At 37.5% G+C, this 144,179-nt stretch overlaps 3 protein-coding genes across 3 annotated transcripts; 1 reads left to right on the top strand and 2 right to left on the bottom strand.

Annotated features, from left to right (window-relative positions):
• Window positions 1-1,747: 1,747 nt before the first annotated feature.
• Window positions 1,748-2,448, bottom strand: G0S2 (G0/G1 switch 2). The gene has a single exon (XM_032217214.1). It carries the CDS (start codon window positions 2,425-2,427, stop codon window positions 2,089-2,091), a length of 339 nt encoding a protein of 112 aa, XP_032073105.1. The 5' UTR covers window positions 2,428-2,448; the 3' UTR covers window positions 1,748-2,088.
• Window positions 2,449-26,818: 24,370 nt separating this feature from the next.
• On the top strand, window positions 26,819-93,113 carry LAMB3 (laminin subunit beta 3). The gene is made up of 26 exons (XM_032218954.1): window positions 26,819-26,957; window positions 27,232-27,299; window positions 34,397-34,663; window positions 35,972-36,095; window positions 37,787-37,839; window positions 39,430-39,584; window positions 57,000-57,114; window positions 57,351-57,424; window positions 57,638-57,829; window positions 61,005-61,068; window positions 63,421-63,608; window positions 65,524-65,644; window positions 66,381-66,569; window positions 68,080-68,235; window positions 70,782-70,978; window positions 72,336-72,447; window positions 74,204-74,576; window positions 75,702-75,862; window positions 79,626-79,834; window positions 82,086-82,289; window positions 83,338-83,482; window positions 88,236-88,443; window positions 89,277-89,418; window positions 89,642-89,818; window positions 90,964-91,117; window positions 92,956-93,113. The coding sequence occupies exons 5-26, from the start codon at window positions 37,815-37,817 to the stop codon at window positions 93,093-93,095; spliced, it is 3,501 nt and encodes a 1,166-aa protein (XP_032074845.1). The 5' UTR covers window positions 26,819-26,957; window positions 27,232-27,299; window positions 34,397-34,663; window positions 35,972-36,095; window positions 37,787-37,814; the 3' UTR covers window positions 93,096-93,113.
• A 1,297-nt stretch (window positions 93,114-94,410) lies between these two features.
• CAMK1G (calcium/calmodulin dependent protein kinase IG) lies at window positions 94,411-135,074 on the bottom strand. Its single transcript, XM_032218324.1, has 13 exons — window positions 134,970-135,074; window positions 124,125-124,242; window positions 111,333-111,461; window positions 110,498-110,572; window positions 108,028-108,166; window positions 107,056-107,179; window positions 106,059-106,134; window positions 103,035-103,147; window positions 102,356-102,434; window positions 99,845-99,932; window positions 97,200-97,612; window positions 95,980-96,114; window positions 94,411-94,610 (listed from the first exon to the last, which is right to left on the bottom strand). The coding sequence occupies exons 2-12, from the start codon at window positions 124,214-124,216 to the stop codon at window positions 96,024-96,026; spliced, it is 1,419 nt and encodes a 472-aa protein (XP_032074215.1). The 5' UTR covers window positions 124,217-124,242; window positions 134,970-135,074; the 3' UTR covers window positions 94,411-94,610; window positions 95,980-96,023.
• Window positions 135,075-144,179: the final 9,105 nt, after the last annotated feature.

The following is a 144,179-nucleotide window of genomic DNA, read 5'->3' as shown; positions in this document are numbered from 1 at the left end:
TAAAACATGAAAATCACCATTATAAGAGGAAAAAGCTAGGAACTCAAAGTTTGCCATTGACTGATGCTCATTTCTTTCCTTTCTTTTGCTAGTAATGAGGCAAATCTCCAGAGATTTTTGAGTGTAATGCAGATGGTAAATTGCAGTTAACAGTGATCCGTGCAAATCCAGTTCTTTTATAGCAAGATATTATTTCTTTCTGTATATGATTGCTGCTGGACTTATGAGAGTGTGCTATGATTTGAATACAGATAACATCCAATGGTATCAATATTGCTTATATAAGCTAGCTTCCATTTGCTGCCAACTTTTAATGCCTCAGTTGTACAGCACCCCTTGCTGCTACACTGTTCCAGTGTAGTGTCTATTTAACAAGTCAATACACAATGGGAGCATAATATGAGAATATCATCTCTGTAAAGCCAATTATGTATCCTCTTGCTATGGAGATTAAATTGCTATAAATTAATCCTCAATTTGGACTGTTCCTGTTGCATTTAGCTTATTCCTGTCTGTCCTTGAGGAAGTAAAACATTACATTGTCAGAATCTTATAGATGGAGAATTTACCCATCTCCCTGTGTATCATTTTGGGATATTATAATCGTATTATTCACCAACAAACTGGTGAATAACCTGGATAATGGGGATTTAGAATATATGTGTTTCTGAATTAGTAAAATATGAACTTGCATATTGCTATAGAAATTAGTAAGATTTGGGATTTTTCCTCTAAATGATCCTTAATCACAATAACTATTGTTGCTAAATTTAGTTATAGAGAGGATTAATCAATAAAAAGAAAATGCACATACTTTAAAATTGTATCTTAAATCTTTCCCATATTAATGAACCTCAACCACAAGATAGAAACATTTGCGTTCTGAGTATGTCTTTATAGACATTTCATTGTATTTGTCAGTTCCATTAAAATCTAGGGATAAGAAAGCCTTTGCAGTACTGTGACCATGCTACTATGATTGAAAAATAATGACAGCTATCTGTTTAAGGCAGTATTTGCTAATGTAGGAACATTATCCCCTAAAACTAAATCAAACTGCAAAATAAAAATTAGACAAATGAAGAGTGGCCAAATTAGTGCAAAAAATTTTGTTAGCTCCTAAGTGCAAACTCCAAGGCTTCCAAAAAACCCTGTTCCCAAAAATCCCAATTCCTTTGCTCTAGTGCTTTCAATTATGCATTGACTGCTTTGCCCTTTGTGATCCTTTCTTTTACAGGTCATTTCCTAATTTGGGGAGGATGTGATTCCCTATTTAGACCACTTATGAAGATTAAGCCTCCTACAGATTCCTTTCTGTAGAATAGACATACTTTTACTGTATCTTTACCATCTTGCATCTTTGTGCATTTGCAAGTGGATTACAAGCAAAGGCCATTTGTATATCCTCTAATTTTCTTTGTTCCCATATTCACATTTTCCTATTTGCAAATTATCAACCGGATAGTAAAAAATAGTTTTTAATTTAGAAAGATGACATCAGATTTTGATAGCTATAGGTCCAAATTTTAATCCTAGAATACTTTTTCCTTTCAAAAAATGGCCCTTGCTTTTTGGTGAAATTATTTATAAAGAAAATTAATAAATCAATCTCACTCATTTTAATATCTCCCCTCCCCCCAAAGAGTAAGCTCTTTGCTTCATCTGGAACTCAAAATTGAAAAAAAAAACCTTTTTAATGCTCTTTAGAGAGCTGTCCCACCCCATTCAAGAGGTCCACACCAGCATCTGTTAATATCAGGTATAAAATGGTTTATTTAAAAGGCAAAATATTTGTAAAACACAGACATTAGTAAAAAATAAATCCCACATAGGCAGGGATCAGATACAATAGAGCTTTGAATTTTTATACCAAAAGAACAGGTATGTAAGATTTTAAATGGCAGTGTTGTTCAACTGCTGCACAGCAGCAAAATAACTCTTTGTTAATATTCTTTTTGGACTGCAGTCTTTGAACTCAGAGATGTTTTTCTCACAAGGGCATTATTTGGAAATCTGCCCGTTGGGATGGAACAAATGTCCTATATTCTGCAGGTCACCATCGGCTCATTCTCACAAAGAACAGTCTTCCTATGAGGCATGTTGCCTGTTCACAGAATTCCTTAAAGTCAGCACTTGTTTGCCTTTTTCTTGGATCATGGCCTCCTGTTTCTGAGCCACAGCCTGCACTATCTCCTTTCTTTTTGACAGTGGCAGAGTGGTCCTTTCCTTTTTCTCCTCTTCTTCCTCCTCCTCTTCCTCCAGCTTCCCTTCAGAGGTGAAAGGACTGCAGACCGTCTCTACCAAGCCAATAACCACCCCAAAGAAGGCCATCACGCTGCCCAGCATGTACAGCTTGACCATTTTCCCATTGGGCTTCTGGCTCAGCATCTCTTTCGCAAATGGGATCAGCTCTTGCATGGTCTCCATAGTCCAGATACTTGGAAACACCTAGATGGAGGTACATAGGAGAAAAATAGGTCAGCTACAGCTTAGCTTGTGAACAGCTTTTTGATTTTAGGCCATCCTACTCTGAAATAACATTTTTTCCCCCAACGGAGGCTTAGCAGCTTGCAGAGCCTCATTATAAGGAACAACTTATACAACTTGCCTCCATAAATTGTGAATGTTCCAACACTGGAAGTTTTTAAGAAGAGATTGGACAACCATTTGTCTGAAATGGTATCGTTTTTCCTGCCTGAGCTGGGGGTTAGATTAGAAGACCAAGGTTCCTTCCAACTCTTCTGTATAAAAAGGCTACAGACTACCCTAGATGCATTTCTAATACAGACAAGTCCAAGTATAATTCTCCTTCTGCAGCCAATTATATGCAACAGCATGAATTCAAAATTAGGCCTTAAAAATAAAATAAAATAAAGTAACAGCCCTTCTGTCCAATACAACCCCACGAATCCCTCCCATTAATCCAGCGTCTTCGAATAGAGAAGAAAAATCGCAGCTCGGTTCTAAACCGTCACCGTAGCTTGGACGATCAAAAAGAATAAATAAATAAATAAATAAAACGTCGGCCGGCCTTACCTCTTAAGAACTGGTCTGTCTCGCTCGAAGCTTTGAACAGCCGTTGAATTCGGAGAGCCGCTTTCGATTCGGAAGCAAAAACTCGCGTATTTCCACTTCAGTTAACTTCCTCCAGTAGCCGTCGGCCTTCCTGCTTTATAGTCCCACGCTTGTTCGAGGCTCCGCCCCTCCTCGGACCGACCGCTTGGCTTTGTCCCTGCGGGCTGCTGGCCAATGGGACTGTCCATGCGCCGAGCACGCCGCCGTCCTACAGCCATTGGCCAGAAGCAGAGCCTCCTGGTCGGGTAATGCTGGCAAAGGGCAGCGCAGGCGGAGGTGGTCGGTAGCCCCCAGGGGACGTGCTGAGGAAGGGCGTCCAAAGCAATAAATCACGTTAATTTGTTAACCTGGATAGAGTCACGTAGCATCTGTCTAGGCGGCCTTTACTAGTATTCAGTCCCTCTTGAGCGACGTGGCCAGGGCTCGTGTTGGGGTGACCTTCACTCTTCCCCTTAAAACCGCATTGCCTTAAACGGACTTTGCGGAATTCAGAGGAGGTTTAATGTGTGACTCGCTGCATTGTTTCGCTTTATTAAACGATTTGAATTTTAACTCGCCCCGATATTAAGATTCAGAGTAGTTGACTGCAAGCTCCGGCTACATCAAATCAGGATTCCTTGATTGTCCAAGGACAGACCCGGAATTCGATTTTCACGTGGCTTTAAACGATTAGACACAAGAAAGTTGCTCATGGCTCTTTGGTGACCAGATGACACACAATTGCCTCTAAATGGCAATTGGTGAAAATGAAGTCCTGGAAACCTCTACGGCACTTTACAGACTAATATAGTTGGAAGGGAGCCTGGAGGTCTAGTCCAACCTCCTGGCTCAAGCAGAAGATCCTATACCAGGGGTCACCAACCTTTTGAGCTTCAGGGACCATCAAATTCATAATTTTAAATCCCGTAGATCACTAATATGTTTTTTTAAAAAAAAGATAAATAGTATTTAGTGTAATATAAAAAATGCAAATAATTTTTCTGGGGACCACCAAAATTTTCTTGCGGACCACCAGTTATCCATAGATTACCCTATACCATTGGACAAATGGTTATCCAGTCTCTTAAAACCTCCAGTGATGTGACTACCTACAACTTCTGAAGGCAAGCCGGTCCACTGTTTAATTGTTCTTGAGTTCCATTTAAAGGATTCAGGTCAGGCCCTGTGGTAAGATTATTCAAGTAGTGTTTTTCAAACCTGGCAACTTCTAACTCCCAGAATTCCATTATCTGCATTCATGTCAGGGACTTCTGGGACTTGAAGCCTACACGTCTTAAAAATGCCAAGTTGAAAAATACTGATCTAGATATTTATTTTATTCTCATAATGGCAAGATGTGCCCATAAATAGACATTTAAAACACCCTTATAACTACTAAAGGGATACAGGTTTTCCTTGGCTGTTACCACTTTGCTTCCACCTCACAGTTGAATGGAGTTTTGCAGCCAGAGGAGATACCTTTTTCACAAAGTTCTAGTCTACCTTTTTTTTTTTTGCAGTCTTTTGTCCTGAGAAAACAGCATTTTGTCCACTTATATTATATACATCACCATGGACAAAAGGGAAATTTACATTTGAGATCCATATTGGTTTTACACTTAGAGCAAGGGTGTCAAACTTGCGGTGTCACGTTGTTGTCATGTGCCGTTTCATGATGTTTTCTCCCTTTTGGACCTGGGGTGGATGTGGCCTGCATGCGCATGCGGCCTGTGGGCCGCCAGTGTGACACCCCTGATTAGAGCTACTTTGTGAAGAGGCCAGGTGGCGAGGTGGCGCAGTGGTTAGAGTGCAGTACTGCAGGCTACTTCAACTGACTGATAGCTGCAGGTCAAATCGCAACAGCTCAAGGTTGACTCCTTACATCCTTCTGAGGTGGGTAAAATAAGGACCAAGATTGTTGGGGACAATATGCTGATTCTGTAAACCACTTAGGGAGGGCTGTAAAGCACTGTGAAGCAGTATATAAGTCTAAGTGCTATTGTTATAAGTAGAGTGACTTTGGCAGAATTTCCATGGTGGCCAACAACACTGAATCAGTTTTCCCCAACTGAATCAGACGCAAATGTGAGGCTTGCCACATTTGCTTCTTGATTCTATATTCAGCCTTTACTTGCACTTGTGGATGTATGCATATGAACGTATTTCAGCTTTATTCCTTCTTTTCAAGACACTTCTATTCCATTTTTGACATGCAGCGAGGGTAATGGTGGCCCAAATCACTGAGCTATGTGGCGGAGAGGAATTTGAATGTAAGCTTCCCTAGCTACTCTCCTGCCCTGACTGTTGGAGTTCTTAGTGTTAAGAGCCAGTTATTTTGATTAAAGAAAGACATTTAGAATTCAAAGCTAGTGAAAGTCAGCCACTCCTCCAGAGATCTTTCCAGTTCTTTCCTCTAGCATGCAACTTGATTCACCCAGGTGAAAGGTAAGCATCCCCCTCTTTTTTTTAATGCATCTGGGTTCAGCATGTTTAGGAGTCAGTTCCCTTTTTGTACACAGGGCATGGGTCTAGGACTTTATTTCAGAGATCTGCATTCTATTTCTGTCTTTCTCAGTTAGATGCAACCTTGCGTAAGCCTTCTCACCTCTCACCCAGTGGCTGGGCAGTCTCTTTGGACAATCAGGGATTGAGACTCTGCCTGCAGCCTGTTACAGAAATGGCCCTTGTAGCCACAAAAAGATTTAAGCTGATTCATATAAACAAGAGTTGGAGAAGTGAGGACAACAACCAATAGAGGTTGGCTCAGGTTTTCAAAATGGATGGAAGAGAGGGAGGGCAGCTGGAGCTAGGCACATGGCCCTGTCCTCTGTGTCCTCATGTAGACATCCAGTCCTTGCATACAACTGCCAAAATCTGAGAAGGTGAAATAAGGTGTAGCAGTTTCCACATTCAGATTCTAGTGAAAGTAGCAGAGTTGAATGAGTAGACTGGGTCTCTAATGATCTTTTCCTATAAGTCTTGATTTTAAATGACTGAAGGAGGTTGGTGAAGGGAAAATGATCTTGAAAAGTACAAGCAGGAATTCATGATGCCACCCTACTATAGATTCAAAGTTTGTTTTGCTACTTAACTCTGTTCAAGTGGTGATGCCTGGAGCCTTTGCTCTGCTCCTTTTCAGGGTTTATTTTCATTGTAGATGAACACAGGGGTGGCCTGCTGGGGGTTCACAGGGGTTCGGGAGAACCTCTAGCTAAGATTCTGTGCAGTTCGGAGAACCTCCAAATCCCACTCCTGGCTGGCCGTGCCCACCCCGCCAATCCCAGGAGTCCCCATGTGGCCCGTTTTGGATGCAGGTAAGTGCAGGGCATGCGTGGGGGCTCAGGGAGGGTAAAAAACAAACCTAACGGAAGTTAGGGAAAGCCAGAAATGGGCCCGTTTCCAGCCTCCAAAGGATCTCTTGAGCCTAGTGAAGCCATCAAGGAAAGCCTCCAGAACCTGGGGATGGCAAAAATGCCCTCCCCCACTGTGGTGCAGGAGGATGACTAAGCGACGCCCACTACACCAACACCCACCCAGCAATCGGTCAGAGAACCCCTTGCTAAAATTGTTGAAGCCCACCCCTGGATGAATACCTTCATAGCAATTGCTGTTGCCATTGGAATGCCCACTCCCTTTTGGACATTGATCACTACCCCTCATTAGTGTTTTCCAAGCTTGGCAACTTTAAGATGTATGGAGTTCACCTACTCACCCCCCCACCCCGGAATAGTGCTTCATGTCTTTTCTTTTTTTTACAAATTCACCTGTGAGACAGTGAAAGGTTAGGATTTCCCCACAGCCCTTTCCCTGCCTTTTAAATTACTGATGGAATGTGAAAATTCAAACTTCCTTTCTCACTTTTTTAATCTTGTGAAATTGACAAGCATTCTGTCACTTTCTTCTTCAAGTCCAAGTAACAAACAATGTCAACTCAGATAGTCCTCAACTTAGAACCACAACTGAACCCCAAATTTATGTTGCTAAGAGAGACTTTTGTTAAGTGAATTTTGCTCCATTTTACAGCCTTTCTTGCCACAGTTGTTAAATGAAGCACTGCAATTATTAAATTAGTAACAGTGAAGCTTAATGTGGACTTTGCATATCAGAAGGTCACAAAAGCTGATTCCATGAACTCAAGACACTATAACCAGCATAAATATGAACCAGTTGCCAAGCATCCAAATTTTGATTATGTAACCACGAGGATGCTGCAACCGTTGTCAGTGTGACCAGAAGTCCCCTTTTCAGTGCTGTTATAAATTTGAATGGTTACTAAATGAACTGTTGTAAGTTGAGGACTACCTGTACTGTTGTGTTCTTTTCTACCAGTGGAAAGGTGTTAAATATGAGAGGGAGTCAATGGCAAGATACTTATAGAAAAGGTCTATCAAGGGAAACTCACAGATCCTGAAACAAAGGAGAGCAATTTACAATTGCTTTTTCATGCATGAGTAGAAGAGGGAAAGACGCAGCAGAATCACAGGTTGTGGTAGGCCTGGTCCAGATAGTAAACTAGGACATTATTGTGGCAAAAGTGGAGAAAGGAGATTGAAATCTAGAAAGGAATTTCTTAAACTATCTTATTTCTAGACAGGAGCTAAGCAGCTTAAGGCTGCCATATGGAAAGGCTCTTAATTTCTTTTAGTACTCTGGGGTCCTCCATTGAATTCAGATACTGGGTAGAATTTGGAGTGAATAGTGCTAACTATTTGGCATCCCATAAGTCATATAATATAGTGACATGTATGTACAAGTGCAAATGTACATTGGAATAGATTTAAATCTAGAATTTTCTAACAGAATAACTAGAGATTTTGATGCACTAATAAGATGTGATCACTGATATTGGATGAAGTGTAAAGATTAATGAGTACTCTTTGTATCTGAGCTTCAAATCTCAAAAATTGAGTGATCACGTTCATGTTTGTAAGCCTTCCCATCTTGTTTCTGCTCAATTATTGTTTTATTTGCACAGCTACAGTTAAGTATATAGACAGCCAGTTTTGTGTATTGGTTAAAACACCAGCCTACAGATCAGGAGACTGTGAGTTCTAGTCTTGATTTAGACCTGAAGTTAGCTGGTGACCTTGGGCCAGACACTCTCTCTCAGCCCTAGAAAGCACACATTGGCAAAGTGAAAAATCTTGCCAAGAAAAATGCAGGGACCTGTCCAGGCAGTCAAAACTGACTTGAAAGCAGATGCATAACTATAATGCTTACAATTATTTAACAGGCCATTCAACTATAATTACAGGTTACTTTCAGAAAGCAAAAATATTTATGACACTGGGGACTTTCCTTTTCTGGCTGGGAGATGAAGTCCACATATCTTGGCAACCTTGGCATCATTGCCACGGTTGTGAAACATGGTTTTAGGGTAAAGACCCAGAGATTGCAATCTCCCTAGATCCTGGGGTAATATGTAACCGTGATTGATAATGATATAAGTTGAAGCATAGTTCTGCCAGACAACGAAGTCTTTCTTTGCTACTGGCTTGTGTTATGGTGTCCGCAAATCATAAGATTTCTAAATTGGGACTACAGTATTCTAGTATTCTTTCTTGGTTGCCTTTCTTTCTTTTCACTAGATTGCCGGAACATAGATGGATTTTAATTATCCCTTTCCTCCAAAAAAAAAAATTGTTTCAGTTTTTTGAATACCTGGATCCCAAGTTTAAGGACAAGGGAGAAGTGCTATATGGGGAAGAAACTGTCAGAGTATGTTGCAGAAATCACATCCAGAAAGTGCACACAGATAACTGATTCAGCAGGATTCATTAGCTTATTTATATACATAATAAACACATGAGTTAATGTACAATACCAATTGTGGATTCTCCAATGTGGAAGTCAGTGGTGGGTTTCAATTTATTTTACTACCAGTTCGCTTGTGCGGTGCATAAGCATCCAGGTGGGTGGGCAGACCCTCCTGACGCTGCCACTACCGGTTCGCCTGATCCTGGGCTAACCGGCAGAAACCCACTTCTGGTGGTAGTATGGGCAAAACACAGGCAGAGGAGAGATTGGTTTCAGTTCAGTCCAGACTAGTTTCATTTCTGACCTCGGAATTTAGGATAGCTAAGCCATGCCCAGATTTCTTACTTAAGTTTCTGTTTAGAAATAAGCCACATTGGCTGACCTGTTACCATGTCTCTGCCAGTTCATGAATATTCTGACAGAAACCATTCTGAAATTGAAATGTATATCTGCCAAATAACATATGTAGTATTGCAATCTAGCTTCATTCAGCACAGATATAGCATCTGGAAAATAATGTAATAAACATTTTAATGAGGTTTTAAATAGCTCATAGACTTTCCCATGCTTTGTGCAACATGGTCACAAATTACTGCACATGTTTGCTGAAACTGTGCCGGGAGAAAAACAAATTCCATAAACTATTGAATTTATTTTAGTTGTTCTGCTGTTTTTTATTGTTGTTTCATACTGTTAATTTTTTTTAACAGATTTGCGTCCAACCTAATAAATGGCAAATTGTTTGTAGTGGTTAAGGTGCTGACCTAGAAAGAAGCAGGAAAATCTTCCTTGGGGATGATAGGTGGCTGGATGACTCTGACCCTCTCATTTTCTCTCAGGCCAAATACCAGACAGGGTTATTGTTATGGAGAAGAGTGGAGGCAGGATTATTAGGTATGTTTGTCATCTTGTTATATATATAAAAAAAAACAGGATAAAATAATTTATACCATAATTACAGCAGCAACAAAAAATAGCAGTTTCATAGATGAATGCTTCTGCATTCTTCCATTTCCTTTTCTTTCTCCTGAAGTCCTTCCTTGCACAATAGACTTTCCTTCTCAGATCCTGAAATCTTAGAGAACCCAACAGCTTCTCAGTCAATGAGTCACAGCAAGAAGGTACAGCACATTCTGTGAGAGAGATTGTGGCTTTTTCCCTGCGCCTTTTACATTTCTTTGCTTTCGTCTCTCTATGAGTATTACATATTACATCAGCAGTGCAAAGCAGATTATATCAGCTTCAGTAACACTATATGACCTTGGATTGTTGTTAATTTACTTCATGAAAGCAATAGATTGGTGGCGTTCTTTGAAAGGTCAAGTTTTGAAAGATGGATAGGAGCACAATGCACAATACTGCATTTTCTAATGCTAGAAGATTTTATTTTAAAAATAAAAATAAAATATTTTCTTTTTTGCCAGCAGTGTTGGCCCTAAAAGATACGTACCAGTCAGAGTAAATGCACAGATGACTTCCAACAAGTAAAAAAGCAGATTCAGGAACAGTGCTAGAAAATAACTTCTTTTTAAAATCAGCTCTCATTCAATTTGATAAAAAGAGTGTTATAAAAATGATTTTGAAGGAAAAGAGAATTTCAATATAGTTATAGGTAGAATGTGACATTCTTGCACTGATGTGGTTACGTGTGGCCAAGAGTTACATGTGAATATTTTACTCACTGCAGTCCTCAGGGATCTACAGACTTGGTGCATTTCCATACTTCTTTTAAGTTTAATCCCACAATTGGATTTCTTCAATAGAGTTGCTCATATTATTGTGAAGAAGCACTTCAGAAACCATATTTCTTTTTTTTTTTCCTGGACAATTTTTGAAAAACCAACCAGCCAGCTTCTAAGCTTACCACCTCTTCTGTTTATTTTAAGTACCAGATCTAGGGTGCAACAAACAAACATCTTGTAGACCCATAATGCACTGGCTATTTGCATTAATTTAAAACATCACATTTCTCTGGTAGCTAAAAATTCTTATTTGAGATGCATTTTTTCTTCTGTTCAGTTCTCAGAGATTGCCTGGATAAGGTCCTGCAGTTTTCTTGGCAAGTTTTTTCTGAAGTGGTTTGCCATTGCCGCCTTGCTAGGGCTGAGAGCAAGTGACTGGCCCAAGGTTACCCAGCTGGCTTAACCATTACTCTAAATTGATTCTCAAGCCACTTTGCATAGCTTTAATAAGTATGTACAGTGAAAACATAGAGAAGTGGGACATTAAGAATAACAAATGTAATCATGGCATACATTTTTCATGGTCTGCCATGAACATAAAATGTTATCCAAGGTTGATTATGGGACCTGCATACCATGACAGAGAAATAAAAGATCCATCTAACTAAATAAAAATTATTTGGTACTAGAGGCAAACAATTTCACAACTTATTTTTCCTCTTCTCTTGTAGTAGACATATGAGAAATTAAGTGGCTGATCATTTACTGCTCTTCTATTGTCAGCCAAATTTTCCCCTTGAGTTATTTCACTGTCTCTGTCTAATGGTATTTCTGCCTCTGTTTGGCAGATTTATTTGAGCATACATTCCTGGCCAAAGAATTAAGAAACTATTATGAAATGAGAAGCCCAAACTTTGTGAAATGCAAAAGCAGCAGCGTTTTTCAAGACAAAGAGCAATAAAAATATTAGCTCTTCAGGTGGCTAATTAGTTTACTCATCTAATTTATTGCTCATTTTCTGTTGCCTATACTGCTTGTTGATAGGTGAGAAAAGCATGCCCTTACCAATATCTGGCAGGAGGCATGGATCGATCATTCAGCATTGTGCAAATAAGCACATACCTACTGACTGGATAAACTTTTGGTTTAATGTGGTCGTCTCACGTCGTTCAAGGCTAATTAAGAAGCACATGTTTGACAGTGTGCTGCTCCTCTTTGTTGAGATTCACAAAATGAAACTGACCTGATGATTCAGTGATTAAAGATAAGTTTCAAGACCCGAAAGCCACATGACAGGGTGAGCTCTTGTTACTTGCTCCTGCCCATGCCCACCTAGCACTTTGAAAGCATGCAAATGCAAGTGGATAAATGCAAATGCAAGTAGATAAATAGTTAGATTATGGAATCCATTTCTGTATAGGATTTAGAGAATTTAGATAGCTTTAAAAGTGCTTTTATCTGATTAGCAGGTCACTTAAGCCTCAACCACCTCAGCTCAAGACATGGAAATCAAGAAATAAAAATTGGGAGAAGAGGCCCTCTTAAAGGCCTTCCTTTCAGAAGCTGTTTATTGAGCAAATGAGAACCAGGCTTCTTACTGTATTGTTTTCCCTTCTTGTGTATTTCAATATAACACAATAGCAGAGTTGGAAGGGACCTTGGAGGTCTTCTAGTCCAACCTCCTGCCTAGGCAGGAAACCCTACACCACTTCAAACAAATGGTTATCCAACATCATCTTAAAAACATCTAGTGTTGGAGCATTCACAACGTCTGGAGGCAAGCTGTTCCACTGATTAATTATTCTGTCAGGAAATTTCTCCTCAGTTCTAAGTTGCTTCTCTCCTTGATTAGTTTCAATGAGATTATTTATGAAAACTTTTATTTGTTATGAGGTGAGCTCAGCTACACCATTTCTTCCATTAGAATGCTTCTCCTTAAGCATGCCTTTTCTATTTAATCAATTGATATTGTAACTTTTTATCTGTTTATAGCTCCCCCCCCCCACTGTCTGAGTGCCTCTTAGGTAGATGAAGCATATATTGAAAATGCTTTTTACAAACTGGCCTCCTGCTTTTCTGTTCAGTTTCTTTTGGACTGTATTGAGATTGTTAGCCTATCGTTCCACAAGGTACAATGGAAAGAGCATTGCCAGAGATTGTTGAGGGAAAGAGGATGTTGTCACAGAGATACAATGGAGTATAGAAACACCACTAAATTTAATTTCACTGCCATCTATTGAAAATGAGCAAAATGTCTGTGGTTCATTTCTCCTACAACATTAGTGTATATGTTTTTCATTACAAAACCTGTTCTTTATTTTAAGAACTTTGTGAGTTGCAGCAAATAAAACATGCCCACCAGAACAAGTAATGAAAAAGTTGGAGCCAGATAACAGAGCTTCGAAGAACACATTGCTCTGAATCCTTTACACTTTCAGGTAGGTGTTGAACAGTGCAGAACATTATCTTGTTATTGCTTTGGGAGCACAACAATGTAGAGCTACAGCATGTTCTAGAAATACTCACCAAGATAGGAGAAGGATAAAGATGCACACCCCTTTACTAGGTGCAAACTTCAAAACAATACCATTATAATATTTTGCCTTTAGTGCTTAACTCAGAATAATTCCTGCCAGTGTTTGATTTAATGCAAGTGAACACTGTCTATTTGAGTTCTAATGTCTGCAATAGCAAAACTCACATGAGCTTTCTCATGAGCCCAATGCACAAGTGTCTATTGTAGCTGATGTTATTTGGGGCGTGGGGAGAGAGAGGCTTTTGCAGGCTATCCAGGCTTCAACAGGGCAAGTATCCTTCTCACTTTGCCATTGAGTTTTCTTGTGGGAAGCTTGTAGGAAGTATTGTATTCTTCCTCCCTCCCTCCCTCCCATTTTTTTCCACATTTACTTTTTAAAATCCCAATGGACTTTAATGTTCCTTCCCCTACAAACTCCAGCTGCCCCATCAGTCCCCCATTGCTCAATCTAGAGTGCTCTGTTGAGCACGTTTTCAGCTGATTGGATAATGCTTTTCTCAGCTGAGAGTTGATCTTTCTCCTTATGCAGATCTTCTAGAATTAGCTGGGGCTTTGCTCACGAGATACAGGTGATATGTCTAACCACCTGTCTGATACAAATTACTCTGTCCTTGAACTTTCCCTGTCTTATTTCCAATGCTGTGCAAGTTATCTTTAATGTTAATGTTCACTTTTCAAGACAGAAAAAAGGAAATAGTTTTAAACATATACACTGACTCACCTTTGTGCCAAGTTGGAGGCCAAGATAAGGTGTTGAAAAACACCTGTGAGTGGTCAGATTGGGTAATTCTTTTTTATTTATAAAATGTTCCCTGCAATGCTATCTAAGAACAAGGAAAAGCCACATAGACTTTTAAAGATTCCAGTCTTTAAGTTTGGACTAATTATTTGCACCAACTTGGGATTTGTTAAACGTAAATGAGGCAACAAACAATAAGCCATTTTATTTGTTTATATGTGTGATAAGGTATCAGTCAAAAATTGTATATATTACAACAACATAATTTAGTGTCTTTGTGTACACTATTAAAATTTCACTAGATAATCTGTGTCCTGTTGGATCATCCTTTCCTTACCTAAAGAGACAGAGTGACTAAAGGCAGGCAAGGAGACAATGGAAGCAGGAGCGACTTTCAATTTCTTTCCAGCTTCCCTATTGAGTTTCCTTGAGCATTGCATATTTTCCTTCCCAGCATGCAGGTAAGTGACTGCTGAATGGGTGGCAGAGGGAGCAAGACAGTGGTGGGATACGACCGGTATGCCCCAGTACGGGTGTACCGGTGCCTGCTGGGAGCACCAGGTACTATTCCAGTACGGTGCTCCGGAAGGCCCACCCACCCACTGTCCTTACCTATATTTGAGCCGATTGGGGCTTCCGCACATGTGCACAGAGCGTACGGCGCCTACGCGATGCTCCGCCGAGCAGCTGGAACGTTGCAGAGCATTGCGGGTGGTAAGTACGCATGCACATGCTGCATGTGTGCTGCGCGTGTGCATCCGCCACATGCACAGCCTGTTGCACCATACCGGTTGCAACGGGATCCAGAACCCATCACTGGAGCAAGGGATAGCAAAACTGGCTGAGAAACTGTAACTGAAAAAGACATTGAGACTCTAGAAAGTCAACAAAGATAATTAGGAGACTGGAGGCTAAAACATGTGAAGAACGGTTGAAGGAAATGAATATGTCTAATTTAAGGAAAATAAGGACTAAGAGTGAAATGATAACAGTGTTACAATAACTAAAGGGCTGCCACAAAGAAGAGGGGTCAACCTATTCTCCAGAAGGCAGGACAAGAAGCAATGGGATGGAAACTAATCAAGGATACCAACCTAGAACTAAGAAGAAATTTTCTGACAGTTGGATTAATTAATCAAAGAAATAACTTCCCTCCAGAAGTTGTGGGTGCTCTGCTCCAACCCTGGAGGTGTTGAAGAAGACAAATGTTATAGGGTTTCCTGCTTGAGCAGGGGGTTGGACTAGAAGACCTCCAAAGTCCTTTCCAACTCTGTTATTCTGTCATGGAACATAGAAAATGAAGATCACATGAAAGTAGCAACAGTGGTCAACAGCACTAAAGTAACCACAATTTACCCAAATTTCATTTCCTTGGGAATATAGATTCTGGAATTTGAACACTTTCTGCAAGTTAGTTCATATGAGTTACCTTAGTTCAAAAATTGTTGCCATATTTTTCACTTATTTAAGGTTCATGACAGCTAGAGTTTTAATAGCATATAGAAGATAGCAATTGGCTGATCCATTTCAATATCGGGTATGTCCTAAGGTCTTTGAAACCATAATTGATTACAGTATTAATAAGATATGAATAGTGATTAATAGCCTCATATTGCTAAATTAAAAGTATTATGCAACCATGTAATTTGGATTTTTTTTCCTATGAACCAACATATATGGATGTTATTAATGGCAATAGAAATGTCAAGAATTTTTATTTTTGAAATATTTGTATTCTAGAAATAAAGGATCTCTGATTTAAATATTTCAGGAAATGCTCTTTATAGACATTATATAATAGTAAAATGTGATGTTATTTCTGTTTTTAAAGTGTGTATGCCACTTTCTACATGTTTTTTCAAGGAATACTGCAGTATATTTTCCATCATTCTTCTATATGCATTATTTTGGCTAGTTCTAAAAATTAAAAACAAGCATAATATTTGGCTATATAGGCAAAAACAATTCTAAAATTAGAACCACATGCATACAAATAATGTCTTTAAGAAATAATATCCCTGACAAATTAATCCAGTTGGTGAAATCCTATGCCAGATGTCCATTATTATTCTTACTCATGCATTGTGAACCAAAATATTTTCTTTCAAATAAGCTTCTTACAAATCTCCAATCCATACATAATGATGTAAAGTTAGAGGTCTAACTTTTGCAGGCATATTTGGAATATTGAGAAAACAATATAATTTTGGTGTCATACATGGTGCCATAGTAGTCAGTCATAAAAGTCATACAGTCATGCAGAAACATGAAAGTAGAAATGGTAAAGTGAATGAAGTAATTTTCCTGAAAATTTAAAGGCAGAGCCAGAATTTAAAATATTTGTATTTTATTTTGAACCATCAACCTTTTGCTCCAATCAAAATATAGTACAGAGAAGGAATGCTCTGTAATGAAGATAAATTATATACCCAGAGTTGTGTAGACATCCAAAAACACAAACTTCTAGTTTTGTACCTTCAATTCTTTCTTATTCATACCAATTGTAAACCAATTCAACATCATTTCACATCTCCAGCAAGACCTACTGTTAATCATTTCATTTTGACATTGACATGCAATCATTTCCCCAATTTACCTCTTACATCTACACAAACTTCCCTATTCCTGTTTCTGCTTTCAGACTTGCTTATGGGCCTTCTTAATCCATCTCATTGTATGACCTTCTTTCTTCTACAGACCTTTCTAGTTTTATCTCTGCTCCTTCCTGTATTTCTGTTCAGTTCAAATGTTTTATTTTCATTTTTTCATTTTCATTTCATACAGTCACATATATACTGTGCATGATTGGAGCCATATAACATTGGGCAATAAACACAGCCATCCTTGTAGTCCCCAAAATACAAAACCAATATACCACTTCAACCCTCCATACACCCTTTCTTACTCCCCCCTCCAACTTTCCTTTCTCCCCTCCAACATTCCCCTCTCCTACTTCCCCTCCCCCTCTGTCACTCCTTTCTCCCCCTCCCTTCCATCTCACCCTCCTTCCGATCCTCTCTCCCACCCTCTCTACCCCTCCCTCTTCTTTCCCTCTGCTCCTCGCTTCGGTGTATTTCTACTATCTATCGATGTATTCAGCTTCTTATTTTTATACTAAAATTAAAAAAAGCAACAGTATACAAGTGCAATCATGTTAGTTTAAAATCTGGCACATACTATATTTCCCCCCTCCCCCTCTCCCCCCTATAACCCTATGACCCCTCCTCCCTTCCCCCCTCCCGACTTCCCAGAGCCCGTACACGGTATAGCTTTTTATCAAACATAGTCTAAGATGTATTAAAACCAAGAAAGTTGGGAAAAAAATAATAATAAAGAAAAAAAAAGGGAGAAAAGAAAAAAGAAAGAGAAGAAAAAAAAAGTCAGTAAAATCTCTGCGTTGAACTCAGCTTCTTACCATTACACAAACTTTAAGCAGTTTACATTGTTCCTAATCTTGATTGTTTAATTACCTGCAGGATTTCCCCAGAAGTTATTTGTTGATTCAGCTTTTGCCTGTACTCTTCTCTAGCTAGGGGCCTTATCTCTTTATCTAAGTATCTGTCTGTTTCTAAACCCTTAATTTTGTCCCCTTTGTGCCTCCTTCCTCTATAACACAATTTAGATACATTTCAAATTTTTCTTTTGGTATCCTCTTCCAACTCTTTTCGTTTTTACCCTTGTTTCTGTCTATATATTTTTTTTGTATTCATCAGTACTCCTCTCATATATGCTTTACTTACATCTCCTACAAATTCCCTGAATATACCCTTATTCATATTCAGAACAAAGTATTCAGATAGCAATTTTTTACAATCATTAATATACTTTTCACATCAAAATAAACTCCCATTCGACCTCCAGGACCTTCTTGCCTGCACTACCCTTCCCAATTCCGTCCAGACTGGGTTATGATCCAAGAGAACCCTCGCCGCAATCTTTGTCTTCTTCACCCTAGAAGATAAATCATTAGTGATTTGTATAAAATTCAAAGTTGTCCATCAAGTCTTTTTCCCTTCTAAAATTAGGTCTAATGCGATATATCTTCCAAAGGGATCTGCTTCAGTTCACTCAGCCTTAATGTCTTTTCTTAAGTATACAACTATACCATTTTTCTTTTGCGTAGCAGAGGTCACAAAATATTGACCAAGTTCGAGGTTGAACAGATATTTTGGATCAGTTAATTTAATATGAATTTCTTGCAGACAAGTTATATCGTACTTGAACTGTTTGAAATAGTAAAATATTTTCTTTCTCTTCTGTAAAGAGTTCAGACATAACTCCTTGATCAATGGCCGATGATTATTGAGGTTGTTGCAATCTGCCTTGTTTTCCCATTCGTCTGGTAGTCGTACAGCTAGGTCCTTGTTCTCTGGTTCCTTGCCCTTCCGGAAGGAGGAAATGGTGCTTTCTGTCTGGTAGTTGTGTGATTTGCTGTTTATCTTGTCCTTCTCGTAATCTTTCTCCAGATCCAGATGATTCAGGGTGTCCCACCTTCAGGGTCTTGTGATAGAAATCTCGGGCTTCCCATACAGAGTTGAGACGATATTTTTGCTTATCAAATGTAATTATAATACCAAATGGCACATCCCATCTATACTGTATCTGACAGTTTCTGAGTTCTTCCACTAGAAAAGCATAATCTCTCCTGGCTCTTAGCATTTGGGGTGGTATTTCTTTCAAGACAATCAAGTCCTGTCCGCCAATTTGTAGCTTGGTATTATAAGACTCTTGTAGTATCACGTTTCTAGACTCTCTTGTAGTAAAATATATAATTACATCTCGAGGAAGTTGTCGCTGTTTTGCCGCCCAAGAGTTAATGCGATAAATTTTTTCGATCTGCCAGTCAAAGTTGATCCCCGGTCTTCCCACCAGACGATTAAAGGCCTCTGAGAAAATCTGCTTCAAGTTCTCCTGTTCGTTTTCACGCAGCCCCCTGACTCTTAATGCAAGCTCCATCTGTTTGTAGTGTATCATAACAATTTGTTTTTCTGCGTTTTCAACTTTTTGTTGCATCACTTCAATTTTGGATGTCAAGTTAGTGTTGGCTTCCTCAAGAACCTCTAGCTTATCTTCCATTCCAGCAACATAGTCTGTCAATACAGTTACAAGTCCCACCATATCGTCCTTTGTTTTGGCAATCCTAGTATCAAGCTTATCACATAAGTCTGCATTAAGTTTCTTTATCTCCTCTCTAAATTCTCTAAGAGTCTCAAAAAAAATTTCTTTCGTTAGTAAATCTCCAGTAGGGGGCGTAGAGGGTGAAAGCTGCAACTTTGTGCCAAGTGCATGAGGTGTATTCTTAAAAGGACGTCTCCCCGACTTTGATTTTGATGCCATTATTTCTTTTCTTCAAACAATTATTCAACAATTATTCAAACTCTGCTGGCCCGTTGTGTAGCTTGCGAGAGAAGCAAGTATTAGGTTCCCCCTTTATTTGTTCTTAGAAGTTTTTCAAAAGGTTTCAGAAAAGAGCATTGTAACAAAGCAACTTTCAAAAGATTAGCATTGTAATGAAACAATTCATATTCATCTCTGTTTAGAATGTCTCTATATTAACAAGGAGGCTTTTACAGCTTTTAAAAGTTGATAAGAAAAAAAAATCTTGGTAAGTCTTCAAAGAAACAAAACTAATTAGTCAGAGAATGCCATCTGGCTGTTCCTTTGATCTTTCTCTCTGTCGGACAGTTAAGAATGTGGCATCTGCCATTTTAGGAGCTTATTTTTTTAGAAACCCAATGCACAAAGAAAGCTCTTTCTTTTTTTTTTTTTTTTAAAAAAAGGGGGGGGGACAGATAAAGTTCTCGGGTACGGACTCTGCTTGTATTAATCTCAAATAGATATATCAAAAATTGTCCTAAGCGGGGGTTCCTTACTTTGCGCCGTGGTGGTTACGGCAGAAGTTCCTGGCTCAGAGGTGTGGTTCAGCCTTCGGTAGGCCCCCCTTCCATTCGCAGCAAAGAAAAAAGCTGCAAACTTCAAAGAAAAGCTCTTGCCAGCTGGATCTCTCTCTCATCTTCTTTGCCTGAAGAATGAGTTTATCTACCAGGTATTTAGGCAGATAACGCAGCCAGGAACCCGGGAGCAGCTCGTTAAGCCACCGCCATCAGCAAGGTCCCGCCCCGGAAGTCCCCTGTATTTCATTGTATTGTACTGCTACCTCTTTCCAAGTCTGTTACCAATAATTATTTTCAAGATTACCTCTACCGCCCCCCCCCCTTCCCAGTTATCCCTTATTCAAAGCAGGCAATTTGTGTCAGTCCTCTTTTTTCTGACAAGTATCCTGAGGAATAGTTGGAAGTGAAGTGCTTTACTCATTCTTCTTAAAAGAAAAACATATGTTGCTCTCAAACCCTCAGAAGTATTCTTTATATCTGGTCAGATCTTTATTTTGAAAGGTTACTGGATACCTGGGGAGAAAAAGGGAAGGTACTGGCCCTTATATACAGATGTGTGAAATTAATATACTTTTTCAGAGAAATGGTAGGCAAGCGCTCTCTAAGAAAGTTCTTCTGTCCTTACTAAAACTCACTGGGGAAGTCATGGTTTGACAGCCATGGAAGTGAAACTTTAGCAAGAGTTCATACCATTTGTAAAGTAGATTACTGGAAGTGATTCCCTTATACATTGCTTAGTGAGTAATGCTCAGTTCTGGAATTTGTTCACTACAGAGAAAGCACATGCTTATGAGGAAGTGAGAGCTTTTGCTATGTGTTCTTTTTGTTACATTGGGTTTGGATGACTCATTCAGAATTTAGCAAGAATGGCAACAATTGCTTGAAATGGTTTTTAGTGGAAGAATGGTCTTCTCAAATTCCCAGTGTATAAGCATAAGATTAATTTGTGCAAAGAAACAGTGTTCTTTCTTCCCTATTCAAATAAATTTCTGTGGGATCCACACAGAGAAGTAGACATATGCCTGCATGTAAGGACCAATAATCTATAACTGCTTGCCATCTTTCTTCTGACAAAGGACATTTCATTTTGGTAATATATTTTAATTCAGAATTCAGTATCAAATCTTCACAGTTATTTAGATAGTTATACTTCCTCATTTCTTTTTTAATATATATTTTTATTAAGAAAGAATTATATGTGAAGAATAAAAAACCATGGAAAGAGATTTGAAGAAATAAAAATTATTGAAAAGATAAACGAAAAAGTTAAAGTCAAGGAAAAAGGAATTAAAAAGTCTATAAAAATGACTTTTGGTTTTCGTTGCATCAGTTAAAACATAATCATTACTGTTTCCACCCTCCCAAATTACATCTTATGGTTCCTTTCAATAAACCCCAAAACCATCTATTCATTCTTGCCCATTTTCAGTAAAAAGTCCACAAAATGTTTTCTGCCTTTTATAAAACTAATTATTTTCCTTCCCTAAGGAGATAGATACTGTTTAATTAATTCAAAGCAGTGATGGGATTCAAATAATTTAACAACCGGTTCTCTGTCCTAATGATTTCTTCCAACAACCAGTTCACCAAACTGCTCAGAAAGTTAACAACTGGTTCTCCTGAAGTGGTGTGAACTGGCTCAATCCTACCACTGAACTCAGAACAAAAGTTAAAAAAAAAACAAAAAAAAAATTGTTCCACTTATCTGTTTAAACACCTTTATTCTTAACCTCTTAATATGCTTTAAAATTATACATTTAAAAATCTTATAATTATTATTTTTCCTTATCTGTTAATCATTCCACCGGCCATGAGAACATTCTCTTGGTGGTCCAGTTTAAATCTTGCTCTGAATATCTATTTTAGCTGTTAAAATAATTACAATCTGAAGTGATTTAGAAACTGGTTGCACCTGGTACCTAGTAACGGCTCCGCTGAGGCTGCAAATCTTATCTTCCTTCCTTGGTTGCCAGTGCTCTATACTCATGCGGTGTCTGCCAAGTCCTTCCAGGTCCCACAGGCTTCACTAGGAGCTACCAGGAGGCAACAGGAGATGGTTTGATTGGCCACATATAACACATTTATTGTGTGTTTTACATGTGTGTATTGCAGTTACTTTTCAATACCAAAGCGGTTTGGATGGTTGAAATCTCACAAAGATACTTCCATTTCTGGTTTTGCTACAATATATTATGTTAACTCAGTAATTGTGGTTATAGTTTATTGGATTTTATAGAAACCAAGCTAGCTGAGATGTATTTTATTAACAATTTGCAAACCGTGTCAGAGAATAATAATGCTATTGGCTGTAAATTGAGAGATGATATATGGTTGTAGCAGTGGTGGGTTCCTACTGATGTTATTACCAGTTCTTTGAGCACGTGCTTTGCATGCGCATTCATCCTTCATGCGTGCACGCCAGACACACACTGCATGCATGCGCACAATTGAATGAAAATAACTCAGAATAAAAGGAAAACAGCTGAGGAGTGGCAATTCAATCTTCCGCTCCAGTTCAGTTGGACTTCAGAAGCAGAAATAAAGGTAAGTGTAATCCAGGGGCGGGTAGGCAGGCCCACTTTCAAAGGAACAGGGAATCGGTTCGCTCTCTGTTTGAAGGCAGCACTACGAGTTTGGGAGAACTGGTCCAAACTGGTAGGAACCCTCCACTGGGTGGTAGATATTTTTCCTGTTAACTCTTAGAAAGCTGTGGATTTACGTGAATGCAAAAAGAAAAAAAAATCCATCAAAGATTTGTAGTATCTCAGGACAATGTTCACTAGGAAAAGAGTGTTTGCAGTGCTGCATCAGAGTTGTTGCAATTATACCTTTCTTCATTTTAAAGTCAGTTGCACTGGTAATCCATAAGACTAAAATTCTCATTCTATGTACATTGACTTGAAGGTGAGTCCCACTGACATCAGAACTTGCGTGTAAGTAAACATCATAGGATCATCCTGTTACTGAGGCTGTTATAAGACTATAAATTTAGATAGCTGGTTCTTTAAGGTTTTAACATTACAATTCTGTATTTGCATCACATTGTATGAAGTAAGAACATTATGCCTTTCAGACATGCTGGACTTCAGTCTGTAGAAACAAAAGACAGCAAGTTGGGAAAGTTTCATAAAGATTGTGAAGATCCACTTTAAAAAAAAATCATGAAGTGGTAAATGCAAATATACCCTCCTGGAAAATAATAATGCTTCTTCATATTTCTAATTAATTTACATGTCCCTGTGAGCCATGACATACCAAGCAAAGGCAAAATTTTATAGTTTGGGGTACTCATGTATAATGTAATATACAGAACTTGTTCACATATTCCATAAGCTTCTATTCAGCAGAAGACCCTGCCTGGTTATTTACTATGACTGTCTAAAATCTCTGTCACCCATTGCTAAAGCAAATTTCCAAAGAGCATTTACCTTTCCCCTACTCATGGATGAGGATAAATCACACATGTTTTTATCAACTACCTTTGTAAAGAAAGACAGATTGTGGTGAAGAAAGTGTCCCCTACTTAATGTTTATAGCTGCAACATGGTCTACAGCAACTCATGTCTGCAGGAACATCAACGGAGAGCAACTACAATAGGTGATTGGAGATTTGCTGTTTCATTAAGGATTTCATGCTATAAAATTTTATGACCCAGCTGAGTTTCTTATTGAACTTTATTGTTTGTAAATATTCTGCGAACTGAAGCATAGTACTGGTGACTAATCCTGATTAAGTTGTCAGCAATCATAAAGGGACATCAGCAAGAGAGCAAGACATATCTGCACCTGTCATTGTATCATGCTACTCAGCTGTTATCCACAACATAGAATTCTTATAGTGAAGTATCCAGGAAATAGTTAATGCCGAAGCCAACCTAAGTATTCAAAGAATAGCCAGTGGCTAAGTCAATAAATTGAAATCCAACTTGGGGAAATCTAGCTTATGCAGAGCTGCAGGGAAGGTGCAGGCAAACTATACAGATGGAGGGATCAATTTTGGGAATTCTCAGTTTTTCCAGTCTTAAATTTGGTGCTTTGGATTGCCAGCAGTTTGTTTGGCTCATATTCTTAAATTGACTAGAAATGAGGTTGGCTTAAGAAATCTCTTTCCAGATTTCAACTTTTTCCCACTTTTGTGACATACTTATCATAGACCTTGATTAGTCAATCCACCTACTTCCTACCATCTCCACCAGGAAAGCAAGCACCTGTTACTTTTTTTTCCACAGTTCTGCAAGATTTCCTGTGTAGCCCAAGTGGTAACCAGGGTACCTGGTTAAAAAAGGGAAGTTCACTTTTGTTGTAAAGGATTTTTTAAAAAAAAGTTTCAGAGATAAGTTACACAGAGACTAAACTAAAATAGTCAATGCAAAGAGATGAACTGGACAGCACCTCCTGATCAATACAAGGCTGAAAACACTATTTTTGATGTGTAGCAGGAAAAGACATGTAGAAGTACTGTTTCAGCCGGCAAATATGCTGGGAGGATGATACCATGATTTTTTGCAAGAAAACAATTGGTGGCCTGTTGTGGCCCAGCAGGATCTGGTTGAGCTGCTGATGGACTCGGATAGCGAGGAACCATATGAGTCTGTCCTGGATGATGTGGAGGACCCTGGGCAGGGTTCAGACTCAGAGCAGGGACCAGAGGTTGGCCACCAGGAGGCACCTGAGGCAAGAGCAGTGGGGAGGATCAAAGGCAGTTTGTCCTCGATGCTAGATTGAGAAGGGCTGAGAAATGGAAGTAGTAACTCCATAGGCAGACTCACAGAAGATGATTAAGCACAGGTGGTTGTTGATTGTCCCCTTCCAAGAGAGATTATAGGTGAGGCATTGGGAGGGGACATTTGCAGGAAACAACCATTCGAATTAGTAGTTAAGAAAATCTATGTATTCTAGCTGTGTCTGTTCATTTGGACTATCTGCGTTACTTCGTTTGAACTGTTTGGTTTTCTGCAGAGCTACTCTATTGAATGTGAGTTGGCTGGGCCCTCAGCCAAAGGATTCATTATCTCAGTAATTGAATAGTGGCAAACAGCCAAACCTGCATTCTGGTTTATTCACAGGCTGGGGGTCAGAACAGTGGCCTATACTTACACTAGAAATATCAGTCCTTAGCATGACTATTGTTTTTTAGCTTTAGGAAATATACTTTTGTATATTGCAAAAAAAAACACACATTGGAAAAATATATTGGAATGGATTTTTTAAAAATGAAAATGACAAATATATCTGCAAACAATTAAAAGAAGACATCAAGGATGGTAGTGCAGAATGATAGCAATAAATATATGGGATAATTTGTGAATGAAAACCTGTATAAAGTAAAATGTTGGACTTTACTTAAGCATTTGGGTGGATAAGATGCTACTCCATCTGATGTCAGGACTATGCAAAGTTTTTGACCACTAGGAGTCAGGTGATTTAACAATTGTTTGAGCAAGACAAAAATTGCTGCAGCATTTATCCAAGTCAGACTTTCTTTGGGCCCAGAAGGCTAATAGCTTTACACAAATACATGGGAAAGATGCAATGTCAACATCTGACTGATCCCAACATGATTTCTAAAATTTCTAAGAAAATGATGTTTCAGTTATAATGGTTTTATATGGTGAAAATCCAGTTTTGACCAATATCAAGGTATACTGTAATACTACATATGGTACTTTGCAATTCAAAGTTCTGGTCAAGTACAGTTCAAGCAATGAAAATGAACAGAAAAAATGATTAAAGGAAATCTCAGTTTATGGATCATCCTAAAAACTGTTCTCCTAGTTCATCATAATTAGAACCACCATGTTGGCCTTGTTGCTTCCTATTTTTTTCATTGTTCATCTCATGGAATGCATATTAATTAGATTACTTAAACACGACTTTAGTATAAAATTTCCCTTGCAGAAATTGGACTCCCTTGCAAATCTGAATGTATGTATAGGTTCAAGCGAAGAATGGTATCTGCTATATATCTGATCCATATATAGTTGTGCAGCTATTTCTTTGAAACAAAATGAATAAAATTGCTTTTAATTTAATTTAAATGGAAATTGGCATGTATTTGAGATTTTTTTTTAAAAAAACCAATTGCAATCTTTTCTGCTGCTAAGGTTCAAAATACTTCTATATTGGAGTTTCAAAAGTAATTGATGCTACTCTTCCCAATGTTACCAGAATTAGCATTAGCTATGCAGAGCAGCCTTGCTTTCTGCCAGACAGACAGCAATGCTTCCCAAATATTGCACAGTGTTATTTTTACCCTTGTACTGACAAGGCAGAAGAGACCATTGCCACATCGCCTGGTTCCACATGGTTTCAGTACGGGCAAAGGCCATCAGCATGCGGACTTTGGTTTTTAGAAGTAAATGGTCTGATGATTGTTGGCATGGATTTGAGATTACATAATAAAGGCGGCAGAATCCTGATCCAGGAAATGCTAGCTCTTAGTGCAATTGGGAGGAAATTGGGAAACAACAATGACATGTGATGATTATGATTATGATTGTGATTATTGTTGTTGTGTGGTTAATCTTTGGTGAGATTCACAGCCTTTGGGGCTGGTTGGTAGCTCAACAGCTCGAGTCCTAACCAAGGACCTAGGAACTGTTAAGGTAACGTCGGAGGATGTAGGTTGTTCCAAGTAGGGTGGTTTTTTGTAGAGTCAGAATTTTCAAGTCAGGTAAATTTAGAATTTTCAAATAGTGAGGTAGCCCTTTAGGTATTGCTCCAAGGGCTCCAATTCCAATTGGGACAATACATGATTTCTTTTTCCACAGTCGCTCAACTTCAATTTGCAAGGCTTGGTATTTTGTGATTTTTTTTCTTGCTGTTTATCTTCAATTTGTGCATCACCAGGTATTGCAATGTCAATAAACCATACTGAGATTCACAGCCTTTGGGGCTGGTTGGTAGCTCTCTGAATCTAGTGGTGGTGAGAAATGTTTTAATGAGTGTAGTTTGAGGAATTTAAAGAAAGTTTTGAGTGAGAGGGAAATTATGCCATCCTCTTGATATTAGAAGCCACCACTGGATGAACAAAAGACTGGAAAAATAGTGGGAAACATTGTGAAAGGAAGGATATTAATTTCTTTCCCCCATCTCCCTGACCCCAATTGCTACATTCATTCTTCAAAAATTCCTGGATATCTGACACCTTTAAAAAGAACCCATGAATGGAGAATGGGGAAAAACATGGTTTCACTTAATTTTTCCCATTTTCTTCTAGGCTTCATATCTTTAGCTAAGAGGCAATGTGGATAAAGATGATGGTGCTCACTTGAAAACTTTATCAATATGTGGAGGTTGGTACACATGAGCCTACCCCATTCCCTGTGTGGGTTGACAATGAATCTAGAAGTGGCTAGAGAGAAAGTACTGGAGGAAGAGGAATCAAAACATACTGCAATTGAGTAGTTTTAAACAAACATAACCTTGGCATAGGACAGAACTGTAAATATCAAAAAATGTACTTTGACAGAATTCAATATTTAAGTATTTGTTCCCCAAATTAGAAAATTCCCTTTATTCATTTTGTGCTGAAGTATCAGTGAGTTTTTCCCTCTCATCCTCTTACAGGTAAATTTCAGCAGAGAAGCAGGCAAGAGAGTGGGTAGACCAAACTTCCTCAAGCTGATGCCATGAAGGTATCTTTTGATTTCAGTTTCTTCCCATCAACCAGTGGTCGGTTGTGGGTCCTGTTGCAACGGTACGGTACAAAGGGGCCCGGCATCCACCACATGAATATGTGCATCACATGCACATCACGAGCATGCATACTTACAATCTGTGACACTCTGCAACGCCTCTGCAATGCTCCAGCTGCTCAGCCAAAGCATTGCGCAGGCACTGTATGCTCCGTGTATCTGTGCGGAAGCCCCCAAAAGCTCATATACAGGTAAGGATGGTGGGTAGGCGGGTGGGCCCTCCAGAGCACCATACCAGAATGGTACTTGGTGCTCCTGGCAGGCACCGGTAAGCCCGTATTGGGGCATATCGGTCATAACTCACCACTGCCATCAACCATCTCTAACTATGAGTGATAGTGATTGTAGGTTTTATATCTGGAATGCACCAATTCAAGAAGATCCTATTAGATGCTGGCTGCTTTTCCATTTCCATTGTTCCCTTTGTAGTTCATAGCAGAAATGTAAGCAGAGGTTAATGAAGTTACTGTACAATCTATCTGTTGAAGTTCAGCAGAGTTCGATTCTCAAAATTTGTGAAACAACAAAGAAGGAAACTATTGGGCTCCTCTCAACAGATTTAGGAGGGGATCTTCAAGCATTAGGAAGAACAGTTCCTTTTTTGGTTTAAGCCCAGTACTATTTCTTGCATTAACACTTTGCTTTTCATTTTTGGAAGAGGGCATCAACATGTCATGCAATACAGCAAAAAAATATGCAGTCAAAAGATCTATGACAGCGATGGCGAACCTTTTTTGGCTCACGTGCCATAAGTGGGGGGAGTGCAGGGGGGTCGTGTGCAGGTATGCCACACCCATAATGCAATGTGCGACCCGCAGTGTGCATGCACACACTACAGGCACTTCCCCCATTTTTTACATGCTTTTTTTGCTCTCCTATAAATCCTGGGGAGGGCGAAAACAGCCTTCCCCACTCCCCAAAAGCCTTCCGGAGGCTTCAGGGATCTTCAGGAGGCCTCTGAAGCCTCTGGAGCAGTCAAAACAACCCTCCAAGCAAACCAGAAGTGTCTTACGGTTTACTCAGAGGGTCGTTTTAAGCTCTCCGAAGGCTTCAGGGACCTTCAGTGACCCTCCGAGCAAACCAGAAGTCCATTCCCGAACTTCTGATTTGGCCATAGGGCTGATTTTGTGTGCTCTGGAGGCTTCAGAGAACCTCATGAAGCCTCTGGACAGCCTCCAGGGGGCCTGGGGCGTGGGAGGCTCTTTTCGCCCTCTCCAGGCTCCTATAAAGCCTCTGGAGCCTGGGGAGGGCGAAAAATGGCTTTAAAAAAGGGTAAACTCAGCTGCCCTGACAAATGGCTCCGTGTGCCACCTGTGGCACGCGTGCCATAGGTTCGCCATCACTGATCTATGAGATACAAAAAAAGGAGATATCAGACTTTGTCCAACTCATATAATGCTCCTTTTATATCAGGATTCTATACTTTTAGGAGTTGTAGGACTCATAAGAAGCCCTCTATTATTCTTTCTGGCAAGGAAGAAGTGATAAGGTCATGTCAGTCCCTGAACTGACATGCCAAATGTGGAATTCATGGATGTGGAACTTTACCAGCACCACAAAACTAGAAGGTAGGAGAACGAAGAAAATGTAGCTTGCTATCACTATGTAAGACAGTGCTTGATTCTGCTACTTGTCTGAGCGGAGATCATATAAGCCTTGACACTGTTTTGATCAATGTGTGCTATCTACATCAAACAATCAATTATTTTAACTTTAGCTGGGTGTCAGTTAGCATTTACCATTTCTGAGCCCCATAGGGCAAATTCTATGAAAAAAGATCTGATCTAGAACAGTTAGAATCAGTTCAATTTTCTAATGTTAAAAATTCCAGATATACCTGCAAATTTTGGAGTGGGGTGAGGAAGAGACGTCTTTCCCTCTCCATTTTTCTTTTCTGCAAAATCTAGGATCATATCTTACAATTGTAAATGATGGAAGGTATTCCTCTCATTGACAGACAGAGCTAGTCAATGCTTACTGCTTATAGTTCAGTAGGCCTAAGTACATTACCTATCATGGAAACGTTGTACTGTTTAACTTTAAAGTCTTGTCTACATATTTTTTTTTAAAAAAACCTTATAGACTGAATCAGAGGGCCAGCCTTAGTGACTAAAGTGAGACTGTGAATTTTAGTTCCACTTTAGCACAAACCCAGCTGGGTGACTGGGCTAGTGTGTCTCTGTCTCTGTCTCTGTCTCTGTCTCTCTCTCTCTCTCTCTCTCTCCCTCCCTCCCTCCCTCCCCCTCCCTCCCTCCCTCTCCCCCTCTGCCTTAGAAAGTTAGCAATGACAAACCTTCTGCAAAACCTTCAAAGAAAATTGTAGGCAACTGTGCAGGGCATCTCTACGAATCAGCACTAACGTGAAGGTGCAACATAATAATAATAATAATGGACTTGAACATATAGTTCTGGAACATATAGTTTCTTTGCAGCTCTTGAACTCTATTTTGCATTATGAAAGAAACTGCAAATATATTTTCACACATTCTTTTCAGAGCTGTATTTCCTTTCTATTGTCCAACCTTGGATCATTTTTATATTTGAGCATTCTTTTTCATTAAAAGAAATGCTGTCTAAGCAGAAGATGCTTGGATTCAAATAGCTACGTGCAGCTGTCAAACTGAATATTAGTCAATAATTCCAAACAGGAAACAGTTCTGTTTGCTAAGTTAAAAAAAAAGGCACCATAGTGATGAGCTCAGAATGCTCCTCCTTTCTAGTCTGACTTAAGCAAGGCAGTAATAACCCTCATGAGTAGACTCATATTTCTACACCTTGGTCGTCTGACCTGCAATAGGCCAGACTGAGGTCAGCTGTCTGGGAAAGAGGATTATATTTTTTCAACACAGATAAGATACAACAGCAAAAATGATATTAGGAAGCTAAGAATGCACAGCAATGTTGCATGCTAGAAGTGCTAAGGGAACTACAATGGATAATGTGACAGTGCAAAAGAGTCGATCAGAATGTATATTGCAATTTTTGTCCTGAATTTTGCATTGGGGCTAGCTTACAAGCAAAAATACTTTTGGAACAGAAGCATCCAATACAAACTGATAATTCACCAATGATGAAATATGCACTGTGAGGTGGCAATGGCTTTTTCTTTGTGTTCTGACATCAGATGCAAGCACATTTTAAAGGAAATTTACTATACAAAGAACCGATTGCTATTACAGTTTTTTCAATATGTTTCAAGTCAACACCCTTTCACAAATCAAGGAAGTTGTTGTAGATATTCTATGATTAAGTTTCAGTTAAAGCCTGTAGACTTGTATGTATCCTTTTCTCAACTTTGGAACTTTCATTCAGTTTCTAAATATCATCAGAATTCTTCTGGTATTATAATAAAAGCAGTTAAAAGAGATAAAGAGAGACAGAACACATATTTTGGTTCATATTCTGGGTGGAAGAGTAGCAGGAGCCAGAAAACCTTCTTTAGTCTGCCCTGAATTTCAAATTTTGTAGGTATTTGAAGGCAAAAGGATGTTGCCAAGGGCCCTCTCAGCTTTTCATTATTCCACCATTAAACTTAACAAAAACAAACAAAACCCTTCTGTCCATCTGCCCGGTTCCCAATCAATTCAAGAACAGCAGAGCATGGAGATGGCTTGTGTATTCTTTTCAAGACCATCTTCACAGTAACTGTTTGAACTTCTTGGATATGAAATTGACAGCAGATTTGAAACTCTGCAAATAAAACAAAACAATCTGGGAACCATCAGTGATGAATCAAGTTGAAAGGATATTGGGAATCCCCGTGTAAATTAAATCAGAGCTCTGCTTTGGCATGGTCTTTCCAATTAGTCTTCAATTCATTTCCCATCATGCAGGAACACATTGTAATCAGCTTTTCCATTTTTGGACATCCCAGAATGATCAATCCATGTATTATTCCAAGAGGTCTACCTCCACTTTAGAAGCATTTGGTGCAAACTCTTTCAAGCTCATGATTCCCATTCCGGGAGACTATAGGGCTTTATTATTATAGACTGGATTTGGCATTTTAATCTACCCATCAAATCGAATCCTTGTCTTTACAAATTATATACATTTTCCCCGTCATCTTTCTTGCCTTTTTGGTCCCAAGGATTACTTGGTTCTGCTGTTACTAGGACAAGTAAGAACTGTGCTTCCCCTCCCCCTTATTCAAATAGAGCAGAGATATATTTTGGAATTGTTAGCAGAGTAGGCCTTTAAATGGTCTGCAATGTTACCAGCAATAGACCAGAAGAACAACAAACACTTGATTGGGGCCAGAACAAATTAAATTTACAAATTTAATAACATTTAATTTAAATCAAGTTTAATTTAATTAATTTCATATAATTTAAATTTAAACAAGGACCAGAGGGATTATATCCCAGAGTTCTGAAGGAACTGGCAGATGTGTTCTCGGAATCATTGAACCATATATTTCAAAGATCCTGGAGTACTGGAGAACTACCAGAGGCCAGGAAAAGAGCTGATGTGGTCCTAATCTTAAAAAAAAAGTGGAGGGCGGGAGGATCCAGGTAACTACACACCAATCAGCCTGACATCAATTTCTGGGAATATCCTGGAAAAGATAACCAAACAATAGATCTGTAAATACCTAGAAGTCAGCAAAGTTATAACCATCAACCAACATGGGTTTGTCAAAAACAGATGCCAAACAAATTTTATTTTATTCTTTGTCAAAGTGACTCAATTAGTGGACCAGCAAAATGCTGCAGACATAGTATACTTGGATTTCAATACGGAATTTGACAAAGTATATCACAATCTACTTAGTAAGTTGGAAAAATGTATGATAGACGGCATCACCATTAGATGGATTCATAATTGGATAACAAACCACACTTAATGTATAATCCTTAATCCCTCCATCTATATGGAGGGAAGTAAGCAGTGGGATTCCTCAAGCTTTTGTTTTAGGCCCAGTACACAAACAATTTAGATGAGGGTATAGAAAAAGAACATCAAATTTGCAGATGACACCAAGCTGGCAGGAATAGCCACCACCCCAGAAGATAGGCTCAAGATTCAGATGGATCTTGACAGATTTGACTAGTGGATCCTACCTAAAAAATGAGATTCAATGGTGAGAAAAGTAAGGTTTTACACTTAGATAAGAAAAACTAAATTCACAGGTATAAAATAGGTGGAACCTGTCTCAATAGCAGTAACTGCAAGATGTTCTTGGAGTCCTAATGGATAATCATCACACAGAGCCAGCAGTGTGCAGCCACCACCAAAAAAGCCAATGGCCAATGAATCCTAGGATTCATTAACAGAGGAATAGAACAGTGGTGCGTTGCACTTACCATCACTACCGGTTCGCTGATCATGCGCACATGTGTTCCATTCATACCTGCATGTGTGTACAATCCACTGCCCCTGTGACAACCAGCTGATTGTTGGGGCCCGTGCAGGCGCGTGCACAATTTGCCTGTTTGCCATAAAAACAGGTTTAGAGCATGAGTGGGTGGGTGGGCCGGTGGGTGGGCAGGCCAAAAGATCCACCATACAGGTTCACTCTCAGCTGCAGTGGGCCACTACCGGTTTGGCCGAACCAGGCCAAACAGGCAGCAACCCACATCTGGAATAGAATCAAGATCATGTTAACTGTTAGTACCATTTTATAATACCTTGGTAAGACCCCACTTGGATACTGCATCCGATTTTTGCTGCCACAATTTAAAAAAGATGTTAAGACTCTGGAAAAAGTGCAGAGAAGAGCAACAAAACCGATTAGGAGGCTGAAGACTAAAACAGAAGAATGGTTGCAGAAGTTGGGTATTTCTAGTCTAGTGAAAAGAGAGACTAGGGGCTGATAGCAGTCTTCTAATATTTGAGGGGCTGTCACAAAGAAGAGAAGGCTCAACCTATTTTGCTAAGCATCAGAAGACAAAACAAGAGGCAATGGGTAGAAACTAATCAAGGAAAGAAGTCAACTAGAACAGCTTGCTTTCGGAAGTTGTGGTGTTGTAACACTGGAGGTTTTAAAGAAGAGATTGGACACTCATTTCTCTGAAGCAGGGTCTCCTGCTTGATCAGAGCGTTGGATTAGAATACCTCCAAAGTCCCTTCCAATGGCGTTATTCTGTTATATTTTGTTATAAATAAAAATAATTAACTTTGTACAGTTAATATTATAGGTATTCATTCAATTAATAATCCTTCTAGTACATTAAAAATGGCAATTTAAGGCTTTTGTCTGTTGCATGTAGCCCTGAACCTCAGTGCTATTAAGGTGGATTGTAGTATTACAATTCTCACCAGTTCTTATTTGCTAGCTGGACACTATAACACTTTAGCTCAAGTGGGCTCAAGGTAATGATAGACAATGATAGATAATGAGATGGTAGACTGAATGAGAGATGTTCAGTGATCAATCACAGGTATATTACCTGTATATTGCATGAGTCAAAAAGAGGGCTGTGAAAATAATTACAGACCCCTCACATCCTGGACATAAAGTGTTTCAACTTCTACCCTCAAAACGATGCTATAGGGCACTGCACACCAGAACAAACAGACTCAAGGATATTTTTTTCCTGAATGCCATCACTCTGCTAAACAACTAATTCCCACAACTCTGTCATATTACCTAAGACTGTATTACTATTATTCTTCTCTTCTTTCCTAGTACATATCTCTTCCCACATATAACTATAACCATATCTTTAAACAATTTATATTGTTTTATTTGTTTCCTAGTATAATTTGATTCCTTATGACATTGTATCTTGATTCTTGATGAATGTATTCTATTTTATTTTTCTTTATGTACACTGAGAGCATATGCACCAAAGACAAATTCTTTGAGTGTCCAATCACACTTGGCCACAAAGAATTCTATTCTATTCTAAATAATCTGTTTAGTTGCTTTTTCCTTCCTATAATTCTGTATCCTGTATGGCAATTTAGAAGGAAGAAAGGAAAATTTATTTGCTACTGGTATTTGACTATACTATTTGGATTTATTTCTTTATGGAATTATTTTTTAGCGTAATGCTTTTTTTAGATGTCCTCATTATTTTGTTTTTTGCTAGTTTTGTTAATCTTCTTTCGGCATGCTGAGAGCTGTTGCCTGCAAGGTGATTTGTTGAGTCAAGATTCCACAGAGAAAAAGTTGGCATCAAAGCATGAGTAATTGGAGTGTGAGCAAGCAGTACAAAAGCAGGCACACCCAGGATCTCTACCCATTTATCAAGCATTCTTGACACACCCAAGAATGGAGAAAATCCCCAGATAATCCTTCAGATTTTATACGCCTAAGGACACAAACTGATTTTGTGATTTCCCTCCAAGCAACTAAGGTATATATCTTCATTTTAAGAATTGCAATATTAATAAAGGTGTAGCTGGTTCATCTGTACTAACCATTGTTTCTTTAACCAAGGATTCATGCAACATAATAAATAAAAAATCAAACAAATCATATTAGGACTCTTAGCATGTAGTGTGAATCCAATTGTTATAGCAATAGCACTTAGACATATATACTGCTTCACAGTGCTTTACAGTCCTCTCTGAGAGGTTTTATAGAGTCAGCATATTGCCCCAAATTATCTGGGTCCTCATTATATTTATCACTATAGCTAGTTATAGTTATAATTCTATAGTCAGCAGCATAGTAGGAGATACAAGGCAAGCAAAAAGGTGCTCATAGCATTGCCATCTATGCCTCACTCCTGGGAATCCAAACTACATTTCTATTCCTTTGGACTCACCATTTCGAAACTAGTGTCCATTGCTGATGCTGTTTGAAATAGACATTAGCTGATTAGTTCTGCAACTCGATGCTGTTAAAAAATAGTGGACTTCTACTTTGATTGCTGTTTAGACCAGTTCCCATAAAGGTCCATAGTGGTTAATGAATGTGGAAGTTAGTTCAAGTTCAGTTGGAAGACATCAATTTGATTAAAGCTTCATTTCTGTAAATAGTGTGCTCATCTCTTCAGTAGTTTCTCTTATCAGTAGTGATATCTGTGAAAGCCATAGATATGCAAACTTCAGTATGGGAGGTATTGTTTATGTCTATACTTATAGCTATTGGTGTATCTATAGCTATACCTAGTTCCTATCCTAAAGGATGTATGAGATTAAGCTATATAATATGCATGGAGTAGCAGTGTAATTGCTGCATTTTATTTTATTTGATCATATCTTTTGTTTGAAAACTGGTCATATGAATGAGAATTCTACTAATATATAAATGTATTGTATATATACTGTATTTTTTTTATTCCTGGATATCTGAAAGGTGCCCAGGTTATGAATTGTTTTCCTTGTGTATATCCCTCTATGAAAAGATCACATTCTGTTTTTCCATTTCTTTCTGTTTCCTTTGCTTACCTATTTCACTCAGTGAAAATATTTCTTTTGACTATTGGCTTTATCTGCTATATGCAATGAAACAATATCAAAACTGCTCTCCCAGTGTTTGCAAAGTGATTGAAATGGGTTTTCTTGAATGTATAATCACAATGATCTCTTCTTTCACATTACAGTGAGCTAACACAAGTTCATTGTCTAGGCTCTATAATGAATTTTACAGTACTTGGGTGTGTCTGTCTGAAAAGGTTCTTGAATCACTCCTTATATCATTATTACTACACCCACAGGAATTTACATCACCAGGTAAGATGTGTTTAAAACGGAGAGTAAAAGTCTACAGTTAAAGAAGACAGGCAACGGATTCCAGTTAACCCATTCACAAAAGAGAAGGAAAAAGACAGTATAAAGCAGGTATGTTTTATATAGCACAATGTTGGTAACTGTAAATAACCCCTTCTAGCAAGCTTTGGGAGTAAAGTATTTCTGAATCTTAGCTGGGAGTTTATTGATGAACATCTAAAAGGCTACTGATTGGTGGTTATAAGGATTTGGCAACAACATTCATTGGTTTCATTGGTTTGGAATCTTTCATCTTAAAAGACTTTCAGCTTTTGAGAAAGATAAAGGAGATGCCATTACCCAGAGTGAAACAGATATTTTTTTAAAAGAACTAAAAAGTAGGAATTAAAGCACATGATCTGGTTAAAGTTTTAAAAAGCTTCCTGGTCGCTTTAGAAAGTTAATTTTCAATGTGTTCTGCTTGATCTTGTTCTTATACCAGGTGTTTCAAAGGTAGAAAAAATCTCTCTGAGTAATCAGATTTTTCAAAGTCAGAAGTTTAGTACTGTTTGCTCTTGGAAAGAATAGATTAAATCTTGATTACTGCTTAGTGCTTTCCAGTTGATTAATGCTTTGAAAATGATGAATACTCTGAAGAAAGCGCTATGTTTGTAAGAATCCCACCCCATTTGAAATAAATGGGCAAAAGTTTAATAGAGAAAAAATGGTAAGAGATAGAGGACACACATGAAAATAATGTTCTAGAATTGTTTTTTTCTCTTTGACTAGGAAGACTGAAAGGCTATTTCTTATTTTTATTTTTTATGCCTTTGTGTCAGTGTTGATTCCTGGCAACTGCATGGACTAGACTGTGTGTATTTATGGACTGGTTTTGTATGAGATGTATATAAAAATATCATCTAAGATAGCATGTGATTTTTCACTGGACCATGGATTAGTCAACCATAAGTTTACGTAAAAATGCAATGGATTAAAGACATTTATGCCTAGCTATATTCTTATCATTCTCTTGACATCTGTGCTGTTAGTAAAAAAAAAAAAAACAATTCCAGAATTGATCAGAGTTTTCAGAGTCAATGTTAAGCCAATGATATTTAAGTGTATTACTTTTGATGAAAATTCATGGCGAACCATGCCTCAGTATAGCCATGTTTCATCTTCTATATGAACAAGAGAGAGCATATTGCATCTCCACTGCTTATCTTTCCCATTAAATATATATATATATATATATATGTATGTATGTATGTATGTATGTATGTATGTATGTATGTATGTATGTATGTATGTATATATCTTCCCTTTTATTTCTTACCGGGCTCCCAGATTGTTGTTCTGCTTATGCTATTGGATTCCTCACCAATGATCAGCTACCTGTTTATTAATGAATGAATGAATCATATTACTGTATATAGGATCTGGGGAGCAGGGTTGAAAGTGGTGATCATGGTTTTATTGTGTATGCTTGATTTTTTCCCTGTTTAGATTTGGTAGTTTATCTCTATTGCTCTGGTTGCTAAGTGCTCAACATGCAAGTCACCTGATCCCAGAGTATGGGGGTGGGGAAACATGACTGCCAGAATTTTGAATCCAGGTGGTACATCCCCTTTCTTGGATCTGTTGTAACTTTGGACAGTCACAAGTTAAGATCTACCTATAATCACTTTCATCAATACTTTCTCTTCTTAGGACAGTTTGTAATTATATACAACAACATTACAAGCAATACTAAAGAAGGGCTGATAATTTGCCATATCCATGTTATCACTTTTTTCATTGAATATGTTTTATGTCCATTTAAGGTAACTTTTGAATGTTGTGAATACCATCATGATGTGGATATTCCTTCTTCTAGGTAAGTGTTTTCTATGCATGCAAGTGAAAAATATTAGATGGATGATAAGGAAGATCCAGGCAATAGTTAATATCTCCTATTAATACTGGTTGACCTCAAGAGACCTGCTTTGGATCTGTTTATACTGAATAATTAGTCTATATTCAACTTTTCTTTTGTGGAGAGCATAATGGGGTAATGCAGAGAACACCGGAACACACAGATTATTTCAAGGTGTGATGGAATGTGCATCTGGAGAAGGAATGTGTGTGTGTGCGTGTGTGTGCATGTTTGTGTTTGTGCATGTGTGTGTCCTGACCATGAGCACCATGGTTTCCCAGGGAAGAAATAGTACATTCCAAAGAGAAGCTTAAATTAAGAGACTTTACAGTCCTGAGATGAATGGAGGGAAGAGAAGAAGAGATTCAGGATAGCCACACACATCCCAGAATCTCTCAGGGTATATGTAGTAGGTTAGAAGGGAAGTTTAGTTTGGCAAGATTTGTCCATTAGGTACAAGCATATCAATTCAGTTGGATTTCATTGTGTTGTTTTTGGGCAGGGGCCTGACACAAGCTTTGTAGAGTGCACATGTTAAATAAAATAACTGGCTAACAACAACTGGAAAAATAAAAATATATTATTATTAAAATAATAATAAAAAGCTTTCAAGCTACGAAGAACAATCCGATCACGGGGCCCTCCTTCCCTCCTGGTGCAGCACCTGAGGGAAAATTCAGGTCTTCAGGGCCTTCCAGACTGTAAGGAGTGTAGGGGTCCTCCCCATACCGGGAAGAAGCTGTTTTAGATGGTTGATCCAGCTACATAAATGATTGGCTTCCTAGCTCCCACTAGATGACAATATTTAAGAGTGAGGACATGGAGTGAACCACCTTATCCAATATAGTGGGACCAGTATATTTCTTAAGGGGAGTTGTGGCATGCAGACAGGATAACCTGTCTGCATGCCATATGTTTTTAGCAAATATGTCACAATAAAGAACATTTTTAAATAATAGTTCTAGTTCACAGATTCAAATGATTTCTTTTATGTTTTCTAGGTCTGTGTGTCTTTTGCACTATTTTCTGAAAAGGGCATTTGAGAATTAATGAGATAACATTGCATGTTGTTGGTGTCTGTAATAGGAGAAAATTAAGTCATTTGTTGGATGGGTGAATAATATTTAGCAGATCTTTACTGCTTTTACAACTATTGGATTGTTTAGCATATATGGTTTCTCTAATCTTTATGACAGTGCTATAAGGTAAAGCCATAGAATTAGCTACACATTACAACTTAGCAAGTTGAGGCTAACAGTAGGAAGCTCCACGGGGTTCTTACTTCTAGGCTGATATACACAGAGAATTATGGTCTCAATGACTTTCTTATGGCTATTTAATAGCTAGTTTATGGTAGAAGTGAAATTCAAAGCAGAAGTTCCTTAATTCTGTAATCAGTCACTTAACTTGAAAGCTATTATGTTATTTTGCATTGCTTTTTTTAAGCTACTCAATATAGAAGCTTCACTTGTCACAAAAAAGGGCAGTGCTTCACTCCTCTTTTCTCTTAATGATTGCTTTGTTAAAGTCAATTTCTGAATTTCTTTCTAGCTTCTTCACACCTCCTGGTTGCACAAAGAACCTGTCTGCATGGGGCCTGCTATCCACCTGTGCAGGATCTTCTTATAGGAAGAATCCATTATTTGAAGGCATCCTCCACCTGTGGACTTACCCAACCTGAAACTTCCTGTACTCCATATGGAAAAGTATGTATGATCCAAATGTTATTATTCATTCAGGAATGACTTTCATAACTTAGTGGCATTGGTTTTGTGGGACTAGGTGCTTGACTATGTTTGATTCCTGATAATTGCACAAATAGAATAGAATAGAATAGAATTCTTTATTGGCCAAGTGTGATTGGATACACAAGGAATTTGTCTCTGGTGCATATGCTGTCAGTGTACATAAAAGAAAAGATAAATTTGTCACAAATCATAAGGTACAACACTTAATGATAGTCATAGGGTATAAATCAGAGGTGGGTTGCAAATCCCGGCGCTACTGGTTTGCTCATGCTCATGTGCTCGCATGCGTGCTACTTCTGCACATGTGCAGAAGCTTCTGTGCATGTACATAAGCATCCAGGCAGGTGGGCGGAGCTTCCCACCGAACCGGGCTGAACCGGGAGCAACCCACATCTGGTACAAATAAGCAATCAAATCATACTAGTAAACAATCAATATAAATCGTAAGTATACAAGCAACAAAGTTACAGTCATAAGTGGGAGGAGATGGTGATAGGAATGATGAGAAGATTAATAGTAATAGTAATGCAGACTTAGTAAATAGTCATCTATTTGAATTTAAAGCCAGAATTTTAAAGTATAATTATTATGTTCACTAATGAAATAAATTTGGGAGCCTATCTAACTTTAGTGAAATTTAATTCTATATTTTGGGTGTCCTAACAGAGGTTATTTTGTCTGCCCTTAACACAGCCTGCATAAAAGTGACTTCTTTGGATAAGCAGTGATGTTTTACATGTTTTCTTTTAAATCAACTCCCACAAGCTACAGTAACTAGAGAACAAATGAATTTCATGTCAACTATTTTCATAACTTTTTCATCTTGCACTTGTTGATTGAAATCTAATTTCTTTTTTTTATTAATTTTTATTTTCATAGTTTCCCAAAAATCAAGAGTGTCTTGTAGCATGTTTTTAGACTAAGAAATAAGTTAAAACTTGTTTTTAAATAATTTTTGCTATTCTGAAAAGATGCTACCAGACTCTTCTTGATTTTTGACCACCATAAATGAACGTGGCCCTTCCACGAGGATGGCACATGTTTTAAGAAACAGAAGGTGGTCAAGCTATTCTTCCTCCCCTGCTATCTCATTTTAAAATTCCAGGTTAAGGCATTTCCCTTTAGCAAATTTCAGACTATATCTTTTCACGTCAACATTCTGAATAAATGCTAGTGCAGCAGAAGCTTGTTGGGACTGTCACTGGCAGGTCACTCTACCCTGTGTAGGAGTAAAACTCTAATATCCAGAACAACTTTCATAAGCACATAATGTTTCATACAACGTGAAAGAAAGAAGCAGAAGCAGGCACTTCTGAACACAGAGAAGAATGCTTTAGAACAGTGATAGAACTAGCAGTACTCTACCACCCACTGAAATATTGCTTCTCTCTGCATTGGTTCTGTTGGCTGTAGTTGAAAAGAAGATTAAAGCAGGCTAAGATTTGGATAGAAGGACCCCAGGAAGCGAGACTGAAAATACTGCAAAGAAGTCCCCTATTTTTGCCATATCCACTTGGAACTTGAGCTTGACCTACGGGAGGCTTTTATATTTTTAACGAATACTACTCTCAAGATAAGGGACATGGTGGCTCAGTGGCTAAGATGCTGAGCTTGTCGATCAGAAAGGTAGGCAGTTCAGCAGTTTGAATCCCTAGCGCCGCATAATGGTGTGAGTTCCCATTACTAGTCCCAGCTTCTGCCAACCTAGCAGTTTGAAAGCACATAAGAAATGCAAGTAGAAAAATAGGAACCACCTTTGGTGGGAAGGTAACAGCGTTTCATGCACCTTTGGCATTTAGTAATGCCAGTCTCATGACCACGGAGAACGTCTTTGGACAATGCTGGCTCTTCGGCTTTGAAATGGAAATGAACACCACCTCCTAGAGTCAGAAATGACTAGCACATATGTGTGAGATGAACCTTTACCTTTACTCTCAAGACTTACATTTTTTTCTGCAAGAAATTTATTTTCTACTTTAAAATATTATTATCTTTCAGCAGGGAAAAAAATGAAACTGTTGAATCTTTTTATGTGAAGTATATTTAAAACACAGGAGCTGTGTTATAAAAAAAAAACAAATAAAAATATCCCCTCCCCTCCAATTTTATAAATCTCTGTACAGCAGTTTAAAAGTGACCCCCCTAAATGAATCCAAACTTTGGGTGTGTTTAAGTTTAAGAGCAATTAGTAGCCATTCATTTTCCAATAAATAGATGTTAAGTGGGTTGCACATATAGAGGAGGAATGGAACCAAGGAACATACTTTGAGATTGTATAAATTCCTCTACTATGCACAGAACAATAAATGAAAATCTGTGTTTTCAGAAGTATTTGTGAGCCAAGATTACCTGTAGAATCTGTTCTAATATATACATTTTTATTATCATTGGATCACAGGAAAATGGGAAATTAAACAAAGATCTTTCGATTAACCTTCCCATTTCTAATTAAATAGTAGGGTAAGGAAAGCAATTCTTCTGGGAAAACTGAGAGCAATAACTTCAGTCCAGTGAAAAATCTACTTATTCAAGGGCCATTTCTTTCTTTTACACTGTTCCCTGTTTACCAAATATTCATAACACTGATTTCATTAAATGGGAACAGGTTCTAATTCAATCACTATATAAATTAGTTAGCTGCAGGACAGACACTGTGGCTGTTTCTAGGTCCTGAACTCATGAGATCTAAGCTGGAAACCAATAAAAAGTGGAAGGCAGGGTCACATGTTTCAAGCAAGATTTAATTCAATTGAGAGCTATGTGGCCATTTCTAGGTGTCTCTATGAATAGGAAGTCTTTTATGAAGCAGAACCCATATGACTTTCAATGAGCAAAATTAAAGGAAATGGTTGGTATGGTGCTTAAAATTGTCCTTGAGAAAGGCATATATGTCAGTGCTGCATCCATGTTAATTGTATCAACATACAACTCCTTTACAAATATGCCAAACTGGATTCTCTGATTGTCCATAAAGTATTTCAGAAAGTTGGACAAGTAACCCTTCCCTTCATCTTTAATTGTCTTGACTAACAATAAGTAGGTTAAAGGGAACTTAATTTCTGCTACGGTTTCTGTAGTTCATCATTATCATGGTATTTACTGTTAAGAGTGACTCATATTTCATGGTATAAGTACTACTGAATAATGTTGTGGCCCACCAACAGCCAGCAGAACTGGCAGCAGATTCTGACAGTGAAGAGGTTGGGGAGGAACATGGGCCAGTCCTGGAGTCTGGGGAAGGCTTGAACGAGGGCTCTGCGTCGGAGGCAGAGAGGGGACCAAGCCCTCTCTGGGGGTAGCTATTTTCTGCTTCCGGAGCCTCCAGAGCCTGTCATCAGTGAGGCAGAAGAACAGCGGGAGCCTGTTCCAAATGTGCGCATGCACAGAACTGCCAGAAGGCAAGAACAATTAAGAAAACAGGGTGGCCTTGGGAGTAAGGCTTTGAAATGATTGGCCCCTCCCATAAGACATAAAAGAGGAGTGAACAAGATATGATCTTTTGCAGAAAGCAATTAGTTCATCTGGTCAGTTCAAGCTTTGAAAAGTTATGTTTGACTCTGTGCTAAATTTGGCCTTGTTCTGCATTTGGCAATTAGGACTCTGATAGCATTCCAAGGGATATAAGGTGGGTATTTATCAACATTCCCCTGAAAGACTGTGGCACCTCGAGCAGACATCTGTTAGAACTTTCACAGGCTGTTTGTGAAGCCTTGCAGACTGTTAATGACCATAATTTACAGTCGTATAAATAAAAGAGGGTTTGGGGGACTAAGATTGTGATTTGTGCTTTCTCAGGTAGCCTAGGTCAGAACAATTAAAGAGTTTATTGATAGACATTGTAAGGTTTTTCCTGTCCTCCTTGAAGCATATGAATATGCACTTCACAGAAAATGCTGTTTAAAAGGTGTTAATGCTAATGCAGTTCCAAGACTGTTTCATGTGCTAAGGTTTCATGACAATCTGTACTCATAAAAAATAATAGGTTGCCATAATACTAAAAGAGGAGATTAAGATAATTAGTTTAAATCAAATTATAGGAAATTATCATGGACAAGCACAAAGATATTTTTGCTCTTTGGTCTTGATTGTCCCGTTACGATTGTCTCATCAAAATATCACAGTGGGCCAGAAGCTACAGTCCTTGTCGCCCTCTTTTATAGAAACCAGGTCCCCAAAAGTAGAAATACAAAGTTTATTCTAAAAAAGAAGCACATATGGATTACGTTTCCAGTGGTCTTTGGTTCAATGCAATCCCAATAGAAGGGACTTTTGGGTGTGCACATGCATGTTCAGACACTATTTAATTTTAAAAACAAAAGCAAACAGTGTCACCACTCAAGAGGAAGAAAGCTGAAATGCCTATTCTGCTTCCTGTGATCAAGTGACATTGTCATGCTTCTTAGAAAAAAGTAGATCCTAGTCATCATTTTCATAGTTTCTCTATCTCTCCAGATGTTTTTGACTGTCTCTTTTCCTTCATAACATAGATGATATTTTGGCTGTCATCTCTGCAAAGTTTCTAAATTCTCCTTCCTTTCTGATTTGTGAACAGACTGGTTTCTTTTTCTTCCATCCATTGCTTATCCTTTTTTAAGCTCTATATTTATATATGTTGCTCCAATTTATCCTTTTGTTTGCGTTCCCTTCAATCCCCTGTGTTGTAGGGCTTCAGGGTTAAATTAGATTAGACCACAAACTGTAGATAGCACTTACCAATAGCACTTAGACTTTTATTCCACTTTACAGTGCTTTACAGCCCTTTCTAAGCAGTTTACAGAGTCATCATATTGCCCCCAACAATTTGAGTCCTCATTTTACCCACCTCAGAAGGATGGAAGGCTGAGTCAACCTTGAGCCTGGTGAGATTTGAACTGCCAAATTGCAGGCAGCCATCAGGCAGCAGTAGTAGCATCAGTACTACCCTCTAACCACTGCACCACCGTGATTAAGATCTGTGATTAAATGCTCAGGATCTATATTTTGCAAATAAGAAAAAAGAGTGAGGCAGGAACCCTGAAACCAAAATACTGTTGGGTGACACGTTCCAGGATACCTTATATTATATACACAAAATTTTATAGACCACCCAAATCAGAATTTTCTGGCTGTTATAAAGTACTTTTCTGATTTCACATTTTTAAATTCTAGCATTGCTTTAAGATTTGTGTAAAAAAAGAAATATAGTAGGGAAATGTTCACTTTCATGTTAAGAGATTCACTTGCTACATCAAAGGTGCAAAAAGTGTGGCTCACAAGATTACATCTGGATCTGCAATATGCCTTTTGCAGTCCTCAGGAAATCTTCAGAGTAAAAGTGGGACAGGTTTTGTTTTAGGAAGTTTGAGAAGTTTTAAAGGGCAAGCAAGTGCCTTAATCCTTGAAGTTAGATATTTTCCTCCTTAAAATGGAAATTAAATCTCCAAATGGATCATTGTCTTGCTATAAAAATGCCATGCAAAGGAAGGTGTGACCCATGTCCTGATAGAATCTTTGAAAGAAAGGGAAACCTCAGTCCCCAATTCTTTTATTATGATATTCTCATTCTCTCCCTCCCTTCCTCTCCCTCTCTCCCTCCCTGTATCTCTCTGTGTCTCTCCGTATGTGTGAGTGTTTGTGTACGTGCATGTGTGCCAGTGGTGGGTTTCACCTTTTTTAAGAACCTCTTATGTAGGTGTGGCCAGCTTTGTGGCAGTGGCTTGCTGGCCATGTGATCAGGTGGGAGTGGCTTGCCAGCCATTTGACAGGGTGGGAGTGGCTTGCCAGCCATGTGACCGAGTGGGAGTGGCTTTGCAGTCATGTGACTGGGTGGGCATGGCCAACTTGTAAAATGTAGTGAAACTCACTTAACAACGTTCTTGGTTAGCAACCAAAATATTTGCTCAGAAACTCTGGTATTTAAAGCACGCAAGTCTTAAAGCTGTCAAGTAACAAGAACCTTGCATCCCTAACCCATTAGAAAAAACCCCCAGGGGTATTCAAACTTGACAGCTTTAAGACTTGTGGACTTCAACTCTCAGAATTCCTCCTCTCGCTCTTCATCTTGATGATGTGCGGATGGGTGGGGGGAGGGAGCTGGGACCGGTTCTAAACGGCACTGTAGATTTGTGGAACCTCTTCTATAGAAGAGTTTAGAACTGGCAGGAATCCACCCCTGATGTGTGCCCATGCTTTTGAATCATTCTTACTGTCTAGACAAGTCCCTACAGTTTTCTTACCAACATTTTTGGAAGTGGCTTGTCTTCCTTCTAAATTGAAAGCGGCTGACTTAAAGTCATCCCAACTGTCTCAGGCCTGAGAACTCACAGTCTCCTAGCTTCTAGCTTAGTGCTTTTAATCACTATATCAAACTGGCTCTCTTACTACAAATATAGCCAGCTATTGTCTTCATATTGAATTTCAAAGGAAATATTTCTAAAAAGGTTCATTGAAGGAATGAATTTAATCTCAGTCATTATTTTTTAAGTGGAGTGTGTACTCCTTATTTTCTATGTATATGGATAATATATACTCCTTCACTCTAAAATGTACATATACTTTAGAGAAAGTGTGGGAACCTGTGGAGTGCCAGATGCTGATGAAATACAAGTGCCTAAAGCCATAACCTGTGCAATAAAAGATGCTGGGAACTGCATGGACAAAGGATCACCAGTTACAAGCTTTTGCTTTGCAGTATGAGTAGAAAGGCAGTCTACAAGCCAGAGGTGGTATTTAGTAGGTTCTCACCAGTTCTGGAGAACCGGTAGAGGAAATTTTGAGTGGTTTGGAGAACCGGTAAATACCACCTCTGACTGACCCCACCCCCATCTGTTCTATGCCTCCTGAATCCCAACTGATCAGAAGGAAATAAGGATTTTGCAGTAACCTTCTCCTGCCACACATACCAAGCCGTGCCATGCCCACAGAACTGGTAGTAAAAAAATTTGAATCCCACCCCTGCTACAAGCCAAGGGCAGTATGAGCCCAGTAATCTGCTTCATCTCTTCCGAATGAGCTTGACTGTGCCTTCAGCGAAGGACAGTAAAAATTTATGAGCTGCATAATTTAGGTATCTTTCCATTGCTCCTCACTGAACTTTTGTAATGGAAAACAGGAGTTGATACAGAGTAATTGCAAATAAATTGCATAATACTCTGAATGTAATTCTGGTCTCGGCCCCTGGTGTCCATTTCCACTCTTTATCCTACTTTGCCTTTTCTCCTTTACTGCTGAGTAGCTTTTGAGCCAATACTATAATTTCAATGTGAGACTTGTTTTATATTCTTTCGCCTGTAAGGTAAAGTTCTATATAAATTCCTATTTCTGCTATCACAAATAAATAAAGTAATCTTTCTTTTAGGTTGCTGGATGGTTTTTTTTTTTTTTTTTGCAACCTCTGCACAGGGTCTGAGAGGAGGGGCCAGGCTTGCTTGCTTTCCTCCCATTTTGCCCTGTTGGCCACATGTGCTGTCTAAGTCTAGTGCCAATCCAAGAAGTGTCCCAAAGTGTATGTTTGCGTCCCAGAGTATTTTGAAATCCTGGTAAGTTTCCTGCTGATGGAAATATTCCAGAATTCTGCCTTGGATTTGGCTGCAATTCCTTTTAAACTTTATACTTTGTACTCCCAAAGTGGAAGCTTGTTGAACTGGTCTAGTGCATCTTATCTATCCTATATAATGCAATATATTAAAATTGGGCATTCGTTTGATGATTTATTGGGAAATGCTTTATTAAATCCCTGCTTGTTGGAAGATAAAGCCTGGTTTCATTAAAGAATTATTACACCTTCCTGTGTTGAATACATTCATATAAAATGGGGAATGTAGGTTTTTAGTAATTTTTTTAAGGGCAGACTACCTAAATTTGGGGGGCTTAACATAGTAATTCAACAGAAGTCTTTAAAAGAAGACAATAATTTTTAAGCTACCAGAAACTGCAGACTTGCACTGAAAACGTTTATTCATGTATATTTCATTTATTGAAGTATATGTTCAGCTTTTCACCTGAGTCTTCCAAATTGCTAAAAACAGTGTTTAAATTGCTCAATTGTTCTATTAAAACAGAGACCTGAAGATTATACAGAATGGAGTAAAAGAGAAAAAACAAATTGACTGTGTCTATAAGGATAAAATCATTTGTGCTGAGGCAAATATTGCTGGAGAGAGCACTATATGGTTCTGTACAGTTTCTGAGCAAACAAGTCCCATCAAGCCCAAATTTCTGTTTCCTTGATGAACAGCCAATTGCCCATAAGGAGCTCACAAGCAATGCTGAGTGTAATTATACCACCTCACATGTTTCCAGCAAATATTATTTAGATCCCGTATATTCTACTTCCTGAATTGTAGTAATGTAGAGCTATCAAACTGGGTAGTCATTGGTGGTAGTAAGTTTGTAAATTTGGTCTAATAACATGCTTAACTGGGCTTATAGTTTGCTGAAAATTCTGGGTTCTGAGTTGGGGGAAGTAGATGGGACAGAAGCATTTTTATTTTCTCTATGTTCTGCATAATTTTATGTACCCTTATTTAATACGTTTTAAACTAAAAGTTTCCAATTTTTCATGGTTGAGCTCCAGCACCCATGGATTACCATTTTTTGTCTGCTTTCTGTTTTATATGATTTATAATATAATATGATTTTGTGACCAAAACTTTACAGCATGTAGAACATTCTTGTACTATCATTAGTGTTAGTCTTCCCACTTCCAATGTACAGTAATTTGCCTTTTTCATGGATGATGTATTGTACTACTGTTTTCGGCCAGCCAAAAAAATAAAAAAATAAGAATATAAATCTTTTCTGATTGATCAGTACAAACTCAGATATCATCGTGGTGTGAAGGGTTTCTCAGCATTCTAGTGATGAAGTAGATAACTTTGGAGACTTACTGATAAACTTAGTATCAGTGGTGAAATTCAATTTTTTTTTACTACCGGTTCTGTGGCCGTGGCTTGGTGGTCATGGCAGGGGAAGAATACTGCAAAATTCCCATTCCCTTCCCACTCCTGGGGGAAGGATATTGCAAAATCTCCATTCCCACCCCACTCTGGGGCCAGCCAGAGGTGGTATTTGCCAGTTCTCTGAACTACTCAAAATTTCCACTACCTGTTCTCCAGAACCTCTCAGAACCTGCTGAATTTCACCTCTGCTTAGTGCTGTAACTGTCTCAGTGCTTATGGAATGAAAACTCTTGAATATTAAGACATTTTTTGCCTTAGGTCAAGGCTATTGGCTCTCCTGATTATCTTGCCTAAAAACCAGTTAGCACATGATAATAATAAAAGGTGAGAAGATGCTTTTATCATCTGAGATAACATACATGGGCACACTAATGAAAAAGTTTCAGATAGTATCTTGATACACCTCAGCTATTACTCAAATGACCTTTCCCCCTATTGAGTTAAATTTCTGACTTCCCGTCCTCAGCTGGCAGAAAATTGTTTGCACAAAACCTGTTGTCCCCATTTGTGGTCTCTCCTATCATGCCTCTCTTGTAATGCTCTTGTTCTGTGTCCTCCCTGTAAGCAATGTGATTACTTTACTCCTTTACTGCCCTGGCATTGCTGCTGACTCCAGCCAGCCAGGGAAACACACACTAATAAGGGCAATGTAGCAGGAATGAGCCTCTCTGTAGACTGGCTTATTTTTCCCTCCTTCCATAATTGTTCAATTTAAAGTAATGGGATATGAAGAAAGCTAAAGGAAGATCCTCAAGGAGACTAGCCCCAAGAAAGAAGGGTGGGGGGAGTGGGACAGGACCTGCCATGATTGGGCAACTATCTAGGTCTTGCAAAGTAAGATAACTCAAACTGAGTAACTGCTGGACAATCTCTTGCTTACTTCCCAGAGAGATTAGGATGGGTAGGAAGTGACTTAAAGTAAGTAGCAAATTTGGGGAAGATGACCAATAAGCACAACTGTAATTAGAAGTCTGATCAGTATGAAAACAAATCAGGAAATAAAGTGCTAATAGAGGGGACAAATGTTAGAAGATAAATGGCTCAGGTGGAGGCTAGCTAGTAACCAGAGAGGAAGACCCTGTTCTTCTGTCTCCCTCTTAAGCCATGGCGTGGTCAAGACTAAGACAATGTTGTGGGAACAAGGCAGACATTTGTACAGTCATGATTTTGCTGTACAATTAAGAGGAGCATACATATTTAGAAGTATAAGCCTGAGAAAGGATAGCATGAAATCATGAAATATGGAGGTACTATGTTTTAATTACAAAGCAAATATATATATATATATATACACACACCTACACACACACACACACACACACACTTTCTTTGGCTTACTTTCTTAGAAAGGCACGTGATGCACTGGTAAATTATCAGTCGAGGTCTAGAAAGATAACATTTTCACTTGTAGTGATTTAATGGACCTTGCACTTTTCTCGGTAATAATTCAGAAGTGGCTTCCCATTGCCTTGAGCTGGGATTTTCACTTCCCATTCCAGTGTAAATTCTTGAGATTCCCTGGTGATCCCCTACCAGAATGCTGATTAGTTTCAACCCTGTTTAATGGTTTTCAAGCCTAAATAAGGTCAGTGAAAAGCTGCTACCTATTAAACGTAAATATAAATCCTTGCATAGCTGTAAATCTACTGGAGCTGGTTGGAGAACAGCTTTCTAATGTCATTCCTGGCATATGAATAACCATATACAGAAGAAAATCAGCAGGGGAAACGAATCCAGAGTGACTGAATAAAACTAAAATTTTATTGTAGCAGAACAAACTGATTTGATGTGATAGTTTTTAACCCTAACGAGTTTGAATGCTCACATTTAAAAACAATAGCAAGTCATGAACATTTTTCAAACAGACGGTAAGACTATATAACTACTGTACCTTCTGCTGGCAAACGTCCCCCCCCCCCCCGCAATGTATCAGAAATCTCCAATAACCTGTCTATTAATATGTATTTTTCTACAATGTACAATATGATTTCTGACTGAGTAAAGAATTCTGAAATATTAACCACTTTATCACAAAACAACAGCACAATGATCCTGGTTTGTAGATTATTATATTTTTTTTGCTAGAGATCTGAGATCTGTACAGTGCAATTTTCTTAGTACCTCCAAACATATAGAAAATGTTGCCAATTGGTGTACTTAGAACACAGAATTAAGATGCCCATATTACCCTTGCAGCTGGGCATTTCTCATCTGTAAAAACACATGTTGTAACAGCACAGCTCCACTTTCTGGTTACTTCATGTGTGGAAATTATTATCTGCTACAGAAACATATAATCTTCAAATATATGTCATCGGGTTGGAAAACCTTCATACTACTCTGTATTATGCTATGATGTATAATTCTTGTTTATTGTGATTCCTGTATCATCTTGATGAGCTGTTTTTTTGTTGAGGCAGCAAGAATGTTTAATGAATGCACCTTAAAGACAAGCACTGACATGTTATAAAGGAGAGGTATGAAAATTGTTGCTTTAGCAAATTCAAGGGGCACCATTGATGTTGAACATTTTTAGTTATTCAATTATTCGTTCATAATGTAAAAGCAAGCACATAGGCTTCCTTGAAGAACCGATGATTAATAAGCATTACAATGTTAGTTAAGTTGTAGAAAAAGGGATAGAAACAAAATAAATTTTAAGGAAGCAGAATAGCTGTACAAAGGAAATGATGTCAGGAAGAATTACAATGTTTATAAAATATTATTCCTTAGCTGGCTTCGTTGAAGTATCTTATGTGATGGAATACCATTCCCAGAATTCATTTGGATTGGGCTCTTTCTTGCAACCAGAAAGCAGAAAATACGTATCTTAGCATACTAATTTTCAAAATTCATCTGGACTGGCCCTATCATTGGGCAGAATGACATAGTTAGGGGATAGCTGGGAAACTGTTAGCAACTGGGATTGCTGCTTTCAGGGGTAGCAGAGTCTTTCCTTGTTAATATTCCCAGTCAGTTTTTGTAAATAAAAAGTGAGGGGGCATTTATTTGTCCTCTGCCTCAAACATAAAAATATCTGAAATTGCCTCACCCCCCCAGAATTCATGTTATTATGCTTGATAATCATATGCAATATGAATCAAACTTCTTAGTACTGGCACACTAATTTGTCTTTCATGTATGTTTTGTGTTTGCCCTTAGTAGTATTCTGCTGTCGTCAAATATTCCTTTCAAATTAGTTTTTCGTTCTAGGCATATGCTATTAACTTATTATGAGATAAAGTTTAAGTATGTGTTTTAAGAAAGAAAAACAGTTCACTGACAGGTATCACTCTTAGTTAAACAGCAAAGTCCATGGCTCTTTCCTCTCTTTAAAATGTCAGCCTATACATCAGATAATTAATATGAACCCTGATGGAACTAATTCTTGCTGCAGTTTCTATTATTCCAATTATTGTTTACTGGCAGTTATTAATCCAATTCTCAACTGCAAAATGAAGTATTCATTATTTATTATTAATACTGCATTGTTTGCTAATTCTGAAAAAGTCAGCTAAATGGCTCTACAGAATGTAAAATACTGTCGGGGAATGTTATTTTCAGGTATCTTTCATTTTACAACTTTCTACAATTCTTTATTTTAAGTGATTTTTTTTGCCATCTCAGCATTTAATATGACCTCAGAGGTTTTCTTCCCACTATTATTTGTTTGAGAATATTACAGAAATTCTTTTCAGACAATGACAAACTCACCAACTAAACCTGCTCCTCCTCCTGGGCCTTTTACAAGGATGTGATACATAGAAATTTGTTCTGCTTTTCATAGCTCTGAACTAAATTTCACTTACTAATTGCTGCTGGTCAAAGGGACAATTTGAACATTATTTCAAAATCTGAGAAAACTCACATTCCCCCCTCCCTGCCAAAAACAAATATGAATAAAAATTCCAGATGCTTCAGTCACATTTTTGAAAAGATCAAACTATTTTTTTTAAACATATTTCATGCCAGGTTCTTTGTTGACCAAATTTATAGAAACAACTATCATCTTAACTAATATTCCTGAAATGAAACACTGCATATATGAAAGTTGATTTAAAATATTGCTGAGTATAAAGTAGTTTCATGGCTAGGGAATTTATGATGCAATTTAATCTCCATACAAGCAAAAATACTAATTCAATAATATTTAAAGGCTTACGCTTCAAAATGACATTGTACTCATAAATCAAGCACAATATTTTTTCATGAAAATACATTACCTGAGAAAATGAAAATGAAATTAAGTACAGATTTATTTTGAAGACATGGACTTAACCGTTACAGACAGAATTCTTTCAAAGTGGCTTCAGAGACTAGGATAAAGATCCCCTCTGTCCCCGCCATACAGTGGCCAAATGTATATTGCCAGAAAAGGAACACATAACTGAAACAAATGAAAGGACATGGAGATTTGCATTCATATATAGAATTATGCAGCTAGACAACAACTTGCTGTGTGGGGTTTTGTGCAAATTAGGATGTATAGTTATTTGCAATTAAAAAGCATGCACCTAAAGGGTGGTGCTAAAGCATTCTTTTATTTCTATCTGCATATTTCTAGTTTTTCTTTCTTGTTTCTTTCACGTAGGCATAGATTATTCCTTCTGTTTGTGATGAAAATATGGGTGTAGGAAGAAAAAATAATCCACAGGAAGTCCAGGGTGACAGGAAATATTACTCAATTAATGACACTCTGATATTTTAGACCATGAAAATGCTTACAAAATGGTTGCTATGAGGATAAGGCACAACATACATGTTAGGTTAACCAATTCCCACCCACACAGAGGGAAATTAGTGTGGCCTAAAGGCATTTTGGTTACTTTTTGTGAAATATAAATTGGTCATGTAAAGCAGTGTTTTTCAACCACTGTGCCGCGGCACACTAGTGTGCCGTGACATAGTGTAAGGTGTGCCGTGGGAAAAACACTTTATATATAGTCAATATAGGCACAGAGTTAAATTTTTTTAACATTTTCTAATGGTGGTGTGCCTCGTGATTTTTTTCATGAAAAAAGTGTGCCTTTGCACAAAAAAGGTTGAAAAACACTGATGTAAAGCATATAAATTGCTCTGTGATTTGACAGCTTCCTAAGGAGATTCATGTTGCTTACTCTTGTTGTAGTTCTGTCCTGGATAAAGATGAACAAGTAATTTGAGGTAAAATTATTTATAGAAAGAAAATTTAACTGTGTAAGTTGGTATACTCCATGGGAACATTCTAGTTTTCTTAGTATTGCCGACTAAGTCTTTGATTACAAGAAAACAAAGTAAAATATATATATTTCTCCCAATTAAGGATCTCTTTGGACCTCCATTTATTCTGGGTCAATTCAACTGCTATAAGGAGACAGCTGTGTCTGATTCCATATTTTGAATGTTGTTTCTGTGTTGCTGGCTGAATAACATCCTTTCCTTAATCTAATATATGGTGTAGATTCTGTTTGAGTGATCTATAGTATCATAACTCCACGAACCCTGCATTCTTGATAACATAAGTTGTGCTGTGTCCTTATTCCAGAAAATAGCCTCAGATACAGAGAAGGATCTGCACATTTCTCCCTAAAGCTAATGTCTAGATGGGAATATATCCAATATTCTTGGCAGGAAGAACAGTGGAAAGAGCTCTCCCAAAGCAGCATGACCTTGAGGAGAGCCAAAAGAAAAGCTGAACAGAAATTCTGTCTGACCCAGGGAACTTTGAGACACACACCTCCTCTGGCAAATTTTAGTTTGGAACGAGGGCTGTTTTCCCCCCTTAAGCAATAAAATGTTACACAATTTATTCAGTACAGCAATCAACCCTTACATTTGCATCCAGTGTTAATTTTAGGTTTCCCAAATATTGAAAGAACAGCAGGATTTCAACACTGGAGCACTCTGTCTTGTGAAACGTTTGTTTCAGGCTTCAAATGTCCATGTATGTTGTATGTTAGGTCCAAACTCTGAGAAGTCCAAGCTCAGCAGACAGATCATTTGTCAAGGCATGACCATATGAGTTGATGAGAGGTCCTTCTGGAAATACGGAAGACCTTTTGTGAGAAAATGTGTTGTGCTAAAATAGATAGAAAAACTTATTCTTTTTCCTGAGCCATTTTTAAAATTATCACGCACTTGACAAAAATCCAGCCTACTCTGTGCTACTGTAATGTATCTGAAATTTATACCCATTTTACTATACAATAAAATATTTTAGGCTCCAGTCTACCGAAGTGATAAACACAACCTTTTCAGAATTTCACCTTATGGACTTTCACCTGAATCTAACAATGTAATACATTAATGCCATGTGTTTGCAGAATCTCTTTGTCCACCAATGTTGCAGTTTCTTCCAAATTACCACCTTCTAGATTCTGTCCAACCATATTCAGACTGGCAGCATAAAATTTTTTCCACCCTGCAACTATTTTTAATCATGTGATTGCTGATAGTAGTATGATTCTGTTTGTCAATGTATATTAATGTTCTAAGCAGACTCTTGTTCTGGTGGCATTTGGTCCATTTTACACCATTTATTTCAACATGCCTTTGTCAGAATCAGTGGAACTAATGTAAAAGCCAGGATTTAACTTAATCTGTCATCTTTTACTATTTGTTTGTCAAGTTTGGGCTGAAGTCTCTTTAAGCCTTTTGTGCACAAACCTTTTGAGATAACCCAGTCTGACTTGCTCCTTGAATTACTCATTCAGGCTGAAGAGGATTGACTTTTCACCCACTAACCTTTCACTCACTAAAGCCACTTGCCTTCTGGTGCTTTCCAAATCTAGGAAGTTGAGATGGATTTAGGCTCAAAGTATTTTGAAATTTAAAGAAATGAAATTTTGTTTGGCTAAAACCTCCTCTGGTGACATGGCAAAACTCTGCAAATATTGTCACCCTCAACCTTTGAGTTTATTTGCATGTTATAAGTTGGAGTTTCAGAATTCTTTAATGTTGTAATGAACTAGAAGATACAACATGGCAAACCTGCCAGAAAGTATTCATTCTCCCTGGGTGCTTTAGTCAAATGTTAGCTGATGTGCATTTGAATAAACAAAAAATGTTCTTCTGTGAAATGGAAGACAAACAACTTCTAGGCTTCTTGTTTTAGATTTTCAAAAAGGAATTGTACCAAGTCTATTCATTTTGCTCTGGCATGAACTTACCACAGAGAAGGAAAAAAAAACACAGAATGTAATCCAAAATGTAATCCAAGAAAAGATATATAATGTAGAGCAAAATTTGGAGAGCTTGGTTTCCAGTAAAAATTGGCGACATAATTTGTCACCCAAATTAATTTAACTTTTCAAGCTTTTAAATCATGTAACACTTTTGAAGTGTCAATCTTTCCTTTGGAAGATGAGATTTAGAATAGCTATAGCATTGCCAATTTTAAAGTAGTGAGCAGTCCTTACAAAGTAAACATTTGCCAAAGAAGAATTGGAAGAAGGTGCTTGGAAATAACAGGGTTAAGGCTCTTAAACCATTAGCCAGGCCTTGTGTTCTGATAAAAATGATAGCTTTTGTTTGGGGCAAGGGGATGTATCTAGGGAAGAAAAGGAAAGGAGATTATAAGTATTTTGAAATAAGGGACACAGTGGCTCAGTGGCTAAGAAACTGAGCTTTTTGATCACAAGGTAGGCAGTTCAGCGGTTTGAATCCCTAGCACCGCATAACAGAGTGAGCTCCTGTTACTTGTCCCAGGTTCTGCCAACCTAGCAGCTCGAAAGCAGTAAAAATGCAAGTAGAAAAATAGGGACTACTTTGGTGGAAGGTAACTGCAGTCCCGTGCACCTTCAGCATTTCGTTATGCCGACCACATGACCATGGAGTTATCTTTGGACAGTGCTGTCTCTTGAGCTAAGAAACAGAGATGAGCACCACCCCTACATGTGCAGGGAAACCTTTACCTATTTTGAAATATATTAATATAAGCGTTTAGAAAGCCACATTTTTCTAAAGGATGTCATTTTTGGAGCCAGTCAAATCCTAGGTGTGGGGCAAATATTTCAAAATGGAGCAGTAAGAAAGAGGAGGTACAACTCCATGGTTCCATGAGTTGACATGGTTTAATTGATTGAAACCAGACCACATGCATCCTGTTGATCTTGGGGGATAGATAGAGCAGTTGGAAAAATCTCCCTGTAAATAACCAGGAAAGTGAGAAGTGGAAAAACACAAGATCTCTATATACCTTTACACACATGGAGGGGTGTATAGAAGCCTACTTTAAAAATACATATGCTTATTGATCCAACTGATTAAAATTCAAACTTTCAATCAAGGAATCCTTCCTCTAATGAAAAATTCCATTAAACAGAATGCTAGTGTCTAAAAAATGGAAGTAACATTTAACTCTATTTTGCATTATTATATCATTTGTGTTTTAGTTTTGTAGAACACCACACTACTGAGATCCTAAATTTAATGGCATCTTTTATTCCTGTTTCAGTGGCAAATGAAATGCTGCTCATGTGATTCCAGAATCCCTCATGCATACAATAGTCACCGGGTGGAAAATGTTCTCTCTTCTACAGGACACAAGCGGTGGTGGCAATCTCAGAATGGTAAGTTCCTGATTTAGAGTGGAGGAAAAGAAAGAGAAAAGGCTGATGTGGACGTGCTGTAAAGTAGAACAATGATTTGAGAGGGACAAGGGTTATGTGGATTTAGTAAATAGGGTTTGAGTTTTAATAGATTATCTGCAAAAAGGAAATAGATGATCTAGCTTTTATAAAAAGTCCTTAGTTTCATAATCTTCATGGCCCACTGTTCTGATAATTGCTTTTTTTTGTCTCCTCAGATGTGAAACATGTTTCTCTCAAACTAGATTTAAACAATAAATTTCATCTTGCTAGTCTCCTGCTGGACTTCAGGGTATGTGCATAGTTCTTCTGTTTCTTCTTGGGGAAATAAATTTTGATTCAAATGGCCTTTGCAAGCCAGTGAGAGTTTTGATCTCAACTGTTAGCTTGTCTGGGTTCTGTGGATCGATCACACAGATGAACTCCTCTCTCTCCTATTTCTTGCTAAGAGTAGAGAGCAAGACTACTGAATTCTGGTTATCTCTTCTTTCCTCTGTCTCTTAAGAGTCCTTTGCCAGGGGGCATGGTGATTGAGCGTTCTACCGATTTTGGCAAAACCTGGATGATCTATCAGTACTTGGCCACAGACTGTTCTACTACTTTTCCCCGGATTCCCAAGGGCTTACCTCAGAAGTGGCAGGATGTCCATTGCCAGAACATACAGAGTCAACATAGACAACCTCAGAATGGGGGAAAGGTATTGTAAATGCAGTACTTTTGGGGCTAAGATTACAGAGGATTTATTGATCTCCAAGTTACACTTACATATGTATGTGTGTATGTACTATATAGGGTCATGGTGGCTCAGTGGCTAAGACACTGAGCTTGTCGATCAGAAAGGTCGGCAGTTTGAATCCCTAGTGCTGCGTAACAGAGTGAGATCCCGTTACTTGTCCCAGCTTCTGCCAACCTAGCAGTTCAAAAGCATGTAAAAATTGAAGTAGAAAAATAGGAACCATCTTTGGTGGGAAGGTAGCAGCATTCAATGCACCTTCAGCATTTAGTCATGCTGGCCACATGACCACGGAGACGCCTTCAGACAACACTGGTTCTTTGGCTTTGAAATGGAGATGAGCACTGCCCCCTAGAGTCAGGAACGACTAGCACATATGTGCAAGGGGAACTTTAATATTTACCTTTTTATCTACTGTTCACACACACTATGCATCACATTAGTTTACAATACTACATGCACTTATATACTGCTGCATCAAACTCCAGGCAGTTGAGAAGAACCATGCAATTAAAACTGTAACAAAACCATGAGGAATAACTGGTTCACAGTCTTGGGGCAACCATCCAGAAGTATTGCCTCTAGATTTTCAGTTAATTTATTCAGTTTGAAAACAGCCATCAAGCAGGTCTCATTCTTGCCCTATGAAAGGAATTGCTTTTCCTTATCCAGGGGTGTAGTTTTGTTATTCTAATCAGAGTGAGAAACAACCTAGAACTAAGGAGAAGTTTCCTAAGAGTGAGGGCAATAAACCTATGGAATAGCTTGCCTCCAGAAGTTGTGGGTGCTCCATCACTTGAAGTTTTTTTTAAAAAAATACTGGACAGCCACTTGTCTGGAATGGTATAAGGTCTCCTACTTGAGCAGAGGGTTGGACTAGAAGATCTCCAAGTCCCTTCTAACTCTATTATTCTATGTTCTATGAATCTTGTGACTGTTTGGAAGCCGCTTTCTGCAAATCGCTCGTGCCATTCATTTTACAAGCCATGCAATTTGCAGAATGAGGCTTCTTATGATAATGAGAATCAGATGCTGGCCTGGAGAACAACTGTGGGATGGCGTGGAGAATGGTGCTTGTTCCTGAGAATTGGGGGAAAAATGGATGAAGGTGAATGGGACACAATTTTGCACTGTGCTGGTGGGCTGGGCAGGCAGCTAAGGTATCTCAGGCCATGTCTTTTCTGCCACATTATTGGGCTGGATGGGCAGCTGAGTCTTCCAGGGGTAGCTTTGGTTTGCAGCAGGATCCCAACTTGCAGACAGCCTGTGCTGGAGCTTCCAGCACCTCACTCACCCCTATGAGGCACCTTAATACTCCTTACCTGGGATTCCATCCACATAACGATGTGCAATTCTTCCTCACTGATCACAACTAGGAATGTCAGAATGTCAGGATTGTGACATCTCACTTAATGATTGTTCATTCAGCAACTAAGATTCCAGTCCCAATTGTGATCATAACTCTCTTTTAAGCAGGGGTGGGTTCCTACCGGTTCGCACCGGTTCTTGCGATCCGGTTCGTCAGTGAACCCGGAAGTAATTAACTTCCGGGTTCCTAGCTCCTAGCCCCTGTCGCTGGGTGCCTGCAGGGTTTTTCTTTTTAAAAAATGCCTCTCCGGATGATCTTGAAAACCTGCAAGGTTGCTTTGGAAGGGGACATATGGGCAGCATTTTCCCCTGCCCCCCTCCCCGGGAGCCTGCAGTTTTAAAGCAAGCCTTTGCACAGTAAAGAAAATCTCACGAGCGAGAGAGAAATTCTTACTTGCTTTTACTGTGAAGTTGCGGAAGCTTCCAAGCAGAGATGGGGTGGGGGTTTTCAAGATCGTCTGCAGAGAGGCATTTTTTAAAAAGAAAATCCTGAAAAGGATTTGGAGAGATTTGCAACTGGTCTTTGGTGGGAGGGGGGATCCCCAAAACCAGGAGCACAGCCCATTCCCCCTCCCAAGAAGACTGTTTTCTTTTTAAAAACCCCTCTGCAGAAGCTTCTCAGTGGAAGCTTCCAAGGCTATAGGCAAGCAGAGATGGGGTGGGGGTTTTCAAGATCGTCTGCAGAGAGGCATTTTTTAAAAAGAAAATCCTGAAAAGGATTTGGAGAGATTTGCAACTGGTCTTTGGTGGGGGGGGGAATCCCCAAAACCAGGAGCACAGCCCATTCCCCCTCCCAAGAAGACTGTTTTCTTTTTAAAAACCCCTCTGCAGAAGCTTGAATTCCAGAACTCTTCCATGCCCTCCCTCCCCGTTTCATGGCAGCCGAAGCAACAGTGAAGCAGAGGCTGACACTCCTTGTTTAGGTAATTCTGAGGTAGTTGATGGTTCTGTGAGTGCCTGTCCTTTATAATTTTCCACGTTGCCTTGATGGTTTTTATTCCAATGACTTTGTCTTCCCTGTTCTTAGGCTTAGGAAAAAAAACTGGTTTCATTGGCAGTCTTTTTTTTGGGGGGGGGGATTTTTATTTTTTTGGTGTTTTCCTAGCACTGTCATAGTTTGTGGGTGTGGGTGGGTGTGTAATGTCCCGCAGTTATCTATGCATTAATAATGATCTAGTAATATTAATAATATCTAGTAATTAGTAATATCTAGTAACATCGTCTTGGCCACTCCCACCAGGTCACATGGGTGGCAAGCCACTCCCATCCAGTCACATGGGCAGCAAGCCACTCCCACAAAGGAGGCCACGCCCACAGAGTAGGTTCGAAAAATTTTTGAAACCCACCCCTGCTTTTAAGGCAGTGGTTCCCAAACTTGGCAAATTTAAGACTTGTTGACTTCAACTCCCAGAGTTCTCCAGCCAGAAGAGCTAGCTGGAGAATTTTGGGAGTTGAAGTCCACAAGTCTTAAAGTTGCCAAGTTTGGGAACCACTGTCTTAAGGAATAGAAACAAGGGTTTGTAAAGCTAAAATAATGAGTAAGTAAAAAACTTTTTAGTTTGTTTAATGGTAAGGGAGATCATCGAATAGGATTGATTGGATAACTGACATTAGCGTATATGACCAATTGCAATCAGTTGCCATTGTTTAGAATTAGAGTTTATCATGACTTGATAATAACTATAATAACCATCTCATTAATAACTTTTATAAAAGCAGGATAGTGGAATTCTATCTATGATTTTAATAATTTGTCTGTCTTCGTTATAAGATTAAGTTCAACCCTGTAGACCTTGCATCAGGGATGATGACATCTCAAAGCCAACGGATTAACAGTGAGTTTGTTTGTTAGTTTGGTTTGATATATGGCAAATGGTGGCTTTGAGATTTATTGGAATATTACAAGAAGCAGAACGCTATGTTGTTGTGTTGAAATTGCTTATGCCTTAACTGTAGTACCTAAGACGAATACAATTTTTTCCCTACCTTCTTAAGGTGGGATCACAGTTAGGTGGTAAGGCATCACTTAATATGTATTGAAATAAATATTGTATATAATATTATTGCCTAAAATAATAGATTAGGTATGATAAAGTCTTGCCTATATTTTTAGAAGTTAACATTTTCTGGGTAAAATTGTTATATTTTGTTTACACATTTGGATAAAAGAATTCCAATGAAGTTATGATTGAAACATGGCAGTACCATGTTTTCAGTTTGGCTTTCTCGTATTTTTGTGTTTCCTGTCCTTCCAACAAATGGGCATTCACAATGACAGCCTGCAGAAGTTTGTGCATTCCTCTAAGACTCTTATGCAGCTAATCAAGCATCCAAGGAAACACTTTCTTTTAATTTTATGGGTAAATAGATTGAATCTGAGTGTAGGAGAGTTAACTAGATTTCCTTTAAGAAGATTTTTCCCTGTAGGAAAACTGGGAAGAGGTATGATGGCTGACAACCTAAGATGGATCTAGATTGTGTTATCTGGTGAAAATTTTTATTAGTTTTGATAAACAACGTTTGTGGGTGAATCCCACAAATAGTCTAAGGGGACTGAGCAATGTCCACATTTGTCTAAACAGAAAGAAAGGCCACTGTCAGTCTAAAAGAGAGAATGTTAGCTCTTCCCTTATTTCTAAACAGAGGTAGTTTAGATTTGAGAGGTATGCAGTACATACAAATTAAGCTAATGTCACAACTTGCAAACATTTTCAGTAAAAAAAAAACAAGTCTTTAAAACGCCTTGAAACACTGTGATTCAATGGCATTGGGGGGGGGGGGACAGCTTGGCCCTAGTATATAACAATAAGGGATGGGCTGCCAAAGACACAAGGTGGTTACCAACTGGTATGGAGTCGAATTGTTGTTGACTGTGTATCCATTGGCTGTTGGTGATCGGTGGTAGCACAGCAATGATGGATGAAAAAAAAAATCTTCAAATTAATTTTGACTCCTTGTGATTGTTTCTTAACAGTTTTCTTGGCAGCATTTTTTAGAAGTGACTTGCTAGCTCCTTCTTCCTAAGACTGAGAATAGTGGCTAGCTTAATATTACTCAGCTGACAGGACTAGAAGTCTTAATCCCTACTGATTTTTGCAATGAATGCGGGTGGTGTTAAAAATAATCCACAGCTGGATACACCACTGTTGCGATTACCAAACTTTTCGGCATATAAGTTGCACCAAGATTTTGAAGAGGTAAATTTAAAAAAAAAGTTTTTTTCACTCTGCAGACCTCCCAAACCCTCTACATGCCTCATTTTTTTGTGAAAAACAGGATATGCAGAGAGTTTGAGAGGCCTGCAAAGTGTTCCTGAGGGGCTGGGGGGAGGGAGACAAAAATGAGCAAAAACGCCCTCCCTAGTCCCTAGGAGCACTTTGCAGGCCTCCCAAACCCTCTGCATGTTGATCTTTGTGAAGGGGGCGGGGTTTCAGGAGGCCAAAAATGCTGCATTCAGTGTATAAGACGGACCCAGATTTTCACCCTCTTTTTGGGGGGAAAAGGTGCATCTTATACTCCAAAAAATATGGTAATTTCTAAACAGACAGAAGAATCAGGGAGTAGGCAAAAGAATTCAATCTTCAAGTTTTAAATTATAGTTGTAAAACTAGATTGTGAGAACCAAAAATGCTGCTTGATGTCTTAATAAAAGAGGAAAATGCATCAATATGTGGTGTTGCATTGTGTTTTGCATCACATTCTGTAAACACACAAAAAATCTGTGATATGCACCACCAGCTATTTCCTGCATAGCTGTGTGCATGGATTGGGCCTATTTAAGATAAGGAATGTTGGGCACACACAGTATTATATACTATTATAAATATACCAACAGCTATTTTAAACTTACTTTAATACCCTTGAAAAAGCTTTTCTTCGAAGCAATATTGTACTGGAGCCATGGGCGTTGCTTGGACATACATGCATATGTGCCATATTTATTTTTGTGTGTGAGATATATAAGTATACCACACTTACATACATGCATACGTACATACATGTTTGCATACGTGCCTGTTGAGATTCAAAAGTGATCCCATTCTTTCTCCCAAGAATTGTTCCACAAATAATACTAACCTGGCTGCCCCTGTCCCTATGGTCATTGATGACACAGCTAAAGAACCTGGGTTTCATTTTGCTACTTGTGCCAGCATTCTATTTTTTTCTCCCTTTTTCATCCGAAATAGATTTGGCTGAATTCACCAACCTGAGAATCAACTTCACACAGCTGACCCATTTTCCACATCAGGGATACCGCTTACCCAGTGCTTTCTATGCCTTAAATGAGATGCAAGTTCAAGGCAGCTGTTTCTGCCATGGGCATGCAGATCGCTGTGCTGCCCCTGATGCCTCTTCTGGAGAGCCCAGGGCTATGGTGAGTGAGAGAGGGAGGGAGGGAGGGAGAGAGAGAGAGGGAGAGAGGGGGAGAGGGGGGGAGAGAGGGAGAGAAAAGGCTTTGTTTTTTTGAAATAATTTTATTAAACTCATCATAGTATAAAATACAAATGAATATGAAAATAATGGGAAAATGGGGGGAGGGAAAGGGGAAAGAGAGAAATGTATGGTGAAGGAGAAAAAGAAAGAAAAGTATTGACTTCTGAGAGCTGAAGAAGCTTCTTGGATGAGAAGCAAAACATCTTCAAAGAAAAACCAGAAACTCCAGTTGCCTTTTGAAAAAAAAGCACCTTTGGGACATTGACTTTTTTTTAGTACAATAGTGTAAAATAATAACATTGTCTCAACTTTTTACTTTCACATACTTAATGTGTATTAGCCATAACAACAAACTTAACTAATCAGCAAAACTCAAGGTCAAAGTTTCATTCCCCCCCCCGCCCCGCCCCAAATCTAAAGCACAACATCCCGAAGTGGTTTCCAAGCAGAAACAAAATATATTCTTTTCTTTTATTAGAGCAGGCAATTTAGCCATCTATGTTAATTCCATCAGTTTTTCCAGTCATTCATCCATTGTTGGTCTGTATAACTTTCTGGGTTCTCATTTCATTTTAGTGAGTCTGTGCTGCAATCCGATCTCTTTAGTGACAGATATGGTTCTACAAGTTTCTGCAGGTGTGCACTAATGTGCTAGAAATACTTTGTGTTTTTGAAAAGCAGAGAGAATTCCCTGGACTGTGCAGTGTCAAATTGTCAGAGGGGATAGTTTTTTTTTCTGTCTATATGTTTTAAGATTGATTTCAAAAACAGTTTAGCCCAGTGTAGGAGTTAGTCTGATTCAGAATGAATTTCTGACTGTCTTAAAGCTTTGTGCCCACCAGTTTAGCTGGACTTCTGCCTTGACTTTCCTGGTGTCAGGGTTTAGACAAAAGTTCAAGTGCTTGTTTAAAATTTAATTTATTATACAGTTGAACACAGACATCTAGAAAAGACAGGAAATCGGAAACTGGTACCTGCAGGGAAGAGACTTACCTGCTTTCTTTACCCTTCACTCAATAGCAGTTTCTTATACTCAGTGTTTATGGTTTGGGGCAAGAGATGAGGAGAATTCAATTTCCAGCCAGGTTGGAAATGCTCCAAAGAGCATCAAGGTGGGCAAACTTTAAGCTTACCAAAGTGTGTTAGTATTGTAAGGAAAAATTAAAGGGGGGGTTGGGACCACCCCCCTGATCTGCCCGTTCCTTCTTACTGGTTTGCAGCTGCTGCTGACATTCTGGCTTTAACACTGACAAAAATCTTTATAGTTTAGTCTTGCATCAAATTGGTAAAGGTCAGAAGCAGAAAAGAAAGTTGGAAGGAATCTGAGTAGTTGTAGATATCTGCAAAGGCTCCCCTACTAAAAGATCTCTATATAATTAGTGGTTATCTTGTTCGTATCCTCCTTTTTCTTTCTTTCCGCCATTTCACATTATGGTCAGAAGGACAGAAGGAACATTAGCAAGACAAGATGGTAGGCTTCTTACTGGAAGAACCTCAAAATTCCCCTTCATTTAGTAGCTTTTTGAATCTGCACTGCTGAGGGGAGTGCATATTTTGTGTTTTCCTCGTCAAGTATGAACTAGGCTTGGTAACAATGCCTTCTAGGGCTAAATAGTTTGGCATTCAGAGATAAATATGAACTGTGAGAAACAGCATCTGACTTACACAAAAATCTCTTTGTAGTAGCATAGGCAGAGCTGGAAAGTAATCTTGCAAACAAGCCAAAATGGAACTTGTTCTCTGCCAAATTAGGCTGAAAGAGACACAATGTAAGGAAGAAATGACTGTGAGAAACAACTACAGGGCAACAGCAGCAGCTGTCATTCTATTAAAACCAGGTTTTCTTTACATTCTAGGTCCATGGGCGTTGTATATGCCAACACAATACTGCTGGGCCAAACTGTGATCACTGTGCATCTTTTTACAATGATCAGCCATGGAAACCTGCTGAAGATGATAATCCTAATGAATGTCATAGTATGTATGCCTATCTGATTTCCCAGGAAAATATTTATTTAATAAAGCTTTCCAAAAATAAAGATATTTAGTATTCCTAAATATATTGGCACACGTTATAATTTCAGAAAACTTTGCAAGTATTACTTGTATGATTTACAGAATCAGAAAAAGGGAAGATCAGGAAAAGATAACTGAACATAGATATAACCAACATTTAAAACTTTCAGAATGCTGAGATATATTAGAAAAATATGTTCAGAAAACCTATTAGAGTAGTTACATTAATTACAATATATATTTCCTCAGTGATTATTGAAAAAGGAATGAATGGGTAAAAGTTAGAAATGAACAAAATGCACCTGTTAGTTCAGTAGAAACACAAATTCAAGTTAGGTGCTTTAAAAAAATCACCAAAAATTGGTACCAAGGATTAAAACATGTGAATGTATGTAAAGTTATAGATATTTTAATAAATGTATTTATTGTAGGGTTATTATATTTAGCTGCAACATTCTAGATAAGCATAAGATGGCAACAGAGATTTCTGTATATGGGCTTCAATCTTGTGTGATCCAGATATCTGTAGCCTAGATCTAATAACCCTAATACATAGATTTTTCTCTGATAGGTTTTTTTTTAGCTTCTATTATTGATAAAGAGACCAAAGCGCCATCTAGTGGTAAAATTGAAAAGTTAAAAACACTATTCTTTTTATTCAGCATCACATGAGTTGTTACTTTCTTTTCTCTTTTAGGATGCAATTGTAATGGACATTCCCACAAATGCCATTTTGACCAAAGTGTATATCAAGCAAATGGGGGAAAGAGTGGGGGTGTATGTGAAGATTGCCAGCACAACACAGAAGGGGGGAACTGTGAATTGTGCAAAATAAACTTCTTTCGTAACCGGCGGTTTGATCTTGGCCATCCAGAGGTCTGTCTCCGTAAGTGATACTTAAGCCTTCTTTCAATTTCATAACACATTTCCCCAGAATATGTTTTATTGATAAAACCTTCAAAAAAAACCACTTACTTTTTTGTTGCTTTATAAGTTCTTATTTAATTATTCAAAGCAAACAAGCAAAAGAATGGCAAAGGAAATAGAAATATAAAATTCTAGGAAGTTCTTGGCAAAGTGATTTTTTTTCCTCTTAAGTAACTCTGTAGAAACCTGAATACTGAAGGTTGCTGATAATATATTGAATTTGTGATGAGAACCCACTAATTGCTTCTTTCTGAAGACAGTTTTCAGATTTTCTTAGGAAATAAGGATGATTTGAACTGAATTAAGCCTGAAAAATAAATACAGTCAAGATTCCTTCTATATATTCCTGTTTCTTTTTCTTTCACCTTTCTTCTTTAGAACAAATTTTAGGTTAGTTTAATTGTTGATAAGGTTTTTTAGGGGGAAATTTTGTTTTTATTTTTCACTTTTAGTATCCTGCTTTGTTGGTTGCATAATAGAAAAGTATTAGTTTCCTTTTGCTCCAATTCAGCTCCTTGCTAAAAAAATTCTATTGCAAAACAAAATGAATTCAAAAATATCCTGGCCTAATTTGAGAAATGTGGTGCACCAATTACAATAAAAGAGAGAGGAAACCAAATGTAGTTACTGTCCACTGACTAACTTGTGAATCCCATTTATTTATTTATTCATATGCTGTTTCCACTCCAACAGTATGTGCCAATTTTAAATCACTATCATATAGATCACTACTGGTTGTTCTTAACAGTAACTAAGAATAGTTGCAGAATGGAGTGGAAACACATCAGGCAAGAGGAGTGTGAATCACCAGCATTACTGCTAATTGGCTAATTCTCCCCAAAAAGGGAAATGTGTAATAAAATGTATTTTCTGTTGCCAACTCAGTCCTGCTTTTATTACGGATCTAGATGGGCTCAGGATCATAATCCATTTTGCCATTGGTCACCTGCCTACTTTGCTTCCTTTGTTAGTTTTTTAAAAATTAAGATTAGAAGTTTTAAAGAAGAGATTAGATAACCATTTGTCTGAAGTGGTTTAGGGTTTCCTGCCAAAGCAGGGGGTTGGACTAGAAGACCTCCAGGGTCCCTTCCAACTCTATTTTTTATTCTAGAAGATACACAAAGAGTAACACTACTGCACTCTGGAATGCATATTATAATATCAGTAAATCTTTATCAATGATAAGTGAAACATCTTTGGCTCTATTTCAATTCATTATTATTGTCTATGTTTTGGTCTGTAAAGCTTGAACATGTTCCATATCAGAGTTGGGTTTTTTTTAAAAAAAAAATACAAGAATATGCAGTCACATTTACACCTTAGAAGGGCAAGTAAAACAACAAAGGGATAAATTAAGAGAATAATAAATTTCCGTATAAAATTCCAAACTGTTCTTTAGTTTGATGTTGTTTCAATGATAGGGCTGCAATTTCTAAAAAAAGTTATAGTTTTAACTTCTTTCTTTTCAGCTTGTGAGTGTGATCCAGATGGCACCGTTCCTGATTCTAGCTGTGATCGCATAAATGGTCGTTGCGTCTGTAAGGACAATGTGCAAGGAGACCGTTGTCATCTTTGCAAACCTGGATTTACTCAGTTGACCAACTCTAACCCCAAAGGTTGCAGAGGTAGGTTGAAGCCTGAAATAGATCAAGAGGATTTATTGCAATCTAAATGACTTGAATCATTTCATGGGGTGGCATTAGAAGACATGACAAACCAATACATCCACATTTTGCCAAGATGCTGGCCTTATCCTCAGCATATGATATAAATAGTATAATACTGATCACTTGTGTGTTACAAATGTACAGTATGTGGAGAAAGCTTTAAGACTTATAAATCTTTTCATTAGGAACAGAAGGAAAATAATTTCATGGTTCAAATTTTAAGATATAGTACCCCAGGAGATATCAGGAGGCATGTAAGGTTTAGGTTATCCTATGAATTACTGACAAAAGGAAGTTGTTGAGTCTTCTATTTATTAATGTTAAAATCTAGAGTGATTTGGATTTGTTTCCAGCATTAGATAAAATACAGACACATTCCTTATAGAATGTTCTGTATATTTTAAAAAGTACAGTTCTTTATTGGGGAGAAATTGACCCTTTTGATTTCCCTTTTCTATATTTTCAGTTATTTTTAGCTCATTGGCAGTTTAGAAAGTTAAAATAGGCGAGATTAGAAAATTAAATTTTGCTTATGAGATTGTGTGTACTCCCTTAATGAGTTTGCAATTATATGATAAATATAGAAGGAACTGTGGACACTGAAGCCCACTTCAAGAAAAGATGACTTATTTTTTCACATAACCAGTTCAAATGATTAAATTGGAACTTTACACTAAACCAGCATGCTTAATAAGATTGTGAAAAGAAAAAGAAAGAGGAAAAGGCACAGATAGTTATTGGTTAATAACTACAACTGCACCTTAGAACATGAACACACACACAGAGAGAAAGAGAGAGGGAGGGAGGGAGGGAGGGAGGGAGGGAGAGAGAGAGAGAGAGAGAGAGAGAGAGAGAGAGAGAGAGAGAGAGAGAGAGAGAGAGAGAGGCAGGCAAACAAACAAAAGTCATCCAAGAAAAAGGGAGAAAAGTGGAACCAACCTTCCAATCACCTTTGCAAGTGGCTGAGAGGACTGTAAATACCTGGAGGGAGTCAGATCAATATCTCCAGTAGAACCTGCCAATGCATGGAGTTGAGATAAGTAGACAGAGGCGGGGAATGTCTTGCTCAGCTTTGTTGTGCATAGATGGCTAATATAAATTCCTTGTTTGTAAATAATGTTCCAAAGGTGCTTTTCAAAAGGCAACTGGACTTTCTTGGTTTTTTCACTCCTAATCCAAAGCGAGATTCAATCAGAACTGAAGAAGCTTCCTTGGATGAGAAGCGAAATATTTTCAAGGAAAAAAACCAAGAAAGTCCAGCTGCCTTTTGAAAAACCTTTAGGACAGCCATGACCTGTATGATTGAGAATTTTCATAGACATTTGTAAATAATGGTTTGTAGCTTTCTATGTTATATGAACTCAAACAATTTTAACGCACTTAATAAACAACTCATGAAGAAATGTGCTAATCAGGCCATAGCTTCACCACCTTAGATTTGCAATAGACATTAAATCTAACCTTGAAGTGGTTTCGTCTTTTAAAATTTCAAAATTGTCAATTTTACTTACATTCATATTTGCAGATCCAGATGTTTCTTTGCCAGGTTTCAATAGTGAGAACTTGGATATGTTTTAAGATGAGCTTCAGCTTGCTAAACTAATCTCACTTCTTACATTCAAATTTTAGAATGACTCTCATTCAAGGAGCATCAATCTCTTGTGCAAATATTGTTTTGATTTGAACTTCAGTCAAGTGACAAGCAATAGCCATATGTGAACAATAATTCCATTCTTCAGTTACTCCCCAAGAGATGGCAGTAAGCAACTGTTAAATTGAATAAGATAAACAATAACATAAAATCCCAGAAATTTTTTTTCTTCCTAAAAGCCTGGCTTCCTATCTACCTTATTAATCTAAGAAAAAGAAAAAAAAATAGAATTTATACCAAGTTTCTGTCTAAATGTCATAATACAGTAACTGGTTAGTAGAGCATGCATGCAAACATCCTTCATACTCTTAGTTTGAAACTATACTCCAGATACCAACATTTATAATTCTTGGATTGGAGATTTCAGTATTTGTGTTTTATAATGGTTGTCTTCAACCTGCAGTGCAGGTTCCTGCTCCCCTCAGATTGAAGCTCCAGAAGTAGATGTAACTATTCTGGTTGTTTCTTTTGCTCAACTCCATATTTTATAGGTGAGCTGAAGCAAGAAATAATGTAGCTGGGGAAAAGGGGATCCTGGAGTCAATGTTCCTAATTTATTTCCTGGAAGAACTGCACAGCATTTTATTCCTCCATCAAACTGTTCTAATCCCTTTCCAAAAGGCATCTAAATTCATAGAAATAACTATGGTATAGCAATGAATTTCACAAATTCAGTGCATGGAGCAATCAAGTAGGGGAAGGCAGCCTGAGACCTCTTTTGCCACCTTTGACTGGTGTACTCTATAATTTTGTCTCCTCAGTCTGATGCTATTGAGTGTCAAAAAGCCTTGATACTTCCCCTTCTTCCTTCCAGCAGTTCTAACAAGGCAGCTGGCTCTATTTTGTTTTTCAGAGTGTGCCTGCAACATGTTGGGCAGTCGCAGAAATGTACCCTGTGATGATGAAACTGGACGCTGTTTCTGCCTTCCTAATGTGGCAGGAGAGAAGTGTGATGAGTGTGCTGTGAATCACTGGAAAATTGCAAGTGGGGAGGGCTGCTGGCCTTGCAACTGCCACCCTCAGAATTCACTCAGCCTTCAGTGCAACAAGGTAGGCACTGCAAAGAAGAAAGAGAGCAACTGCTTTCAATTCTTGAGGGTGGGAAGGCAGAGAGGAATATGAAACCATCGCAATTCACAGCTCCATGAGCAGGGCACTCAACAGTCTGTTCCTGAGAGGAAGACACTGTTTTGTTCTGCTACAGAAGCTTCTAGATGATGCTGAATCGTCCAGTCTCATCCACATAAAATTCACAGGAAGAAATGTGAAAGGAGCACTCCTTTGAGGTTTTCCCATACTATCTTTCATTCTTTGTCTTTAGCACAGTTGTTCCATTGAGGGGTGGGAAATAGAATAGCTTCCCAACTAGAAGCCTGACATCTTAGAACATCTTTTCTTAAACTTTATTGTTTATGAGAGAGTGATGGAATGTCTAACAACCTTGGGAACATAAAGAAAGGAGCAAAGTATTACAGAGACGAGTCCTCAGTTCTGGGGAATGAAAAGTGTGAGAAAGAGCCTAAGAATGCTAGGTATGAGTAGATCTGGATAGGCCTTCAAGGTTCTGTGTCTCCTCAATCTGATACTATTACTAGAATAAAGATCATTCCAGAAATCAAGTGTTTCTTATTTCCTGCCAGTCTTAGGGGCTTGATACGTTTATTTATTATTTATTTATTTATTAATATAATTTATAGGCCGCCCAATCCTGAAGGACTCTGGGTGGCTTACAAAAAAAAAGAAGAAAAGATAATAAAAAGAAAAGACAGATTTAAAATCACCACACATGCATTTGTTCTGTTTCTAGGAGTTTCTAGGAGCATTCAAACGAGATTGCTTCTGTTTTTTTTTTCGTCCTTGAGAAAAACCATGGAAGAACTGCTGGTGCCATCTGCAGCTCTGTACCTCAAATGGCAGCTTTGCTTTAGGTTATGTTACTGACGTTCCTAGTTGGAAGAATTGTGCTTGAACAGGCTTTGAATAACGCACCTGGAACTTGGGAGCCATTTAAAGCTTAGGAGCCACTTAACATTTAGATCTTCTACTGCCTTTCAAGTGTAGTGGAATTGTAATTCTCAGGAGGACTGGCTTCCAAAGACTGGACTGGCTAATTCTTAAATCAGCAATCCTACTTCAATATCCAGTTGACAAAATCTAAATTAATCTGAAAGATCTAGATTGTTGTGATGACTAAACTTTAAAACCAAGCAAGGATTTAGCTGCAGATGCCTCTTGTTCCAAAGCCAACACTAGGCTTGGAACAAGACTTTACCCACCAGAAGAGCCTACTTTCTTCTGTGTCACAGCTTGATCTCTACCTTTCAAGCCTCCCGTGGCCTATTCTGTTCTCCAGATTATTGGACAAAGCTTTGTAGTTCCTCAGTGACATTTCTGTTTTTCTTTGTAGTTTACAGGGCAATGTCCATGCAGGGAAGGCTATGGTGGACTGACGTGCTCTGCTGTTGAAGTACAAGAATGTCCACACCAGACATTTGGAAATTTTAGGACTGGATGTAGAGGTATGGAAAGTTGGGCATATCTGCTTGGAGACTTCTGTATATCTTATTGCTAACCATCTGTCCTCAACATTAGGATTTTTCTGTTGACATCTGTTTCTGCTCTAATTCTTATCAGAGATTTGTAACCATTTCCTTTCCTTCTGACTTCCTCCTACTTGTTTAGCTTATATATTATTTTCTTAGTATTCCATATGATGGAAATTTAGTAAACATTTAATAACAAGTTTATCTATTCTAGTTTGGATATGAAATGAGAAAACACCCTTAAAATATCATGTATAGGGGAGAGTTATCATGTATTTTTATCCAGTCAGTCCTATTATTTTAAATTGTGCAAATTTTTAAAGTACTGTAAGCTGTCCAGAGAGGATTTTTCGAAGTTGGTCAACTTGAAAACACACACACACACACACACACACACACACACACACACCTCCAAGTAGTATTTTTGACTTCTGCTTCCTTTCTTCCTGTTTAGAAGGATTTCCTTCTCTGTAATGTGAATTTAACTGTAAAGTGAATTTAACACTTAGAAAGATAGATATGTTCATATTTTATGGATAATAAATTTTAGCATTTAGTCTCTTTTTCTGCATAATCCCTATTTTTTGGAATAGACAATATAATACTTATAGGAATGAAATATGCCTGTAGTTACTTCCTTTATTGGATTCTAGTTCTCTATCCAATTCAATTCAATTCAAACCTTTATTGTCAGAATACAACATGTGTACAATGAAATTGGCTGAGCCTCCCTTTGTGCAACCCCCCAACACAATACAACTCACAGTGAAAGACAAAAAAAATCCCTAGCCCAGTGAATCCTACTAACAAACACCCAGTCCTATTGCACCATGTAAACTTATTGCACATCACATGGCCCTACAAGTCAGTTGTACTATGTTGTTGTTGTAGTCAATTGTACTATGTTGTATTTTTCATTCAGGAGTTTGACAGCCCACAGATTAAAAACTATCCCACCTAACTTAATTTCTTACATCTTTAATCATATCATATCATATATCATAATGTAAACAATATACTTATTATACACTTATGATACAGTAAATAATACACTTATTATATAGTACCAATCTCCAGTATCATTTTAATTTTTAGTAATAGCCCCCTAGCCATTCCGATGGGAAAAACTGAAGGTTCATTTTAAATATTTCACAGAGTGTTCAAAAAGTATGCCCTGCAAAAAAAAAAAGGGGGGGGGACGGGAGATCTAATCTGATAGGGAGCAATCTGGAGGCTACACAGGTGGGTAGAAACATCCCAGTAAAGTAGACTAGAAACTGACTAGAACTCTGTTTTATTAAGATAGGCTATAGCAACAAAATCTTGAAAGCGGTTGTGGTTTTCTTTCTCTCCCTCACATATCCCAGGGAGTTAGGAAGAAAGGAATAGCCTGATTCTCTTCTCAATAATATTTCTCTTTCCAGAGCTTCAAGAATGCTTCTCCCCCTTTTGTTTATGTTTCTGAATATTTGCTTGGCTGAATATTTCCATAGCTCTTTGTAGATAGATAATAACGTCATTGGTTTGTCTCCTGATAAAAATATGTTTTTGTGGATTAGCTTGCTCTCAGCTTGCTCCTACAAAATGCTCTCAGATGTTAAATGACCTGGCCGGCTTAGATGGTGATGATGCTAATGATAATGATGAATGAATCTACTGAAGGTTGAAGGCAATATATGAGAAGAAACCTCTAAGTAATTGTTGGTTGTTTTTGGGGGGGCTGTCTTTATAGATTGTGACTGCAATTTCCAAGGCACAGAGGTAATGGGCTGTAACAAACTGACTGGTAGCTGCCTTTGCCGCTCTGGGTTCGCAGGACCCCAGTGTAACCAGTGTCAACGGGGCTACTGTGGCAACTATCACCAGTGTGACGCCTGCCATCCTTGTTTCCAAGCCTATGATGATGATATTCAAAGGTTTGGCTTACGTCAGGCCTCCTTGAAAAATTCAACACAGCACTTGCAAGGAGGGACAATGACCTCTGGCTACAGTACCCGCCTTTTAGAAATGGAAAGAAAAATGCAGCACATTCAACAGATGTTGGACAATCCCCTCATTACTGAGCAGGGACTGGAGCAGGTGGCCAATGCCATTGCTACAATAAGGTAAGCTTGCTTTTTCTTTAGATTTGCCAGCACCAAAGAAGGAGTGACGACCCCCCCCCCAATATATATATATATATATTTAGTGTCACAACCCCTGGTAAGCCCCAATTATGGGAGGAAGCTAACTGCTTCCATCATCTGTCAATCGGCTCGTCACAAGAGTCCATCACGACAGAAACCCAATATTTTTACTGTTTCCTTTGCACAAATAAAACACACACACACACACACATATATACATACATACATACATACATACATACATACATACATACATACATACATAAAATAATGTTTCAACATTTGGTTGTTAAAAGGAGTTTACTTGATTCCATTCAAACCCAAATTCACAAGCACTGTCTTTGTTATGGTTAGGGAAATTGTGTTGTGGTCCTCCGATGAAAAATGAAAATACAAATCACATAACACTCATTTGTTTCAGAGTTTATGAACTGTAAAACACTGCTTATAAATGAACTTCTTAAGTGCTCTCTAAATGAGCATAATTCTGAACAAAATGCTTCTTTATTTTCTGCCAACTTTAGCCTTTGTCTATTTACATGCAAAAGCTTTTGAACAGCAATTTTGTTGTTTCCTATGTTTACATCTTTTCCCAACTTTAATGCAAGATAGGTCTCTCTAATCTGTCAGACCAATCAAGAACTCCATGACTGTGTGATAGGTCCCTCCTCATGTTGCTTAGCAACTGCCTTTGGTTTTGGAGATAATATATAGTAGCTATTATGATTGATAAACAATGATAGTCATATCCTTTCTGGATTTATCTACTCCTGCTATCTGAATTGATGACTGTTACTATAGCTTGTGGGAATGAGTTCCAGCTACAGATTGTATGACAAAATGATTTCTTTTATCTGTCCATGTTATTCTAGGCTATCAGAGTGGTCTATCACTCTACCTTTCCTTAGGCCCCCAGAGCAGAGAGATAAAGATGTTACATGATGCCATGCCCTCATAAACGTTATTTTACATGCCTTTCAGAAAGATATTGCTGCCTTTGCTGTGACTAGATTGTCCTAATATTTGAGGGAAGCAATTAGAGGGGAGAGGTAATAATACAGAAAAATGTGTATATAAATATTATATTTCTTGTATTAATTCCAGGCAGACCATTGAAGGTTTAAGCTCTGAAATACTTCTTGTGGATGAAGTCTCTTCCCTGTCCATAGATATGGATGCTCTTGATAAAAGCCTGTATCTAATCACTGAACAATACCAAAATAAGAAGGCCCAGTTTGAAGCCAGCCGCAGCATAGATCTCTCAGGTATAACCCTCAAGTTTCAATTGCCAATGACTTTGCTATCTGATTACCTATCTTTCCTATTGCAAATGCAGAGGATGTCTCCCTTCAAATTGTTGTTGTCTCACCAGAAAGAGTGAGAAAAGTCTTAGAAATTCATCTTCCGATATTAAATTAAAATATCACAAGTTTTCTGGGGGGGAGGGGGGAGGGAGTCTGCTGTGAAAGTACATCTCAACAATTGAAGGCCTAAGAATTAATAACTTATACCTACAATTACCATATTTTCTTGGAAAAAATAAAAGACAAACTCCAAAAAAAGTCCATAAGGAAAAAAAATGGTTTTTAATAAGTTTGCTTTACAAAAATTAATGAGCAAAACCAAGAAAATAAATAATTAAATTAAACAAATCTAAAGGCTAGCTTTCTGAAATAAAAGATTGCCTGTATAATAAAGGACATATAATAATTCTACTTATACCAGATAAATGTGCCCTTTTTACATTGTATACATTTTCTGCTTGTCTTTTGAATAATAACTGATTCAATAGCAATATTGTTTTTAGTTTTAGATACGATAGAAAGCATGCATCACTGTTAATTACATTTTCATTCATCCTACTATTTCCATAGGATATAATTTTTCTGGGTTATATAGGACTTCAATAGTCTAAATAATATATTGACTAGGGATGATAGTAGGACAAATAATGAACTTCTTCCCCAATTGCTGGCTCTATTGATAAAGCCTGAAGTAGCCACTACAGAAATAGTAGTGCCTTAAGTGTTTGTTTATACTGCATTCTTAATTGGTCTTTGTATGTAAAATGGCATGGCTCCTTGGAATAAACTGATGGAAATAAAATCAGTTTAAGAAAACTCTTTTTATGTTTTAGCTTCGCCCTTTGCTTTAGTCATGGTGATGTATTAATATTACAGTACATCCAAAATGTATTTACCACAATTCCTGATTTATGAATCCCCCTTCCCCTTTAGCCCTTCCATCCATTCTGGGAAACAAGCAGCAATTTCTTTCTTTTCCATGCCTGGCTCTTTGAAGACATGTAGTTTCTATGGACCAGGGGTGAAATGCTACCGATTTGGGCCAGTTTTCCCAAACTGGTTGTAAAAAATGCTATTGTTCACCTGATCCAGTAGTAAAAAAAAATGGTTTAAAAAGTAAAAACAAGTTGCAACGATCTTCTGTGCTGTGCAATTGTGGGAACATTTTTTTTTACTTTTTAAAAGCATTTTTACTACCTATTCGCTCAAACTAGTAGTAAAATAATGCTTAAAAAGTTTTTTTAAAAGTTCCAATGATCAGCTGTGTGACAATCAGCTGTGCTGTCAGAACTTTTTTTAACTTTTTTAAATTATTTTTTTACTACCTATTCGCCGAAACTGGTAGTTAAAAAATGCTTTAAAAGGTTAAAAAATCAGCTGTGCGATAATCAGCTGTGCCTGATTGTCTGTAAGGTTCCTGCTTGTTTCAGGGGCCATTTTTGGGAAGTCCAGCAGCTTTTATGTTGTGTGTGAGTCAGTTGTGTAGCCATGCCCACCTGGTCACATGACCACCAAGCCATGACCACCAAGCCACATCCATTAAGCCATGCCTACCATGCCATGCCCACAAAAACGGTAGAGAAAAATTTGAATTTTATCACTGCTATAGACTCTAAAACTAACCCTAACCCTGATCTTATGTATCAATCCCACTCATATTTAACTCCTTCCATACGATGCATCCACTGATGTATCAGTAAAAAAAAAAAAAGAAGTAATGCACTACCATTTTATCATTTTTTTCCTGTCACATGAATAGGAAAAGAAGTTGGCAGAACTTGGTAATTTTACCAGAAGGAAGGGTGAAAGGTCTACTGTTTCACTCTTTCATCTGTGGGAGGGAGGGAGGAAAGAAGAAAGGAAAACAGGAAGGAAAGGAAAGAAGGAAGGAAGGATTATAAGGGAAAACTGATAGAACTCTTGTCAATTTAATCGGTTTATTCTTTAATCAGTGAAGTTCTTAAAAAAAAAGTTTTTTTTAAAAAAGCCAAACCTTTCATTGTCTACTTGTAAACTGGTTAAAGAAGGAAGGTGCAGAATTTCCCTAGTATGGAAACCCAGACTAGAAGAAAGCAACTGGTAGTGGTAGACAGTAGGGAGTTTCAGCCACAATTAACAGTTGTCACTTGGAATGGAGGCATTTATCTATCATGAAATAAAGCACAACAGGTGAACTTCACATCAACACCTAACCCAGCATAAGTTGAAAAAAATAGTTTTGATGCATTGAAATCAGTGACATATATAGATTGCTTTCCCAGTAAGCTGGTGGTGGGTAGACAATATTGTGTTTCCCTGTCCTCAAGAAACATTTAGTAGTGCATACTCATGGTATGTTACTCTAGTTATGTATTATTAAAACCTGGTCACCAGATTGTCTAGTTCATGTGGTATATCATCTCATCACAACAACAAGTTGGACAGTTGCTTATATACCCCAAGAACAAGTTTTTAATTGTGCCATCTTCACTTAAAAAAAAATGTCATATATAGTTTAAAGAAAACTAATGTATAAAACAGCATAATTTGCTCATCCCCTCCCTACTCCCTGTAGTCTGAGTTCTGCTGCCTTGAATTCACATTTGAATTCATTTATGACATGATAGAAGCTCAGAGGTGCCCTTAGGATCACACATGAACATGCTGTATGATACTAGGGAAGTAAAAGTAATTCATTTTAATTTTAATTCTATATGCCTTGTTGCTATGGCTTTCCCTGAAGTGTCTGTGGGATGAAGCTGAGAAAAACAGTGCTGCCACTTCATGATACATGCCTTTTTATGGATATGGTGACTCAATAGCCATAGAATTTTTTTTGTTGTTTTTACTGAAGGTTTTTTTTTCTGCACAGCAATCTTAAGCTGTTTGACAGATATTCCTAAACAAACAGAAATGAATCTGGCTTAAGGAATCCTTTTCTGGATATCAGCCCTTTCCTCTCTGGACTGAGTTTATCACAACTTAATAGTTACTCTGTAGTTGGTACGAAGATGCAAAATTGATGTCCTAGCAGTTATAGAGCACTATTCCTTTTCAAACTTTCACATACTTGGGTTTGCTGAAGAAGCATTTTATTACAAATTTAATTAACTTTGTTCTTATAAAGCATTTCTGTTTTCTGGAGATTTTACCCTTCAGAAGTGGGCAAATGAATACTTTTACAATTATCTTGTGTTACATTTTAGAGGAGAAAAAAAATCCTACATTCAGAAGACTAATTCCTGTTAAGTCTCCCCCCCCCCCTAGTTTATGGGACATATTTGCTTGGCTGTCATGACAATGCTTGTGAGACACAAACCCTTTGCTTTCATCTAGTTAATCAGTATTTCAAGGTTTATACAATTCTGTTCTAAAAATGACTCTGGGCATTCTGTTTTTGTTTCTTTTTGTGAAGACTGATAGGATTCCCAAGAAAATGGGTAACATTTTCTTTGGCTTGGAAAAGATATAATGAAGAAAATATCTTCTTGGATTTTTATAGCTCTGTTGTTGTTGTTATTAAAGCCCTCTTGAAAAGATGGGTGGTAATTCTTCTTTAGTATTCTCGTCAAGAGCAAGATTATTCAACTAGGTAACTGGTCAGTTCAGGTTTATGAAGCTGTTTTGCTTCCTTTCTTCTGTAATGTGACTTTTAAAAGTAAAATTCAGTACTCAATGTTTAAAGGGGAAAAGGGGGATTTTGAATTACTATCAATTCCCACTACATTTCCCTTTATTTCCACAGGGGCATTCAAAACTATCAGGTCTGCACATGTCACATCCTCCAATGCCAGTGCACGCATAGCTGGTTCTTCTGTACTGCTCGCTGAGTCTCTAGAAAAGAGGAGAAATGCCGAGGAGCTCGAAAGTCGTCTTCTAGACCCTGATTCAGGATTTGAACTACTGCAGAATAAAATGGCTGTTGCACCCAACTTGACTCCAGTCATTAATAAGGTAAAGCTAATGTTCTAAAGCAGATCTATTTGTACAAATGACAAAACTGAGACCGAATTATAGATTCTGTTTAAACCCATTTACCTGCATTTATATGTATACATATATGTTAAATATAAATATACAAACACACACGCACACACACACACACACACACAAACACACACACACACACACACACATATGCACAAACACATATAGGGACGCAGTGGTTCAGTGGCTTAGATGCTGAGGTTGTCAGTCAGAAGGTCGGCAGTTCAGTGGTTTGAATCTCTAGTGCCGCATAACGGAGTGAGCTCCTGTTACTTGTCCCAGCTTCTGCCAACCTAGCAGTTTGAAAGCAAGTAAAAAATGCAAGTAGAAAAATAGGAACCACCTTTGATGGGAAGTTAACAGTGCTTCCTGTGCCTCCAGAATTGAGTCATGCTGGCCACATGACCATGGAGATGTGTTCGGACAGTGCTGGCTCTTCGGCTTTGAAATGGAGATGAGCACTGTCCCTAGAGCCGGAAATGCCTAGTATGCATGCACCTTTACCTTATACATGTTATACAATTGGTTGGAATTGGTTAGAAGCAATGCTAGTGTAGAAGAAGAAAGATTCATGAATTAGTTATTATTTTTTTCTCAGACCCAGTGAATATGTTTGTACAGTTAAACCAAGGCTTGTATTTTAAAAATAAAGAAGCTTTTGTTCTCCAGGGACACTTGTTCTTCCAGAAGTATGCAATCTGTAATTACTTTATACCTGAAGGGAAAAAAGTAGAAAATCCAAAATATCATAATAAATAAGGGATATTAACAGTGGAAACCAGTTTTAGATTTACAGATTCCATATCTATCTTTCTCTCTCTCTCCCTCCCTCTCCCTTCCTCCCCCCTCTCCCTTCCTTCCTCTCTTCCCATCTCACACACAAACCCCAATACAGATGTGTTGTAATTACAGGAATATGAATGTATATGGAAAGAAGCCCAATGCATTGTCCTTTAAGACATATCAAACTTGCATCATGAATACTAGTTATGAATGAAGAATCAGAATAACATGTTGATGTTAATATCATCCAGCCACCAACACTCAAATATCTTTTCTAAGACACGTCCTTGCTGCTTTGAATTTGTTCTGCACTGGAAATCTGTGGAGAAAAAGCATTACTTAGATTCTGTATACATTTTGCAGAACATTCAAGCCATTTAGTAATATGGTTCTGGAAGACTACATTTTATCTGCAGCATAGTCACACTCCTTCAATAGACAGCAGTAGTAAGGAATTTTATTTGTTCCCCCTGACCCTTGTTATGATTCTGCTGGAGAGGATGAAATGTAAGTCACATATGTAGTCCTCAGAAACAACTTGATTCTGAATGGATTCTGAAGCATATTTAGGCTAGAATTGAACCTCTTGGTTGCCATGACCTTGACAGGTACCTAAGCATAAGTATTTGTGCCTTCAAGCCATGTTTTGACTCCTGTTGAACATCTGGAGAAGTTTCTCCAGTTTCTGCAGTTTTCTTGGCAAGATTTTTGAAAACTGGTTTGCCATGGGTTCCTTCCTACAGCTGAGAGAAAGTGACTAGTCAAAAGTTACCCAGCTGGGGTTGGGTCTAAAGTGACACTACAACCCACAGTCTCCCAGTTTCTTGCCTGATGCCTTAATCATTACACCAAATAGGTTCTGAGCATATCTTCACTGATTCTAGCCATATTTATTTTGGATTATTGATCTCTATGTATATGTTGAAATGTATGAAATTTCCAGGTGAAATCAAACTTATTTCCACATAGATCCAATAAATAGGAATTATTTAATTTCAGTGCTTCTTTATATGATAGCTGCTAATGAGAGTAACTTTAAAAAGATATTGAACAAATTTACCTATTAGCAAAAAGTCATAGTGATCATACATCATTTCTTGTTTCAGAGTTGCATGTTTCTGAATATCAGCTCCTGCAGAGCTTAGCCAAAAAAGAATGCCTCTTTTTTAAAAGAAACCTTGAACTGTAAAAGACAATGTTGAACAAGATAAGTCTGTTGACTGATCCAATTGGGATCTTATGTTTTTGAATTCAGATCTGCTTTAGGTATAGTTTTACCTAAAGGCGGGAGGGTTGAATTTGGAGGCAACTAATAAGTGGCAAGTTAGAAACATTACATATAAAGAAACAAATAAAATAAGTTCATTGAATCGTATTAGAAATATTTATACTGTAATTGACAAATCTTCATTGATCGTGTGACTTTTTCTGCTAGGTTTGCAGTGTTGTGAGATCAGAAGTTTGCACTCCTGGTGAATGTATTGGGTATCTGTGTTCCCATCAAAATGCAAATGAATGTGGTCCAGGTATGAGCTGCAGAGGAATCCTTGCACTTTCCGGCGGTTCCATCCAAACTGCCAGGAAAACCGCCCAGGAATTCCGCAATTTTAACAGGCAGCTCCAGGAGACTGAACAAATGGTATGTATTAAGAATGGAGAAATCAAAAGGGAAGGGATGGAATATTTATTTCAAAAGGTGATCTTCTTTAATAGGCCTGATTAAAATAATGTTTGAGTATTTTCATTTTGGGTGTGTGTATTTATTGTTGTTACTTTCCCCCCTGAGGCTTGTGAATGATTATCAGGACATGCAACTTGCAAAAAAAATATTTTAAACTCTAGCCCTATTTATGTGACTTTTCAATTGAAATAATCATCGACCTAGAAATGTTGAAATGTTTTGTTTGTCCTTGTGAAAAGGAGCACAAGTAGCCCTTGAAGTATAACTGTTTATTTACCAACTATTCAAAGCTACAACAATATCAAGAAAAGTGACTTAAAATAGGTCTTCACACTTGACAACCATTGCAACACCTCCACAATCACATAATCAAAGTTCAGGTACCTGGCAACCAGCATATCTTTATAATGGTTGCAGTGTCCTGGGTGATGTGATTGTCATTTGTGACCTTCCTCAGCATGCTTTCAACAAGCAAAGCTAATGTTAAGTGGATTTGCTTAACAACCATGTTTCACTTAATAGCACATTAATTCTCTTAAAAAGGTAAAGAAGATCATAAAGTCATGTGTAACTCACATAAAAATCACCTTGTTTTACAATGGAAACTGATCCCTGTAATGTTCATAAATCAAGGACTACCTGGAATCTTAAAGTGTTTTAAAGTCTTAAAGCTATTTTTATATATAATTTTTATTGCTTTCAAAATCATAACAAACAAATATAAAAAGCAAGAACAACAAATAGGAAAAATACATGCATTATAAAAGCATAACAAGTGCTTAAACAACGCCATTTATTTCCTATTTGAACATTCACATTTTCCATGCATTATTTTTAACGAGAAACTTGCATCTGAAATACTAGAAATGAATGGGGTAATTAATACCTGGGGGTGGGGTGGGGGGATGAATATTACTGCTTGTGAACCCATGTGGAACAATGTTGAAACATTTAGGAGCTATATTAAATACCATATGGAAATGGAATCTGTCTCACCTATTAACAGATCAGAGCTGCTGAAATAGCTTCAAGCAAGATTCAGACAAATGCCCAAAAACTGAGAAATCAAATGAGCATCATCAGGACACAGATAGAGGCAGATATCCAGCGCACTCAGCAGTTCATTCGTCAAGTTCGCAATTTCCTATCAGGTAAAAATCAGAAGTTCCAACATTTTAACAAGCCATACCTTTCAGTAGTCAATCTCTTTGCTCGATGTGATGTAACTTTCTTGTTGCACCTGCTGTTACTCAGAAGCCAAATTCAATGGCGGCTTTCCCATAGGGAATCTCTTCCCATTAATAGAGAATGTATTCTCATCTGTCTGATGCCCAACCCTTGACTAACAGTTGGAACTCTTAAGGGAGACTTCCTTCCCTCCTAGAGTATCCAAGAATACATACATACATACATACATACATACATACATACATACATACGTACACATACACATACACATACACATACACATACACATACACATACACATACACATACACATACACATACACATACACATACAGTGTGTTTGTGTGTGTGTGTGTGTGTGTGTGTGTGTGTGTGTGTGTGTATACACCTCCTGCCTCTAATTATGAATATTTTTGGAGCATTTACTTAAATCTTACAGCATTTACTTAAAACATACAGAACCATGAACTGGATACTGACTGATACAATTCTAAGCTATTGACTGAGTAGTCCAGAAAACTAACAATTCTACCACACTGCTAAAATGTACTCTGTTTCTGTTTTCTATAGATAGTTGCTTGGGTCAGGATTTCAATCCATTTAACTCCCCTCTCTCTCTTCTACTATCTTTTAGCTCATGGACTAGATCTCCAATTGCTTCTCAGATACTCATGGTGAATTTTCCAGCTTTTTTCCTCATACTGATTCAGCTGCCAATGTTGGCTTATGCCTTTTCTTTTTAATGCTTGCTCGTGGATAGCTTTTCTTTGTCTTTCCTACTATTCTTGGACTTTTAAATCTATTTCTGAGCCAGTCATCTTTCCTCCCCCTTCCAAATTAGCTTTCCTTTTCCATGACCTTTTGCATCTGGATCTGGAGTCTACCATCTTGATGTCTTTTGACTGACTGCATCTGTCATGACCTTTATGAGACAGATAGGGACAGGGAGATAATTGATACAGAACATGTTTGTCCCCAGCAATCTAAAACTAATTGGATTGTCAGTGTTTCTAACATAGATGTGTGCAGTTAAGAATATTAAGGTTGTAGTTAGGAAAAATCAAGCTTTTGATAGTGTGTGCCTTATTATGTGCACTAATCAAACAGGTGATAAGGATGAAGGAGAACTCAGACACAAAACATGAGGTCAGTCTAAAAGGACTAAAATGCCTATACATCAATGCACAAAGTATATGGAATACATGAATCTAAGTACATTAAGGTAAATGTGATATTGTTGCCATTACAGAAACTTGGTAGGATGAAATCCATGAACGGAATATATAGCTAGAGGGATCAAAATTGTGTTTTTAAAAAAGACTGAATAAAAGAGGAGGTTGAGTTGTGTTATATATAAGAAATAATTATATCTCTACAGAAATACAGCAGAACAATGATTAAAAACTGCATCTTGAATGCATTTAAGTCAATATAAAAGGGAAAAAAAGAATGCCTTTGCTATAGATGTATACTAAAGGCGAACCAACCAGAGAAAATAGATAAACATTTTGGTAGTCAGTCAACTAAGATATATAGGATGTACACTATAATAGTAATAGGGAAGTTTAACTACCCTGATATAAAGTGGGATACAAACTCTGAATCTAGTGAAAGATCAAACAGATTTCTGACAAACCTAGCAGACAATTTTCTCTCCCACAAGTTAGAAAACGGAACTAGAAAGTCAGCCATACGGGACTTAATTCTCACTAACAGAAAATAAATGGTAGAAGGTGTTGAAATTACAAGTACCTTGGAGGGGGAGAGAAATTGTCATACAATTTTGGAATTAAATGTGCAAGGACAAGCAATAGAACAAAGTCAAACTACGACCTTGCACTTCAAGACAGCTGATTTCAATAAACTTAGAGAGAGCTTGAGAAGGATTACATGGATAAGAATTTTCAAGGGAAAAACAACCATGAAACCTGGGAAACTTTGTAATGTGAAATTATAAAATCCCAGTATAACAATGAAGAAGAAAAATAGGAGATCTCAAAAGAAACCACGAAGAATACTTGGATAAACTAAAAGATAAAAAAGGACAAGGATAAAAGGTGAAAAGAGGGGTACATACATAAAGCAGAATATCAGCAAGTAGCCTCTACCTGCAAAGATGAAGTCAAGAAAGCTAAGGTTCAAAATGAACTCAGGCTTGCAACAAAAGTTAAAACCAAGCTTCTTCCAACATGTAAAAAACAACAAAAAAGTCAAAGAAATGATTGGCCAATTAATGGGAGAAAATGATAGGAAAAATGAGCAGTACTCCAATATTTGAGGGGCTGCTACAAAGAAGAGGTGGTCAACCTATTCTCCAAATACCTGAAGACAGGACAAGAAGCAATGGATGAAAACTTATCAAGGACAAAACTAACTAGAACTAAGGAGAAATTTCCTGACAATGAGAACAATTAACCAGCGGAACTACTTGCCTCCAGAACTTGTAGGTGTTCCAACAGTGGAGGTTTTTATGAAGAGATTTTCAAACCATTTGTTTGAAATGGTATAGGCTTTCCTGCTTATGCAGTCAGTTGCACTAGAACAGAGTTCCCCAACCTTTCTGGCTTTGCAGACCGGTGGGGGGAGGGGAGAGGGGTCTGCATGAATGAAGAGCAGATGCGTATGTGTGCAGCTCCATTTGTATAAGTGGTGGGCATGTGTGCCTGCGCTTGTGAATGAATGACTCAACGCCTGGCAGTGTGCTATGAGTTGGGATTGGGTTAGAAGACTTTTAAGGACCTTTCCAACGCTGAGAATATCCATAACATGCTCTCAACATTTCAATATATCTTTTAATACAATATGAATAGGGACCCGTCACCTTTCCCTACAGAGGTTATTTGGTTTTAGGTTACTTTAAGTTTTGGATGTGCAAAACTCACTGTTTGGGGATGGTTTAGGTTTAAGTTTATTGGATTTATGTGCCACCCTTCTCCCAAGGACTCAGGGTGGCGTAGAACATAAAAGAAAACACATATTACCAAAATTAAAAGGGACATTAAATAAAATATCCAACCCCCCCCAATTGATCTTTACAATAAAAATTTAAAAATTAAATTAAAATTAACAACCAAATTAATCCTATATTTTATTGTATTCAGGCCAGGATGGAATGTTCTAAAATTCTATGGAAGATTTCATTCCTGAAACAGTGAATTGTGTACATGTTTTGGGATCATATAAAACTTTCATGCTATCCTGAGAATGGTTCAGAAATTTCCAGGAACAAGTTTCAAAAACAAATTCTCCAAATTAATGAGTTTACACATGCTTGTTTCAAGTCCTTTGGAACTGAGCAAATGAAAAACATGGAACACATTTTCATCTATTCAAAGACATTTTATAAAGTTTTTTCCACTCTAGCAAACAGTGGTGAATCACAATGCCTCTGACCCCAATTTTTTAAGCACTAATATATGCTATCAATTTTTTCTTTTCTATATTTGACAGAATTAAAATAGAATTATTTTTACATAATAATTGAAACTTACAGAATATTATCCAAAAGGTTATGAGGTGGATTTCATTCCATATTATACTTAAAATATGTGGGAGCTCTCTTTAGAGTCAAGGCAAATCATATTGTGAGTAAAGATTTAATAGAAATGTCTATGTGTCATGCTGGAATTATTTATAAAACTTGAGTGTTATTATATCTTTTTACCATATCAGGTTGGTGTTGGTTGTATTAATAACAGTATTCTAACATTCTGGTTTCATCTGGCAGGCTTGTTGAAAAATGCAAATCTTGTCACTTGAACTCAAAACATTTTCTCCAGTGCCCTGTATTAGAGGTTGGATGTTCCCGGTTCAGCCAAACTGGTAGTGGTGGCGTCAAGAGGCTTCGCCCACCTGCCCGGACACTTCTGTGCATGCACAGAAGTGTCACACGCACGACAGAGCATGCACGCACAAGCGATCCAGTAGTAAAACCAGTACAAACCCACCACTGCCCTGTATAGTATTGTTCAACTGGTTTATGTGATGAAAAACATGAGAACTTTTTGCAGCCACTCCTCATCTTCAAAGCATTCAACAAAATCTGGCCTGCCATTTTCTTGAAAGTATACTTGTAATATGTCTTTCAGCTCATACCCTCTATTGAAACTCTTTCTCTGCTAAGTCACCACATTTCTGTACATAGCAGGTGAGATTATCTGTCCTGGACAATGAGAAAATATCATTTATATGTGCTCTCAAGGTTCCATATGTTAGCGGTACATTTGGTGTGGTAATGTTTTTTTCTTTTAATTCAGAAAATTGTACACATGTACATAATCAAAGCATCATCTGTATAAAAACCATAGCCTTCATTTTTTACAAATCTACTGAACCTTTGTTGATATATTGATAAGTGTTTTCTTTCCAGCTGATGTTAATAGATATTACGCACTAATTGGATTTTGGAAGTCCTTTACTACTTGTATTTTGACATGCTTTTGCAATATTTGTGTCTAGCAAAGTTTGTTTTGTTTAATTGGATCAGCTGCTCACCTCACTATTCCTATGATATAATATTTGTTTTATTTGGCTTGCTTTAAAACCCTAATTTTCTTTATAACCTAAAAGCTTATTTATGGCACTGCAAAGGCTGGTCGATCTACCATGTATTTAAATATCCATGCCGTGGGGATCTAGGCTTATCACAAATATTTTATTGATTGAATTAGAGATGCAGTTCATCTTGGTTAGATTGCTTACTATGTTTTTTTCCAGATCCAGATGCTGATGCTACCACGATTCAGCAAGTGAGCAATTACATCCTGTCCCTTAATCTTCCAATTGACACTGGCACAATTCTCAGGAAAATCACTGAGATTCAGAATTTGATTGCTAAGCTGCAATGTCCTGATAGTATCATTGCCCAAACTGCTGGAGACATAGCTAAGGCCAAACAGCTTCAGCAGGAAGCTGAAGAAGCCAGGTACTATTCATTTCTTTTTCAGTTAAATATATATTTTGCTTTCCATTCAGGAGATTAAATTAGTATACATAGTATTTCATTCTCCAATTTGGGACCAAGAGTTTGATAGCTTTGGAGAAGAGGAAAATAAATTCATTGTTAAAGTGATATTTGGCATAAGCTTATTTATAGTATCATTTAGAAATTCTTTTTGAAAAAGTATATAATTTTAAAATTTGGGGAATTCCTATGTACAAAAAATGTCTTCTGGAACTTTCATTAAGTAATTGTTCCTGTGTATTTCGGGAGGTAGTTTAATATGAAACCCATAAGTTCCTTTAACTGGATCATTTATGCTTCTTGATTATGTATTATATTAATTAAATTGAAACATATAGTATGTTGTTGTTAGTTGCGAAGTCATGTCTGACTCATCGTGACCCCATGGACAATGTTCCTCCAGGCCTTCCTGTCCTCTACCATCCTCTGGAATCCATTTAAGCTCACACCTACTGCTTCAGTGACTCCATCCAGCCAATTCATAGTTCACCATAGTTCAAAGGCCTCAATTCTTTGGCACCCAGCCTTTCTTAGTGGAAAATCTTACTTTCAGATTACATCTTTTCCTGACTGCTGCCTAGGTTTTGTAGATTGCAAAAATTATATATTAATACTATTTTAATGGTCCTAAAACTTTTATCTCTCCTTTTTTGGAAGTTGTAATGTTATGCTGCTTTTTTATTGCATGTGTTCATATTCTGTTCACTAGGTCATCATTATATATTACTTATAAATGACATCTTTTTGAAAAGAAAATAACACTTTTTTATTTCTTTACCATAATATTTTCTTAGGAACCAGGCCAGTACTATTGAGGGCAATGTGGACGATGTGCTGCAGAAATTGAAACAAGGAGAAATAGCACTTCAAGAAGCTGAACTTACCATTCAGGACTCTGCTTTCCCCCTCCAGCGTATTCAAAATCGCCTTGAAGAAGTAAGTGATTTGTGCTTAGATTCTGACATTGAACATCTAAGTTCACTCTAAACCAGCCTGCTCTCCTTTCATATTGATAAACCTCCATTGTTTCCTAGAATAGTGGTCCCCATAGCTGATTACTTTATTACCTTAATAGAATATTCCTTGTTTATGTACCCAGTATTTTTTTTCAGGGATTCTTATAAAATTTCTAAAAAAGTTTCATTTTTGGAATGTTCAGATCCAGACTATCCTTACTCCAGCTCAGGAGAATGTGCGGGACATCACTAATCAACTGGATAGTTTCACTGAGACGCTTGTCCAGTTACAGCACAAGGCAAGCCAGAATCAGTTATTGGCTGCAGATGCCCAGCAACAAGCAACAGAAGCCCATGCGCGAGCAAAAACCACTCAGCAGGTATAGATATAGGGAATTACTTTAGTGGGTTGCATGCTTTAAGCTACAGTATTGCTCACCCAGCCTTTGGGAAAAATACTTGCTAAATGTTCTGATGTCCTGTCTCAGTTTAGCCATGAGACTTGTCAATGACATTGGCTATTCACTCTAATACAAAAGTCCCCAAACTTCTTAGGCCAATAGTCCCTTCTGCATTTTTTAGAACATACTCTGTACACTCCCAGAAAATGGCCATCACAGAGTCACATGACCAATCATGTCGTACCCATTCAGCCAAGGACAAACTCTGAAATTACTTCTTACTATCTGTCTCACACTTCATTTTATTTGTTCTTCAGTACAATGACAATCTGCCTTGCCAAGATTTGTTTAATTATAGGCTTAAACAAGAATATTGAAGATATTCAATATTGATATTGAAGAACAAACGGAATTTGTTCATTACAATTATAATTTAACGTGATTCTCTAACATGACACCCTTGGATAACAATGTGCCACCAAGTCTTCTTCTTTTCTGCTTGCTAGATTCCATGTCCTACCTGAAATTATTTTAATTACAAAAGAAGGAAAGATAACACGTAGCAAGGGAAATTAAGAGTCTTTGGCTTCTCATTATTTCCAGTCGTACCCAGAGAATATCATAGGTCCCAGATAAATTATTTGCAAATAAAAATGGTTAATGACAAGGGTATTTGCCTTATCAAACGTTGTTTGATTATATTCAATAAAACAATTGATTATTGAAGAACAAACAAAACTTGTTCAATGTAGTTGTCATCTTTATATAAAAGAGGCATGAATTTGGCTTGGGAATATGAGGGAAAAAGAAAACTCTTCAAAGTGGACAAACTGTAAAATATCACAGTGAAAAGAAGGCGTGTTCTGTGAAGCCAGGAGAAATCAGAAAACTATTGTGAAAAAGAATTGCCACTTTTTGAAGAAAAAAAGGAATAGGCAAAAGGGAAAAGCAGTGTTTAATAATCTGACACACTTATAAATGGAACACTGTTAAGTAGAATGCTATCTAACATCATATGGTGTCAGGTTTGAAGATTTGGAGTTGGGAATTCTGATGTTATCTACTCAACATATCCATTGGAAGTTTGACTAGTTCTCATTTTCCTCTCCCCTCTCCCACCCCAGGTATTTGAACAATTGAATGGCAAATACATGGACCTGAAGAGGCGAATGGGACAAGGGTCAAATTTAGGCATCCAAGGTGACAGAATTCAAAGTGCCCATACAGAGGCCAACACATTGTTGAATGAAGCATTGAATATGATGGCCAAAATGTCTGGTAAGGATTACCTGCATGGCAACTCTCCAAATCAGAAATAACCTCACAATTCTTATCTTCATTGCCTTGGCATTCTATACAGGATTGCAGATTTTTAAAATAATATCAAGGTTGATAAATTAACAATTGAAATTTATTAATTTCATATTTAATATTGCAGGATTTCATGCATAATAATTTCATGTAATCAATTTCATACCAAGTATATGCTAAACATGGATATATTTTCACATTTAAATCTGGATACATCATTCCTAGGCTACTGTAAGGATTTTATAGAGAGACAGAGATGAAAAGCTTTTATAGTGATCCTGTGAGGCATTTCAGCTTGCCCTTTTAATGGGATGGACATTCAGAAAGAATATAAATACTGTGTTATACGCCAATCACAGATTTGTTCCATAATAATGGCTTGCCAAGTCAGTCTTTTGACGTTCTATTTGGATACTTCAGTTTAAAGCTTTCAGTTCTAATAACTTTGCTCAATATGTTTTGGGAAGCAGCCAGGGTGTAGACAAAATTCTCTGACTCCTGTGGCAGGTGTAATATGAATAACTAAGTGGCTCAAAGCCAGAGATATTATTTTTTAAAAGAAGCGCTACTATTTCCATTGATAAAGCTGTACCTCTAATGAATGTCTTTCATTGAAGGTGCCTTTCAGAACCAAAGATTTAGCAGCTGGCTGATGAGAAGCAGTTACTATTGCTCAGAGTTGGTTGAATGCAGTGAGGAATGTTGATATTACAAAATAGGCCACCAGACAATTTCTCATGCAAAACATGATGAGAATACATTAACCAGTGCTGGCTGACGTCAATGTCCACATTCATTTGGTCCTACCAGAAGGAGATGAGAGTTTTTCAGACAAAAGGCAAAACTGGTTTTGGATGCTATGTGACAGACACCAGTTCCTTAATGTTGGGTCATGTTCTGCCAATCATTTAGGGAAGCTGAATGAATGTCTTTATAGCTATTGTTATGGGCAAGAAAAATATGGTATCTAGATGGAAATAGTGCTAGGGATAATTACTTTGCTTCATAAAATAACAGATAATGCTATGTAGAGGATTTACTATATAAATACTTATAATAAATTGGTTGAGTAATCTGAGTTTATCTAGATGTTAATGGCAAGATTAATACTAGACCAGCAATCAGGAAGTAAACAATATCCCAATCAAGGAACTACCGACTCAGACAAATAAGCTAACCATAAATAACAGCCTAATCAAGGAACCACCAAGAACACTCCCATGAACATTGACAAGGCAAGCCAATAATATATAAAAAGAGAGCAAACCCTACTCCTTTCTTGCACTGATGGCATTACCTAGTTTGGTAATGAAATGTCTACGAGGAAACAACCAAGCTCAGCGAAACCCAAGGATCCCACAGTTCAACCCTGAGTTGCAAATACTTTGTTCTGTGATGTTCTTCTTTTGCTTAATTTAGTTTGACCAATTCTACTGATATTTGCTTGAGCAAAATTCAGCAAAATCAGAAAGCTAAGCAGGGTATCCTATTCATAGAATTTTACCATCTTTCAAACCAATATCAGTAGAATTGTTCGCATTTAACATTCAATACAGGATAGTTAGGAACTGAGGTGGTGGAACGGATCTACAAAGATTAAGAGGGAGGGGCAAACATGTGCAGCCCATAGTTTTTGCATATGAGGTGTCTTATTGGATTGAACAGATATTGCATGAAAAAAATACATGTTAAAAGATATTATAGAAAAACAGAACCGGCTGAATGATCACCTATATAGCGTTGTAATGAATTAAAGAGGGAAAGTAGTTTATTTGCATCTAACTTATTTCTGTTTCATTCTTCAGCTTTAGAAACAGAACTACAGGAGAGTAACAGTGCCTTCATCCTCAAGTCAGCCAAGCTGGAAGGCCTGGAAAAAAAAGTGGAATCAATTCGTGATCATATCAGTCAACGAGTTGCATATTATTCCAGTTGCACAGATTAAAACAGTTTCTTCTCCTTTCCTGATGAATCCTTTCCTCTTCCTAATTTATCAAGATTGCTTTCTTCATATGTGCAAAAAAAACCCAAATATTTCCATCTTTTATTTTAAAAAGCTAGCTTTGAAATATTGCTATTGCTATAGGTTAAGCTTTAGGGGGGGAAAACCCAGAAATGCGTGTACTAATTTATTTGCTCTAGCATTCCAAGACACCTTTATATTTAAAATTAATCTCTTGAATTCAAATGTTGCTGATAGCAACATTTTTTTTAAAAAAAAATTGGAAGATGTACTTTTGCATGAGTTCTATCCAAGCAGAATCTGGATTTAAGCAAGATTAAGAAAGCAATATAAATGAACAATGGTGTCTGTTTCTTAGATTTCATAGCCCATTATAAGACTTTTTTATCTTTTTATCCACCACTAATTCTTTTTACAAATACAAAACAGCTTTTTGCAGATAAACCACAGTTCATTTAGTGACCGTTCAAACTTACAATGGCACAAAAACAATGATTTATGACCATTTTTCACAGTTACGACCGTTGCAGCAGTCCCATGGTCACGTGATCAAAATTTAAATACTTGGCAACTGGTTCATGTTTATGACCATTGCAGTGATCTGGTATCATGTCATCTCCTTGTGGGACCTTCTGAAATGCAAAGTCAATGGGGAAGCCAGATTCACTTAACAACCGGGTTACTAAATGTACTAACTGCAGTGATTCACTTAACATCTGGGGCAAGAAAGGTCATAAAATGGACAAAACTTGCTTAACAAATGACTCACTTAACAACAGAAATTCTGGGCTCCATTGTGTAAGTTGGGGAACTACTTGTATGGCCAGAAACAAATCTGAGACTGAGAGATTGGTGACCTACATTAGTCCATCAATAAATAACTGTCAGGCATTTAAGAACCGACAAACTTTATTGAACAATGTATATTACATGTGCAATTCCAGAACTGACAAGCAAAAATTAATGAATGAAGTAGAGACGGTGCCCCCTTCCTTCCTGTGGAATCAACTCATGCAAACAGTGCTGGAAGAAATAGCAGTGCCAACAAGCATTCTTAGCAAATTGCTTCCGTATCATGAATTAAAGGGCCACAAGCAAGCCAGCATGGGATATTTTCTGCTTCAACCAACTGGTCTAATGGACTCAACACAAAAACAACACTGTACCCCTTGCAACTGCTCTTTAGTCTACTGAACAAGCACAGATGTACAAACATGAATCCCCACCCTCCCGATAAAGAGTTTGATCATGTTTACCCACTGATTACAGAACCTTTCTTTTAAGAATTGTTTCCCAGTTTATATGAAACAACCCTCTAATATTTCAAGATAGTTGAACCATATGAACTCTTCAGTTCTATGGATGTGCTTTATAGAAAGTATCTGCTGTGGGCATCTAGGAACACAGTCCTCCATGGCATTGTTGAAGACAGGCCTTCCCTTTCTGCTTGGTTGACATTTGATGGTCAGTTTTCAATAGGAATATCAAGCAGCCCTTCTGAAAAGAGAGGAGAAAAATAGAAATCATGTGATCTGCATTTTATTGGAAAAAAAGTTTTCCAGGAAATCTTGGTTTCTTTTGAAAAAAAAAAAGATTTGTTGAGATTTATTGTTCTTACCTAGTTGTGGTGAAGAAAGTAACTTGGCAAAAACTACTATATAGTTTTATGCACAATATAATAATTTCCAACCAAAAATTGTTTCTGTCTGTTTCATTTTCTTATAAAAACTAAATTAATTATAAGAATTGCTATACTTATTATACTGTTATTAAAATGATAACTATAAAGTCTCATAAAAATCAGTTTTTTTAACCTGTATTTATGTTTTTGGGTTATAGAAGAGCATACAATAACATCAATAAAAATTACTATTGTTTCAGTGAAATCTATAAAAGATATCTAAAATCTAGTGTTGCTATTACAATATATTAAAATAGTAAATCTATATATAAACAATCGTAATATTGAGACTATAAACTATGTGATGAAAACAATATATAATATAAAATATAATCATATAATGGAAAATTTAACAATTTGTTAGTTCACGGTAGCTGTCTGAAACAAGGCATATCCTAGATAATTTTATGGTCAGTAATGGAATGTAGCAAGCTGGATTTCAAGAAGGCAAGGGGTGTATTCCAGAGAAAAAGAGACAAGTCAGTCCAGATATTTTGTGTGAGAGAAAGAGGGTGAAGACTACTCCTCCCTAACATTTCTCAGAGTATACGACAGTAATGTTTAGTCTGGTAAGATTCTGTCTATAGTTGTGGAAACAATAAAGAACTCAGCTTGGAAGAAATATATACAGTACACATTTCTGCAAAAAGATACATGGTCTCAGGCAGTGGTGGGTTCCAGCAGAGATTACTGCTGGTTTCCTTAGGGGTGTGCCGTTCGTGTGCATATGCAGTACAACTAAAATTGCACTGTGCATGTGCAGAAACAAAAAACAAGATGGCGCCTATGGTTCTGCCAGGAAAACTGATTTGGGGGTGTGGCAGGCTTGGGTCATTGCTGGTTCCAGCAGCCCAGGTTGCCAAGCAACTACCAGTTTGGCCGAATCAGGCCGAATTGGTAGAAACCCACCACATTGGTCTCAGGGTATCTGTAAAACAAGCTGCTCATTGAAGTTTGTTTTTTCGTGCCTCCCTACTTGGCCAGCTTGGGCAAAGTAGTCCTGGCATCTCCATAGTGAAGGCTGGGGTACACACCTTTCTATGAACAAAACTGCTGATATGATAGTAAAGATATTTCCTTGCTCTGCACTCAGCATAATTGGGGGATCATGAAATCGTGGCAATATTTAAATGCTTCACTATTCTTTGCTAGAAAAGTGAACATGAATTGTACACATATACATACCTGTAAAGGTATATGTTTTGTACATATGGTAGGTTTTTTTCCAATCACATTACCAAGCAAACACCAGTTTGACCACTGCCAAAATAGGTGTGATTAGTGGCTTTTACTGGAACAAGGACTTCTGAGTTGAAGTGACTGAGTTTGAAAGAGAAAGAAAATTGAAAGGAAAACAAAGCAAAAACTGTTGTTTGCAATTAGTGTAAGATGCATTACATACACACACACACACTATACATACATACATACATACATACATACATATATATATACACACACAAACACACACACACAAGCACACACACACAAACACACACACACACACATATATATATAGTGCAATCTGTATATTGTACAAAGGCTTGGAAAGGTGATGTAAACTGCCATCAACTTCATATGATGCATATCTGTTCTGCTCAGTGGAATTCAACAGGATTAATGCAGTACAAGTGGAGTTATCTGACTTTCTATTCTGAATGTTCTTCCACTATGCATGCAGTACTATATGTGCACTGCAAAGGTTTCACATTATGGAGGAAGATGACAATGTATATTCAGACCATGCTTCTTCCACCTGACCTTTTCATGTAGACAGATAAAATAATAATACAACTGTCATTGAATTGATCAATGCAATCATAGAGCTTTTTATGGTTATGAGATATGCCAATCCACATAGTTCATTTTATACTATGCTTTCAGATTCAATTGATAAGTTACCTTCCATAAACTCTAGCTACTATTTAATGACCAGAGATTTTCATTGTAAAAATAATTGGACGATAATGATGTTCCTTATTTTTCATTGTTAAACATTGTATTGTTATACAAGATTATTATTATTCATTTATTTACTACAACAGTTGTTTCTGTTATTGTTATATCATAAGTTCTCTTTTTTGAACAAGTAGAATAAAGGAAATTTACGCATTTCAAAATAAGTGAAATAGAAATTGCTAGTTCCCTAATCCATATTTATTTATTTATTTATTTCCCATCTTCCTCAAAGAGGGATTTTTGCCTTTTATCTCCACCTTTCCTGATGCCACATTACTTACACCAACTTTCTCAATTGTTCACCAAATGTTCAAATCCGCTGATACCCCAATTACTACACTATCTAGATAGTGAAGCCTCCAATTGGAAATAGCAGATTGGGAAAGCTACTGAAATCTCTACTTGGCAATTCGAAACTTAGTTTGACCATCCCAAAGGACACTTACTGTGTCTTGGCATCTCTTTTTATGAGTACTGCTTCTGAGCAAAAAGTCGCCTTCACTTTGTCTCGCCTCCCACCTTCTGGAGTACAGCTAACTGAAGGTCTGCTTTGATGGCTCTGGCTGTCTGTTGTAGTTACAGAAGTCATATGGACTGATGTGCTCTCCGGGTTATCTAAATATTTGCTTTCTGTCTTCTTGGCATGTAGGCCATGAAGATCTGAAGTATTCTGATAGGATATTACAGGGATCAAATTTTTGGTTTCTTGACTTAATTGTTCCTTATAAGTAATGGATGATGTATTAGGCGTTGATGTAATTTGTACTTGCACTTGGCTTTTGACATTGTCCTCTGCATGATGACCATTCATGTGCAGTTTCTTCATATGATGGACCACAGCTGCAGCATTGAAGGCTTGCTAGTAAAGGAGAAGATGACCAGATTTATGAGAATTATATACCATAATTTCTCTACAAAACCAGAATAAAGAATGCTATGTTCATAAGCTGCTGCTGAAAATTTACCTAGGGAGATTTACCTGGAAACAGACCTCAAGTTCTTGTGAAGAGCTGAGGTGGCGCAGTGGGTAGGGTGCAGTACTGCAGCCACTTCAGCTGACTACTAGTTCTGCAGTTCGGCGGTTCAAATCTCAGCCTTCCATCCTTTCGAGGTGGGTAAAATGAGGACCCAGATTGTGGGGGCAATATGCCGACTCTGTAAACCGCTTAGAGAGGCTGAAAGCCCTATGAAGCGGTATATAAGTCTAACTGCTATTGCTATTGCTATCTCACTAGTACTCCATTTATTATAGGTGAAAAGTAACAAGGAAACTTAGCTGTTACTATATTTATATAAATATGGTATGAATGCTTGAGAATGGTGTACAATAAAACAAAAGTAGACAAACCATGGAACACAAACTATAAGCAGCTTTATACTTATTTTTGTCTTACTCTTTCGAGACTTTTGAAATTTGGCCAATGTAATTCAGATCTATATTTTATTCTTGTTACACCTCTTGTGGAAGAGGGTCTTAACAGGAATTTGACATGGAATTTGAATCTGGCATGGCGCAGCTAAAACAGATTTTCCACTATTCTCAAGATGAAAAAATGGTCTTAAAAGTACTCTATGGGATCTGTTGATGTCATCATTACATCAAAATGCTCCCTGATACCCTGGCAATTAAAATAATTTTTTACAAAATTGTAAGTCAGTTACAAAATATTTTTGTCTGCCCCTGCAAACAAACATTTACAAAAATGCTTGGAATACAATTTTATGCAAGCTTGTCTGAGATCAAATGATCCTATGTTCAACTTACTTCCTAGTAAGTGCTTCTAAAACTTTCTTACCTTATTTTTTGGAGTATAAGACGCACCAAGATTTTGAAGAGGCAAATTTAAAAAAAAGTTTTTGCACTCTGCAAACCTCTCAAAAACAGCCTGTTTTTTGTGAAAAGAGGCCCATTTTTGTCAAAAAAGAGCATGCATAGCCTTTAGGAGGCTTATAGAGTGTTCCTGGGCAGTGGGGGAGGGGGGCAAAAATGAGCAAAACCAGCCAATTGTTTGTCATTTTTGCCCTGTCCAGCCCCCAGGAGCACTCTGGAAGCCTCCTAAAGGCTATGCACGGCCAATTTTGCAAAGGGGGCAGGGTTTCGAGAGGCCAAAAATGCTGTATTCAGTGTATAAGATGCACCCTGATTTTCACCCTCTTTTATAAGGGAAAAAGGTGTGTCTTATACTCTGAAAAATACGATATATCTCTTATCTCTATCAATCCTCAAATCCAAATGACTCTGGGTAAGTCACAATACATTAAAGAAATAATACGTAATAAGAACTCTCTCCCCCAAAAACTAACCTTAAAAAGGAGAAAAGCACCCAATGGTCTCCCACCCACCTATTTCTGCAGTCTAAATTTTGCAATTAAGATGTCATAATTTGAGAGATGGATCTTTTGAAATTGAAAGAGTCTTTTCTATTTGTTACCCTTTATATAAAAGGTAAAGGTCAGGTCATGTCCAACTCTAGGAGGCGGTGCTGATCTTTATTTCTTGGCAGAAGAAGCCAGCATTGTCTGACCACATGGCAAAAGTGCACAGAGTTATCTTCCCACCAAAGTGATACCTATTAATTTACTCACATTTGCATGCTTTTGAACAGCTAGTTGAGTAGGAGCTGGAGCAAAGAACAGGAGCTCACCCTATTGCGCAGTGCTTGGGCCTTGAACTTGGCCTGCCAGCTTTCCAGCTGACAAGCTGAGCATCTGTAACCACTGAGCCATTGTGTCCCCACCCTTTATTTAATCTTTTACATAACAACCCTTATACAACCCCTTATACAACCCCTTATACAACCCTTCATACAACCCTTTATATAACAAATTGCCAAATATTTCCGTATCCACTAAGGAAATTCATTTTATACTTTGAACCATATGACACACCCAAAATTATATTAAATGCTCAGCTATCTGAGCAATATTATTTTATGAGACACCCAAATTATATTAAATGCTCAGCTATCTGAGCAATATTATTTTATGAGACTTTTGGAATGAGAGGTCTAATGGAAATTTTATCTCCATGCTCCATGATAGAAGAGCACCAGTGCATAAAATGTCAGGACAACAACATCAAGTTACTTACCTTCCACCTGCTTTTTGCAAAGTTTTTTTGGATCTGTACACTGACAGATGGATAGATGTCACAGTAGAGAGCTGTGTTTCCATCAATCCTGCAGATGAAGTAAGAGGAGAACAGGCATGTAGACAGATGGTGTTTGTGAGTGATACATATTGCATTCTTGTAACTTCTAGCTAGACATCTTTCTATGTGCGAATGGTTTGGGTTTGTCTCAAAAAGGTACTTTAGCATAGGCAACATAATTTTGCAGAGATGTATTGTACTTAATAAGGTGAATTGTATCACCTTGAAGCCTTCACCTGCATTTCCCGGAATCAGCAGAGATTTTTGCATGCACTATTGGAAGATAGGGAAAGCTCAAGTGTAAGGCAAAGTAAAATAAGTGGGTATTTTGATGTTATAGTAAACTGTTCTACTTTGTAAAACTGCATCATTCAAAGCATTGCTAAAGTGATTATCCCTTTGAAGCTTTGCACAGTTCAAAGGACGGTTACTATGCCAGATGCAAGGTTTTCCCCCCAAGGTTTTTGATTTTGTATAGGCTGACTCTTCCAGAACTGTTTAATAGAATAGAATAGAGCTAGCTGGAAGGGACATTGAAGGTCTTCTAGTCCAGCCACCTGTTTAAACAGGGCAACCTATACCACTTCAGACAAGCGTCTGTCTAGTCTCTTCTTAAAAACCTCCAGGGATGGAGCACCCATAATTTCTGGTCCACTGGTTAATTGTCCTCACTATTAGGAAGTTTCTCCTTAATTCCAGATTGCTTCTCTCTTTGATTAGTTTAAGCCAAGATTCTAAGATTATAAAGGGGTATTAACACTTCATGTGATCTTGATTCTATCCCTCTATTAATGCAGTCTAGGATTGCATTGGCTTTTTTGGTGGCTGCAGCACACTGCTGTCTCATATTTAAGTGATTGTCCAGTAGGATTCCTAGATCCCTTTAACAGTTACTGCTGTTGAGCCAGATATTCTATACCTGTGCATTTGATTTTTCTTGCTTAAGTGTAAAACCATTTTTTTTCACCATTGAATTTCATTTTGTTAGCTAGAACCCAATGTTCAAGTCTGTCAAGATCCTTTTGGATCTTAAGCCTGTCTTCTGGTGTGTTAGCTATTTCTGCCAACTTGGTGTTGTCTGAAATTTGATGAGTTCTCCTTCTATCCCCTAATATAAATCATTATTGAGGATTTTGAAGAGTCCTGTGGCTAAGTCAGAACCTTGGGATATGCCACTACATACTTCCCTCCGTGTAAATGTAGTTCCATTGAGGATGACATGTTGAGTGCAGTTTATCAGCCTGTTATAAATCCATCTGATAGTGATGCTGTCTATCTGACATTTTTCTAATTTACCAAGAATTAGTATGCTATGATCTACTTTGTCAAATACCTTATTGAAATCTAAGTATACTTTGTCCATGGCATTTTTCTGCTCCACTAATTTAATTACTTTGTCAAAGGATACAGTAAGATTTGTTTGGCATGTTCTCTGTTTGACAAATCCATGTTGGCTTCTGGTTATGACTTCTAGATGTTGCTTGATTATCTTTTCCAGGATCATCCCAAGTATAGTTGTCAGGCTGATTGGTCCATGGTTTCCTGTATCCACCCCCACCCCCCTTTGACAAAGTAATTAAATTAGTGGAGCAGAAAAATGCCAGTGGAGCAGAAAAATGCCTTTGAAGATAGGAACCACGTTAGCTCTTTTCCATTTCTCTGGTAGTTCTCCATTGCTTCAGGATTTTGGTTCCAAGATTTTGGTTCCAAGATCATGTCTGCCAGTTCCTTCAGAACTTTGGGTTGTAAATTATCTGGTCCTAGTGATTTGAACTTGTCTAGGATGAACAGGCATTGTATTACCATTTTCTTACCTAATTTAATTTGAATTCTTAGTGTGTTTTTTATGGTTCTGTTTTTGGTAGGTGGGCTATTTTTTTTCCCTTTGGTGAAGACAGTTGCAAAAAAATCAATTAAGTAGTTCTTTCTCCCTGCTTTCTTCTTGCTGCCCATCACTCTTTTGTTATCTTCTCCCATTATTGGATTGTTTCCTTGACCTTTTCCTTGTTTTTTACATGTTGAAAAAACTTTATTTATTTCTTGCAAGCCTTAGTTCATTATGCAACCATGTGGTTTCTGCTTAGATTTTTTAATTGTCTTTTCCCATGATATTGTGCTGGATTGGGCTTTTATAATAACATTTTTTTAGAGTTCCCATAGCTTGAGTTATTTTGCCCTTTAAGATTTTCATCCATGGTATCCTTCCAGAGCTCTCATTAAGTTTGCTGAAATCAGCTCTTTTGAAGTCTAAGACACCTAAAGTCTAAAGCACATAATAGCATCCTGTGCACATTGTCCTCCATACTAATTAATTCAAACAAAAATATCAGAGAAGTCAATTATATTTTATGATCCACTGTTAATTCCATGTGAATACAATTACAAACTTTCTCACTGTATCACAGAATTGCACTTTTTTAAATAAAAAAAATGGAATAGCAATCATCTCACCAGGGATGCCTGAGGGCTTTCTCACAGGTAAATCTCTTATTTGGATCCTTCTCGAGTAAATGAGAAATGAAATCTTTGGCTGTTTAAAAGGAATAAAAAGAGATGGAAACAGAGAAAGAGGCTTTAGCACAAAAGCCAGAAGCCAAAACTAATCTGCCAGAGCATTAGGTTTGAGTAATAGGGATCAAACTGATGACATGCACCTCTAGCCAATAGAAAAAGATGGCAATGAGTTCCAAAACGTGTGTATATTATTAGAATCTTCTTTACCAAATTGTTTCTTCTAAAAAGAGGGCATACTTAAGATTCATGGTATCAATTAGTTTTCAATTATTCAAGCAAAATCTAATAGAAACAAGGAGACATCTGATAATAATCAACATGATTAACTGTGCTGCAGGTTCTGAAAGAACATCTGCACCTTCAAATGCTTCAATGGGATACAGCATCACAGAACATCTTGCACATGCTTGCAACAGCTTTTGTCCCCTGCTTAGCCACGCGCAGACACATCTATCAAAACCATGGAAGAGCAGTTCCAGGAATCAGAGCAGTTTCCCCAAATCATTAAACACATACTTTAAAAAAGCCCTTGACTATTCAATAGTTGCCTAATTACGGTGTATACGCTTCTTTAGGCACAATTCTAGCAGATTTTTTTCCCCAGGCTTAAAAATACCTGATTCAGAGATATCATCCCAAAATGGAGAGTCAAATTCGTAGTATCCTTCTCTGATCTTCTCAAACAATTTTGACTCAGTTTCTTCATAGAAAGGAGGGTATCCACACAGGCTAAATTAAATTGGAAAAAGAGAGAAAAAGACACAAGAGGTTTATATTCATTTTCTGTGCAAATTCAAAAAGATTGATCAGTAGACATATACCTAATATAAGGCAATTTTGAACTACACATAGCTCATTGTAGCTATAATCCAAAATTATAAAAGAGGATGGGAGGTTCCAGGAGTTCATACTGGATGTCAGTTGCTAATGGAACAGGCAAGTTTCTACCCAAACATAATTATGCTCCAGAAAAGAAAGAACATTGTCTTTTGAATAACATCTATAAAGCCTGTATAAATAGCATCTTATTATTAAGCCAGGTTCGTTGTTCATCATAAATTAGAGTATATCCTTGGAACAGATATCTTCAAATTAATGACTTCATGTTTTATTGGGTTATTTTCATCTAGACAGAATTGATGGAAGTACAGTTTACAGAGTCAGCTGTTGCCCTCCAACAATCTGGGTCCTCTTTTTACTCACCTCGTAAGGATGGAAGGCTGAGTGAACCTTGAGCCTGGTGAGATTTGAACTGCCAAAAACTCTCAGCCAGGGAAAGTTGACATTCTTGTGAAAGAAGAGAGAGAGAGAGAGAGGAGGAGAGGAGAGAGAGAGAGCGAGAGGAGAGGAGGGAGAAGAGAGAGAGGAGAGAGAGAGAGAGAGAGAGAGAAAGAAAAGAAAGAAAAGAAAGAAAGAAAAGAAGAAAGAAAGAAAGAAAGAAGAAAGAAAGAAAGACCAAACAGTGTTCTTTAACCTTCCTTCCTGGCCCTTTCTGTTCATATTTGATCTTGATGTAATTGCTATAAACAGTTAACTTGATTAGTTCATCAAATTAACAAAGTTTATGACAGGCTGACAGGCATCCATGCACATTCCTGATACATTGTCTGCTGACAGTTTCTTAGATTGCATAATTCTCTGCCAAGGTTATTTGAGTGCTGTCACTATGCAGACATAAACAAAACAAAGAAATAAATAGGCCAAGGAGAGATTAGTCTGTCTGTTTGTCTGTCTCTCTCTCCCACATCCATCTATAAATATTTGTAATATAATGGATTATAAATGGAAGAACGAGTTTCATCTAGTGGTTAAGATATCAGGCTGGAAACCAGGAAACCCAGAGTTCTAATCCAGCCTTAGGCATGAAAGCCAACTTGGGAGAGTTTGGGCCAGCCACTTCCCTCAACCTATAATGCCAGGCTCAGCGACCAAGCTAGTTATTAAGTTCCTGTTGTTACTGATGGATCGACAATTGTTTGAGCCAGAAAATAGCAGACCTTACACAAAAATGCTAGGAAGGAAAATATGATTTGTAAATAGAATATACACAAGTTCATCTCGTTTATAGTGAAGGAGCAATTTATAATAAAACTTTTTTTATAGAAGGAAACCTTCCAAAATTCCTATATTTGGAATCAGTTTTTTAAAAAAAATCATCATAGAGTTCAACAACCAGAAAAAAATATGACATATAGGAACCACAACAGCATAGTATTAGCCAAAGACCTGAACATGTACAGTAGATAGGTCTTCAGTTCGTATTGAAAATGTACAGAGCTACACAATGAACTTGGGGAAATGGGGGTTGGATGAGGAATTCCATTGTTGTAATACATATGCCAAGAATACGTTGTCTCAGGTTGTAGTAGCAACACTACAAAGACATCACATAAGACAGAAGATGCCCTATTAGAAATCCAGCTTCTAAACATTATTTTAAAATTATGGTAGATTCTGGCTTGATATAGAAACAACCACTGTTGGTCTTAACATTTAGTAACCAGCATTTTGCAGCAGGCACAGATTTAAGAATAGACCTAATAAGACTAACTTATAATAATTTCAGCCTTGAGGTTACCAGCACATAGATTGCTCTGTCTGTACAATTCCCAATCCAGAAATAGCCATAATTGGTGAATCAATGGTAATGGAAAAGGCAGTGACGTGCGGTAAGGTTTATGGCTGGTGAGGCAGCAATTTTTTTAGACTTGTGGACTTTAACTCCCAGAATTCCACAGCCAGGCATGCTCAGTTCTGATTTAAAGTGACATCATTTGTTTTTCTTCTTTGCTAAATAAGTTTCCTTCTTTCTTTTTTCTTTTTCTTCTCCCTTCTCCTCTTTCCTCCCTCTCTCCCTCCCTCCCCCCCTCAAACACACACACACACACACACACACAAACACACACACAAACACACACACACAAGCTGCTCTTGCCTGCCATCATGAAAAGAAAAAAATGTAAAAGGAAAAAGGCAATAGCTGAGGTCAGGCTGAGCTAGTTGCTGCCAGAGTCACCATGGATGACTCTGCTTAACTGTTTAAAAAAGCTTCTAAAAAAGCACCCTCTACAGGAGGCAGCAGGAGGACTCATCTACGTCAGGAATTTTTTGACTTTTAACCCTTGCTTAACTCTGCTTGAGTGATCATAAAACACCAGACAAGATGAGGCACGTTGTTCTCCTGCCTCTTCCTGTAGAGGGCACTTTTTTGAGGCTTTTTTAAACAGTTAAGCACTAAGCAGAGTCATCCATGGTGACTCTGGCAGCAACTAGCTCAGCCTGACCTCAGCTCTTGCCTTTTTCCTTTTACATTTTTTTTCTTTTCATGATGACAGTGGTGAGACTCTGCCTCTCCTGCCTCCCTTGACTGCACGTCCCTGGGAAAAGGTGTTTCTCACACCCCAAGATATCATAAACTTTATAAAACTTGTTACAAAAACATGCAACCAAGTAGAAGATACTAAAATGCAGTGAAGAGTAATTATTGTTTTCTTTTTACTCTGAATAGGCCACTATGGGTTAATGCTTCTTTTCTACTTTTTATCTGGGTTTAGCATATTGTTAATATATATTTTCTAGGGACTACATAAGGTTTTTGAAGGACATTAGCAAGTTTGTTGTAATTAACAGATTATCTTACAGAATGTAGGTAATAACTCCAATTGACCAGCAATCCACAGCTTTACTGTATGGCTTTTGTTCTAACACTTCTGGAGCTGCAGTGAACAAACAACAAAACCCAAATTACCAGTGATATGACCAAATGATCTTTGAAAAAATAATCAATTCTGTATTATCTCAAGAATTCTTTCGGTGTAGCAAAAACAAAGAAAAATAGCATGCTTGACACAAGCAATGACACACTTTATTCTGGAAGGCTGAGGAGTATAATATAGGATACACACATATATATATCACAGACTAGCTGAATAGAATGTAGGCAATATTATATTTGTTCAAATTGTAATATATTGACATAGCCCTACATAGTCTATATTCTTCATATCTCTTATAGCTCCTGAATAAGTTTTGTTTTAATCAGTACACCATAGCATAGCTTCAATTCTATGGATAAATACTGAGACTGATTTAAAAGTGGACAAAGGAAAAGACTTTTTATTAAAAAACCTGACTGATGTGTTAATAATAAAAAAGAATATACAAATAAATTCTAGAGCATTGTTTAAAGAGATTAAAGATCATGGCTGTTCAAAGTAAAAGGAAGGAACAGAAAATTGATTTATTTGATCAAAGTTAAAATAGATCTTGTTATTTCTTGTAACCCTTAATGGGCTTTTGCTGACATCAGGAATGAAATGATGGGACTTTATGTATTTATTCATAGATAAGAGATGCGATATTAAAAGAAAATATCATTTGTTGTATTATTAAAAAGGTGATATTTAATAAAATTGTTCATACTTGTGATGAAAAGGGGAGTCTTTTATGTATTTATTTTCTGTTTCTTTACTATATTATTTTTTCTTTTCTACTTTTCTTTCTAACTTCTTTTTTCTGCACTTTCTATTTTTTCCTCTTTTTTATTTTCTTTTTTAGTTTGTTTTAGTTTTTATTGTTGTGAATTGTAATTTTTAATAAAACTTCAATTTAAAAATTATTTCCATGTTCTTATTTACCAACATATCCTGGAGTTCCACATGCTGTAGACATGATGCCATTCTGTTCCATTTTAGACAAACCAAAATCTGTTATCATAATTTTGGAGTCCTCTTCTGGAGTTAAGTAGAGTAAATTTTCAGGCTATGGATAAGAAGGTGAAAATTAATTACCTGAATACAGGTGGTCCCCAGCCTACAACCATTAGTTTAGGGACTGTTCAAAGTAATGGCACTAAAAAAAGTGATTTATGGCCATTTTCCACACGCATGACAGCTGCAGCATTCCCATGGTCATGGGATCAGAATTTGAATGCTTGGTACCTAACATGTATTTATGATGGTTGCAGTGGCCCAGGATCATGTAATCACGTTTTGCAACCTTCCAACAAGCAAAGTCAATGGGGAATCCAGATTCATTTAACAACTGTGTTACTAACTCTGATTCACTTAATAATTGTGGGAAGAAAGGTTGTAAAATGGGGCAAAACTCACTTAACAATGGAAATGTTGGACTCAATTGTGGTCATAAGTTGAGGACTACCTGTAATATTGTTTGGTAGATAAGATTGCTGTAATGAATCTAAATAGGGATGTCAAAGTTGCATCATCACATTGTCATCATGTAACATATCGTGACTTTCCTCCACTTCGCTAAAACGGGGGTGGGCATGGTCAGTGCATGATGCATCCAGCCCACGGGCCATGAATTTGAAACACTTGATCTAGATGTACCAAGAGCAGAGTACACAATTTTAATTTGTTGTGCATATAGTTGGTTTGAAGTTGGGGAATAAAAAGTGCAATAAATGTATTTTGTTTAGAAAAGAATAATATAAGACACATTATTCTCATGCCCATATTCTTCCCAGCTCTGCATATTAGGAGGCAGGTGAGATTTAAAAAGCCACTGCAAATTAATGGATACTTGGATGACTTGTACGGTAGGTAAAATACACCAATATCTGAATATACATCATTAAAGAAAAATACCTTTAGATCTCGATGTACTATCCCATTTTCATGAAGATAATGTACTGCTTCCAGGACTTGCTGAATTACAATACTAGCATCCTTTTCAGTGTAAACACCTCGTTCTAAAATACGGTCAAATAATTCTCCTCCAGACACTCTGTGCAAGAAAATTTAGTTTGGATTACATGCTGATGTAGAGAGAATCTTATTGGTTTCACTTCTCTATGATCCATTTCCTATGTTAATTTCATTTTTCTAACTTACATATGAAGTCAAAACATAAATAAGCACATTAAATTTTAATGCTCAACTTCACCACTAAACATTTTGAGGCCTCAGTTAGAAATAAACTGTGAGTGCTGCCCTTTGGATCTGCAAAGAAAAATGGATTGCTTATAATACAAGACAAGACATATTAAACACAGTTAAGCCTTAGACTAGGCAATGCTTGTGCCTGTCTCCAAATGAGTAGGATCTGTTTTCATTGAATCTGGCATATAAAGAAGTTCCTTCTTGCCTGATGTAATTTACTAGCATATAATTAGCAGGAAATATCTTCATTAGATGAATTTACTTCCAATTCATCATTGAATACAGAGTCTGGTTTATTGCTGACAAGGAGACCTATTTTCCCTTTTAAATGCTCAGCATACAAAAGTTAGATATTTTCTCATTAATTTGTTCCCCTTCTGAATGTGAGTGAAATGATACTTTTGTTTAGGGTCCTAATGTCATGCTACTTTTGTTTAGGATCCATCTGTCTGCTCTGTAGAAATCCTCCCACTCATGGATGTTATGTTGCATAATTCTTAACATGCACTATTGGCCACCCTTTTTAGTAATCAGATACCACGTTCTTCTAATTTTTCTTCTAAATCTTGATGGGGCTTGTAGGAGGTTGGTGTGGCTGGGAATGACACAAGAAATAAGGTTCAGCTGCAATGGAAGGAAAGAGGCAGAAAGGGATACCCACAGACATTCCCAACAACTCTCCAAACCATAACACATAAAAAATGAGGTACTTGCTGATTATTTCCCATTCAAGCAGCTGCCTGGTTCAAAGCTCAAAGTTCCCTTTACCAGCATTGCCAAGTGGGCAGAATCTGAGAGCAGCACCCCCAGACAAAAAAGTCTGGTGCCATTTGGGTGAAGTCTTACCCGGGCTAGGTGAACTGGCCAGGTTAGTCTCAGACTCCTGGCTGGGTTGTCAAATTGTTATAAGTATATGAGATCCCAATCCAAGTCCGGGTTGTGCAAGAACAAATCAGAATAAAATGGGAACATGCTACTTGAAAAGGAAAATTTTCATTTGAGACGTAAACCATTGAAGGTAGAGTACAAGTTTGGGGTACAGAAACTGGAAATATTTATATGAGACATATGAGACATAGTCTTTTATTGTGTGTATATGTGTGCGTGAGTGTGAATGTGCCTTCTGTAATATTTATACTTTGCTGAATGTGTAGATCTGTTCCCCTTTAATGTGCGCCTATGTGTTAACTTTGGTACTACCTCGGTATACCCAGGGAAACTCTGTATTGTGTAAAGTTTTTGTCCGTATGCTATTATTTGCTCAGATTAATTAGTTTAGCCTGGTCAGTAATTATCAGAGAAAGAAGTTGATTAGTGATTTTAGCAACATGATTTTCTAGTTTTGGTTACCTGTGGGTCATGAAAACGATCAAAAAGCGGGTCAGAGACAGTGTAGGGATAATCTAATTTTAATATAAAATACTTTTATACTGTTATTAACAGTATTTTCTTTATTCTTTACAACACCTAAACAAACTATTATAAAAGAAGAAGCTGCTCACATGGCTTTATATATTTGGGGCAATACATTTTAGAACCATCCCAACCAGGAAAATATTGTTTATTTACCACAAGCAAGATTGGTTAAACTTGCAACTAGATTGCAAAAAGCTTGAATATATTATGAAATTCCAAGATTTCCCTTGAATTCATTTTGGAAGAACAGTTTGAACCCCTTGGGTGGAAAAGATAGAGAGGGAGAGAATCTTCAACTGCTTGAGTTTTTCTGGTGCTTTAAAGTCAAGCGTAGGAAGAACAAGTAGTAAGTGTACAATAAAAAATTGAATTAATAAACAATAAATAAAATAAAGCGATTAAAAAGAATCCCAAGAAAGAAAAAGAAAAAGCAGAACCCCTCAGATCTTTTATCTGTTAGACTAATGATAGAACCTAAGAAATTAAGGGCAAAAATAATCAGATCAACAATATAAAATAGTCTAATTCATTAGAAACCTTTTATTTTAAATTACTATAATAGTATTTTACATTTTTGCAGCTTTATCTTACACAATTGAAGTTATATTTAAGTATTGTACAGTATTGACTGTTTACTGACACTTTCTACAACCAAGTGTGACCCAGATGTGTTCAGCTATGATTCTCAAAAGCTACTGACTCTTCTCTGGGAGAATTGTGTAACATTTGTTTCTTACATAATGTATATGTTGATACTTACAGTTGCATTACCAGATAATAGTGAGTTGTGCTTTCATAAATGTCTTCAAGTGTTACTATGTTGTCATGCTTTATTCTGCAACCAAAAACAGAATGCAATATGGATCTGATGGAATAAGAGGTCATTAAAAAGCAAGGTAACATTCACTCCACTTTTGTGCCAGATGGTTTTTAATTAAGATTGAACTCTGGTACTTTCATTTAAGGAACAAACAGGTATTTCAGTTTCTAATAACAAGAAATCCATTTCCCCCACTACTGTTTGCCATACACTCATGGAAAGAAAAGAAGAAGAACATAAGTACGCTTTCTTCAAGAATGTGGCTGGACTTTTTCTTGTGTTCCATACGCTATTCTGAAGGAAGCAATATTTAAAATTTCTTTCTGGTATAGCTTTCTTAAAACATTTTATTCTAAAAACAAATTGTCACATTTTCTTTCTTCTGCATTCATAATAATGTAAACATACTTGAAGGATCAAACTGAAGAGCTACCTAAATCACAATTTTCAACCATAAAATTAAAATTCACAAAATGAATCCCACTCTTGAGGTTTTTGTCTGTCCCATTAGCTTTAGCAGAGTGGACATACTCTGGGTATTATCAGTGAAGCAGGGTCACCAAGTTCTAGAACACATACTTTCTCTGTCATGGGCCTGTTTGGGGAATAGTCTCACTAAAATACTAAAATACTGTGAAGCCTTCAGCCAGATGAGACAGTCTTTAGTTTACTGCCCTCCCAATTGCTCTAAAATAAGTAACTTGTAGACTTTTTTGGGGAGGAAGAAGTTTGAATGAAACATTGAACTCTGTCATGCATTCCCAACTATACTTACTTCTTCAGAACAGCTATTTCATTCTCCAGGTTGCTCTCCTGGGTGACTGGTGACTTTTTAATGCACTTCAAAGCAAAAAGCTTGCCAGTGATTCTATGCTTCACCAGGAAAACTTCTGAAAAGGCTCCTCTGTAAGGAAAATAAAAAGGAAAGGCTGGGCATTATACTGCCGTAGTTAACTTAATTGCTAAGATATAAAACCCTGCCACAATATATAGCCTTAAAGGAAGATACATTAACACTACTTTCAGAAGCAGATGGCACTACTAATTAGATCCAGGGATTTGGCTGCAAATTCAAGGGTATTAATTGGATACATTCCCTGTGAGATTTGAGTTCTATTTATTGTGCAATAGCATAATAAATAGAGGAAACCATGGCATAGAAATAAGTTAGGCTTATGAGCTAAAATGTAGCAATTGTATAACAATATAGAATAGCTGATCATTATGTTAATTGTCAAGTTATAATCTATAAAGAATAAGTAGGATTCTACATATCTTTGCACAATAGTGATAATATTCATTGTCAAGTGATTTTTTCCATTCTAGCACTAGGATTACCAGAACTCAAGGGAATCTCTATTCGCTACAATGCCAATAGAGACTTTTCTGCTTTCTGGATATAATAGTGCCTGTTCTTCATTGGGTGGAACACAACCCTAACATCTTTTGTAATTATAAACCCTAAGGTAAAGGTTGCTCTGCACATGTGTGCTAGTTGTTTCTGTCTATAGGGATGGTGCTCATCTCCGTTTCAAAGCCAAAGAGCCAGCGCTGTCTGAAGATGTCTCATTGTCATGTGGTTGGCATGATTAAATGCCAAAGGCACACAGAGCTGTTACTTTCCCACCAAAGTGGTTCCTATTTTCTATTTGCATTTTTTACATGTTTTTGAACTGCTAGGTTGGCAGAAGCTGGGACAAATAATGGGAGGTCACTCCATTACATGGCACTAGGGATTCAAACCACTGAACTGCCAATATTTTGATTGACAAGTTCAGCATCTTAGCCACTGAGCCACTTATTCTCTGCCATGGGCCTGTTTGGGGAATAGTCTCACTAAAATACTAAAATATTGTGAAGTTTTCAGCCAGATAAGACAGTCTTTAGTCTTTAGCCCCTTATTATAAACTCTACTGTATGTTAATTGTGAAATCACTCCACAGGAAGTTTTGAACTGTAAATTATTTGTAAGTCTGGTTGTGTTTTATTGCCCCATCCCAACACCCAAATCACTTCTTCCTACATCCCACTGAATGAAGAAGGCATTTGCTTTTCCTGAATATTACCTTCCTTACCAGGACTTGAAAAACATTTTTGCCTAAGTAACAGGTTTTCCATGTTTCTTTCAAAGTCACTTACTTTGTTCTCTGCAGCAATAAAGCAGAAGATTCTAGGAAACACTTTGATTTCTTACAGGGACAAATTATTTTGATTTTGTATAACCAAAATTACAACTACCACAAAATCCCAAAATGGCTCTGTTCAGACTTCCAAATAAGAGACTTCAACACAATGCAAGTCAGGAAAGTAAAATGAAATAAAAAGACATTACAAATGTTGTTTACAACATTCTGTCATAACAGTCCCCATCCCAGATAGATAGAAAGGATGCTTCTCAAATTAGGCAACCTTGTTTTGCTGGTGAAAAGTAAAGAGAACAAAATTATATAATGAAAGATAATTGAGGAACAAAGTGTTCCAGCTTTTAACAGCATTTCCCAGCAAACTATGGTAAGAAAGAAAAGGATCAAATTTAAGCTAAGGTGGTTGTTAATATTTTTAGAGTATTTATAGTTTTTGTTGTGTTAAGCAAAATTTAGAATTATTCATAATTAGCAAAACCTTACTCAAATCAGTAAATTAGTAAATTACAGTAAGTTAGTTCCTATGTTAAGAAAGGTCTGTTCTACATTTCATCAACTCTGGAATAAACTGTAACTTGAAACTACAATTACATCTATATTATAAACCTGCGTAGAGTATGAAGAGGGCATGATAGTTCAGGGGTTAAAGATGATGAGCTTGTCAGCTGGAAAGTGGACAGCGTGGATTTGAGGTCCGAGTGCCGCACAATAGGGTGAGCTCCTGTCATTTGCCCCAGCTCCTGTCCACCTAGCAGTTTGAAAGTATGCAAATGCAAGTAGATAAATAGGTACCACTTCAATGGGAAGGTAAGTATTCTGTGCACCTCTGAGTATAGTCATCCTGGCCACATGACCACAGAAACATTTTCAGACAATGCTGGTTCCCTCAATTAAGAAAATCTTAGCACTGTGCTTAGAGTCAGACACAACTGGACATGGGAAATGTCTATGGAGATTCTCAATCTAAACGAAGAAGCTCCTTGGATGTGAAGCGAAACATCTTCAAAGAAAAACCAGAAAGTCTAGTTGCCTCTTGAAAAAGCATGTTTGAATAAGGGAAACTTTTACCTTTATACAGTATGATGACCAAGATCCTTATGCTTTCATCATAGGAGTTGGCTACAGTTTATTATGACATGAGAACATCCTAAAATTTTCTGTCTAGCCTTTCTAACTAGTCTTTTGTCAATATAGGATTTTAAAGAGATATTTGTTTATTTATAAATCAAATGAATGAAGCTATACAATTTAGAATTGTAATTATTTATTAGTTTTACAGTTTAATAATGAGATAACTTCCAGTAAACAAAATTGTCACCTGGTGTTTTCAGAAGTAAACAGAGAAAGTAAACATTGCATAATATTTATTAAATATTTTATTCATTAAAATGTTTTATCAATGCCAAGTTTATATTATATTTGTAAATAGCTTTTAGACTTTTTGGCAATAAATACAATTGATGGAAGAAAACATTTATGTACCATTGATGCCTATCTGAGAATTGCGATTATTCTTTCTGCATTGCCGTACAAAATAATATGTAGAAAAGAAGCAAAATGAAGAATACAATATCACGTATGAAAATTGGGTTTATGAAAGATGCTGTTACTGTGATCATGTCATCTTGAATGGTGTGTGACAGTTTCTCAGCCATTCTTGAAATCATTTTCTCCCTTTTTCACCCCGTAGCAGCTACTTACTTGGGGGTAAGTTAGGTGGGAAAAGGGAAGAAAAAAAAAGGGAAGGAAGGGAGAGATGGAGAAAAATGAAGGACAGGAGGGAAGGAAGGAATACGGAGGAATTAACCACTCTTCTTGGCCTCTGCTGCCCACTTCCCACCCCCACAACTCATGTCCTCCACACTTGCCCCAAGTCAAAGGACATTTCTTATGCATTCTTATGCACTTTCCTGAACTATGGAAGGAGGGAGGGAGAAAGAAGATAGGGTCAGAATGAAGGGGAGGAAGAGAGGGGGAGGGAAGGGCAGAGGAAAGGTGGGAGAAAAGAAAGGAAGGAGGGAACGAGGAAGGAACAGGGAAGAATGAAGGAATGAAGGAAGCAAGGGAGAAAGGGAGAAAGGAAGAAAGATTTCTGATGCTCCGAGCCAGCTTCTTAAGGAAATATCTCTGAAACAATGACTCAGTAAAGCATGGGCTGTCTAGCGTCAATTATAGATTTAAATGTAAACACAATTTCCAGGATTAAGAAGTAGTGACTATGGTTTATAAGCTGCAAATTGTTTTATATTGTATGGTTAGTAGACTTAGACATGACTGGGCAGGGGAAATAGTGGGTTTTGGATCCTGTCGCAACCGGTATGCTGCGACGGAGCTGGGCATTCTTGGCGGACACACACGCTAAGCACACATGCATACTCCACCACCCAGCAACACTCTGATGTTCAGCAGATTTGCACAAGTGTTGCACGCTATGCATCTATGTGCAATTATCCATTTCCCTCAAAAAGTGGTAAGGAATTCTAGTATGGTAGCTGCTGCTACCAGCTGTGTTACTCCTCTGAAGAAATCTGAACTTTCCTCAGAATTGTGCACACGTGCACAGCATGCAAACTGCATGATCACTGAACCGGCTGTTAAACTGAGATGATCCCACCACTGTTCAAAAGGTAATGAATAGAAAATGGCCACTTAATCTATCCAGAATAGAATTTTTGTTTTAGATTTCCTACGTTAGGTAACCCAATCCAGGTCAATACATATAATTAAAAGAACTAACAGAAATAGATTGAAAATTGGAGAGGAAGACTAAAAACAAAATGAGGGAGCAGACATTAGCCCACATAATGGACAGCAAATCTACGAAGAGCAAAGAACAGTGGAAAATGAGATTTACTGTACATACTTTTATTACATCTAAAACAATGAAGATCTGATACTTTAAGATCAATTGTCCTTCATTCAAGGCAGAAAGCCACTTGTAATTGTTTAAAGTTGTGAACCAATGCTTTACGTAGACTGCACTGTGCACAGAACTCATTGAAATGTATTTCTCTGCTTTATCAGGTCACTGAAAATTCATTCTCAGCACCTGAGGAGTTGAACTGCAGAGATGGTACAATGGGGATTGACGACAAAGTTTAGCAATCCTGAGCAAGTTATATCACAGGTTTATTCAACTGGGGGCAATAAACATTATAGAATGTTACAAATTCATGCTATTCTCCAGGGGAGTGGAAACAACAGTTTCCAAGGCATATTTATTTTATGTTAATAGCAAGCTATGTTCCATTTGTAGACCTTATTCAAAGTGCTTTGAGATACTGCATATAAGCTGTATTTATCAGGATGTTATTTCATTTGTTATCCTTTCCTCCATCTCATTTAATTTATTTCACCTGTTTCTTGTTCATTTCCACTTGAAGCATGAATATCTGGAAGTGAAATATCTAGTTTAAGTAAAGACTTAAAAAAATTGAGACCATTGCTTCTGTTTTTCTTGATTGTAAATATATATTTTTGAATTTTTCTCATACATTCTTTATTCATTTCATTTACACGCAAGAGTCATATGTGTATGTATATGTACGCTTGGAGTAGACTTAAATAAGACTAGAGTTCATGAAGTTCTAAATTAAGTTCTGTTGATTATATGAGAATATTTTTTTATTATTAATAATTTTTTTTATTTTGTTACATAAACAACACATGCCCATACCAGTGGGAAAAGAAAAAATCAAAACACAAAAAAGACAAAAAACAGAAAACAAGGCAGGGGAAAAAAAAACAAAAAAAACAAAAACAAAAAAAACACAAGTATATATTATAAAAAAGTATATCAGCTGGTTACAACATGTTTTTGTGCATCTCTTCCACTAATTCATATTACTTCAAATATCTTAACTCAAATGTTTACCATATTGACATCATCATACCTCCACTTTTAGTTGACTACAGTTATTTAAACATCTTTCATCCTTAACTATGCCAAAGATTTAATCCATAACCACATGCTAGCATTTCATTTACTTGTTTATAAAATCCTCCATTAACATCAAATCCTCATATCCTGTTTTAGCTAAACATCCATAATATTTAATACCAAAAATTCCATCCTCCATGTATATAGTTTATTATCATTCTCCTTTCTTTATGTAATTATATCGTATATCATAACATTTTCCCCATATTAGTTAACATTTAACTCTATATAGTTTTATTTTATTTTTTAATAGTGATAATTATTGTGATTAATAATCTTTGTATATGGTCCAAAAATATTTCTAACCTTCCCTTCTCATATCCAATTATTATTTATCATATCAACTCCACATTATATACATTACTATCATTATCAATTATTATTCAACTATGACTATTACAAATAAAATTAATTAGGTTTAGCTAATTTTGAATTGTATTCTTCCATCTATCAGCCTGTGTCTCTCCAATAACAAAACCTCCTTAATCCTGTTGCCATTCGTGGATCAAGTTCTCCAAACGTCTTTATGAGCAAGTCCAAACAAGAAGATCTTCGCACCTTTTTGCTTAAGGTGCCTCTCATGTAATGTCGTTGTCCTACGTTTATTCCACTTTTCAGCTTGTCTTTAATTCTCAGTGGTGGTATCAAAAGTTTTGCAAATGATGTTTCATAAAGTATAAATTCTTTAATGCTTCTCATTCCTCCTGCACTCTGTCTTTCGAAGTAAATCTTCTGTGTGGCTGCCCCCCCTTCAAATGCTCCATCTTTTTCTCCCTCAGAGGTAAACCAGATGCCCGGAATGTCAGCAAATTGAAAATCTTCATCTCTGACATCCTTCATTTGTATTTCAGGAACATTCAAACATTCAACATTCTCACTTTTTTCTTCATATTTTGATGTTAAAAGCAGCAAATAATCCAGCTTTTTTTCAAATCTGTCGTACGTGTCATATAGCTTTTGTAGTGTGGAAAAAATCATTTGAAATGAATCATTTGAAATTTGAACAGACGCCATCTTTGTACGCAGTTAGTATTTTCCCTTTAGAGGCTTTAAGGTATTTGCAAGTAAAAACAAGCTGGGAGCTGTACAATCTTATCTGATCTTAGACCAACCTAGCCAAGCAATAAAAGTGTCAAGTTGTAGGGAGCCAAATTATAGTAAATTGGTTTACAGCCCACTTACAGAGAGTCAGAGGAGATGTTGGAGTAATCTTTCCTTTGTCCATGTAAGTAGCATTTAAAACATTTAAGAAATAGGGTAACCACCGTCCATAAACCAATAAAGAGATCCAATTCGCTGCTAGATTCTTCTGTTCTTTGGTTTCAATTAGCTTAAATTTTTATGTGGACCATGTCTCTCTGAGTAATAAAATCACCTTACCAGCTGGAAACACTCACGCCATTCTTAGGGGCAACCTGCAGTTTTGGTTAGCTTACGGCTAATCCAGAAGTCACTGGCAAAGGAGGTTAAATTCCAATCCCCCAGGGACTTTGTGAACGTCTCTGGGGTCACTGGATCTCCTCCAACCTTTCACTGTCTCTCCGGGACAGTTTGGGTTCAAAAATGAACTGTCCAATTTCTTCGGAATAGCGGTGAAGCTTCTGGCTTGTGAGGCAAAAAGAAAGAAAGTGGCTCCCCCCCCCCCCGGCAGCAGGCTGTAGCGAGAGCCGCGGAGGCGAAAGGTGAAGAGGGGTGGGGGGGTGTTTGCAGCCCTGGTTCTGTCTCCCAGCAGCCCCAGGAGGAAATGGCAAAGAGGGGTGGGGGGTGTTCCAAGAGCCCCCCCCTTTGGCACTCCGCAAGGCTTGCCGGAGCTCTGGGAGAAAGCGGTGGGAGCGGAATGCTGTCCTCTATTGCCGGAAAGTCCGGGGAGGGAAGTGGGGCTCGTGGAGACTCGCTCGCAGCCGGCTTCTCTGGAGCGGGGGGGGGAACAATAGAAGCGGAGCGGATCCTCTTGCCGCTCCGCTTCTATTACCCCCCCCCCCACTCCAGAGAAGCCGGCTGCGAGCGAGTCTCCACGAGCCTCGCTTCCCTCCCCGGACTTTCCGGCAATAGAGGACAGCATTCCGCTCCCACCGCTTTCTCCCAGAGCTCCGGCAAGCCTTGCAGAGTGCCAAAAGGGGAGGGGGGGCTCTTGGAATACCCCCCATCCCTTTTTGCCGTTTCCTCCTGGGGCTGCTGGGAGACGGAACCAGGGCTGCAAACACCCCCCCCACCCCTCTTCACCTTTCACCTCCGTGGTTCCTCCTCGACCCCCACCTCTTGCATCCCCAAGTCTGTGTCCACCAGGCATCTCACGTTTATGCCCGCCATAAACACGAGATGCCTGGCAGACACAGCGGGGGGGTCGGAGGAGGCGGAGGGGTGCGAGGTGGCAGCCGGCGAAGAAGCCGGCTCCTTCCCTCTCTTCTCAAGCAAACTCTCTCTCAAATTGTTTGAGTGAAGTTAAGAAAGAAACACACACACACACACACACACACACACAGACAATAAAAACAAATGACAATTACTTAAATTACAAATAAATTGAATTCCTTCCCCCTGCCCCCTCCCTCTGACCAACATACCTTCCAGCTACACCAAAATTCCAGATTCGATCTAGCTAAGCTCCAGGACCAGGCAGGCTAGGATAGTGGCTCCTAGAGCCACCACATGCCCTCTGCAGGAAGAGGCCTGAGAACTATGGGCCTCATTTGCATACTAATTTTTTGCTTTTTAACCCTTGGTTAACCCTTAAAAGGCAAAAAAATCCTTATGCAAAGGAGGCCCCGAGTTCTCTGGCCTCCTCCTATACTTAAACACTATGTACACTCCAAATCACTGTGAGTTGAAGTCTGGTAGCAACTAGCTTGGCCTTAATTATTTTAGAAAAAATCTTTAAAATTCCTTCCTTTTCCTGAGGAGACTGGTGAGGCCCCGCCTCCCCTGCCTCTAATGAGTGCACGTCCCTGGAGCAATTCTAGGCAAAGTATGAAATGTCTGTATTATTTTAATATGCTATATACCTGTGTTGCTGAACCTTTTTGGCACCAAGTGCCAAAATGAGAGAGCGCATTTGTGGGGGAGCACTGGCAACTGGAAGAGCAGTTCCTCGGCACACATGTGCACACTGGGAAGCTGAGCTTCTGGTTTCCTGTGTGCCCATGTGTGCCGGTCACCTGGTCTTTTGTTGCTCCTACATGCATGAAGACCAGCTGTCTGGCATGCATGTGTGCACCGGAACCCGGAGGAACAGTGGGCGATGGCTGGCATATCCAGAGAGATGGCTTTGTGTGCCATTTCCAGCACCCTAGGCATTGCATATAATACCTAGGCATTATGCAGAATAACAAGAACTATTTAGGCAAAGTATGAAAGTATGAAAAGAGAGTCATGAAAAGGGCTATGGTTACCTAACCCTAACCCTAACCCTAATCCTTTATTGAAAAAAAACATATGAAAATGAAATAAGAAATGCAAAATAAAGTATAGGACTTTCTTATTTAAAAAAAAGAGAGAGAAAAAGACCAGTATTGACTTACTTGTTGCAACTAGAATGGCAAGAATGGCATTTTATATTTTGCTGGATTACCTAGAATACCTAGGAAATGCATGTAACATTAAGTGTTTTATATTTTGACAGCCCATTTTTAGCATTCTATAGATTTCTGGGCATTCTATAAAATGCCTAATTTCACACATGGATGGTACAACTTACACAATAATTTTAGTAATATTGTTCAATGAGCTATAGAAACATGATTCATATATCAGCTAATCCTGAATGCAATACAATCAACAACAACAAATGTATATTTAGCATAATACTGCCAACATGTTAATACTGTTTCATTTTTTTAATTCTCTGGTTTTTACGTTAGGTTCTTTTTTTTTTCTGTACTTTTTAGTTATACTTCTTTCTATAAAATTCCTGTTGAATTGGGCACTCAATAACAATTTGTAGTAATCCCTATATTCACAACTGAAGATAGTAGGAAATCTTCATCCCACATATCAGATGCACTGGAATCTGTTTCATGTTTCGTTCCTAAACAGTTTATGATAATTACAGCCCACATTTAAGATCACTTGAATCAACAAGCTGGTGCAAAGGAAACAAAAGCTTCTGTAGGTTTTTTTTTCCCTACATGAAATACAAGGATCCTAGCTCTGGATAACCATTCTAATCCAAAAGGCTGACTAACCATGAATCCATCACAGACTGAGAACATTTGCACTTGGACTCATGAGGGAAGCAGAAGAATGACAGTAGAACAGACATGTTTTCTTAAGTGTTTGAAAGAACACACGTTCCAATGTCCTTGACAACTCCATATTTATTTATATTAATAACAAAAGTCTGCCAAATGAAATGGCAGGTTTGAATTGTGGGATTTTTCTGGCTTTACCATATATGAACCTGGAGGTTATTTTACTCAAAGCATTGTGTGCACAATTTATTTATTTATGTATTAGTTTATTTATCCTCCTTTTTTCTATCTATTGTAACATATACTCTCCCTTTCAAGCTGCAAAGGTGTAGTTTTGATGGATTTATACAAGGAATTAGTAATGGGATTAAAGCAATGTTTGCCACAGTAGCAGTGTCTTCCACTAAGTATAGACTAAAAATAAAACAAGCAAGTAAAACATTAATCTATCCACATGACTCTTTGCCTGAATTCACACAGTAAGCCAGGCTAAAAATGTTATTGGCTAATGTCCAATATATGATGTGAACACAGTCATAGGGATATCCTGTTTAAATTGAAATTGTAAATTTATGAACGGCTAGCCCAAAATCTTTTCTGAAACCTGATAGTCTAACATGCAATAAAAAACTATGTATTTCAGATTGTGTATCCAGTTTGTGATAAATATAGCAAAATTACAGTTGTTTCTCACTCTAATTGGAAATAAAAAGGCATAATTTAGTCAAATATAGCTGAGGAGTAGATGCCACTATTTTTTATTCCTCTTACACCCAATTAATTTTGGACAGGATTTATATACTGTACCTTCAACTAGATCTTTAGGCATCTTTATTAATAATGTTGTTTCCCAGATTTTAAAAAGGTCTGTTCTTGAATAAACATATACAAAATGAAAGCCTGTTTTGATCAGGTTCCAATTAAGAGTTTGGAAGTAGGGCCAATATATTTTCTATTTCATTAGATGGCTTCTCTTATCCTGTGTTTCGTATCTAGACTTAGGGAAATAATAATCCTCCACTTGGTTCTCTTGAGGGGAAAATTTTCAAATGGATCCCAAATAGATATTTTTATTGTTGTAGCAGTTTCCCATGCAGAATGGCCAATAATATGTCAACAACTCACATCTGGCTTGTTTATCTCATGGGAAGTGACTTAATAAATGGAAAAAAAATAACTCTACTACTGAAGCCTGGATCATCAAAGTTAGTACCTCTTTGAAAGCTTATAGTTCATTTCTTATAATGTCAAAATAGGAATGGAATGGAAAAGAAAGACATCATGAAATAGTAAAAATGAAAGATCACTGTGAATACATGAGACAATGTGATTCCTCCATACTATCTTGCGCTACTAACAACTAGTTCTAGAGATGGACTATGGTGCCTAATGTTTCTTCATTAGTTATGGTGTAGCTTCTAGTCTCATAGTACCTGGACACCACAAAATAGTTGGAGAGAACTCTCAACTGCCACAATTCATATTTAGACCTTCTCTCTCAATGTTCAGATCTACATATTAGAGAAGGAAATTAATTCAGATTGCATCATCTGAAAATAAGAACCAGACTAGATCTTTGATTTAGTTTTGACAATTTTAGAATGAATATAAACTATCAGAGAGATCAAGTAGTTGAATCTTTTCAAATTACAATCACAATTGTTCCTGATATTTATTTTATTTTATAATATTTGGATCCATTTCAAATATCTTGGAACCAAAGGTGTTATACAAATGCCTTCTTTCTCCTGCTTTCCCCCCATAAGAACAACCTCGTGAAGTAAGTTGGTGGAGAGAAAATGACTCTTGTTCAGTTACTCAGGGAGCTTCTAATAACTGAGGATGGACTAAGACCTGGGTTTTCCTAATGCTCTTCTAGCACCCAAATCAATATACCACAGTGCATTCTTCCAAGGCAATTCCCAACATTTCAGAAATGTGTTCTGATTAGAGCTGCAGAATAACTGCAGAATTGCAGTAGAGTTGAAGCATTTTGACAAGCATTTTGAGTCATTCTTTAGATATTTGGAGTGTTTATAAAAAGAAACTTTGGGGAAATGTTAAATCATACAGTGAATGGAATGCTTTTAAAAGTCCATTATGATCAAATGAGAGTTGGTGGAAAAAGCTAATTGATAGGATGCTCAGACCCCTTGTTGGCTTCAGGGAGGAGGAAAATGACATTTATGATACAATATTGAAGTCACTTCAATGTCAAGAGAGAAATAAAGTGGATGCAAAGTGTGAAGGAGAATATTTTGACCGTTCAGCTATGTAATCAAGAGACCCACTGCAGAGCCAATGGAGTATTTTTTTTTTTAAAAAGAAAACATACAAGATGATTGTTTTGATGAGCAAGATGAATTTCAGAAATAAAACAGTTCTGGGGGAGAAAAATTAATCTCTCAGCCACACATGCTTAAGAGCTGACATTGTTATTCCTAATGGACACATAAGAGTAAGCAACCTAATAACCATGGATACTAATGTGCTGGAAAACTATTAATAAAGAAAGAAAGATATTATGACATTTTAAAGGTTAATGCATTTACTCTTGCATAACCTGCCACAGATCACCATATATTTCATCGGATGCCTCAGAAGTATACCATTCTTATGCAATGATAAATATGTTCATTTTAAAATACGATAAGACTACTTCATTTTCTGATGGAGACTAATGGAGTTAAAAGAGAGGGAAATGGTGACAGGGTGCTGTTTATTGTAGCATGAAGCATTGTGGACCTTCTTTCTCCAAGTTTCTGCCTTCTTACACTTTTGGACTGGATGCAATTTTAATTGATATCAGGCCAGGCTGATAGGGTCTAACACTAATTGGAAGCAGGCCAGATCTGAAAAGCTTCTTTTATAGTCTTTCCTGGTCTATCTATTTTTTCACATGAAATCAACTTTATCTCACATTCCTCATATTGGTTTCCTACCCCATATGAACACCATGTGAGGTAAAGTATCTGAGTATCTGAACCTTGTGTGAAAAAGAATCTTCCCCAAAGGGTTCAAAGCAGAGGTGGGTTCTCCCGGTTCAGCCTGGATTGGGTGAACTAGTAATGGCGGTGGTGGGAGATTCTGCCCACTCACTCAGACACTTCTGCGCATGTGCAGAAGCGTGGCGTGGACAAGCAAACCAGTAGTAAAAAAAATGGAAACCTACCACTGGTCCAAAGCTCCTTCACTCTTCGCTTTTTAGCAGCTTCTGAAAGGAGCCTGGAACTTTGGAATAGCTAGAAATGAAACAGTGTGAATAATAAAAATAAAAAGGAACAACAAACACTTACGATCCAAGTATTTCCATGAAAACAAATGTTTTTCTGATGTTGGCAGTCGGTTTCTTCCAGGAAGTGCCATCATCCTCTTGTTTGCAACCCATCTTCTCCAGAGTTAAAGCTGAAATTTCTGAAATGATATAATAATGGTTGAAGAACCATTATTCTAAACAGTTATTAATGACAATACATTAGTAAATTCTCACATTTTTCTGTGTCAGATTTCTGGCATCTTTAGCAGATGCCAGAAGACTGAACAACCTGCAGTCCAGCAGAAAAGAATCTGCCTAAAATATTAGAATGTGCAGAAATGAATAGATTATCACTTGCAATTAAAGAGAAAGAACAAATGGGTTATTATGCAATATGTGAAACATTTTATCGATGGTTAGAGGATAAATATAAAAATTAGATACAAAGGTAGATGAGTAAAATATAGAAAATAGTAGAGTTAATAATAGGGTTAATAGAGTTAAGCAAACTAAGAACAGGATGTAAAGTATCAGCTATTTAATGTATTGGTATTAAGCTAAGAATAAATTAAATAATGAATATGATTGTAAATTTTAACTGTTATTGCACAAACATTTGTACTCAGATGACACACTGTTTAATGGAAAATGGATTATTTGTACTAAAATAAAATTGAAAAAATTGAAAAAAGAAAATAATCTGCATATGTAATTGTTTACAGTGGTAAACAATCCCCAATAATTTACCATTGGTTACCTTTTAATTTCTACAATTTGATTTTCTAATTACTTTCCATGCTCTGGAATTCTTCTGTAAACTACAAACCTAGTTTACAAACCTAAACTAAAACAATGCTGATGCTGTCATCATCTATCCTATTTTTCTTCGAGAGCCTGAACTACTCTCTTATGTTAATGGGCAGCATTTCCTAACACTTGTAAGCCCCAGCTGTAAGCCCCAGGAGGGTTTTCAGCACCATGAAGCTTTAAATTGTCAAAAGACTTGTCATTTGAGCTTCTAACTTTTACTGAGGGTCAGAAATGTTCCTCTGAGTATTCTGTATATGTCAGCCACTGTTTTGCTTCTTGCTTTCAGCTGCCATGGAAACGGGGAGGGGGGCATGGTATTCGGGGTGGGAATAATTGATACAGGAGTGATAGTTAAAACGAGAGTTTTGTTCTCACCATCTTCTGTGCATGCTGATGGCCGATGTTTGGAGTTGGTCAAGGCCAACCATCCTGCATATCAACCTGATAATGCTTCTTGGAGATGCACCCACATGACACCTAAGGGATTTGCAGATTGGGCAATAGGATGGGGCTTGTTGGGAGAGGGGGTTAGGCAAATGTTTGATATGTATGATTTTGCACGTTTCTGCCTCACACTTTGCTTTACTTCGCTGCTATCTTTTCATAACCAGTAAAAGTATTCTTAATTCTACAAATGGAGTTAAGTGGTTTCTTTCTTGGTTGCTGAAGAAGGCGTGCTTGACAGTATTTGGAATATGAAAATTTAGATCTGGTGATTCAGAGGCATTAGAAAATACAATGTTGATCTGAAAATTTCAAAGTAGGATTATTTTAGGGTGATGATAAAATAATTGCTGCTATTATTCTAGATGGCTGGTTCTTGTTATCCATTGTGACAAAGCGTTTGGACTATCATCATAAAATACATTAGACTAATGTACTTAGCACCAGCATTAATGTACATAGTAAAGCTAGTTTGGAAATCACATAGAAAATCTAAATTCCATTCCTTTTAATTGCAATAAAATGTGCCATAATAATTAGGCTGCTATTTTTATTAGGATCGACCCAAATTTTATGCCAAATGTAAAACTCAGGGATATTAGATGCTAACACACTCATTAGGTAGTAATGATTGTAGTTTATAGTTGTTTCTAAAGATTGTGTAATCTTATTGCTCATCAAAGTTAATAGACTACCGTTAGAATTCAGAGCTAACACATACGGAAACAGATTATATAATTGCAAATTGAATAGAATGTTTAGACCAGATTCATTGTGAATAAAGAGTGGGCAAAGTCAGATAATAACAACACAGAATAAACCTTCCTTCAAACAGTAATTAAATTAAAGCATTTTACATATACACACTCAAATAGGAGGCTTAGGGGAAAACTACATGATAATTAAAACATATTTTCTTCTACCTATTTCTTTTCTTTTCCTGGTTGTAATGCATGATGGTGATAGGAGAGAAGGGGAGTAAAGCTCTTATTTCAATCATGACTATTGATATAAGAAGAAAGGTTGATTTTTTTTCTCCAAAGTATCATTGTTTATAAGAAATATAAATATACATCTGCATGTATCTTTTTTCTAAACAAAAATCCTAAGTAGGTAAGATGGTGGAATAGCTTTTTGTTCTTTTGTATATGGCACTTCCAGTCCAGAATAAGCCAGCACCTATTTTCACTAGAGCAAATAGAAAATGTAGATAAAGGTACACGGATTCTGATTTTTATAACCGGATAACTGATCAGAGTATAAATCTTAATGCTGGAGTAATCTGAAAGAAATATAAACCCAAGTGTTACTTTGATACAAATTGAATGGTAGCATCCATAGCATTCAACATTTGTCTTTTAAGGAGTGCTTGCAAGAATTGGATAATCTGGAATTTTCAATGCTTAGGTTTGGATCTTACTATGCATCACAAAAGGCAATGAAACATTAAGAATTTTGATTGATAAAAGTGTTAGTTTCTTCTATCCAGGTTCTTTTTAAAATGGTTGCTGTTTAAGGATGGAGACTGAATCTCATAGGTTGTTGCCAGGTACTTGTTTTTGAATCATACTTTTAATATAAAACTAGTTGTGGCTTCATTAAATATCAGTAGAATAGTATTTAAATGTGAACAGTCAAAGGTGAAACTGCTTGATGCGTACTTTGACAGGAAAAGTCCAAAGAAGCTGCTGGCACCACCCAGCAGGCAAAATTTATGCTGCTTCACTGATCAGCAGACTGGCAGGTAAGTTGTGAGGATCAGCGCCTGATTTTCTGCATTTATTGAGAGCTTACTTCCAAACTGTAAATCATAAGATTGCAATGTTAAGAACCTTCAAGAAATTGACACACCATCTATAGAAGGAAAGGCTACACAATGCTGTACTGTTTGTGTATGCTTGGAGACTGGCATTTTGTGGTACTCAGTATTAAATAAATCAATGAATAGAATAGCAGAAATATAGATATGCAGGAACAAGGCTGCACTCTACCCCTTGCCTTATTAGCAAAGTATAAATGTGTTGAGGAAGTTTACAAAGCTGCTCTGCCTTGATCTGAGAATTAAATAGAAATTAAATGAAAACAACAGATGTTGCATGTTCTCCAGCCTAGGCATATCAAGATGTTGACTAATTTTAATCCTTTTCTTCTGCAAAACAGTTCAGAGAAATATTCTATTGTCCCACCACCATTAGCTATAGATCTTCCAGGGAGCTCTTACTTCCAGGCTGAATTCAGATTTTCTCAGTAACTCCATTTATCACCATGGCTACATTTGGCTTATACAGGTAGAAGCCCTTTATAGGACAAAATGTAAACATACGTATCAGGAGGTTTTTTCCCCCCAACTATATTTAACAATAATTTCTGCAATTAAAGAGAGTTCTGAAAGCACTTCTAAATGGAAACTCTGGAAATACCCAAACACACAATTGGAAGATGGAGATGGGTGCAAACTTCAACATTGCTCAAAGGCTGAAACACCATCACTCTTCCTAACCTCCTCCTTTTTCTGGAATAGCAAAAGTGTTTTTACACATGACTGCATTTGCCATTGGCCAAATAGATTCTTTTGTTAAAAAGAGGAACATTTTGAACAGAGAGAATCACTACTGCACAGGGAAAAAAAAGAGGAAGAAAAAATATGTTTTTGTGGCAAACTTTCATTTCCCACTGAAATAGTATTTGCCACCTATAATGACCAGGGTTATACAATTTTCGAGTGCCCCAGAATCAGACATCAAAGATTAATTCAAGCATGGTCAAAGAAAAATGGACTCAGCTGCTGAAGAATGACATTTTCAGTCTTTTAAACCCTTTAAAAGCTAATATGTTTGAAACTGTGCTTGATCTCTAGTTAACGATTAGATTCCAAATCTTGATATGAATTGCCTTTTTTATATATTTTATATATTTCTTTCGATAGACAAATTTAGCAGAGCTTAAGAATGTAAAAAAGGAAGTAGTTTATTGACAATATTTGAAAAATTGCTTATAGAGATTCTCAGTCATCCACGTCCTGGTTGTCCCAAAGGTGCTTTTCAGGAGGCAACTGGACTTTCTTGTTTTTCTTTGAAGACATTTTGCTTCTCATCCAAGAAGCTTTTTCAGGTCTGACTGGGATGGTGGGAAATGGAAGAGCTGAAGAAGCTTCTTGGATGAGAAGTAAAACATCTTCAAAAGAAAAAAACAAGAAAGTCCAGATGTCTTCTGATAGACCATGGTTTGGCACAACCATGACCTGGATGACTAAGAATCTCCAAAGACATTTAGCTATGTACTTTGGGATGAACACACTTTGAATGGTGTGGGAGTATGAATGGATTTCCAGAAAAAAAAGGAACCATTTGCACTTCATCTCAAATGGTTGAGATGCAGACAACACAGAATCATCCCCAACAGCCTGCACCTGTCTTCCACAGTGAAGTAACACAGGGCAGAAAACACCCTGCAACCAAGAAAGCTCCACATCCATTCACACTGCTCAGGTGACCCTGATGACACAAATAAATCTCCAAGAATGCAAATGACCAGCTGTCTGCAAAGAATAGAAATCCTTCCATTCCCCTCCATCCAGTCAGAGCTGAAAAAGCTTCTTGGATGAGAAGCGAACCATCTTCAAAGAAAAAAAAGCAAGAAAATCCATTTGCCTCCTGAAAAAGCACCTTTGGGACCACCAAGTTTGTTTTATTTGTTTGTTTTCCTAGCAGAGCAGCCTTCTGCAACCTGGTCTCCTGTAGTTGGACTGTAATTACTATCATTCCTAATAAGCATGGGCTATAACCTGGAAAAGGTAACTATAACATAAGTTTAATTAGCAGATTGAAGAAACCTGCATAGGAGTATAATAATACTCTCATAATTCACTGTGACTCAACTTTTGGAGGCTAGGAAAACATTTGGAATTCTGGAATCATGTAACTGGCACATTTTCAAAATGACTGCCAAGAAAGATAAATCATGAATAAACAACTATAATGGGCATGGTTTGTAAAACAAAAAAAAAAAACTACCAAAAGGCATACTAACATGCCAATATGATTTTGTGAGGTCTAGGCACATTGCTGCAAATAAATATGATATTCCAGAAGCTGCTACTGGGCCACATATACACTCAAACACATACAAACAGGCAGAGCTTTGATCGCACCAGTTTGGCTTCCATTTTAACATTTCCCCCCTACTTTGCGGCCATATCTGTGGCTATCATTGTGGTTATTGCATTTGCCTTGAAGTTGTATTATTGGCTATAGCAGCAATTACTTCATTAGTTTCCTCCCAGGATGTTCTCTTATAAATCCAGGATGAACTAGTTTATAGGGCAGTGCAGGGAAGAAAAAGATGCTTTAAATGGCATTAGAACCAGTGTGCAATTTCTTAGGACAGGTATTTCTTTTCCCACCTGCAGTGACACTGGGGAAAGATGCAGCTGATTGAAGGAATTGCAGGTACTGAGGAGGGTAAAATCTGTTAGACTTGATTATACTCCTTACCTTGAAAGCAAGTCAGATGGTTGGTAGAGAGCGGGAATAAAGGAAATAGAAGCCAGGAATCAAATGGGAGCCACACATTTTATGCTAGTAGAACTTTCTGTCAGTGCAAGGGTAGGTGGATAGCAGCATAATCTGGTGGTAGGAAAAGGCCTCTCCTTGATGAGATTCAATAGAACATACAAATCTCTACCTGCCTTTTTGCAAAACAGCCATACTTCTGATGACCTTTATGTGCCTGGTCAAGCCATTGCACATAAAGAGGAGACAATAGATGGATCAAAATGCAGTGATAAACTGCAAAGGTGGGAATGTAACTTTTACATTCTATTTTACCTGTCAACCCTAGCAGAGGTTAGGACATGATGGAACAAATTCTATGCTAACTTTCTTCTTACAGAGATTTTTTAAATTTTTTTAAAAAGGAAGGGATGTTGAAATATAAAAGTGTACCCAAAGTGTTTGCCTTCTATATCACTTCTTCTGTTTTCATTCTGACTTTTGTGAAGATAGCATGGCCACATATATATTGCCAAAAATATATATGAAATATATAAATGTATGAAATAAAATACATCACTAGAACAGAATGAGCATTCCAATTTACTTTGCATACTAATAATATTTGGATTTAACTAAGGGTTTAAAATAATTATTCTAGATCAGGGGTCTCAAACTCGATTTCATTGAGGACTGCATCAGGGTCATGTTGGATCTCGGGGGAGGGGGGCTGGAGTGAGCATAGTGAGGGTGGGCATGGCCAGCTCAATGTCACTTATGTTGGGGGTGCCTGTGGTGGCCCAAGCATTCTGCCAGCAAAAATGGGCTCTCAAGCTCTGTTTTCACCTGCAATGGCCTCCTGCAACCTTCTGCCTGCAAAAACGGAGCTTAGATGGGCTGCACAAGGCTCTTGTGAGCGCCATTTTCACTGGTAAGAGGGACTGTGGGCCGGTCCTTCACTGTTTCCAGGGTGACCCTGCGGGCCAGATCTAAGCACCCGATGGGCCAGATCTGCCCCCCCCCCGGGCCGTGAGTTTGACACCCCTGTCAATAGAAATACTACCAAATAGAAAATAAAAATACTACCATTTCATTAACACAGCTTGTTTCACATTATCTTATTCTCTTAGAGATAGCTCTGGTTTCAGAAGCAGTCCCTTTCCTGACTTATTTGGAGCCATTAATCTTAAAGACAGTGGATACAATGGGACGTTGTGCCAAACTGTGGCTTCTTCTTGGCCTGTTTACTTACTCCCATTAAAAAAAAAGACTTAAGTGAAAATGAGGAGACAGGTCTGCTATAATAGCAACACACAGGCGCCAACCAGTTCTTACTTTTGAAAAACAAAAGGCTCCCAGTCTTTTTTGATGATGACAGGAGAAAGAAATGTGGGATGTTGTAGATTTTCCAGTAGTCTGTTTACTAATGTTGATCAATAGCAATACAATAGCAGAGTTGGAAGGTACCTTGGAGGTCTTCTAGTCCAACCCCCTGCCTAGGCAGGAAACCTTATAATGTTTCAGACAAATGGCTATCCAACATCTTCTTAAAGACTTCCAGTGTTTGGGCATTCACAGCTTCTGGAGACAAGCTGTTTCACTGATTAATTGTTCTGTCAGGAAATTTCTCCTCAGTTCTAAGTTGCTTCTCTCCTTGATTAGTTTCCACTGATTGCTTCTTGTTCTACCCTCAGGTGCCTTGGAAAATAGTTTGACTCCCTCTTCTTTGTAGCAACCCCTGAGATATTGGAATACTGCTATCATGTCTCCCCTGGTCCTTCTTTTCATTAAACTAGACATACCCAGTTCCTGCAACCATTCTTCATATGTTTTAGTCTCCAGTCCCCTAATCATCTTTGTTGCTCTTCTCTGTATTCTTTCCAGAGTCTCCACATCTTTTCTATATCGTGGCGACCAGAACTGAATGCAGTATTCCAAGTGTGGCCTTACCAAGGCATTATAAAGTGGTATTAACACTTCACGTGATCTTGATTCTATCCCTCTGTTTATGCAGCCTAGAACTGTGTTGGCTTTTTTTGGCAGCTGCTGCACACTGCTGGCTCATATTTAAATGGTTGTCCACTAGGACTCCAAGATCCCTTTCACAGTTACTACTGTTGAGCAAGGTACCACCTATACTGTACCTGAGCATTTCGTTTTTGTTGCCTAAATGTAGAACCTTACTCTTTTCACCATTGAATTTCATTTTATTAGATAGTGCCCAATGTTCAAGTTTGTCAAGAACCTTCTGTAATTTTAGTCTATCTTCTGGAGTGTTGGCTATTCCTGCCAGCTTGGTGTCATCTGCAAATTTAATGAGTTCCCCATTTATTCCCTCATCCAAATCATTAATGAAAATGTTGAAGAATACTGGGCCCAAAACAGAGCCTTGGGGTACTCCACTGCATATTTCCTCCATGAAGATGCAGTTCCATTGAGGACTACACGTTGAGTGTGGTTGGTCAGCCAGTTACGAATCCATGTGGTGGTGATGCTGTCTAACCCACATTCTTCTACTTTATCTAGTAGTAGGTTATGGTATACCTTATCAAATTCCTTACTGAAGTCCAAGTAAGCTATATCGACGGAATTCCTCTGGTCCACTAATTTTGTCACATTATCAAAGAATGCAATAAGATTAGTCTGGCATGATCTTTTATGTCGTTTCATTAAAAGAAGTGGTATCAACAAAACTAGTATTTTCTGAGAGTGGAATACTTAAACTAGTACTGCTATGAATAAAGCCTGACATCTTAGTCTAAATACAAATTTATGCCATTTATTTCAGAGTCAGTGAGTGTTAATCTTATAAAAATCTAGGATAATTTGATGTGGTGGCTTAATTCTCATGATAATTGTAAAATTATGTTCATGAATAACCCATTTAAGAAAAAAGTGCCAACCCAGTTAAAGTTGGCAGTTTTTAGAAGGTAGCTTTTTCACAACTGTTTATCTCATTAGTTTATTTTAGAAATACATTTGTTATGATAAGTTATGCCCACAATATACAGAATAAGCATAGGTAAAGTGAAATTGTCCCCATCTAGGTACCATAACTGGAATGCAGAAATCCAGATGTCCATTAGGTGGCAGCAAAGGAAAACTTAGCTTAGATCTCAGTGGGCTTTCTGCAGTCCAGTTTTGGTAGCCTTAGACTAGTCAGCATGTGGCCTGTTAATCACCAGGGTGTTAAATAAGGCTAAGCTCTAACAGTTATTTTGATTAAGCTTCTGAAATGAACAGCAAAAAAGATGAGCAACCAAGAAGTCAACGTGATCATCAGGCATGAAATAAGGAAGCTGTGAATGAAGCAGATTGTGCGGAAATATAATTACTGGTCTAGTTAGCAGTATGCCATCTGACATTGATATCTTGATGATTCCTAAACATGTGGAATTAACATGTGAGAGAATATATAAGAAGGCATTTGGGAGAAAGCAGAGTTTCCATTTTGTCTTTTTTTTCTGTCACCCATTTTGCAAATATGCATGATGTTCATTTACATTGTTGAATGTGTTACTTTTTTGAGTAAAACCAGAAAAGATTTTTTAAACATGTTATATAATACATTGAACCCATCCACATTTTTCTATTTCACTGTTGTTTGATTGACACTAAAACAAACTATAGTTAATGATATCTATAAAGAGATGGCCCAACCAGAAAAGAAACTGAGGAAAAATATAGAACCAGGGAATAAATTATGCCCTTTATTTCATATTATACAATATTTGATATTATATTATTTCATATAATATAAGTTCATTAAATTATAGAGAGAAGAGATGTGAGAGACACACAGAAAGATGAATGACTTGCAAAACATTCCAATGTGTCAGTCTAAGAATAGACAATTTTGTATCTTCATAGCCCTAATAAATCAAATGCCCATGAAGTGGTACAAAGAGTCAACCAAACTTTAATCTAAAACAAATGATCGTTAGAGCCTTATATAGAGGTAAAAATCTCACAATACATTAATGCGTCTATGGAAATTCTCAGTCATCTATGTCATTGTTGTCCCAAAGATGCTTTTCAAAAGGTAACTGGACTTGCTTTGTTTTTTCCTTGAAGAAGTTTCACTTCTCATCTAAGAAGCTGCTTCAGTTCCTTAGAACTGAAGAAGCTCCTTGTATGCGAAGAGAAACATTTTCAAGTAAAAAATAAAGACAGTGCAGTTACTTTTTGAAAAAGCACTTTTGGAACAATCCATTAATTTATTTTACTACTTATCAATACTACATAGGAATTCAAACTGTTCCCTCTGGGTCTCAATAGGGATGCATATATTTTGCATAAAGAGAAGACAGAAGCTTAACTTCCTACTACCTCTCCCAGCCAAAGTAGTATAATATAAAGTAGTATAATGCTTTATTTGGTTTGATACAGAGACTAATGTGTCATGCAATACAATCTAATAACATGGATAAACATTCCACTGATAAAAATTGTTCAGCATTCATATCCTGTAGCACAAGCAGTGAAGCATAATCTGCTGAAAGAATATATTAATAAAACTACAGAAATACAGCAATTAACTCAGTCAAAGTTGAAATGAGAAGAAAAACAAAATAAAGCTTTTGTGATTTCTCCTCCCTCTTTTGTGACTCTTAATATATTAACCCAAAGAGATAGTGGAGGTAAAGCAAATCATTTGCATTATAAAACATAATAATTCATCTAAAAGTCAATGCATCATTAACACAGTCTTTTGTTCCATCATACTAATTACTAAGAAAACTGCAGTCTCCAATATATATCTTCAACTGATTACATGCTAAAAAGAAAACTTAATCCATATAGTAAACAAGAAGAGACCACGTTATTGATGGCAAAGGAATGCATTTTGCTAGAGGTCATTGAAAAAGGAACTCAAAATTACTTCTGATATTAATGTTCAAATTGTTACAAGCATTTGCAAAGATTTCTTAGCCCTGTGATCCACCTCGTTCCACAGTTTATTCAACCATAAGCAAAAGGACAGAGTAAAGTATTATGCTGGGATACAAAATCAGCAAAGCAGTCTGTTAATGATGAAAACAGCAACACACTCTGAAACAGACCGATCAGAATGCACATCATAGTTTTGACAAAATAGACACAGAACATAAATGGTTGTCAAGGAAATAGGATCGACTTACCCCCAGACCAAAACGAAGGAACTTCTCTTCTCTGACTTGCCTGTTCAGCTCCTACAGGTCTAGAGGGATTAATGCTAACAATAAACCAAGATTAAAGGGGAGGGAAGCAGGAGGCTCCTTTCATGAGATCACAGCTAAGCAAGCTCTTACGGGGTGATGACTTAGCAGTAGCATGCACTTCTTGGTGGGTGTTTCTGTAACAATAATAAAAGTGGCATTTTTACACTTGTCCTTAACACACTCCAAGCCCTTTTATATGTGGGTTTGAAGGGTGTTTTTGAATAGTAAAAACAGCATTTGATACATATTCCTTTTCCTTGCTTGCTAAGATTATAGTAAACCCCACTCCCCATGGCACATATTTCTGCCAATGCAAATTTCTGGAGGCTGAAAGGCAATCCATGGTGCTGAAATCAAATTCCAGTCTAAAAACAAAAGGATCAAGGAACTTAACACAGAAGCTGTTTTCAATGCATAACTTTCACAGAAACTAGGTATCCAAACATACACACATGAAAAATATGCAATATTCTATCCTGTCAAATCAATGCCATTCAAGCTAAAAGATACCACCAATAATGAGAAAAGATGGAAAAATCAGCAATGTGGCTATTGTACAATGGTATATTATTTTAAATCCAGTGTAGAGATTATATTCATTTTTGAAATGCACAGCTTTAATTTCAGAAGAAAGGAAGGTTTATCATTGACAAATGGTTAGGTAATAGTAAATGAAATGTACATTAAAAAGATTCAGAGATAATATTATTTCACACAACCAAATTCTAATAAAATTTTGAGATTATAGCCAGACCTAGTCTAATTTCATAATTCATGCCAAACCATAATCTAAATTATGACCTTTAATGTCTGGATACCTACATCATGCTTGGCTAGAACCAAGCAAGCAACATTGTAGTTTAATATAATATATGAATCATAGATATATTTAAGTGGTCATTGTTTCGAGACTTGAATCTGGCAAAAAGGTTTGGATTCTTCCCACATGCAATTCATCCACCGATTTACTGGATGATGACAAATGATAAATCTTTAGAAACTCTGTTTACCTCCATTCATTTGGAAACCTAGAGCAATGAACAGAAGTTTGGAAGAAGAGGCAGGAAGAAACTTGGTTCAACTTATTAGTAGCCTATAAACCAAAGAATCCTCAGGTCAAGAGAACTTCAGTTCCATTGAAATCAGTCAGACTTCAATTAATCATCTCAGGTTGCATGAACTTCAATGAATCATTTGTAAGCATGACTAAATCCAGATTCATGACTATATTTAGCTTTACATTATACTTATTATTCCCTGGTCAACTCTGTAGGGAGGAGAGTATTTTTCTTCAACAGAAATCAGTATACACATTTTAGAGCAGATGTTCTCTGTTTGTACAGTCATACTTCATATTAATGATAAGAGAAGGACTTTACAACTAATATAACCTTTTTTAAATAACTTCACTGGCTGTCATTTAAATGTAATTGAGGGCAAAAGGATACTATTAATCACTCTCCGTACTATAACATTCCTATATCTGAGAGCTAACATTAAGAAATATGATATTTGTTATTTAAATTATGGTTATTTTTTTCCTAATGTGTGATCAAACATTGCCCTCTAGGGGTGAGTTCTGGGCAGATTTCAAAGCTTAATATTTCATGATTTTAGCCACATTGTTTGATAAAAACAATGTACCGGTAATTTAATTTTTCTAGCTTTCTTCCAGCTTGTATCTTATATAAAGAGTATTAAAAAGTACATTTCTCAAACTGAATTAATATTAGCTCTGAGTTTGTGTACATTTCATGGATTTTAATTAGAAATAGTGCAGGAGAAAGACATTTAGCCTTTATTCCTTACCATTAAAGGTCAAGGTTCTTCTTGCACATATGTGCTAGTCCTCATCTCTGCTTCAAAGCTGAAGAGCCAGTGCTGTCCAAAGATGTCTCCGTAGTCATGTGGCTGGTATGACTAAACACTGAAGGCACACGGACCACACCAAAGATTGTCCCTATTTTTCCACTTGCATTTTTTACATGCTTTCAAACTGCTAGGTTGACTATTACTTCTCAGTAAAACCAGTAGCCCTTCTGACTTCTCTAAACTAATAATATTAGAAGACTCTCTAATTTAAATCTATATGCAGTATAAAAGGGGGATATTGTCATTAAAACTCCTGCCATTGCTATGTGATGCACTTTAATAGGACAGCCTTGATTGTTACAGAAGCCATAAATAAGGTTAAAGTGGTATTAAGTTAGTAGAAAATGATAATGAAACAGATTGCTGACTGCTGGATTCAAATTGCTACAAAGTAAAGAAAAATATTCTGGGAAATCTTGTTGTTCAAGGACTTTAAAAACTTTCTTCACTTTTAACTTCTCCTCAAAGCCATTATGGAAAGGTTACCACTAGGAAGTCCCTTAAAATAAAATTCAATTTTGTTTTGATTTACTTCCCTAAGCTCTTTTAAAGCAGTTTATTTAAGAAAGTTCAAATCAAGCGAAGAGCTTCAATATTTCATTAATCTATGGGTTGTTCCTTTAATTCCAAATTCCAACAAACCTGGAGCCTGTTTTTCAAGAAGAGGATCAGTGAAATGAAAAGGAAAAGAAAAGGAAAGAACAAGTGAGGGATATTAATTACATTAGCGAAAGTGTCTTCATTTTCCCACAAGTATTCAGCACAATGTATAGGAATTGGAGGGCATAGACTGGGACCTGGCAATGAAAATAAACAAGATGTAATACTGTGGCTATCATTGTCACCAACACTACCCCCCTTGCAATTTTCATTGGAAGAGGGGAAAAAAATCCCCTGCTTCACAGAAGACTTATTTTTACAATGCAATTTGTAAGATTACATGGCTGATCCCCAAACTGGATCACAGCACAGAGTAATAGATTAAATCCACACTAGCCCCAGGAGAGTCTTTACATCACCTTTCTATTGTCAGTTGTTTTTGAAGAGAAAAATAAAAGCCTGTAGCATTCAAGGACTAATGATATGATTAATGCCACCTCACATTAGGATGGCCTTGAAAATGTTGCAATTTAATGGTGATTCAAGGGCTTTACATAGTAGGGAATCATTTCAATCAGTCAGCTGAAGTTACTTACCAGCACAGATCTCAGAAAACCCACTATCAATGAGAATAAGTATTTTCTTTTCTTTTTTATTTATTCATGGGCTTTATGGAGAGTGTTGGAATAAAGAGATTTATGGAGGAAAGGCTTCAGATTGTGTGGACTGTGATATACTTGTATTTGAAATTTAAAGGTACAGTACTTCCATAGTATTTAAGTCCAATAAAAGGTGTAAAGCTAATTTAGAGCTAGTCATATTTCCTTCTACCCCTACAAAGTAGATTTGGTATATATTTTTTCCATTAAAAAGTCAAATCAATTGACTTCCTGGGGGCGGAGCCTGTTGCCGAGGAGGGCTCAACCGAGCTCCTCTCAGAGATCTGGTCTGTATATCTAAATAAGATCATAGATATCACCCCTTTTTGGCTAAGAAAGGGGCAGGGAGTAGCTCTGTGTGCTAGGGTCTATTCGTAATCCACAGCCTTTCTCTTTTTTTGGCTGTGGACAGAGATTAGATCCAGCGGGAGCGGAGCTTTTATCTCCAGCCAGTTCTTCTCAGCTGCCTTTTTTTGCAGCCCTAGACAGGCGAGCCCCCCCCCAGGACAAAGCAAAGTTGTTCCAAGCCAGGATTAATACGGGCGGGTCCCACTCCTGTGAGATTTATGCTTTTATTACTATCTTAATTACCAGCACCATTTGTCTTAGAGACTTCTTTGTTTAAACGGACTTCAAAATGGCGATTTCTCTCCGTTGGTGACTGATAGGTGATGTACTTAGCCGGTTTTACCTTCCTGCAGACCGCTCCTTAACAAAATAAACTCTTTTTTTTTTTTGGAAACAGAGGGGAGCGAAAGCGCTGTTTATTTGTTTATTTATTATGGCACCCAGGTCAAAATCGAAGCGTCTCTCTACAAATGTGCCTAAAGAATCTAAAGAATTTATACTGGAATCACAGCCCTTGTCTCCTATGCCCTCTACTGGAGAATTTTTAACACAGGAATTTTTATTTCAAATGCTTAATGATTTTAAACAAGAAATCAAGGAATTCGTATTGGAGCTATATGATGATTTAAAGTTTAAAATTGACCAAATGAAGGTGAATACGTTTGCAGCCGTGTCTGCCCTGTCAGATTACTCTGCTGAAATAGAGAATAAATTGGAAAGCTTGGAGGAGGCTAATTCTAATTTGACTACTAATATTCAAATATTACAACAAAAAATTAGAGACACTGAAGAACAGCTCGTGATGATAAATTTTAATAGGAAGGCATTTGCAATAAGAGTCAGAGGACTCCGCGAAAAGGAGCGAGAGAATTTGAAACAGACCTTTGTTGAAGCCTTCAGCCATGCGGTGGGAAGCCCGGGACTTAACTTTGATTGGCAGATTCGGAAAATCTATTGCCAGAACTCGTTGGTAGCGGAACAGCGACAGCTCCCGAGGGACATAATTATATATTTTTCCACAAAAGAATCCAGAAACGCGATTATGCAAAAGTTTCATAATAACAGTCTGCGAGTTGATGACCAGGACCTGATTGTCTTCAAAGAAATACCTTTCCAGATGTTGAGAGCAAGAAGAGACTATGCTTTTTTAACTAAAGAGCTTAGAAATCAACAGATCCAATACAGATGGGAGGCCCCAGCCGGCATTACGGTCACATTTGAAAATCAAAGATTCCGTCTTAACTCTGTTTCGGAGGCTCGAGATTTCTATTACAAGACTTTGAAGGCGGGACTTCCTGATTCACTCGGAAAAGAGGAGAGACAAGCTGAAGGAGAAGGCAAGCGGCAGGCCGCGTGGTTGCAAGATGGAGGGGGTAGCCTTTCCCCCCTCGGAGAAGCAGAAAAGCGGAGATCGAGGATTTAGACATTTTAAAATATTTGCCAAAGTTGTGGACTGAATGGGGGTTTGCGACCTTTCTCCGGTAGAAAAAGCGGAACTTATTGGTGGGGTGTTATTGATTGTATATATGTAAAATGAATGCGGAATGATTTATGTTGTTTAAATTCTGTTAGAAGGGATTACTTTAAAACAGAAGGTTAACTGATTTTTGTTGAAAGTATTATTTGAATATGTGGATTGATCCATGCTATTTAATTCTTATTAGAAGGGAAAGTTGGATGAAATTACTTTGAACTAGATCCTAAAGTAATGTTTGCATAAATTTGATAGTGGTAAATATCAGACAAGCAAGGGATGAGGGTAAAATGCATGCGGAATGATTTACGTTGTTTAAATCCTATTAGAAGAGAAAGCCGGTTGGGATTATCTTAAGCTAGAATGTAAACTGATTTTTGTGTAAAGTAATACTTGATCCACGCTGCTTAAACTCTACTAAGAAGGGAAAGTTTGGTTAGATTATTCTGAATTACTGTTTGAAAATGAGGTTAAGAAAGATTATTTACGCTGTTTAAATTTTATTAGAAGGGAAAGTTTGATTATATATGTAAAATGAATGTGGATGATTTATGTTGTTCAAATTCTATTAGAAGGGATCACTTTAAAACAGAAGGTTAACTGACTTTTGTTGAAAGTTTTATTTGAATATGTGGAATGATCCATGCTATTTAATTCTTATTAGAAGGGAAAGTTGGCTGAAATTACTTTGAGCTAGATCTTAAACTAATGTCTGTATAAATTTGATAGTGGTAAATATCAGACAAGCAAGGGATGAGGGTAAAATGCATGCGGAATGATTTACGTTGTTTAAATCCTATTAGAAGAGAAAGCCGGTTGGGATTATTTTAAAATAGATTGTAAACTGATTTTTGTGTAAAGTAATACTTGATCCACGTTGCTTAAACTTTACTAAGAAGGGAAAGTTTGGTTAGATTATTTTGAATTACTGTTTGAAAATGAGGTTAAGAAAGATTATCTACGCTGTTTAAATTCTATTAGAAGGGAAAGTTTGATTATTCCTCTGTAAAGTAATATTTGAATATGTGGCATGATCCACGTTGCTTAAACTTTACCGGAAGGGACTATTTTTGGTTAGACTGTATATTGATGCCTACACAAATCTGTATAAATGTTTATCTGAATACAAGGCTAAGGAAGAGGAACGGGAGAGTCTACAGGAGGTTGGGGTAAATAACAAAGAAGTAAGAGACGAGAATAAAATATAGATAGAATGACTTATACTATTTAGGCATAGATAAAGATGGGGGGTTGAGTTCAACACAAAGAGTTCTTTTTCCTTTGTTTTTTATTTTTTCTTTTGTCTCTTTTCTGTTTTTTTTAGTTTCTTTTTTCTGTTTCTCTTTCCTTTAATATATTACTTTTATTTTTAATCCATACGTATACAAGATACTTTAGACAGAAGGCAGTGCCAGGTGTGGGCCCTGGGAAGTCGGGGGGATTAGGGATGGGGATTCATGGGGGGTGGGTGGGTGGGTGTTAACATAGTCTCAATAAGAACAAGAATGTACTTATATACGGTGTTTTTTTTCCTGTTTTTTTTTCTTTCTCTTTTCTTTCTTTATATTTTTTTTTCCTTGGTTTATTTTACTTTTTATCAGATTAAACAACACTTGAATAAAGGCATACACCAAGGAGGGAGGTAGAGGGAAAGAAGAGGGAGGAGTAAGGAAGGAGTAAGGGGAATGTAAGGAGGGCGTGTTGGGAGTAAGGGGAGAAGGAAGGTTTGAGGGGAAAGGGAAGTAGGAGGGGAGTGTTAGAGGGAGAAAGGAAAGTTGGAGGGGGTAGATGGGGTGTATGGAGGATGGAAGTGTCAGGTGGGGTTGTGAATGATGAGTTGTGTTTTCCTTTTTTATCTTTTTCTTTTCTTATAGCAAATACCCTGTATATAAGTGATTGCAAAATGGAATGTGAAAATGAATAAAATATATTTTTTTTTAAAAAAAAAGTCAAATCAATTGTCTGTAATAGAAGTAGCATTTTAAATTAAAATCTGTTTAGAGGAGTAAAAACAGCCTTAGACTCTAGACCAATGATGGTGGGGTACAGAGAGAAAATCTATGGAAATTCTCAATTATCCAGGTCATGATTGCCCCAAAGATACTTTTTCTAAAAGTCAATTGGACTTTTTTTTGTTTTTTCCCTTTGAAAACTTCTCATCCAAGAAGTTCTAATTGACTGGAGACAACAGAAAGATTTACATTCTTTGCTGTCATCTGGTTGTTAGCTTTCTGAGAGTTATTGAGGCTACTCAGTATTCTTGGAGTTACCAGAATCAGAGAACAAATGCGTTTGTAATCTTATTGGTACTGCTGAAAATTGTAAAGAGGAGATAAATTAGTGCTGGCACCAAGTGCCAAACTGCACACATACATGCCCAAACTGAAAGACACGTGCAAATATGCACATGCCCAGACATGTGCACATGCACAGCAGAGACCCAAAGACCAGTTGGCTGGTGGGAAGCGGGACATCCCAACACCGGCAGTATGGCAAAAGGTCAATCTTTTTTCTTTTGTGAGCTTCTGTTCCATCATTTGCAGGGAAACAGAAACTCATGAAAGAAACGCCACTGAGATATGACCTGGGGCGACGGTGTGCATGCCAGCAGAGTATGCCATAGGTTTGCCACCATGGAGATAGGTGGTGTTTTTATACCTCGTCCCCATTGAAAGAGAGCTGTTCAATTTTAACACACCTGACCTCTTTGACTCCTCATTCAAACCAGTGATCCTCTCTGTGCAAAATTTGAACTTTGCTGTCTTCAAAAGAGTGACCCTTGTGTTTTAAATGAAGATGGATTGCTGAACCCTGTCCTGATGAGTTTGAGAGAAAGCACAAACAATTTTTGATATAAGGTTATAAACTGTAAGGTAGATGCTATCTCTGATTATAATAATAGACTTCCTAATACATCTATGTGAATAAAATACTGGATTAGATAAGCACTAATCTGAGCTAGCAGAGCACTTAGTTTTTTTTACTGTCCTACATCCCTGAATTTCAAATAAAAGTCTTAGGAGAATTTTAGTCAGAGTAAGCAATATTTATGATTGAACGATGCAAGTCAGCCTCTTGTCCCGCTGCAAAGCTACAGGATGCCACTGTGTAATGGGGTGACATTATTGGAAGGCATGGGAACATTTATTTTAATTGTTTTTTTCTCCCCCTCTTTAAAAAAAATTGTTTTAAAGAACAAAGGCAAAAAGTCTAAATGTTTCCCATTCCATCTCCAAATCCCATCTCCAAACACTGAAAAACGATCCAAAATGTAAACGCTGATTTATACTAAATGAATGTTTCTGGAACAGATAATTGAATATCAGCACTGAGAACATGGCAAATTCAGCTGTCCTAATTAATTGTTATGAAAGTTGTACTTTTTTTTAATGATATAACAGCACTCTTGTTCCACAAAGCAGAGGAAAATAGAGGTGGGCCCAAGGTGAACTGGATTACCCATCCAGTGATTAGGCTTATTTATGTTGCATCTTCTACTAGCTAAAGAAAAGAGAAAAACGGATATGAGAAAAGTCATAATGACATTCATCCACTCACTCAACCCACATAATGCCAGTGCGCTTTCAGCTGCCAGAGCTGCATTATGAAAGAGCAGGAAACCAGAAGCCGTGCCAAGCATAAACAGGTTGGCATGCCAGAAAATGAAATGCAGGAAGGAGCAGAAACCAAAATAATGGTCTAGTTGGAGTTAGAGCTTAGGACCAAAGCAAGTCAAGATCAAAGAGCTTGTGCAATAAAGTAAGTTTCTACATTATAGTGAACCAGATTCTAAGTTACAGGTTGCACAAAGGCCTCCAGGCAATCTGTACGACCTGAGGCTCATAGACGCATACTCAGAAAAGCAATGGCTGAAAATAAGGTAGCAACTTGCAGAATTTTGTCAGATCCTATGAATCACCCCTTGGGCTATGAGAAAGACATGATTACAATACTGGCTGGGCAGGCCACATTTCTAGCCCTACCTTCAGTGGCTGCCTGCTGCCTGGTCGGACTGATTCAAGTGAACTGGTAATTGTGAACCCTGGCTGGACCTGCCCACCTGCCCGTGCGCTATCCTACCCAACTTTCTGGCTCCTTCCCCCCACCCACACTGCCCAACTTAGTTCCACGCCATGCCTGCTGTACTCACTAAAGCTGCCTGAGTTGAATTAGCTGCATGTTTGAAGCTACGTTTTT

The sequence above is a fragment of the Thamnophis elegans genome, chromosome 5, assembly GCF_009769535.1.
Source record: "Thamnophis elegans isolate rThaEle1 chromosome 5, rThaEle1.pri, whole genome shotgun sequence".
In the NCBI taxonomy this organism is placed as follows: domain Eukaryota; kingdom Metazoa; phylum Chordata; class Lepidosauria; order Squamata; family Colubridae; genus Thamnophis; species Thamnophis elegans.
This window is presented reverse-complemented; position numbering and strand designations above follow the sequence as displayed.

What these genes read in the sequence shown, in the direction of transcription:
- G0S2 (XM_032217214.1), bottom strand. Translation starts at nt 2,427, where the DNA reads ATGGAGACCATGCAAGAGCTGATCCCATTTGCGAAAGAGATGCTGAGC.
- LAMB3 (XM_032218954.1), top strand. Translation starts at nt 37,815, where the DNA reads ATGATGTGGATATTCCTTCTTCTAG. An exon ending in TCAAAGCCAACGGATTAACA is followed by an intron (nt 61,069 to 63,420) that starts GTGAGTTTGTTT and finishes CATCCGAAATAG; the next exon opens with ATTTGGCTGAATTCACCAAC. An exon ending in AATGCCATTGCTACAATAAG is followed by an intron (nt 74,577 to 75,701) that starts GTAAGCTTGCTT and finishes TATTAATTCCAG; the next exon opens with GCAGACCATTGAAGGTTTAA.
- CAMK1G (XM_032218324.1), bottom strand. Translation starts at nt 124,216, where the DNA reads ATGGGTTGCAAACAAGAGGATGATGGCACTTCCTGGAAGAAACCGACT. An exon ending in TTCATGGAAATACTTGGATC is followed by an intron (nt 111,462 to 124,124) that starts GTAAGTGTTTGT and finishes TTTTCCTTACAG; the next exon opens with AGGAGCCTTTTCAGAAGTTT. An exon ending in AAAAGAGATGCCAAGACACA is followed by an intron (nt 96,115 to 97,199) that starts GTAAGTGTCCTT and finishes TTTCAAACTCAG; the next exon opens with TCACTTCAACTCAGAAGTCC.